The sequence below is a fragment of the Ceratotherium simum genome, chromosome 2 (genome assembly GCF_057802395.1).
Source record: "Ceratotherium simum simum isolate JZ-2026a chromosome 2, ASM5780239v1, whole genome shotgun sequence".
NCBI lineage: Eukaryota > Metazoa > Chordata > Mammalia > Perissodactyla > Rhinocerotidae > Ceratotherium > Ceratotherium simum.
This window is the reverse complement of record NC_141901.1, coordinates 71,239,796-71,383,974: the sequence shown is the minus strand read 5'-3', so window position 1 is coordinate 71,383,974 and position 144,179 is coordinate 71,239,796. Positions and strand designations below refer to the sequence as shown.

Below are 144,179 nucleotides of genomic sequence, written 5' to 3'. Positions count from 1 at the left end.
CTTGGAAGCAGATCCTCAGCTCCATTCAATGCTTCAAATGACTGTAGCCCTTGTGGACATATCGACTGCAAAGTCATAAGAGATTCTGAGCCAGATCCACCCTGCTAAACTGTTCCTGGATTCTGACCTTTAGGAACTGTGTGAGATAATTAATCCTGCTATAACTGCTAATTTTGGGGCGACTTATTATGCAGCAATAGATAACTAATACAGATTCTCTGTGAATTACAAGTTTCTGGGACTTGAGATAAATAATAGCAGGTTTCTAGAACTCAGACGGTACCAGGGTAAATTTCTTTGCCAGATTCTGCCAGAAGCACTCAGAACGCTGATGGAAAAACAACAATGACAGGTTCAGAGGGTCCAGGGACAATGGAGGACAGATGCTTCAGCAATGCAGATTTCTGCGGTGAGTGGTTGCAGGGAAGTGCTCTGTGGTTCTTGGGAAGCACCAGAGGTTTTTTATGGTGATAAAACAGCCACACGGTTTAAGAGAGTCCAAGAGAGAAAAGGCAAAGATTCTGGAGCTCAGAAGTTAGGGGGCTATTCTCTGCAGCAATGAAAAAGAGGAGTTTTCTTTACTTTTCCCCCTTTAATTTAACACTAACACGTTTAGGGACTGTAGAAAATACAGTTAAGCAAAAAGAAGAAAATAAAAATCACCATATAGAAATAATCACTGTTAGCATTATTGGTTTGTTACTCTGACAAATAAATATAGACAGACAGACAAGCAGACAGGCAGACTAAGTTGGTACTTCAGTTGCTCCTTTAGAAGGACATTTTGGCATTCTTTGAGCCTGACTGCATCTGGATGGTGTGGTATGTGATATGACCAGTGGAACACATGGTCGTAGGTCTATTCCTGCACCTTTGCTCTAAAGCAGATTCTCTGGTCAGATAGTATTGTGCCATGTGGGATTCCATGCCCGTGGATCAAGCATTTCATAGGCTCCTGGGTAGTAGTCCTGGCTGAGGCTCTGTTAGGAAAGGGAAATTCATACCTGGAATAATTATTACCCTTGTGAGAGTGAACCACTAGCTCTTTCAAAAGAGGAGAGTTCCAATGTCCAGGATGATTTCCTTGAAGAATGGTGCTGTATTGGAGGCTTAAGTTGTTCTCTGTTGCTGAGAAGTTAGACATTCAGAGGCAATGGTAACTAGATTGGCCTTGCTAAATGTGAGTGGGCCCATGCCTTTGGGCCCATATGTAGCTTCCATCTCTTCCACATGGTCATTCCATTTATATGTCCATCATGTCAGCCCTGGGATTTCTGATGATGAAGTCTGGTTAATATCAATTGGCTGAGCCATTTTGTGTACTTGGCTGTTTAGTGTCTGGTAGACGCTTTTTGGTGGGTGTTAACTAACATGTGACACAAAAATCTTCACAATTTGTACCTATTCCCACATTTCCGTGCACATTCCTCTACTCACACTTCTTTGTCTCTGGTTTGCTAGTCCTTTTCATTCCAGTCCTCCAACCAGACAGCCAAGCCATTGACAATGACCCAGGAATCTAAATGTATTCTTACCTCGGGCCATTTCTCCTTCCACCAAAGTAGATGACCAGGTACTCTGTTCCTCGTTCTGTCCTTTGGGAAGATTTTCCCTCTCCACTGTCTTCCAGGACCACCTCGAAATATGGCTATAATGCAGTCATCCATTTCAGCCTGTAGGTACTTAACGAGCTGACTCATCTATATAAGCCAATCTTGGGCTTTTCTCTCCACTTTAACTGGTCATAAGGGACTCTTCACATGGCCATAGGTACAAGCCATGGGAGGGGAACTAGTGCAACTGTGATGGGTGACATGAAGGTCTGAGCTATTTGCTCACACAGCTTACTTGTGCCCTTTGGCTCTGCTTGAACTTGATCCTGGATATACCATTTCCATCTTATGAAGGATGGACACTGGGCCCATCCAACTTTTTGACTTGGTGGAATTGACAGAACGTAGCTTATAATGGGAAGTTCCAGGTACATGGGTCATTTGATGTTCCATAGTCAAGCATTCTGTTTCTACCAAAGTAACTTGCCCTCTGTAACTTGTCAAAAACTGTTTTTCAAAAGATATGTAATTCTCTGCTATGGATGGCATGAACTATCTTCAGATTCTCAGGGGCCAGCCTTGTGATTCTCCCACTAGGGTTCTCCATAGGCCCCTTCCTGCATTTTTTTGCCATCACTGACACCTCCAACACAGTAGGGTCTGCTGGATGGTATGACCCAAGTTGCAGGGCTGATGGCAGTCCACCACATTTTGGACCTGCTAGTTGCATTTCTTGCTCCGAGCCCCCTCAAAGCTGACAGCTTTCTATGTCACCCAGTATATGGGCAGGAGCAATATTCCGCAGTGTGGAATATGTTGCCTCCAGAACCCAAAGAGACCTCTAGGCTCTGAGCTTTTTTCTTTATGGTGAGGGTGACAGATGCTGCAATTTGTTTTTCACTTTGCAGAGTTTATTCTGGCAAGCCTCTGACCACCGGACTCCTAAAATCACACTGAAGTGGCTGGTCTCTGAATTTACATGGAGTTTGTCTCCTAATTCTGGAATGCATGTGTCTTACCAAGGCAGCTAGCCAGCTCTACCTGACACAGGACACTCAAGATGAAATGAGTTGCCCATCTTAACTGGGAGTTGTCTGTGCCACCAAACCATAAATTTGGTAAGCCGAGCATTTCATCATCAAGGGGAAATGGCAAACATAAGCTCGGGTTTAAGTAACTTCTGAAGACCCTAGTAAGTTGCATGAGCAAGTCTCTCTCACTCACAGTGTGCCTACTCCTTTCACATTCAATCCACACTTATATCCTTATCAGAAGTTTCCTATGATCAATCGACAAAGGAAGAAGAAATTCAAACGTGGATTACAAATGGCTCTCCATGATATGGTGTTACCAGTCAAAATTGAACTGCTTTGGCAGTCCAACTTAGATGTGCCCTGAAAAGACAGTGAGGAATGGAAATCCTCCCAATAGGCATAACTTTGACCAGTACATCTCATGGACCGTTTGCCAAGAAAGAAAGTTGGACTGAAATGTAGGTCTACATAAATTCAAGGGCAGGAGTAAGGGTTTGGTCACATGTTCGGAAACTTGGAAGGAAGAACAGAACACCAGGGGATCGGTAGCTGGAGGTTTAGGGAAGATGTATGTGAGTCAATATCTTGGAATGATCCCAGCATGTGAGAATATCTGTGTCCCTTGTGAATGCTCACCAAATAGCCTTTGCAGTAGAAGATGCTCTGAAATCAGGTGGACAAGATTTAATCCATTTTGTAACTCTCAGATTCTTTCCCCTAATACTTCAATACTTGCACACAATGGCTCCTGGAAAGACTAATGGTGTCAGGAAGGGAGATCATTCATGGAATTAATATGGGGTTCCCTGCAACAAAGCTATCTGGCCACTTCCATTGCTGAATGTCAGCCTGACCTCGAGCCCTCAATTCCACCTACCTTGGGCCCTCAATTCAGCACTATATTCAGCAAGAAAGGACTGCCACCTGGTGGCAGATTGATTACATTGTCCCCCCTCCCCTTCTATTACTTTTACTAAGGAATAGTAATTTGTCCTCATTGGAAGAGAAGTTCATTCTGGATAATCTGTCTTTCTTGCCCACCATACCTCTTCCAGAAATATTATCCATGTACTTACTTATGCCTCATTCACCAGCATAGTATACCATACAGCATTGCTTCTGATGCAGGAACTTATTTTACAGCAAAAAGAGTAAGGCTATGTTTATGGGATTCACTGGTCTTAATGTGTATCCCATCCTCTAGAAATTTTATGCAGAGTAGTGTCATTCAAGGTAATCTATTCCAAATTAATGAAAGATTAATGAGAATGGGGCCTGCTCCTGGGAAATGGGATTGTAGGAATGAGGTGAGAAATCAGGACCTTGGCTTTTAGCTGGGGCTCAGGGTAGATCTCTCCTGCTGTGCCAGTGTAAGAATGCAAAAGCCATGAAACCCAACAAGAAGGGATGGAGAAAGGGATCAAGTTTCTTTTCACCAAAGCTTTCAGGAGGCTCATGTTCAGAGTAGTACTGTAGCATTTAGGGTTGCTCTCAGCTGGGGAGCACCGATGCCTGTTTTTAAACCTTGATGTGTCCATGGGAAAGAATGATTCAACCTATGAAACCTAGATGCTCATGCAAACAGGACCTTTATTTTTCTGGAGGAATGGAGAAGATGTATTTAGAGGAGAGAGGTAAGGAGCAAGGTACTTAATGGTTATGGCATCTCTCTCTTCAACTGCCTACCGCTGTGCTCCTCTCTTCTAGAATCTCTGCAGCTCCACTCCCTGCCTTATCATTAATATTGCCTAATAAAGAAGCAAGATTACTGGGCAAACAGACCACAGAGTAGGCAGGAAAGTAAGCTTCAACTGTTACTGACATGATAATGTAATCTTTCTTGCCTTTTTGTTCAGTACTATGACAAAGCAAATACTTTGGTGATTGGTGCCCAAACCTAGGATTTCGTTTTAGGCCAGTCTTAAGGGCACAGGCTCAAATTGGGCAGGATGTGTCCTCTGCCATTATCTGGAACAGGCCAGTTCTGACTCCTTCCTTAGCCCTGTGGTATTCTGAGAGGTTAGGCTAGCTGCCTAGAGTATTACGCTGGGGGTTCAAATCAGTTCCAGTTGAATGGAAGCCTGAGGCAAACCAAAATCCATGACCCTCTACGAGGCAATCATTGACAGGCTCAGATTTTGCCTATTTTCTTCACCCTGCTGTATCAGGAGCTGGCTAGATGCCTGTGTTTTTTACTTTGTCAGACACTTCTTATGTCCCAGGGCTGAGACAGGAGTAGGGGGTTGAGAGGAGCCCTGGGATGGCTGTGGAAGGGAGGAGGTACATATTGGCCTAGTTATTCCAAGTCTCAGACACTCTGGAAGGATTCAGAAGAATACAAGGATATTAGCAAGTTGAACACAGTGACTCCTAGATCCTGTGCCTGGAACAAGATCTTTGCGTAGGAGAGCCAGAGGGATGCCAGGCTATCAAGGTGCCTCTTTTTTAGGGCACGTACCTCCCTGCTCTCCCCAGGTGCCCGTCATCCAGCAAATCTATCTATATACCACAGGATTATCTCCACAGCTTAAATCATTGAGTGTTTTTCCTGAGTCAGGACTCATTTATGATGGCCACTTATTTTCTTTAATGTAAGCGCCTTAATCATTTTTATTATTTATTACTAAATCTTTTCCTGGGTTTCTTTTCACTTCCTGGTTTTTACTTTATGAAATAGGTCTTCTTAACCGCATTTATTCTGATTAATTTACCATTGTTTTTCTGCCATCACCCTTACTCCTTGGGGGAAAAAATGGTTATTTCTTTAGAGGCACATTATGCCAAACTTTTTTTTTCCTTTTTAGAATTCTTTTTGCTATTATGAAAGAAGATTTTTAATGGATTGATTTCATCAGGCAGCTTTAATTCTGTTTACTATTTATAAGCATAGGAACTGATTAATATTCAGAGTTTTCCTTTTCCTATCCAAGTCCCCTTCTAAAAATTAGGCCAGGATTGTTCACCAAGCAAAAAACATCACTACTGAGATTTGACTGAAATATTCTAGGAGTGTTGAATAATGCCATTAACACGGTGGACACCACTGCTTTTCTTATGATTCTTGACCTTGGAATTGAGACATTAGGAGACTCATCTATTGCCAGGAATTTTAGTTATTAGATTGCTCATAAGCCCAGAGAATCTCATTTTGCTTCTTGGTGAGAGATAAAAAAGAACTTCAGACCCATGAAATCATAGCTTCTTCCCTCACTTTTCTCCCTACTGGATGAGTTGAAAATAAAGGAAAATGAAAGGTATCTATCTGCCAGATATTATGCTATTTGTTTTACATAGGAAGTCTCAAATAATCCTCACAATGACCCCATTGCGCATATTGGATAAATGAGAAAATTTAAGCTCAGAGTAGTTAGGTAACTTAACCAGAATTCCACAGCTGGTAAGTTGGCAGTGTGGAATCTAAATTCAGATCTGCCTATCTTTAAGGCCTGGACTATTCTACTAGATCCGTTGCTCAGAAAAAGACAAAGATCACATATTAAACTAGGCAATGAGTCAGCAATCAATGTTTTTATCCAGCTGCCCACAAACATTAGAGGCCAATGCAAAGCAAAGAATTATTAATTATAAACCAGGCCAATAGAAGTTAGGGTGATGTGGATTTCAGAGGTCAGGTTGGAAACTGGGCAGGCTCTGGGAGTGTGGCAATCGGTTTATAACAGGCTAGAGAGGAGAGTGTGGGTGGAGAATGAGGTCCTGTCAGGATAAACCTGGAGGACATTATGCTAAGTGAAATAAACCAGAGAAAGACAAATACTGGATGACCTCACTTATATGTGAAATTAAAAACAAAAAAAAGTTGAACTCATAGAGGCAGAGAGTAGAACTGCAGTTACCAAGGTTTCCAGGGCGGAGTGGGGCTGGGGGGCGATGGGGGCGGGGTGGAACTGGGAGATGGTCAAAGGATACAAACTTTCGGTTATGTAGCATCACTAAGTCTAGAGATCTAACGTACAGGCATGATGATTACACTTGATGATACTGTACTGAACACAGGAAATATCCTAAGAGCATAGATTTCAGGTGCACTCATTACACAAAAAAATGGTTAACTATGCGAGGAGATGATATGTTAACTAGCTTGACTGTGGTAATAATTTCATTATGAATATCAAATCATCATGTTGTATACCTTAAATACACAACTTTTTATTAAAAATTTAAAAAATTATTTGCTTTAAAAATACTCAAAATTAACTGCTTAAAGGAAAATGTGTTGTATTTAATAAATTATGAATTAAAAAATTTTAATGCAAAAAAAGAATGATAATATATTAGTCCTAATAAGAATACATTAAATCTGTGCTTCTCAGGAGTTTGACAATCATTGAGGTCATTTCTCTATTTCTCCCCCCACCTCTTCACTCTCCTGTCTTTCTCTACATCTCTTGCTCTGAAATGATTATACTTTAGAACTGGACTTTTAAAATTAATTTTTATTTTTGTTAAACAGAATTTTCTGTTCCTTAGTCTTATTTTTTTAAACTAAAAGACAAAATTCAGTTGCCTTTGGCTTCTAAGGCTTTTAATTGAAATTTTGTATTGTAATTGTATGTTGGTAGTTAAAGTGTTCAGAAACCAAGCTTTCCCAAGCTCTTCAGACAGCCTTCCCCTCCCCCTCCTCCTGCTGCCGTTCTCTCCCTTCTCAAGGGGAGGGAGGACTGTCATAGGTGGGGCTGGGGTGGCAGGGACAGAGCTGGAGGAGGGAGAGTAAGGGAGAGAAGAGACAGCATTCCCCTTTCTTTGTATGCACCTCACAACCTGCTATTGACCAGTCGACACTACTAATCTCAGGCTGCAGTCCTGCCCCAAGACAGTAGTTAATAACCAACTTTCTAAGTAGAGAAAAAAAATACTTCATTTCTTTTAGCTTGGAGACAAATATCCTACTTAAGAAAACAGATCAACATTTATACTGACTTGAACGCTCTTCGACATCGGTCTTAGCAACATCTTTTCAAACACCACATCTGACCGGGCAAGAGAAACAATAGAAAAAATAAACAAATGGGACTACATCAAACTAAAAAGCTTCTGCACAGCAAAGGAAACCATCAACAAAACGAAAAGACAACCTAACAATTGGGAGAAGATATTTGCAAACCATACATCTGATAAGGGCTTAATCTCCAAAATATATAAAGACTCATGCATCTCAACAACAAAAAAACTACCAACCCAATTAAAAAATGGGCAAAAGACCTGAACAGACATTTCTCCAAAGAAGATATACAGATGGCCAACAGACACATGAAAAGATGTTCAAAATCACTAACTATCAGGGAAATACAAATCAAAACTACAATGAGATATCACCTCACGCCCGTCAGAATGGCTATAATTAACAAGACAGGAAACAACATGTGTTGGAGAGGATGTGGAGAGAAGGGAACTCTCATACACTGCTGGTGGGAGTGCAAACTGGTGCAGCCACTATGGAAAACAGTATGGAGATTCCTCAAAAAATCAACGATAGAACTACCATATGATCCAGCTATTCCACTGTTGGGTATTTATCCAAAGAACTTGAAAACACCAATTTGCAAAGGTACATGCACCCCTGTGTTCATTGCAGCATTATTCACAATAGCCAAGACTTGGAAGCAACCTAAGTGCCCATCAAGGGACGAATGGATAAAGAAGCTGTGGTATATATACACAATGGAATACTACTCAGCCATAAGAAACGACGAAATCCAGCCATTTGTGACAACGTGGATGGACATTGAGGGTATAATGCAAAGTGAAATAAGTCAGAGGGAGAAGGCCAAATACCGTATGATTTCCTTCATTAAGTAGTAGATAATAACAACAATAAACAAACACATAGGGACAGAGATTGGATTGGTGGTTACCAGAGGGGAAGGGGGGAGGGAGGAGGGTGAAAGGGATAATTCGGTACATGTTTGTGGTGATGGGTTGTAATTAGTATTTTGGTGGTGAACATGATGTAGTCCATGCAGAAATAGAAGTACAATGATGTACACCTGAAATTTTTGCAATGTTATAAACCAATGTTACTGCAATAAACATTTAGAGACATCACTATAAAAAAACAAAACAAAACAAAACAAAAAACATTTATACTGACTTGAAAATGCTGTGACATTTGGGGGAATTGGTGGGTTCAAATAGCGTTCCGGAGCTAGGAAATTAAAGAAACTGCCAGATGACATTTTTACTCAAGGGAGAGAAGAGGTATAGAAGAGAAGGAAATTTGGATTCACAGCTGAATGTCTGGCTTAGATGTTAAACCTCTCTGGCTGAGAATGTGCTTTCTTGCTCCTGTTTTTGGTGTAATGCCAAGGGAACCGTCAGACCACAAATAATCATTGTTAACTTGAAGTGGAAACCAGAGCCAATAAGAAAAATATTAAAAGCCTGTCCAGGATCATAACATTTTAGAGGGCAAAGAAATAAGATACCTGGCTAACCTGTTTTACTGGGTCGTAGATGGAAAATGTGCTGACCAGCTGAATTTTAAGCAAGAATGGTGAATTTGCCATGATTTGTCATGGATTTAAAAAAGACAATGTGCTTAGAAAAACAAATTTTCTATAACTTGGGTAATAGGGAAAAGAAAAGCAGAAAGCCTAGGTAGCTCAGATTCACGATGCGGCAAAATAATTTTGTTATCTGGTCAGGATTCCCTTGTTCTGACGCGTTTAAGCTCCAAGGAGTTGCCTAGGTTGCAAAAAACAATCCACACTTGTGCAGAATGCAAACTGAATTTCTTTGGACTTCATTGTAAAACTCTGCTTCTCAATTGTATTTAGAAGGTCTTGCTACAAGATTGGCAAAAGCTGCAGATCCCAAAACGTTATTTTTATCAGAATTTACAACTAAATATCCTGAGTAATAGAGAAGGATGGGTGGAGGGACTTCCTCCAAGAGTTGAGAACATTTTCCTTATTCCATTTTTATTTCCGAATTAAAATGTTTGAAATCGTATTCCAATGCAGGCTAAGAGGTGAGAATTTGGAGGGAGCTGTGTTCTTCCTGGCCTCAAAGCCTTTCTCCCTGCATCCCCCAGGCTAGAAATTTTTCTTCTGTCCCTCTTCCCTCATCCTTCCAGTCCCAATTTGAATGTCATTTACTCAAAGAAAACTTACCTGACTGCTCTCCCGCCCTCCAGCCCGGACCAAGCTGCCTGATTCATTCATCTCTTTTGCAGCATGTATCCCAATTACAATTAATAATTTGTGGAAATACTCACTTAATGTCTGGTTACCCTAACATACCTCGTTACCTTGCCTTCTACTAGCCTAGTCCTGGCCATCAGCATTGCTTGTCTTGATGGCTCTAATAACCTCCTAGCGGTTTCTAGACTTCTGCTCTTGCTACCTCTCCATGTTCATTCTCCACATGGCTGCCAGAATGATCTTTTAAGAACACAAATGGGTCACGTCACATCCGCTACACTGAAAATGGAATCCCAGCTCTGCGCCCTGGCTTGCTGTGCCCGCCTGATATGCTGCTTGCCTCCCGCTCTGTCTTCATCTCCAAGTGCTCTCTACCTCACTCATTCCCGCTTCCCTTCTGGTCCTCTCACTTTCCTTCGCCCCTCACCACAATACCTAGTGTTTTCTTCTTCTTTCTCATTTTAAGTTTTCTTTCTGAAATTTCTAAGGTGATTGAATGGTTTATGATGAGTTCATGGGCTACCAGGTCGACAGCTATTGCTTTTGTTTCCCCAATACTCTATCTGCTGTTATTTTGGTAACTGCACTCTCCTTCCTTAGCAGATCCTCTCCCACTCCAGTCCTAATACTGCCTCCCTACTGCCCCAGCGGGCATGGGACCCAAGTCTGATCAGTCTAGTCTCCCATTTCCTGGTGCTTTATTATGAATACTGTTAGAGACTCTCACCTGGAGAGAAAGTAGACCAAATCTTAAATTAAGCAATACACAGGTAAGGATTTTTTAGATGCTTCAAGTCCACGTACTTATTCAACAAACATTTATTGAGCACTTTCTATGCTACCTACCTACTGTGCTAGGAAGTGGGGAACTGTATGGCAATTAACAAAGCAGACATAAATCCCTGCACTGGATAATGCTGTCACCCAGACAATACCAGCCATGTGATTGCTAAAATTCCAAGGACTAAAAAGAACTGCAGAGCATTTACTAAATCCAGCAAAGACTTTTGTGATCAAATAAGTTTTACCATACATTTTGTGGATTCTAAGACTAATCTAAAAAGCATATTAAATATGCAAGATATCAATAGAAAGAGACATTAAAATTCTATTCTTTCAAAAAACTGAATTGCTCTGCTGGTTAGAGATAATATGTAATCAGTTCTGAATCTAAAATGACTCTGGAAAGTAGAGACATGGCACAAGGTCATACTCACATCTTTACTTACAGGACATCAGCACTGTATTAAAAAAAATGGTTAAAAAAAAGAGATTAATCTTAGGCCTAGAAAATGAAAGTGCAGGAATGTGAGTTTGGCGTTGCAGAAAAAAATGGTTAAGCTATTCCATAAGTTTATTTCAGTAAAAGTGTTCTTAGGAATAGTTTAATTCTTCCATTTTTATGATTAATTCTGTTTTTATATTATGTTTTTTTTGTGTGTGAGGAAGATCAGCCCTGAGCTAACATCCATGCTAATCCTCCTCTTTTTGCTGAGGAAAACCAGCTCTGAGCTAACATCTATTGCCAATCCTCCTCCTTTGTTTTTTTTCCCCCAAAGCCCCAGTAGATAGTTGTATGTCATAGTTGCACATCCTTCTAGTTGCTGTATGTGGGACATGGCCTCAGCATGGCCAGAGAAGCGGTGCATCGATGCGCGCCCGGGGTCTGAACCCGGGCCACCAGTAGCCGAGCGCGTGCACTTAACCGCTAAGCCATGGGCCCGGCCCCTTTATGTTATGTTTTACTTAGTAAGAGTGAGTTGAAAAATAAAGAAGAGAATAAAGAGAAAAATAATCAGCCATATTGCTACCATTCAAAATCAACTCCACTTAATATTTGGGCATATTTGCATCCAGTCTTTTTTCATGTTTATGCTATTTTTAAAAATATTTCTCTCTGTCTCTCCATCTTTCTTTGTCTGTCTCTGTCTCTTTCTATATATACATGTATATTTTATACATATACATCAATATTTAAAAATATTAGAACATTAAACTAATGCTCAAGTCCCTTTTCAGTGTCATCCCTGTTGGTTCCCAGAGGTAACCACTATTTTGAATTTGATGAGTACCATTCTCTTCATACATATAAGTAAAATGGATCCTCGAGCCGCTTACCCAAGGCCAGCCTGGGATCATGGTGAGGTGGTTGTAGAATCCACAAGCCTTGATCAATGTCTGAATTATAGTTTAGACCCAGCTGACAGCCTCACCAAAGTTATATGCATACAGCCATTTTTCTGTGAGAAAATTGTTCCTATCCCATAAGATGAAGTTAAATACATTGTTATCCCAGCATTACATCATGATTTCCCAATATTTCACCCTGAATGAGGTTGAAGACTCATGTTCTATCAGAGGGGTTGCTAAAAAGCAAAAAATATTTATTAAGTGTCTATCACATGACAGGTGCTGCTCCAGGTACAGCGTTCAGCAATGAACAAAGTCCTTGCCCTCATGGAGCCTAAATTCTATTTGTCTAATGAACAAAGAGAGCACTATATATTGAGTAGTGATAAATGGGATAAAGAAAAATAGAATCAGCAATGAGAATAGAAGTGAGGATGTCTGGATGGTTCAGGGAGGTCTCCTGAAGAAGTGACTTTGATGTGAATACAGTGAATACAGAAAATATCAAGAGAGTAGAGCAAATCTGTGTGATATATTTGATATGATTTACCACTTTAGGGTCCTGTGGTTCATGTTACAACCTAATCCTGTAGGGAAGAAATGCTAACGGACAGAATTGGGTACCTTTCCTTCCCCAACTACCCTAGTAGCAGAAGGTAAGAGGTCGCCAAGGACTCCAGCTCAGTATGTATGTGGTTTGTTAGATCATCAGAAGCATAAGCCAGAGATGACTTGAGGGCTATGTAGAGCTGTTAGGACTTCTAGGGCCTTGAGAAAATTTGCAAGTATTGGGAGTTTGTCTTTGCTACACTAAAATCTCTCTCTGAACCTTCTGCCCAAGGTCATGCCAATCCACCTAGGCTGTCTGGTGGACACCTAGCATGTGTGTTGGCCCACAAGCCTCCCTTCTTCAGGGAATGGCACTCCTTTTCTTCTAGGACATATTCTTCCCACTGCCACCATATGGTTCAAAAAGAACTGCCAAGTTATTACAGATCCTGCCCTTGGGTCATAGTTGATGGGTCTGGGGTGGGAACATGACCCAAAATGAACCAACTAGAGTACTTCATGCCCTCACCACAAAGAATTTCATAGCCTAGTCAAAGCTAGGTTAAATCACAAGCCAAGTTAATTAGCAACCATCCCAGGATTTTTTGGCTTGGAGCTTAGGGAAAAAAATTTCAGTTTTCGTCTAGTGGCAAAGCTGTGAGAGCTGAGGATGAGGGTCTAACAGACCTACTCCCTGCTGTGGAGGAAAGCCTCATGCTGAGAGAGGCAAAGAAATGAGAAAGATTGGGCCAGCCCCATGGCTTAGCAGTTAAGTGCGCGCGCTCCGCTACTGGCAGCCCAGGTTCGGATCCCGGGCGCGCACCCACGCACCGCTTCCCGGCCATGCTAAGGCCGCGTCCCACATACAGCAACTAAGAAGGATGTGCAGCTATGACATACAACTATCTACTGGGGCTTTGGGGGAAAAAATAAATAAATTAAAAAATTAAAAAAAAAAAAAAGAAATGAGAAAGATAGTGGTGTTGGATCTCCTGGTTCCAGATATCCTTGAGTTCCAGCTACATCCCTTCTGTAATTATAATAGGCTGCTAATAAATTCCTAACCCAGTTGTGGTCAGTTTCTGTTATAATAAGAAGAGTTCTAATATAAATTTCCTCCCCCACATTGCCCTAAGTTCTAAAATTATACTCTACCCAACCCCTGCTTCCTAAATAAAATTCCTCTCCAAGATGCTAGGAGAAAGTAATCTACTTGAAGCAATTCACACTGACATATGGACAATTTAAAAGCTTCCTCATGTTGATAATGGGGGAGGCTATGTCATGTGGGGGCAGGGAGTATATGAGAAATCTATATACCTTCTGAATTTTGCTGTGAACCCAACTAAGACTGTTCTAAAAAATAAAGTCTATTAAAAAAAAAAAAAAGCTTCCCTGGAGGCTTGGCCTTAAGTTTGAACCTTTTTGTGACCAAACAGTTTCACTCCTGGGTATATAACCAAGAGAATTGAAAAACTATGTCCATACCACAACTTGTACACAAATGTTCATAGCAGCATTATTCATAACAGTCAAAAAGTGGAAACAACTCAAATGTCCATGAATTGATGAATGGATTAAAAAATTTGATATATCCACATACTGGAATATTATTTGGCCATTAAAAAAGGAATGAAGTACTGATACATGCTACAACGTGGATGAACCTTGAAAACCTTATACTAACTGAAAGAAGCCAGTCACGGAAGACCACATAATGTATTGTTCCATATATATGACGTGTGCAGAATAGGTAAAACCATAGTGACTTAAAGTAGATTATGGGCTGGGATGAGGTGAGAGGGACATGGATTGCCAATCAATATGGGGTTTCTTTTTGGGGTAATGAAAATGTTCTGGAATTAGATAGTAGCAATGGTTGTACAACCTTGTAAATATACTAAACAGCCACTGACTTGTACATTTTTGAAGGGTAAATTTTATCGTATGTGAATTATATCTAAATTTTTTTTGAAAGATTGAACTGTTTGTTCACTCTCTTGGTGGGATTTAAGAGGGGGATAATTTTGAGCAAGGGTGGCTTCCTTGCGCTCCTTTCTTCTCTGTGCTAGAGCCCTCACCACACCCTTCAACAAACCAGAACCACAAGAGTGACAAGATCTGGACTCCCACACCGGTTCTGATGCTGCCTCAGACCTAGGGTTCTCAAAGCACTTACCTTCAAGAGCTAAAATTAAACAAGGCCCATCTTTTTCAATTATAGGCAACAAGTTAGTCGATATATTTTTCTCAATGTTAAGATTTTCTCCCATAATTTATCTTAAAAATTTGGTGCCACTTCTGTTTGTCTGTTAGTAAGTGCTAGTCTAATGCTTGGCACATCCAGGTAGAAATGAGTCTCATTAAGGACTCCCAGAATACTGGAAGGGGTAAAGACCTATTTGACAAACTCCACTTTTGAGGTTATAGGCAGAGTTGCCATTAGATAAAATTATGAGGCAGGTGAAGTTTGTCTTCAGAGCCTTCCATCTTTCCTTTCTGCATTTTTCTCTTAGGGGCTCAATGCTCTTTCATACACCTTTCATCTCCCTAGGAATCTGAGATCTCTATCAACTATCACCTCTATCAAGGTGACTCATCCTTGAAACTAGTTTATTATTACCCCAATTTAAAACTTTAGTCAGTAGAAATATTCACATAAGTACACAAAGACACACACATATAAGGATGCTCATTGTATCATTTTAATAATAGTTTCCAATCAGAATCAAACTAGATAATTGCTAATGGGAGAAATTTTACACATCCATTAAGAAACAAAAATAAAACCTCTTCATGGATGAGTTACAGTACAGAGCGGACTCAAGGAGAAGCCCTCTCCTAAATTAAAGGCTGATGGGTATGTTTATGGGTGGGAATTGGGATTTGGGTAGCCATGGAGAAATACGCGGAGGCTGATGAGAGACAAGCTGATTTGGTGCCCTGAGCTGTTGCTCATGCTTTCTCTTTGCCTGAGTACCTCCCACTTCCCCCCACCCTCATATCTGATCTTTAAGGGATTATGTTTCTTAAGTACCACTTCTCGATAGACACGTCTTACCCACTCAGCTAAGGGCTCTTTGGTCTCATTCATTTTTGAATCTCCATCATTTAGCAGACTGCCTTGCAGATAGCAGAGGTGCAATAAATATTTTTGAATCAGAATAATGAATGACTGAACCTACTTCTTCCAACAAAATTGATTATTCCATTTTCGATGGACCCGTAACACTTTCCTTATGTCTCTTTTATGGCATTATGACTTTCTACCTTGTATTATGATTTATTTGTGTGACTTTCTGCTTCCCCACTGGAATGAAAGCCTTTTGTGGGCAGGATCCGCATAACACCAAGCATAGTGCTTTGTGTATAATAAGCGTTCAATTAATATTTAATGCAGTTGGGCAAAAAATTTTTTGAGAAACAAAAGTAATAATTATGATCTAATTAACATGAGAAACAAATGTGTACATGCTTACACAGATGCAGGAATATAAATAGGACTTTATTTCCACAGTACTGTCATCCTAGAGCCAACAGGGATATTCTGAGGTTTAAGTGAGCTGATTTATGCACATAGTGCCTAGCAGCCAGAGCAGCTCAATCAACTTGCTCTTCTTCTCTCTTTCCCTCAGGCCTCCCCTCCAGCTAATGATTATTTTGACTTTCACACTATAAGGAAAACTGGCGCCTGGAAAAGTCAGAGGGTTATTTCAGTTCAAACAGCAAGTCAACTGCAGAATCAAGAATAGATCTGCCCTCTCAGCCGCTCTGACATGGATCTTCTGCACAAGCCCTGGCCTCTGGAATGGGGGGGATGATTCCCACATTTAGGACACAGATGACACACATCAAAGGAGAAGCTGCTTGTCAATTTCATTCCTCTCTCCACATTTGGAATGGGAGGAGGCTTCTCTATCTGAGAGCTTAAGACCCTAATATATACCTGTTCTATTCCATACTCTCCTTAATGGCTTGTGAGCATGTCACAGTCTTAGCCTTAGCTAGGGCACAATTATCTTTGTGTTGTGGGAGGAACTTTGAAGTATAAGCTGTTTAATATTCCAGGAGTAATTTGCAGGTACTCAGCTTAGTCACGAAGTCTGCTTAATGATGCTGAACACGAAAGTCTGGGTTGTCTATTTCCAAGCTGCTATCCATGCTGTCTCAATGATCCATTTTACCTCAAAGAGTAGCTGGAGTTTGGGGTCCAACTTGTACAGCTATAGTCAGTTAGACCAGAGTTTCTTTGCCTCAGCACTATCAACATTTTGGACTGGATAACTCTTTGTCGTGGGGGTTGTCCTGTGCATGGTAGGATTATCAGCAGCATTCATGGCCTCTACGCACTAAATGGCCACACACCACCCCTCCGCCAGCCAGTTGTGACAACCAAAAATGTCTCCAGATATTGCCAATGTCCCCTAAGGAGCAAAACTGCCCCCAGTTGAGAATCTCTGACATAGACTCTAGCTATTTATTCATTATCCTCCAGGCCAGAGATAGATGTTCCCAAACTCCTTCTATCTCCAGGTCCCCCAGACTCAGTCATGTCTTCTTTCACTGAGCCTTAGCTTTCACTGTTTCTTCCTTATTTGTCTGACAATTGCTGGTCTCCTGGTTGCTTGAGCTCCTTGATCTCATTTCCCTCTGAACTTGGGGCGACCTCACTATTTTCCCGTTTCAGCTCATGAATTTCTGGGCCAACAAAAATAAAGTACACCCCAAAATTTGCAACATCTATTCAATAAACTTTTGTTACTGTATATTCTGCTCTGATCATATGCAAGGATATGCTAGAGATTTTAGGGTTTATCAGTTAGAATTATGTTCAGTTGCAAGTGACAGTGGTTTGAACAAGACGGAAGTTTATCCCACATAAAAGTCCCGAGTGAGGCAGGCCAGAACTGGCATGGTCATTTTCCTCCATGACGTTGCTCTGCCAGGCCTGGCTTTTCTTCTAAGATCACTGCATGGTCCAAGATAGCTGCTCCCCTCTAGCCAGCAGATCCACCATCAGCCAGCTGGAAGAAGGAAGAAATGGAGAAGAAAGCTAAATTAAGGAAGGTTCGTGAAGACTGCTATGCCTACTGCTATGTAGGCAGTATAGTAGCAGAAGACTGCTATGCCTACTGCTATGCCTAACACTTATGCCTACGTATCATTCGTCTGAACTTAGTTATCGGGCCACACCTATCTGTAAGGCAGGCTGAGGAAATGTGATCTTTATTCTGAGTGGCCATGTGACCCACTTAAAAGCTGGAGGGTGTAGTACCATGAATATTGGAGGACAACTGGAAGCCTCTGCTGTGTGGAGGGTACAAGGACACTTGAAACACATTCCTGCCCTCAGCATGCTTCAGTCTAGTAGCAGAATTGGTTGTATACACAACTACCTCTAGTTTAACTTGACTGAAATAACTTTTTGCCTAAAGGAAAGGTATAATTACAATACTGATAAAATTATAAGAACCGGGGCTGGCCCAGTGGCATAGCGGTTAAGTGCACACGCTCTGCTGCGGTGGCCTGGGGTTGGGATCCCGGCTGCGCACTGACGCGTGGCTTGTCAAGCCACGCTGTGGCAGAGTCCCATATAAAATGGAGGAAGATGGGCATGGATGTTAGCCCAGGGCAAGTCTTCCTCAGCAAAAAGAGGAGGATTGGCAACTGATGTTAGCTCAGGGCTAATCTTCCTCACAAAAAAAGAAAAAAAAATTATAAGAACCATAAACTCAACACTAACTAACTGAATGTGGATAAGGATATATCCTTGTATCTGTGCAATCTATAATTCCTTAGATCCAGAAATTTTATTCTACAACAAATTTGAGTTTAGTTTTTAGGAAGGTTTGCATCTTAGGAAATGACAGAAACTCAATAACCAGTATTTGAAATGTTGGAAATAATAATTATGTCACTTGGTAAGTTCCATTTTTGTCATCTAGTAGTGGGTGTCAAATTAACTGCTGATTTATTTTTAGCTATGTGATATGTCACTCAGTACACATTCCCGGGCAGATTGCATTGGCTGAAGTAAGAAAAAGATCTGCAATGTCAATAGGGTTGCCAAGTCTTCGTCAAAGATTATCCCAAACTGGTAATTTGTTTTCTGGTGCAAATTGACACGTTATCTTCCAGTGCCAAAAGTCATGATGATCGAACAAAGCTGGAACCGAAGCAGCTCTTACTCTTCCAGTTTCCACATTTTTGTAGCTCTTTCCCCTGGAGAACTCTATTCCAGAACAGTGCTGTGCTGATGGCCTCCATGGAGTGTTGGCCCAATCTCAAGGCCCTGCCATGTATTATAGAGTCAACACGATGGAGAAAAGTTCAGTTTTGAACCCTCTGAGTAGGAAGCAGGCAGCTTAAATACAGATCAACAGATTTGCTCTGACTTTCTTTAGGAAACTTAGATGGAATAGAGTTAAAAGCAAATTGACCTAATTTTGCTACTTTCATAAAAGAAAAGCTTGGTGTCCTCCAACTCTGATCCCAGTTCCTAGTGTCGCTCATATCTGGAGATGTTTAGGTAAATATAGACTCTTAGAGGCAAAGAAGAATATGAGGCAATCTCGAGGCCTGATCCCTGGGTAAGACAGAGGAGGTGGCCACTCCCATGGAATGCAACAATTCGTAATGTGATGGCTTTTTTAAAGCTTTGGGGCCTAGAGAAGAGGAACTGGGGTGAGGAAGGGCTGAAGTGGCAGCTGCAGCTAGACGTCAGAGGGCAGTCTTTCTCTACACATGTAAGACAATGTCTCTTCAGTCACCCCACACACTTGAACAGCAATCACCATCAGCAGTATCAGCTTCCAACAGGAAGAATGATGGAGTCCTTCCATATCTTTGCATGTATGTGTGTTACACACACACAAGTCCAGTTCTGTGATGGAAAAGTATGTGTAAAGTGCCCAGCATTGTGCCAGGCACATGGTAGTAGGTGCTCGATAAGTGAGAGCATTGTTATTGTTATTATCCAAGTGCTTCACTGGGGGCACCACAAAGTCCTTTCCTCCTGACCTGCAAATCCAACTCTGGGGTCATGTATGCAGATTAGGAAAATGCGCTTGTTATTTGGGACCTGATGCAGTCTCTTTCACCTCCTTGCAAAACGTGTTGGCAGGTCATTTTCACCGATCATCTTCTTTCTCTCTTCTCACCCTCAAACGCCTACTTTTTCTTCAGGGCCCAAGACAAGTGCCAGCTTTTCTCTGTACTTACACCCCATCACATTGCCATATAAATGTCTGCTTTCTCCCATGGGTGCCCACAGCACATTGCTTGTACAGCTCTTATCATGCTGTAATTTTATGGATGTGCCACCAACTCCAAAGACAGTGAACTTCTCCAGGCTTAGGGTGACTTTATCTCTGCATATTCAATTATTAAAACATTGCCTGACTGGATAAATTGTACATCCATCCAATGGGATATTATTCATAGATAAAAAGAAATGAGCTATCAAGCCACAAAAAGACATGAGGGAATCTTAAATGCATATTGCTAAGTAAAATAAGCCAGTCTGAAATGGTTACACACCATATGACTCCAATTGTATGACATCCTGGGAAAAGCAAAACTATAGAGACAATAAAAACAATGGTTGCTAGGGCTTCAGGATGGAAGGATGGGGAGAAGCACAGGTGACATTTAGGGAGGTGAAACTATTCTGTATGATACTTTAATGGTGGATATATAACATTAGGTATTTATCAAAACCTATAGAACTATACAATACAAAGAGTGAACCTTAATGTATGAAAATTAAAATAAAATTATTCAGGAGGTCAGAGAATTCCCGGAAGGAAAGCAGACCATGACAAGAGACTCTAACAGTATAAAAAATGTATGAAACAACCTCATTGAAGGAGGTAGAGGAAAAGGGTGCTGACCTTAAGTAAAATTGGAAATGAGTGGAATCTATAAGACTGAAGGCAAAAGAAAATAATTGCATGGAAGAACTCTACTTTAGTTGATAAAATCGTTTCACTTGGGGGTATAGGCTAACAATTCTGATACTGCTATATGTGTATACTGGAAATGAACAATTGAGTAAATGGATGACAGATGGTGGGAGCCAAGTATCTCCTTGTTGGAGTGAGAATTTACAGAAAAGCAAGGGGAAGAAGCCAGAATGATCCACATAGTAATGGATTAGAGTTGGAGACATCAGTAAGAACTTATTTTTAGCTTAATATGGATACATATGGTTACATATAGAAATATTTATAGATATGTGTATATACACCGATTAGTATACATGTGTATATTTCTTTGATCTGTTAACCGAGAGGTCCTAAAAGAAAGGACACCACTAGCACGAACATACCTAGCACCCAGATCTTGATTTCTAATATCATTCTCCAATAAAAGGAACTGGGGCTTTTTAGAGAAATGGCTGATTCTAGTACTGGAGCAGGATATATACAAATATATATATGAGCCAGAAGCTTGTTGTAATGCCAGAAAGTAAGGAAGTGATTAAAAAAAAAAATTATATTGATAGGAGTATGACCAAGGGGCAGAGGAGCCAACTGAAAGAGTTCCCAATGGCCAAAGATGGAACAATTTAGGCAAAAAACAAATAAATAAAAGTAATATTGGATAAGAACCTAAAGTATAAAATAAATATCTGAGTCATTATTGATACCAATAAATGATTGAATAAATTAATAAATGGAGAAGAAGAGACAAATTGCCCATGCAGAAGAATTTGAAATAATTTATGTAGATACTCTGCCCTCAAGGAGAGGCAAAGTAAATCCCTACTCCCTAAGTGTGGGCTGCACATAGTGACTTCCCTCCAAAGATTATGGAAAGGGAGGGAACAGGATACCTTAAAATGGAGACACCTGACAAAAACTACATCAGCCAGGTGACCAAGGTCAACATCAACAGTCATAAATCATGATGATAATATATGCCCTTGATGTGATGTAATGAAGATGGTCCTTTGCCTCTGTGATCTTCCTCCCCAAATCTCATAACTCCAATCTAATAATGAGAAAAACATCAAATTCCAATTGAGGGACATTCCACAAGATACTTGATAAGCACTCCTCAAAATTGTCAAGGTCATCAAAAACAAAGTCTGAAAAACTGTCACAGTCAAGAGGAGCCTAAGGAGATGTGAAAACTAAAGGTAATGTAGTATCCTGGATGAGATCCTAGAGTAGTAAAAGGACATTAGGTAAAAACTAAGGGAATCTGAATAAACTATGAACTTTAGTTAACAATAACACATCAATATTGGTTCATAAATTGTAACAAATGTACCATACTAGTGTAAGATGGTAATAATAGGAGAAACTGGGTGCAGGATATATGCGAATTCTACGTATTATCTTCTCAATTTTTCTGTAAATCTAAAACTGTTCTAAAAAATAAAGTCACACCTGACCAAAGAAGATATACAGATGGCAAATAAACATATGAAAAGACGCTTCACACATATGTCATCAGGGAATTGCAAATTAAAAGAACAATGAGATACCATTACACACCTGTTAGAATGACCAAAATCCAGAACACCAAACGCTGACAAGGATGTGGAGCAGCAGGAACTCTCATTCATTGCTGGTGGGAACGCAAAATGGTGCAGCTACTTTGGAAGACAGTTTGGTGGCTTCTTACAAAATTAAACACACTCTCATATGATCCAGAAATCATGGTCCTTGGTATTTACCTAAAGGAGTCAAAAATGTTATGTCCACACAAAAACATGCACACGGATGTTTATGGTGGCTTTATTCATAGTTGACAAAACTTGGAAGCAACCAAAATGTCCTTCAGTGGGTGAATGGATAAATAAACTGTAGTACATCCAAACAATGGCAGATTATTCAGCGCTAAAAAGAAATGAGCTATCAAGCCATGAAAAGACACGGAAGAACCTTAAATGCATATTGCAAAGTGAAAGAAGCCAGTCTGAAAAGGCTACATACTATATGATTCCAACTATATGACATTCTGGAAAAGGCAAAACTATGGAGGCAATAAAAAGATCAGTGGTTGCCAGAGGCTGGGGCAGGGGAGAGATGAGTAGGCAGAGCACAGAAGATTTTTAGGGCAGTGAAAATACTCTATATGATACCATAATGACAGATACGTGTCATTAAACATTTGTCCAAACCTGTAGAATGTATAACTCCAAGAGTGAACTGTAATGTAAACTATGAACTTTGGGTGATAATGGTGTGTCAGTAGGTTCATCATTTGTAACAAATGTTCTATCTGGTGGGGGATGTTGTTAATGGGGGAGGTTAGACATGTGTAGAAGCAGGGGGTACATGAGAAATCTCTGTACCTTCCTCATTTTTGCTGTAAAATCTAAAATGGATCTAAAAGAAAAGTCTTAATAAAATAAATAATAAATAAAGTCTATTTTTAAAAATTTCCTGACACATAATTATTTATTATTAAGGAAACTTAAGCCCAGAGAAGTTAATTGTCCCAAGTTAGCAAATAAATTATAGTCAATATAACCTAAATATAAGGACAATCTTTATTGTGATTTGTTCTAATTCATTTAACAAACATTTATATTATGCTTACTATGTGATAAGCACTATTATAAGTTCTTAAAAAATATTGGCCCAGTTAATCCTCATAATAATGTCCTGAAGAGGGCGCTATTATTCTTCCCATTTTACAGACAGGGAACAGTCATGGAATGACTGAGCTACCCCTGCCCAGGCTCAAACAGCTAGTAAGTGGCAAAACTGGTGTTTGGGTTGAGGCAGTCTCGTTCCAGAGATTGTGTGTTAACCATGACACTATTCAGCCTCTATTATTCGAAGAAAACTTTGAAAAGTAGTTCTAAGTTAAAGTCTTCCCCATTGTTTTTGGCATCAAATGTTGTAGCAGAACAGCCAAGCGCAGACGGACGATACTATTATGACTGGCCACGAGGGGGCGTCAAAACTCTTGCAAACCCGCCAAATGACTGTATTTAAAAAGGAGTGAAGGACGGTTTCTCATTTGCGTTGCTTCTAACCTGTTTCCATTTGCCAGCCCATGAATAAACAGAAATACAAATAAAATGAATACAGAGATGTTTGTCTACAAAGTTTTTCATTTGTCTTTTTTTTTCTTTTTTATCTATATCCACAAATTTTCCATACTGTACAATTTAACACTTCATTGTTTACTGTTTTGTTTTCAAGTTGTTTCATTTGTTTGTCTGGTGCCTGAAACTAAGATGCAAGCTCCTTGTCCGTAGGGAACACAGCTTATGTTGCACTTATTAATTTAAAAAATCATATGGCATCTGGCACAGTGTTAGGTACTTCATAAACACTTGCTAATCGGTTTGAATGCATAAATACCTTAATTTACATAAGAGATGTGTTCTTGAGGCCAGCATAAGCCAACTTTAAAATTCAGTTGGGGAGATAGATATTTTAGGGAATCCAATACTGAATCCTTTTAAATTAAGTCAAGAAACACTCTGTAATTTAGCCTAGTGTAAATCTCTATTTTCGTATGTGGTTTGACTTAAAGCAGAAAGCACCTGGGTACCACTGGTTGAAAAAAAATCATTTCTGTATCTTGTGCAAGGTTTAAAAAAGGCTTACTTATATTCTGCTCTTTCTCCTTGCTGCAGTGCACAGCAACAAAGTGGGAGACAAGAGATGCTGGGCGTCCAAGTGGGCAAATGCTGCCCAAGGAGGCAAGGACTTGAGATTGCGGTCCTGCCTTCCATCACTCACTAGCTGGGCAAACCACCTGAACTTCCTGAGGCTCGATGTCCTCATCCATAAAATGATGAAGCTGAGTGAGATGAGCTCTTTCAAAATCAACATTCAATTTCCCAGGTAAGGGGGTGGGTAGACAGAAAAGCCTTCACAGACTCTCCCACCAGACTATGATATTTATAGCACCTGTATTCTTTACCTTAGTTAGAGTCTATTGACATTGGAACAGTTTGTAATGATATAGTCATTGCCCACAAAGTCATCTTGGACACTACATAAATGTAAGGGTAGGTACCAACTTTGTGTTCTAGTTTTAAAGAGCAAGGATGTTAAGGGACTAGTAGAAGACCTGGCAGTCATTGAACCTAACCTTTTACTTCTCTACAAGACTAACTCAAAGAAAACATTCAGATGTTAATTTTTTATAACAAATAATTATAAACATTTAAAGAGTATAAGATTATTCAGATATTTCATTTTTCTACCAAGAGACACTATGGTTTGTTTAACTTTGAATCTATCATAGGCAAAGAGGTTTGGGGGCCATTTGGGAGGGATTTATGAGCTGTAAATTGAGTGCATTGAGAGCAATTAAGCATTTAAATTAGAACAATGTGTAAATTTAACAGCTGGTAAGTGCTGTCAATTGCAAGTTACAGACCACCTGCTGGGCAGAATCTGCATACAAACTGAAGAAAATAAATTGAATAATGGAGAGTAGAGTCTGAGTGTGGTAATTTGGAGCATAAATTCAGATTACACGTACAGCTGGAGAATCTTTAAGATTAATCTAGAAGTATAGCATCTCCCCTAGGAATGCTTGACTGGACAAAGATTTGTTAGGCTATTTAAAATGTGCTTAAACTACAGTTACTCTCACAGTTAATCGTTTGGGATTGTTTCAAGAGACTCTGACCTTGAACACTGATGTCTATTTATTTTATAATCATTTTTTGGTGCTAAAAAGAATTGTTGTAATGAAGACTTAGAAGCTTCTGTTTACACATATGGTATTTATAAAATTTATTAAAACAATGTTTTTCACAATGTTCCCAGGATCCTCCCTTAGAACTTACCTTGGGGAAACAAGGGCTGTTCCTGAGACCCTGGTCTCTTAGCCTTCTATCATTGACCGACTTCTCAGTTAAACACATGTTTTAAATCCTCTGTAATCAAGTATTGATAACTGTTGAAGGGGAAAAGAGTTGAAAGGAAAAAGATCAAGGGATTTGGATTTATACTTGGTCTGACTTGTACTTATTACTCCTCTTTTTCTCATCCAAATTGACTCAGCCCAGGACTGCTGCTCTCGGAGTTTTTTACGTGAGCAGGTTTGGTAATTTCTGATAAATCAGGAGACATAAATCACAGAAGGAAGCCCCATTTGTTCTATTAATTGAAAAAGGGAAAGTTTTGAAAAGTTTGAAGAGTTTTTTTAGGGCTGCTATAGTTTTTTTTGGTTCCTTTCTTAACCTTCTTACCTCTGTCTTAGAGTAGACGAGATCCTGAAACACATGCTCAGTCCTTCTTGCGTTCATAAGCTTATTGAACAAATATATATTGAGCGCTCACTATGTGCCAGGCACAGTGTCAGAAATTAATGATAAAAGGTGAATAAGACTGTTCCTGGCCTTCATGGAGTTCCCATAGTCAAGTAGCAGAGACAAACATAGAAATAACCACAACATAATAATAATAGCCTCAATATTTTAAGCACTTAACGTCGGGCACTTTACTAGATGACTTATATGTGATATGTCATTTAATCCTAACGCCAACCCTAATAGATAGGTGTACGTCTCCCCATTTTCAGATGAGGAGACTGAAGCTTAGAGAGTTTGCCGTTCTCTCACTTCCCTTTGTACATTTAATTCCTCTGCCTGAAATTTTATATCTGCCTTCATCTAGTTCCTGTTCATCCTTCAAAAAGTCTTCCTTGACCTAGGGAAGGCTCAGTGCTGGCCTAGTGCTCTCTGTACATATCTCTAGCAGCGTGCTTGTCTCTCTAAATTTTAATTTACAGTTTGTCTGAATCCTCAACTAGATTGCGTTAGGATTGAATTTCTTTCAGAGTGAGCACAGCTTTGTCATCTTTGTCTTCCTGGAACATGGCTCAGTGTGTTTCATGTAATTCGTACTCAATAAAAGCTATTTGATTGAATGAAACATGACAGAGTCACAATTTGACCCTATGTCCGCCTGGCTCCAAAGGCCTGGTCCCTTTCGTTCTGTGAATTTGCTTCCCAATCTCATGAGATAAGTGCAATCATAGAAATGTATGCACTCTATGGCAGCACAGTGGAGAGAAAGTCACAGTGGGGGGGGTCACAGAAAGCTGATGTTTGTGCTGGGTTTTGAAGAACGTGTAGTAATTTGTCAAGTTGAGAAAGCAGCAAAAGCATCCCAGCTGGAAAAACAGTTCACACAATGGCATGAGAGAGCAAGGTGCATTTGATTTATGAAGAGTGGTGAGTAATTCCATATTGATAAAGTGTGGGCTGAAGAGGGGGGAATGATAGTAGATGGAAGAGGAAAGCGAGGACACACCGGAATGTGAGGGACTTTGTATGCCATTCTAAGTGAAGAATTTGGTCACTGATGGTTTTTTAAAAAGAGAAGGTCCCACTTGATAGAGAGGAGCTGGAGTCAGAATACTTGGTTCAAGACCTAATTTTGTCGTTTACTATGTGATCTTAGGGATTTCCACATCCTCAGTTTCCGAACTGAAAATGATAACACGCTACCAACCACCTCACAGAGTTATTGTGAGATTCAAGTAAGGTATGTAACCAAAGCGCTTTGTAAACTGTAACGTTAACCACTATAAATGTTAACTATTATTAACTTAGCATATGTATTAGTTTGTTAGGGCTGCCATAACAAATACCACAGACAGAGTGGCTTAAACAACAGAAATTTATTTTCTCGCAGTTCTGGAGGCTGGAAGTCCCAGATCAAGGTGTCGGCAGGTTTGACTTCATTCTGAGGACTCTCTCCTTGGCTTGTAGATAGCCATCTTCTCCTTGTGTCTTCACATGGTCTTTCCTCTGTGTATGTCTGTGTTCTAATCTCTTTTCATAAGAACACCAGTCACGTGGGATTAGGGCCACCCTAATGACCTCATTTTACCTTAATTATCTCTTTAAAGGCCTTATCTCCAAATGCAGTCACGTTCTGAGGTACTGAGGGTTAGGACTTCAACGTACGAATTTGGCAACTGACACAATTGATCCCATAACAGCATATAAGAAAAACAAAGTGTAACAACCCCACAATGTCTACTCAGGTAATGCCAAATGAAAAATAGAAAACCTAAGTTATTTTCTGACTACACCATTCAAATAGGAAGTGGAGTCATGGACCCATTCCTACATCTTCTTCCTTATGAAATGAATCCCTTGGTCAGAGGCTATGTTGAGTTGGATATCATGTCTGTGGATCAAGCTCCCATAAGCACCCAGAAAATGGTGCTGGCTGTGGCTCTGCGAACAGGAAAGGCTAACCCGTAAAGTATCTATACTGGATTAAAATATTTATACCTGTGAGGATGAACCACTGGCTCTTCCAGGATGGAAGGGACCCTTAAGCTAGTCTCTGAAGAATAGTTCTGTATGAGGACCCCAGTGTTGGTCTATGTTGCTGACAGTTTGGACATTCAGAGGCAACAATCGCTAGACTGGTCCTGGGAAGTGGAAGTCCATGCTTTTGGGCCAACACATAGCCTCCACCTCTGCCACCACAGCCAGTCTGTTCATGTGCCCATCATGCCTCTTCCAGGGTTGACAATGGCAGTGGCTGGGTAACATTAACTAGCTGAGAAATTTTGTCTACTTTGTTCAGCGCTTCTTCCATGGTGGCTGCTTCTGTCAGGCATTAACACATGACACAAAAATCTTCACGCTCGGTGCCTACTCTCTATTCCTTCCACATGCCTCTGTTCCTTGTCTCCAATCTTTCAGTCTTTTTCTTTCCATGCCCCTGACCAGATGATAAGGCCATTGGCCACTGCCAGGAGTCTGTATATATTCTTACCTCAGACCATTTTTCCTTCCACACCACCCCATGGGCGGTGGAGTGAATTACCTGATTGGTAAATTTTGAAGAAGATGAGCATGCTCCTTCTTTGTTTCTCTTTGGAATCTACACTCCTTCAGAGAACACACATTCTGGGCTGTTTCTCTATGCTGTGAATTTTACAACAATAGGCCTAGGGTCACCAGTGATGCCTGTGAGTGGGTGGGTCAGTCTGTCCAGTTCTGCTGCTAAACTGCATCCTCCAAACTAGCCTTTACCACTAATTAAGGTGATATTTTGATCTCCAACTGCCTGACTCTTGCATCTTTCTCTGAATTAGTTGTGAGCTCTGGAAATGTTACTGATTATTCAACTGAAACCCCAACAGAAAGTATCAAAGCTGGGGCTTTGGTAAGCAAATGGGCAGTGCTTCCCCAATCTAAAGTTTCTCCAGAGAGGCAGATACTTCCCTGGGCCTAGGGAACTGCAGGACTATTTGATGTCATGGCGGACACAGGAGCTGAAGAAGTTCGAAGGAACACTATCCCTTGTCAGAAAGTTATGAGTGACAACAGGGTCTGGATGACATGGAGGTGGGTGCAGCCTGGTTGCTTCATCACCTTGGTCCTCTGCAGGGCTCCCCTCTAGGAGGCCGATGTGAGGAGAGCCAAGACCAGGCTCCTGTAGCAACCCAGATTCTCTGAACTCATAGTTCATTTGGTTCATGTCATGGCGAGAACTTTGGAAGGATCAGAGTGAAAATACTTTTTCTAATTCTCTTTGAAAGACCAAATGTTATTCTTTATATGCATTTTTGTTGATTGTTACAGAAAGATTCTTTCTATACCTTCAATTTTACACAAGTATTAATTACTTACTGCATTTGAGGTGTTTACTAGGAGATATATACTGTGAGAGAAAAAAATAAGCAGATAAGCTTCTCACACTTCTTACAACTATTTCTTTAGTGACGACTAATGCCTTTTCTTTTCAAAGCAATGTTGAAATACTTTTGCTCAAGTTAGTGAGTTATTAGGAAGGAAGAAGTTCACATATAAGTGTGGGAACTAGAGCACTTGGTGTCACCTCCAAATGTAAGTGTCTTGTGTTTTTGTTCTAAGTAAAAGAATGCAGATGATGTTTACTCTCTTAATTTTCAGAGTACCAACAGTTGCCCCACATCTGGCATTCTGGTGGCCACACCTGGGGCATCATAAAACTGAAAACAGATGTGTGGGCTCCTAGAAAGCAGAAGTGAGTGTCAGATTCAATCAGAAAAGCAATGGGAACATCATAGGGTGAAGCCTGTGTTTAACCACAAGGTGCCAAATTTGATCAAGGGATGCCACAGACAAAGAGAAGTCACAGATGAGTAGCTGGGAAAGGAAGAGAGGCAGAAGGAGAAGACAGATGGAGATAAGAGATGGGAAAGCAGATACAGATCAATCTAGTGTACTTTGGCTAGATGGTGTGTTTTGGGGTTTTGGCTGCTTTGAGTGAGCCCAATGCCACTATTATTCCTCTCACCCGCCTGCACTGCCCAACATCTGACACCTGTAACATGCACGCTTTCACAGAAGGCCAAATACCTTGGCAGTTAAGAGCTTGGGCTTTGGAGTTGGGCAACCTAGTGACAGGGCCAGCTGCATTATTTACAACTGTGTGATCATTAATTAACTTAACAGCTCTGACTTTTAGTTTCTTTATCTGTAAAAGGGAGCTAATTAGGGATTCTTTTTTCATAGAAAGGTGCAGTGATGATTATATGAGATAATAGATTACAGAGTTCTTAGCAAAATGAGTCCCAATAAAAGTTAGCTAGTGTTATTAACCTGGGTCAGTAGTGCTCTAACTGAGCTTGGAAAGACCTAGAGGTGTGTGGAAGTGTCTTTGTTTACTCCCCACCTTCACCAAAGCCATTCCATTTTTATCTATTTTATATATTTGTCTTCTGTGAAGATTTTACTTGAGTGAAGTTATGCTTAAAAAAAAAAAGTCTTCAAAACCACGACCTAAATCACTGATATAAATCTTGAATCTGTCCAAGAACTTGCCCAGGACACTACTAGAAAATTCCCTCCAGACTGGTGGGGAATACCCTTTGGGTACAATGTCCCATCAACTTGTAATGCCATCACCCTGCCTACACTTTAATATCTTAAAGGAGACACTAGGAAATTTTTGTCAACTGTCCTGCTCTAATCAGGAAACATTGCAACCATAGCATTTCTTTGATCTCTCAGTCTGGTTGACAAGAAGGAAGCAACGTTGCTTCTCTTTGACTTCATTGTTTCCAATGCAGCTTCCCATTTCATGTGATCAATGCTGGCAATGATCGTTTATAGGTTCTTAGATTACTAATACAGACTTACTTCTTTTAGATAAAGAATTTTTTAGTAAAGCTTTGATTAATGTCATCCATGAAAAAGCTGTTCCCTGGATACAGAGTCCAATACCATGGGACTTCATACAAGCCAAATGAGGGGAATGGAGAGCAGGTGTAGGAAAAGCTTTGATATCTACAATTTTATGCCCAGGAAGTTAACAGAGAGAGAAGTTAAAAAAATTTCTTTCTGGCATTAGATAAATAGTTAAATAGTTACATTACACGGTTAAATAGATTTCTTTAAAAAATAACAAAGCTAGGGCCGGCTCTGTGGCTTAGCGGTTAAGTGCGCGTGCTCTGATGCTGGCGGCCTGGGTTCGGATCCCGGGCGCGCCCCAAGGCACCACTTCTCCGTCCAGCGCGAGGCCGAGTCCCACGTACAGCAACTAGAAGGATGTGAACCTATGACATACAACTATCTGCTGGGGCTTTGGGGGGAAAAAAATGAATAAATAAAATCTTAAAAAAAAATAAAAATAAAAAATAACAAAACTAGATGCGTCATCATTTTCAAAAGTTAGGTTGATGCATCTTTTCATGCACTGAGTCTTTTTCTTTCTTTTTTTTTTTTTTTTTTGCTGAGGAAGATTTGCCCTGAGCTAATATCCATGCCAATTCTCCTCTACTTTTTTCTAGAGCTGGTGAGTGGAGTAAGTTGGCCCGGGGTTCTGAACCTGAGAACCTGGGCCGCTGACGCGGAGCACATGGAAATTTAACCACTTGGCCACAGGGCCAGACCCATGCACTGACTATTCTTAACGTATAAGAAGATCCCAGGTGGGCTCTCTGATTGTTCTATGCTTGAACAATGCCGTGAAAATTGGTCTGGGGTTGTATTTCCCATGCCTCTACCTCCCTTTACCAAAAGGTAGTATATCGACCATCTGCACAGGGATAAAATTTACACATGCAACATGCAGTTTTTAAAAGAGTGTGTTGTTTTGAAAGCAGGGCTTGTAACAGAAGAAGGCGACAAAAGTAAATTTTATAACCTTAAAAGGGCAGGCATCTGGGAAAATAAATTCCTTACATTTATTTGACAATAATGAAAACAAAGTTTTTTAAAAAGCAGAAATATGTTTTTGATGACATTAGAGAAATTTGGAAATCTTAATCTAGAAACTAAGTAAATAAAAATCTTTACTTTTTAAAGTATACTTGGTCAGAGAATAGGATATATTGATAATCAAACACCATGTCTACACTATAAATACATTCTGGGAATTAAATCTTCAAAGCACTGAAATATGATATTATTAAAATAAAATTGAATGTAATGTCATCATTTTAATATTTAGAATTACTACATGAGTCCCAGGGTCATATATGAAACTTCATAATCATTATATAGTACTGGGTTAAAATTGGAAGTGTTAGTTAACAGGTATTTCTTACTAATGGAATAATGGATAGTAGAATATACTGCATTCAACAGCATCTAGCAGCCCATCACCCCAGCTTAAACAACTTTCTTTAAAACTAGATTCTTTCATTTAATTCAGTAAATATTTTTGAGCTCTTGTTACTGTAATAGTTATAAAGTAACTTAGAAGTGTTCTGTGACTTAGCTACATGAACCCTGATGAAAGCATTTTCCTGGTTAAATATAAATATTAATAAATAACTTACTATTTTAATATTTCTCTTAGGCAATCTGTATAGATGACCTTTATTAAGGCCACTAAATTAGCTGCGGATAAAAAGCTATTTAAAATTTAAAATTGCATTAGCATCTCCAATTTTAATTTACAAACTACTTTTCTACTCATTTATTCTGGAGAGGGTTGGGAGGCTGATAAGCTTTTTTTCAGACCTCTCCTGGTTTATCTGATGCACATCCAGACCAGATGCGTGCCCCAATGATCCACAGCCGTGTTCCCCATGGCATCCAACTGCTCAACCCCTCCCTTGTTCCCTCAGTTGACCACAGCCCCTCTTGGGGGTTAGAACCCTTTGTGCAGAGCAATCTGTTCCCCACTTGGACTCATGCCTAGATATCCAAGTGATCGTGACATGTATTTTCAATGAACTTTTCTTTAAACTGAATCTGGAAGAGTTGAGAAAAATGACTCAGTAATTCATCCTCCTAGCTTTTTAGGTCAGGACTGTAAAAGGAAGAGATGACAACATCCAATTAAATCCTGAGAGCCTACAGAATAAAACGTGGTTTGCTCAAAGTCACTCAGTTGGAAAAATGATTAGAACTCAGGAAATTTTATGCCCTCAGATGTATTGCTTTTCCACAGATCTAAATATTTAATTTAGAAATTAAATATTTCAATCAAAATTGGCTTCATGGGCGTGCAACCTGTGCAGTCACATAGGGCCCATGCTCAAAAGTGCCTCACACTTGGTTTAATGCTTTGCTGTCTCCATCATGAAATTCTTAATAATTTTATCTTTGAACTTGTATTTTGTAAGTGAAGTCTGATGGGACAACGTGGTCTGCACATGAGCAGAGGAGATACGCGAGTCCTCCATTCTTTGCCTCTGAATTTGCAGATGACTTTCTAGGTTTGCCCCACCAAACACAGAATTCCAGTGGAGATCCACAATGCCCTAGAGTTCAGCAAGATTCAAAACAAGTACAAGATAAGCATGTTATGTCCAAAACTAAGTGGGGCAGTCCTGGCAGCCCTGAGAGGCCGTATTTTCCGTTCAAACCAGAACTTGCTTTGAACACAGAAAGCAAGCAATGGCATCCTAAGAAACACAAATGACGAAGGAACCCTATCATACCCTTTCTTACTCATGTTACTTCCCCGTATTAGTCAACCACTTACACTGAAAATCACGACATACAAGGAAAGGGAAAGATAGTAATCCATAGTTCTTCTCCTGTCAGTTATTCCTTACTCATCAGAAAGCTGAAGATAGTGCTGGTAGAATGTGTGCATATGAAGAAGTGAAATACAAGAAGTTGAGTTAGTTTTGTGCAGCATTTCCACTGTTCTGGTAAGGACGAAATACATGTGCACGTATGAGCTACAATATATGAATTGTGTAATTCTGGTAATTCCACATGCGTTAAATGCTCTTATATTTGCGTTTAAAACTGACATTGCACAATACAAAGATGAACATTAAAATTCATGCTAATAATTTAAAATTTTAATTTTTCTTTATTTAGAATGACATTAAATATCAAATAAAAAACACCATTGCAAATCTGGAAAGAGACCTCAGAAGAAGGGAAAAAAACTTTATATCTTAGTACTTTTTTTAAAACAACTTTATTAAGATATAGTTCACATACCATACAATTCATCCATTAGAATTGTACAATGCAGTGGTTTCTAGTATATTCACAGATAGGTGCAACCATCACCACAGTCATCACCTCAAAAAGAAAACCCCTCCTGTTACCCATCTAGGTCCTTCTTCCCCACTCAGCCCTAGGCAACTGCTTTCCATCTCTATAGATTTCCCTGTTCTGGATATTTCATATGAATAGAATCATATAATATTCTTTTTGTGACTGTGGTCTTTTTGTGACTGGCTGCTTTTTCTCTTTCTTTTTTTTTTCTTTTCTGCTGAGGAAGGTTCTCCCTGAGCTAACTTATGTTGCCAATCTTCCTATTTTTGCTTGAGGAAGAGTAGCCCTGAGCTAACATCTGTTGCCAATCTTCCTCTGTTTTATATGTGGGTCGCTGCCACAGCACAGCCACCGACAAGTGGTGTATGTCCATGCCGCCTGGGAACGGAACCCGGGCTGCCAAAGGAGAGTGTGCCGAACTTAACCACTAGGTCACGGGGCTGGCCCCAGTGACTGGCTTCTTTTACTTAGCATATTGCTTTCAAGGTTCATTCATGTTGTAGCATGTATCAGTACCTCATTCCTTTTTATGGCCAAATAATATTCCATTGTATGGATACACCACTTTTGTTTATCCATTTATCAGTTGATGGATGTTTGAGTTGTTTCCACTTTTTGGCTATTATAAATAATGCTGCTATAAATGTTATATTTTAGAACTTTTTATGATACTTTTTTCCTGCTTTTTAAACTAGGGGACCTGTATTTTCATTTTTATTTCACTAGGCTCTGCAAATTATGTAGCCAGCCCTGGTTTCAATTCACGTAATTCAAGAAGTATTTGTTAGATGTCTACTCTGCCCAAGGTATTATAGTTAACAGTGCCTGCCCTTAAGTGGTCTACAGTGTGGTAAGCAAATATAAATCGAACACATATCGTACTTGGATTATTAACTGCAAAGAAATTACAATATTACAAAATGTACTTAGCACTAAAATGCTTCAATACATAGAGTACAGTTAGACCTGGACAGGGCGTTCTCCGTGGAAGAGTGTGCTTCAACTCCTGGGATCAGCATTGGTCAATTTCACAAAAATACTGACTCCCTGAGGGCTGATAAACAGAGCACCTTTTCCCTAAAATAAGCAGGAAACAGCAGACAGACTGACAAGGACCAGGGAAAACAAGACTCTGAAGCTGCCAGGTGCCTATGTCCATTGAAGATAGGGCAGAAAGGATTTAATTTTTGGTAAAAGCCATTATACTGACTTTATTTGATTTTGTCTTTCTGTTGTGCCTAATGTTTGCCATTAAAATTAATCACAGTTGACTGGTGAATAGTCCAGATGAAAAGAAGACTAGGATATCAGTCTGAATCAAAAAGTACCTCTATGACTCAAGGGTAAGAACAAGTCTGAAGGCACCTTTGTACTTCAGAGTTGAATAGAGTAGGTGGGGATGGAAGAAGGATGGTCTCCAGGTTTTTGGATTCCCTGCCATTATCCAAGTGGGAAAGGAAAAAAATCTTATGAGAAGGAAACATACAACAAACAATCCATGTTGGGTTGTTTTTACTCTTTTATGGGTAAATGTAGACTAACTCTAATGGAAAAGCATAAGCAAAAAAGAAATGTTATTAAAAAAAGAGAAGAAAAAAAGAAATACTGTTCATCTAATTGCTGATTCATCACCTATTTATATTGTGAGCCTGCTCTATGATAGAACCTATAGGGAGGAGACAGAGTCCTTACTTTTCAAGGAGCCCAGACTAAAAGGGAGAAAGGAAGAAATGAATATCTAAATAAATCACAGTGTGAACAAGTGAAACACGGAGATATGAACAAAATGAAGAACAGAAGGAGCTTTCAATTCTGACACTAATGGGACTAATATCTAGAACATCCGAACTGGTCTTTGAAGGATGAGGAGGAGCTCACCGTGTTAACAAGGAAAGGAAGTTCATAACAGCATAGCAGAAGACCCATGGCCATGGAAAAGCATGTTCTAGCTGGGAAATGTGACCAGACTAGTGGGCTGGAGAGTGGGGTATATAGTTAGGAGGAGGAGAAGAGGTGGGTTTCAACCTCAGGCTAAGGGCTCAGGAATGTTGCCATTGTCCTGTAGAATCAGGGGTGTTTAGGGCCGGCCCTGTGGCTTGGTGGTTAAGTGCGCGCGCTGCGATGCTGGCGGCCCGGGTTCGGATCCCGGGTGCGCATCGAGGCACCACTTCTCCGTTCATCCTGAGGCCGAGTCCCACATACAGCAACTAGAAGGATGTGCAGCTACGACACACAACTATCCACTGGGGCTTTGGGGGGAAAAAATAAAATAAATAAAATCTTAAAAAAAAAAAAAAAAAAAAAAAAAAAGAATCAGGGGTGTTTAAGAAGAGGAATGATATGATAAGATGCATATTTTAGACAGACAAATCTGGGCTGCAGAGAGGAAGAATCTTTGAAGGGAGAAGAAGAAAATGTAGGCTCAGAAACTAGTTGGGAGACAAGGGAAGAAATGATGCGAGTTGTGTTAAGGCACTAACAATGGGAAGGGAAAGGAAGAAAGATCTGAGAGGCATTTCAAGGTAGAATCAAAAAGATTTAGGGATCAGCTGATGTAAGTCAAATGCAAGCTGAAAGCTACATTGTAGGGCCAACCTAAAATCCTCACCCGTAAGAAGTTTACAATCAAGTTGAGAAGGCAAGACAATTACACACACACTCACACACATATACACAAACACAAACATACCCACAATCTAGCAAACAAACAATAGCCTAAGCAGTAAAGGACGAGAGTCATTTATTGGGGCTGGTACGTAATAGACAATGTTTGATAAATGAATGAATGAGTAGTTCAGTAGACAAACGCTGAGAGTTCAGAGTAACACAATGGCAGAGCATTAGGCACAGTCTTTCTGAGTACAGGGTTTGGAATCAGGCCTTTTTTCAACTCTCCACACAACTACTCAGCAGCAGGGAGAGCTTGGGCAAGTTATTTTATCTTTCTAAGCTTCATTTTCCTTCTTTGTAAAGTAGCCATAATAGTCCCTCCCTCAAAGGGTTGATGTGAGGATAATAAAAGTATTGCATGTATTGGGCCTAGCACATTGTATATGATCAATAAATGATAAGTATTACATTTATGGACGTCTTAGGGATGGTCCAGGAAGACTTCTCTAAGGAGGTGGAACTTTGTAGAACCTAAACTGGATTCTATAAGAAGGGTAGACTTTATACAGGCAATGAAAGAGCAAGACATTTATTATAGTCGTGAGGAATGATATGAGAAATAGAAAGAATAAAGCAAGGCAAATTCATAAACCAATTCCTCTGTGCTTCTTCTCTGTACTCCCATAACATTCTGCTTGTATGAGGTTTTTAGGATCTAATTTCCTCTCTTCTTGGAAGCAAGAAATGTATCACTTATGGCTTTTGCTGTATTCTCAGCACCTCACTTAATGCCTGGTGCACAGTAGGCACTCAAACATGGTGTTGAATGAGTGGAGAAATAAATAGATCTCCATGGAGCTCAGGGGTCAGCTGTAAGATTAATCAAAGATGGATTTTGTGGGACAATGTCAGTGACATACATTTTATCCGCAGGATATCTTTTTTTCTCATGAGGTAGCTATTTGTATTTGAGTCACAATAAAATCCTCTGGAAACCGGAGGATGGTTTTACATCCTTGGCAACATAAAGGCAGCAGCTTGCTTCCTTTCTGGCTTAGGACTTCAAAGAATGAAGTATCTTCAAAAGGGAGTTAAAATCCATTGGAAAAATATAACTGTATAACTTCCATAACTAGTTATTAATAAATTCTAGAACCAATCTCTGAGCAATTCCTTACAATAGCACAAGATCCTAAGTTAAAAGCAAGTGCAGTCAACCTTCTAACACTTTCTTTTTATATTTTTTTTAACACTTTCTATAAATAATAACTTTATATGAGAAATATCGTATAAAATGACCTTTTTGCTCTCTTTCTATAGCTTCACTGTCTTTAACACAGTCCTGATGAAAACTATAGCCTTACTTTTCATGCAGCTAAAAATTTAAGTTATCTAAATATACTTTAAAAAAGTATTATGGGGGCCGGCCCCATGGCATAGCAGTTAAGTGTGCGTGCCCTGCTGCTGGCGGCCCGGGTTCGGATCCCGGGTGCGCACCGAGGCACCTCTTGTCAAGCCATGCTGTGGCGGCGTCCCATATAAAGTGGAGGAAGATGGGCACAGATGTTAGCCCAGGGCCAGTCTTCCTCAGCAAAAAGAGGAGGATTGGCATTGGATGTTAGCTCAGGGCTGATCTTCCTCACCAAAAAAAAAAAAAAAAAAAAGTATTATCGACAGTGGAGATACAGGTTCCCCTCTGCCTTTCCTTGGCACCCCTGTAGTAATCGAAACAGCAACTTCCTTTCTTCTCTTGTTTCCATGTTTTTTCTTATCCAATCAATTTTCCATATCAGTACATTGAAAGTGCCTCATTATTTTTACAGCTGCATAGTATTCCTCTTATGGATGTACTACTGTTTATCTAACCAGTTCTCTGTAGATCAGTGGCTTTCGACAGGGGAGTGGGAAATATTTTGTCCCCCACCCTCACTCCAGGGAGCATTTGGCAATGTCTGCAGTGATTTTGGTTTTGGGGGAAGAACACTACTGGCATCTAGTGGGTAGAGGCCAGGGATGCTGCTAAATATCCTACAATGGACAGGACATGCCCCTCAACAAAAAACTCATCTGGTCCAAATTGTCAATTAGTATTTAGATTCAGAAACTCTGCTGTAGATGGACACTTGGGCTATTTCCAGTCTTGGCTAGAACCAACAATTCTTCAACAAATAACCTTGTAAATTTGTCATTTTGTATAAATGCAAATATATTTTTAGGATGAATTGTCAGAAGTGAGATTGCTGGGTCAAAGAATAAATGCAATTGAAATGCCTTCCAAATACCCTAAGGAGTTGTGGGCTTTTTACTTCCAACAGCAGTTTATTTATTTCCATAATCTCATCAAAAGAGTATGTAATAGCACTTTTGCTTTTTAGCAACCTGAAAGGTGCCGGATGTTATTTCAGCTACTTTTTTTTTTTTTAATAATTTTATTTATTTATTTTTTCCCCCAAAGCCCCAGTAGATAGTTGTATGTCATAGCTGCACATCCTTCTAGCTGCTGTATGTGGGATGCAGCCTCAGCATGGCCGGACAAGTGGTGCGTCGGTGCGCGCCCGGGATCCGAACCCAGGTCGCCAGCAGCAGAGTACGCACACTCAACCGCTAAGCCATGGGGCCGGCCCTCAGTTACTTTTAATTTGCAATTTTCTTATGATAACATCTTTTTCTATGCTTAAGGGCCATTTGAATTTCATTTTCTATTGCCTGAGTGTGAGATTCAGACAATTCTCTAAATATTGGATGATGTTTTTAGAGGAAAAGACTTGGACAACTGCTCCCTCTACACTGTCATGCAAGAAACCACCAGGGATGGAGGGTAGAGCCAGAGGACTTTGTTCTCCTATCTGGGAAAGAGTCAAAGCTTCTATTTTAATTGAACTATCAAGGTGGAATAGTCACCAAAGACTGATGATTTAGGACTCTTCCAGTTGTTGGGTTATTGCAACTAAGGACCTACCCTCCTTGATAATAGAATTTCTAGAAAGTGAGTTCTATGAGAATGCAAAAATCCATGAAGACAATGACTCTGGTGTTTTTGTGATGTCCCCAGAATCTAGAACAGGGCTTGATACATAGTAAGGGCTCAATAAATAGTGGTTGGAATGAATGTGATATCTGCATGTTGTGTTATAGAGATATAATAATGGGAAGGGGAAGAAAAGGACAGGAAAGAGGCCTAGAAAAAAAATCTACTGAATTTGTTTACTGAGACTAGGGGTGTCAAGGGAAAGGAAGGAGTAAAGAGAACTTGGAGGATTAGCAAACTGGTGACTTTGGGAATTATGGCCCCATTGACATAAGTAGGGAAGTCAGGAGGGTGTCCATTTAGAAGAATTAGTTTGTAGGCACGTTGAGTTAGAGGAAACAACACGATATGCAAATAGAAATGCTCAAAAGGCAGAGAAGGGACAGAGTTGGAGGTATTGATTTGGAAGACAATTGTTAAGAGAGTTGATATTTTAATTGAGCATGAGATCTTTGAAGGACAGAATATTGAAAGAGATGTTTGCTAGGGAGAAATTCATTCCTAAAACTTTTTTGAGAAATAGGTGAGCTGAGCCCATTAATTAAATAAGCCCTTGCTCCATTGGCTATCCTCATTTCCCTGTATTTTTTTTCTTTCTTTCCTTTTTTTTTTGTGAGGAAGATTAGCCCTGAGCTAACATCTGTTGCCAATGCTCCTCTTTTTGCTGAGGAAGATTGGCCCTGGGCTAACATCCGTGCCCATCTTCCTCTACTTGATGTGGGACACCGCCACAGCATGGCTTGACAAGCGGTGCGTCGTCCCTCTGCCCTCCGGATCCGAACCTTCCAACCCCGGGCCTCTGACGCCAATCGAGGGAACTTAACCGCTACGCAACCGGGCCGGCCTCCTTACTTCTTTGTATTTTTAAGTTCTCTCTCTCGGCACCTCTCTCTCAGTCAATAAATGTGCTCAAATATCTCCAGTACTAATAATGCCCTCCCTCACTCTCCTAGTGACCTGCCTATCTCCCCTTCAAGCCCACAGGGTCTCATCTCTCCAAGGTATCAAAGGTTTTCCTAAACAAAGAAGAATTCTGATGACAGGTGATATTTTTTAACCTTTTATTATGAAAAATTTCAAATATATACAAAAGTAGAGAGAATAGAATACAGAATCTCCATCACTCAGATTCAGTAATGATCAATTTATGGACGATCTGGTTGAATCTATAGCCCGCTATTGCCCTTACCATTTCTTAAGAGCAAATCTCAGACTTCATATGGTTTCATCTGTAAATATTTCAATGTGTATTTCTAAAAGATCTGGACTCTTTCAGAAACATAGATAGATAGATAGATAGATAGATAGATAGATAGATAAACAAAACTATCACACATAAAAAATGAATAATTTCTTAATATCATCAAGTATTCAGTATTCAAATATCCTTGATTGTCCACAAAGTTTGTTTTTTACAGTATTTGTTTGAATCAGGATCTAAATAATGTCCATACATTGAAATTTGTTGCTGTGTCTCTTATGTCTTTTTTAATCTATAAGTCTTCCCTCCTCTCTTAACTTGAAATTGATTTGTTGGAGAAACCATGTTTTTGTCCTATAGTATTTTCTACAATCTGGATTTTGCTGAGTTATCCCCATGAAATTGTTTAATATATTCTTCTGTCTTCTGTATTTCCTGTAAATTCGTAGTTTAAATCTAAGCTAGGTTTAATTAAATTTAGGTTAGTTTTTTTTTTTTTTTTTTTTAAGGAGGGCAAGACTACTTGATATGTGGTGCTAGGCACTTACATCAAAAGGCATACAATGTTTGGTTCTCTCTCTTTTTGCAGTGTTAGCAGCCACTGATGACCAAGGCCTACAACCATTAATTCATCTGAGATTGTAAAATGGTGATATTCTATCAGTCATTCTGCATTATCAGCTAGAATACTTCTATAATGAGGAAATTTCTCTCATCAACTATTTGGTAATTTGGTAGAGTTCATATAGGAAAGGCAGAATAAATACTTGATTCTTTTCTTTATTTATTGGTTTTCAAAATAAAATGTTGGTTCCCTAGAATCCTCTAAATGTGACTAATTAGTTTTTACTAATCATTATGAATTCATGGATTTAAACTTAAAGTTTAAATTTTTCTACCCATTGCAATTATTTTCTTTATAAATAATTTATTAATATTTAAACTTTTCATCTTTGACCAGCTGGCTTCTGAGTTCTTTTAACATCACCTCAGTGGTTTTTATTGCCTTCTGGTTTCTGGTATTACAAAATATTTCAAGCTTTTCTGTTATATATTCTGCCTTAGATGGAATCACCCATATCTCCTAGGATCTTTGACTTCTTTTAGTGGGAAATGCTACCTATAGCCTACAAACTGGGGATGAGGGTTGCTCATTACATCTGGTTTATCATTGTTTATAGACCGGTTCATTGGGCAGAGATAGGAAATATATATACATTTAAAGATAAAATACATTCATATTGAGTTCATATTGATATTTCCAATTCAAATTCAGCACTGTAGGATTTTTCCTCTTCTCTTTTACATTTATATCTCCTCCCCCCCATGGCAAAAATCTTAGTTCTCAATGATGCCAATATAGTCACTTGTTTGCTTTATCCCACAGTACACTCACAATAATCTCAGGATAACACCAATCAACAATACGAATACTGAAAACAGTCTGGTTTTTTTGTTTGTTTTCTTTTGTTTTTGCAATTCTTTTTTCCTTAGAGTGTATCCCAATAGGAATGTACAATCAAATTACTGTGTTTTAAAGTCACTTGGAATAGTGTCTGTCTGTGTGGTAACGCCACCAACTGGATATGTGGTAAGTTTATTTGTTTCATTTTGCTTTCAATTTTTAGAGATTTTTTTAAATTTTCATTTTGTTGTATAATTATATTAAATATTTATATAGTTCCAGAGTCTAAACTAAAAGCAAGGTATAATTAAACACATCTATCTTTTATCCCTGTCTTCTCTGCCCTATTCCTTCTTTCTCCCACAGGTAACTATGTAAAAAATTGTGTGATTTGTCATTCCATTTAAAAAAACATATAGGCAAATGTACATATACATTCATTTTTTCCTATCCCCGCTTAGATAAATAGTAGCGTACCAAAACACTTTTCTCCATCTTGCTTTTTTCACTTAACAATATATCCTGGTGATCATGCCATTCTAATACATGAAGATGTTTCTCATTTCTTTTTACAGCTTTACAGTTGTATAGTGTGTAAATGTTCATCAACTTATTCAACTATTCCCCTATTGATGGACTATTGGGTTGTTCCAGTCTTTTGATAATACAAAGAATGTAGTTATGAATAGCTCCGTGCAAACTTTTTTCTTATTTTTGCCAGTGTAAACTTGGATAGATTTCTAGAAGTAGGATTTCTGGGTCAAATGCACATGTAGCTTTGCCAGATATTGCCAACTTCCCTGCCGTTAGCAGTTGTAGCATTTTGCATTCCCACAAGCAACATATGAAAATGGCCACTTCCCAACAGCCTCACCAAAAGAGTGTCAAACTTTTGGATTTTTGCCAATCTTGTAGGTGAGAAAAGGTATCTCACTGGAGTTTTGGTTTGCATTGTTCTTCATATGAGTGAGATTGAACACTTTTTCTTATGATTGAGAGACATTTGCATTTCTTTTTTGTAAACTATTTGTCCATATCTCTAATCCAATTTTTCTATAGGATTTTTGGTCTTTTATATGTTAGAAATTTTTTTTATGTACTCAGGATATTAATCCCTTCTCTATGATAAATGTTGCAAAAATTTCCCTGTTTGGAATTTTTCTTTTTATTTTGCTCATTCTATTTTTATCATGTAATTTAAAATTCTTTTATGAAATTGAATTTATTAATCTTTTTCCTTATTGCATCTGGATAGGAAAGTTTTCTCCACTCCCAAGTTATGGAGAAATTCACTTATTTCCTCTTCTTATTTAAAAAACTCCAATCCCATTAGAATTTATCCTGGTATAGGGTATGAGGAATGAATCTAATTGTATCTTTTTCCATATGATTTTCTACTTATTCCATAGTCATTTATTTAAAAGTCCACATGTTGCCCACTGATTCTAAGTGCTGTCTTTATCATTTACGGAATTTCCTTATACATTTGGGTCTATTTCTGGGCTGTCTATTGTGTTCCATTTGTTTGTCTGCCTATCCACGTGCCAACACCACATTATTTTAATTATGGAGGCTATAGAATATGTTCTTATATCTAGTAGGGCTAGCCCCTCTCTCATTGCTTCTCTTTTTTAGATTTTTCTGGTTATTCTTGTTTGTTTGTTCTTCCAAATGAACATTATAATCAATGTCTAGTTCCAGTAAAAAGAAAGAAACAAACAAAAAACCTAAGGTATGTTTTGGGGGGTTGAATTAAATTTATTCAATAACTAAGAGAGAATTGACATTTTTATGATGTTGTTTTCCTATCCAAAAACATTGTATGTCTTTCCATTTGTTCAAGTTTATTTTTGTATCTTTCAATAGTATTTTATGATTTTCCTTATATAAGCTTTGGACATTTCTTTTTCATACCTAGGTATTTTCTTTCTTTCTCTTGTTTCCTTTGTAAATGGCATCTTCTCTTCTATTATACCTTCTAACTGTTTTTTGTTTGTATTATTTTTGTTTGTAGTGATTTTTGTATTCTAATTTTATGACCTGATATTTTACTAAATTCTTATATTGTTTGTAGTAATTTTTCCATTGGAGAATAACATGTTCAAACGTGTTATACCAAAATGAATACATGGTTCTGCCATCAAGAAATGGAAAGAAAACTTTCTTCTTTAATTCTCTATTCTGTACCAATGAGTACTGAATCGCCTTTATTTTTCAGACCACTTTCATTTGGGAGCCAGCCGATATAGGGTAAGGACAGAAAGCAGGAGATGAGGGAAGAGACTAGAGTAATTTATGTGGTTTGAGTTTACTCTGGAAGATTCTGGAGTAGCTCACATCTTTTGTTATTCCTTGATGTGGACCTCAGCCTCCAAGGCCCTGATGGCAAGTTGGAGGATGGAAGCACCCCCTGGCATATGCTCATTTTCATAATGGTAACAGATTAACTAGAACTTTTATCTTAAGTTTTCTAGGCCCATGCTCCCGAAGTACAAATTTTCCTTCACCTGCCTGTATTCCTAAACTTATATTCCCCTATTCCCAACACAAACTCCATGTTCAGGTAACACAGGCCAACTCACTATTCACTGAACAACACTCCTTTAGTGGTGTACTCCTTGGTTGCCATCTGTCACCCTCACATTTTTATCTCATTGGAGGTAGACACCCCAACATACACTAATTTCATTTTCCTCCTTCTCTCTTCTTCTGCAAACTTAACGGCTCTTCCTCCTCACAAAATTTTGTTCTTACTTCCATTACAGCATTTAATTTGTATTGCAATTGTTTATTTACTTTTTCCTTCACTTAACTATGAGGGTAAGATTCATAAAGGCTTTTTGATTTCTACAACTCCAGCTTCTAGCACAGTGACTGGCACATAATAAGGACTAAGTTAACCTTTATTAGAGGAAGAAAGGAGGAAAGGAGAGAGATTTGTGTTTGCTCCTGATCATATTCTGTATTTTCATATCTCTGTATCTGGTTTGATCTTAATGTTCTGCTTCGGCCCTCCTATATTAATATCTATTTGCATTTTAAGCAATTGGTTTTGTACTCTATGCTGTAACATTCTCCATCTCTACCTCTAAATATGCTAATTAACTATGATAGTTAAAGTGTTTATTATTCTTCTAGTCCAAACTAATAACTGTACTTGGCTGATTAGCAGTGCAGCATATTCAGTTTTATTTGTGTGTGTGTTAGTGACCAGAAACTCAGGATATAATGAAAGTCCTGCTCTTGTAAAAAACAAAAGCACACCCATGTTATCATATCCCTCTTTCAGGATCTTCACGAATATTTGATGTTTCACATAAGACTGTAGCTCTCACGCCAAGTGAAATACTCATATTGACTTATCCAGATACCCTTCCCTTGAAAAGTTCCAGAGAAAAACTAAAGAAATTTTAGTTGCCAACTTTACTTTTTCTGGATTATTTGAGATTCAATTTCTTTTGGTGGGTATTAAAAAATTATACTGGGGCTGGCCCCGTGGCTTAGCGGTTAAGAGTGCATGCTCCGCTACTGGCAGCCCTGGTTTGGATCCCAGGCGCGCACCAACGCACTGCTTGTCCGGCCATGCCGAGGCGGCGTCCCACATACAGCAACTAGAAGGATGTGCAACTATGACATACAACTATCTACTGGGGCTTTGGGGGAAAAAAAGCAGGGGGAGGATTGGCAATAGATGTTAGCTCAGGGCTGACCTTCCTCACACACACACACAAAGAAATTATACTACCGGCCTTTGTTCATTTCAACAGGCTCTTATAATTCTCTATTTTATAAATTATTTTTTGATTATACTTTAAATTAGATGCTTCTTGATGACTTAGCAAAAAATACATTAGTCTCAACACTAAAAGCCTATTAACATTAAATTGTAAAATTTAACGTTTCAGGAATGTTTCTTGCGGACAACCAACCCCATCAACGTTCCCACTCAGTTCAACAGGTATCTTGTGAAAGCGGACTAGTAAGTCAGAGTTTTGCTCAAAGCCTGGTTATCATGAATTGAAGGATTTATTATGTTCTATTCTCCCAGTACCACTCTTGGTAACAGGGCAATGCAAAGTTGAGTAATACATATTTCCTACCTCTTAGGAAGACGCAGATTAGTGAGGGAAATAAGCCAACTATACAACTAATGACAATTCAAACCAGACTGTGTGGTGTTTTTTTCCTTTTTTAAAGCCCCAGATGTGATTATAAGCAAATGCTAACTTAATGCAAGGGTTGAGTCCGGAGTAGCATCATAAAAGTAGTGATATTTGCTTTAGGACATTTGCTTAAAGGATGAATAAGACATGGAAAGATGAGATGGAGGACAAGGGCATTCCAGGCAGAGCAGTAAATAAAAACATAGCATACTTATCTGACGTGCCTGAAATGGAAAGTGGAAGTCGAGTAGAAAATGGTAGGTGTATAGTCAAGATGGGAATACAGGGAGAGTGGGTATTTTTAGCGGAAGAAGGGGAGGAAATTAGTTATAGGTGATAAGTAATAGTTGAAGGCATGGAAGTGGATGAACTAGTTTAGGAAGAGTAGACAAGAGAATAAAAAGGAAAAGGACTGAGAAAGGGATGTAGTGGTTACTATTTAAGGGCTTAGCAGAGGAAGAGGAATCAGCAAACATGCAGGTGGAAAATCCATCAGAAAAGTATTCATATTATTTCTTTTTTATTTAAAAAAATTAATGGATTTTACTTTTTAGAGAAATTTTAGGTTTATAGAAAAATTGAGTAGAAAGTATAGAGAGTTCCCATATATTCCCTCACCCCATCCCTCAGTGTCCCCTGCTATTAGCATCTTCCACTAGTGTGGTGCATTTGTTAAAACTGATGAACAAATATTGATACATTATTATTTACTAAAATCCACAGTTTACATTAGGGTTCACTCTTTGTGTTCTACAATTCTATGGGTTTTTTATTGTACTTCTTGATGTTCTTCACTTTAGAGATATGTCTTGATAATGAGTTTATTCATCTTTTATTCTTTGTGGTGATGTTTTATAATTAGTCATATTTTTAAATTTTTTGAAATTTTCTTGAGAATGACAGATTTATCCTTTTCTATCTTCATTTCTGGTTTCATTGAGCTATTTATTGGTAGTCTCCAAAATAGTATTAGAAAAGAAATTATTCACAAATATATCTAATCACACTGTAGTATTTTCTGCTTCCAATTTATTTATTTATTTTTTATTTATTTTTTTTTTTGTGAGGAAGATCTGTCCTGAGCTAACATCCACGCCAATCCTCCTCTTTTTGCTGAGGAAGACCGGCTCTGAGCTAACATCTATTGCCAATCCTCCTCCTTTTTTTTTCCCCCAAAGCCCCAGTAGATAGCCGTGAGTCATAGGTGCACATCCTTCTAGTTGCTGTATGTGGGATGCGGCCTCAGCATGGCCGGACAAGCAGTGCGTAGGTGCGCGTCCGGATCCGAACCCAGGCCACGAGTAGCGGAGCGCGTGCACTTAACCGCTAAGCCATGGGGCTGGCCCACTGCTTCCAATTTAAATGAGCCATGGACATCACATTTCTTTCTTCCTTTTAAAAGAAGTATTTTATATAGTACTATGGACCATATAAATGTTAATGGTGCTTATCTCTATGCAGATTATGAGTAATTTTTATTTTATGCTTTATATTTTTCTATATTTTCCCAGAAATGACATCAATACTTTATAATTGGGAAAAATCTGTGTTTGAGACACCTATTGGCTTTACAAATTTTTTTTTTTTTTTGGCTTCCGTGAAAATACAGAAGAAAAATCTAATGTTATATTACAATGAAAATATGTTATGTGCTAATAAAGGAACTCTTTTACAGAAGGCTTTAGAAACAAAAGGAAAATTAGGCTAAAGTAAAAGTCATGTCATGACTTAAAAGCACTTTACTCTCAAGGAAACAAAATTTATTAACTTAAACAGTGGGACTATTGTCCATAAGAGTACCAAATATTCTGAATTGATAGAAGCCTCCAGCTGTAAACTGATGGACTTTTGTTATCTAAAAGCAGTTGAGGTTTTCTACCCTTAAGAAATCATTTCTCATGTTACAGCAACTGAGATTGTGAAAAATATATAGAACAGATTGTGTTTCATTCTCTTTATTTGCACAGCTTGTTGAAGGTAGGTTAATATTGTGGGAATCCTTATTCCATTCACAACTCTGAATACGTACATATTGTATTTGTACATACAGAGTTTAAGTGATCACTCTTGCCACCATCTGTACATGGATAATTTTTACTCTAAGAGCTATTGCTTCCAGTGCATTGTTTTGACATAATACACTGTACTTGATTTAAACAGAAGTAAATACCACAACAGTTGGTGCTCTAAAACAAAATTCAGCCCAATAATTTTCACATTATTGTGAAATCTAATATACTTATCACCCACACTGAGTTCACTACACAGTCAAAGTGAAAGTGTGGGAAAGTAAGAGTAAGATTTAGGTAGAAATTATCATCGTTCACTTGGCAAAAATTCTCAATGAAATCAATTGAGACTACAGAGTTCAATTTAAGAAAGTTACATAGACCTAGATCTAGTGCCCAAAGTTTATCTACCATGGCTGTTGACCAGTTTTTATGGCCTCCCTTTCTGTTTCTATTCTACTGTTTCTTTTCAATCATGGTATAGTATAATTTGTTTAAAAATGTTTTAAGGGAGGGTGAAAGGGATAATTCGGTACATGTGTGTGGTGATGGGTTGTAATTAGTATTTTGGTGGTGAACATGATGTAATCTATGCAGAAATAGAAGTACAATGATGTACACCTGAAATTTTTACAATGTTATAAACCAATGTTACTGCAATAAACAAAAAATTAAAAAAAAAATGTTTTAAGGACTGAAGGTTCAAAAACAAAACTAAAAAATTTAAAAGCAAAACTTCTTGGGATTATAGATGCAACCTAAAATATATGAGCATAGGATATGGAAACTCTTTCTAATTTATAACTTTTTAGAAATTTTAATACCAGCCAACGAATAATAGGTACCAAAAGATCAAATTCCAGCTACAAAAGATTGTTTGAAAACTCATTTTTAGAAGTTTGGTAAACAGCTTCTTCATAATCATAACACTTCCCAACAGCTTAAAAATAAAAAAGAGCAAGGGGACAGCACATGGATTATACAAGAGGATTATTTTTAGACATAATTAATGTTATTTATTTACAAGTTTTATGTATTTCTAAATATCATCATAACTGAAGTTTTGTGTTGAGTAGTTTAATCAAAATCTAAAGTCGGAGAGAGAAAATATCCTGATAAATTGCTGTATTGATTAATTCCTAATCTTAGTTGTAATGTATACTGACCTGACTCTAATATGACCTGAAACTATTAGGTCTATATTACTGTAATTATTTAATTCTGAATGTTTATACACATGTAGTTCAATTTAATAACCTGAAATATGTCTGTAGTTCATCAAGGAGTTTTGACCTGTTCTAACAACAACAAAAAAGGAGGAGTATTCAATTGTCAAGGAATCCAGTAAGAGAGGGAAGAGGAATTTACATTCCTTGAATGCCCCTATATATCAGACTTCAGGCTAGGCATTTTACATGGGTTCCTTATTTAATGTTTCCAACAATCCTGAGTAATATATTATTATCCTATTTCACAGATGAAGAAAATGAGACTTAAAGGGGGAAAGTGACATGTAGATGACACTTAGCTCTTCTCTTCTTAAAATTTTTTATTTTGTTGAGGTCATAATAGTTTATAACACTGTGAAAGTTCAGTTGTGCGTTATTATTTGTCAGTCACCATATATATGTGCCCCTTTACCCCTTATGCCCACCTGCCAATCCCCTTCCCCTCTGGTAACCACGAGCTTGTTCTCTTTGTCCATGTATTTATTTATCTTCCACATGCATGAAATCATAGCGCGTTTGTCTTTCTCTGTCTGGCTTATCTTGCTTGACATAATACCCTCAAGTTCTATCCATGTTGTTGCAAATGGGATGATTTTGTCTTTTTTAATGGCTGACACTTAGCTCTTCTTTGTGATGAAAACCCAAACTCATGAGGATAATTTAGAGGAAGTTGTTGTAAGACAGTGATGTTGGGCAAAAAACATATCAGATGAGTTTCAGCATAAACAAAGGCAAGGTGATATTATTTAAAATACATTTAGAGGATAATGGTAAGTCATTATTAACTACTCCTTTAAGATAGTAATCCTAGGGCCGGCCCCGTGGCTTGGTGGTTAAGTGCGCGTGCTCCGATGCTGGTGGCCTGGGTTCGGATCCCGGGCGCGCACCGAGGCACCACTTCTCCGTCCATCCTGAGGCCGATTCCCACATACAGCAACTAGAAGGATGTGCAGCTATGACATACAACTATCTACTGGGACTTTGGGGGGAAAAATAAATAAATAAAATCTTTAAAAAAAAAAAAAAAAGATAGTAATCCTAAAACTATCACAGCCAACACACCAGTAGAAGATTGGGTATCACCAAAAATTAAGTGGAAAACTAAATTGGAAACACTGTCCTAGCCTTGAGTAAACTACAATATATTCACCTCTAAAATATTCTGCCCTATTCTGCTTACTGCATCTCTAGAAATAAATAATAGAATTAAGGAAGACCCAGATGAAATTGACTGAATCGTTTAGGAGAAAATGGCACTTGAAGTTTTTCAGACTAAAAATATAGACTCTTCCATTCTCGGCTCACTTTTTGTGAAATGCTGGTCTGGACTCTGGAGGATGACGGCCAAAAGGAAGAACACGCTCACTCATGCTCACTCATGTCTTATCCAGTCATTCACGTAAGAAACATCAGATACTGTACAGATGCTAGAAATCAAAGATGACAAAGGTATCTTTTAGACCTCTCCTGTCTAGACATCCCTGCCATTTTACTCTGACCTGGGACATAAACACAGACCAGTGCTAGGCTCTACTTGTCCCATTGGGCTTGGAAAAGCAGTTCCTTATTGTTGTGTCGGTTTTCCTCAACCCCAGTCTATCCCAAGCCTGGTCTTAAATCATCCTTCCACCTCTTAGGGGAAGGCTGGTTATGAAAGGATTATTGTCCCCCTTCCTCGCTCCAGCTAGCCTGGGCTTTATTGGAAAAATTGTGTAATGTGTGTTGAACTCTAGGATTAAAGTCCCGGTGTCACCTTCAAAATCTTGTAGGAATTAAAGTGACGAAACCTATCACTGTCCCTAGCCTTTGGTTTTTTATGTAGAGTAAAATATTTTAATTAAGCCTTAGTACAGACAAGACAGCACATGAAGACAATAGATCTACAATTTAGTACAATTTCTAAAATATTTATTTGATAAAATATGGTCAATTCAACAAATATTAACTCAATGCATGTTAACAAGCTCTTAATAGGAAATATATGGCTCTTTGAAATAAGACATTAATCTAGTAACTACAATCCAAGTGAGATCAGAGTTAGCCTAGTGGTAGCAGAGAAATCCCAAAGGGTTAGTACCCTCTTTCCCAAGGTCAGCCCTGCCTTGAGCACACGAAAAGAGTGATAACACAAACACCATGTATTTTCTGACTCTGGTTTAGATTAGAAAGTCACTGAGCCAGAGTGCTTGGTTTGGCTGTCTTTTTATCCCTGTAGTTACCATCTATAGTTACCAATCTATTTTCTGGCCTGGAGTACTTCTCTGGGTACAACTACCCCTACTCTTTTTTGCTTTTGCTAAAGGCAGGGGGTTTATCATGGATTGGGTTCTCTGGGAAGCAGACTCTGAGATGGAAATTAGCATGCAGAAAGTTTATTATGGAGTCTCTTGAAATCAACAATCTGTGAGGAAAGGGAAGAAAGGAAGATCCGGCAGAGGGAGAATTTGGCTGCAGTGTAGCCACAACAAGGTCTCTGCGGATTCTATGGGGAGCTCTGAAGTTAGGATGACCCTTCAGAGTTGTCTCCAGTTGAAATAAGGAAGCCTGATGGCTAATGATGTTGAGCATATTTTGATGGCCATTTTTAGATTTTTTTTGGAGAGATTTCTGTTCAGGTGCTTTGCTCACTTTTAAGAGGGTTATTTGTCTTTTTATAAGAGTTCTTCATATATTCTGGATAAATCTCCTTAACAGATGTATGATTTACAATATTTTCTCCCATCCTATAGGTTGTCTTTTCACTTTTCTTGACAGTGTCCTTTGAAGTACAATTTTTTTCATTCTGATGTAGTCCAATTTATCTATTTTTTCTTTGCTTGCGCTATTGGTGTCATAGCTAGGAAACCATTGTCTAATCTAAGATCAAGGTATGTTTTGTTCTAAGAATTTTTTAGTTTTAGCTCTTACATTTAAGTTCTTGATTAATTTTGAGCTATTTTTTGTATATCATATGCGAGTAACCTTTCAGGATGAACAACAGCCTATGCACTATAACACTTGACCAAAACCCAGAGCAATCTGGTGAGATCTTCTGAAGGCTTAAAGTAAAGAGAGAGGTTCACTATCAGAACTCCTGGCTGTGTATACTGGCAAAAAAGGCCAGCACACAAACAATGCAACTCTTAGCAGGTTGCCAAGATTCATTTAATATCCTAAATACAGTCTGCAGAGATCTGCGGTGGTCCTGCATGCATCATAACCACTCCAGTAAGCACATGAGGACCTACACCACCTGGTTAGGTCAAAGACAAGTCTTTTAGGCTCACGGGATGACAGTGCCCCCTCCCCAAAGTTTGCATAGGCAGGTGACTGACAAGCCTGTCCCTAGGGCTCTCTATATGTAAGTCACCACAGGTTAAAGAAATGGAGGAAACTTTTAAAGAGATGAGATCAGATTTCAGGTTATGCTGATCAAATCTATAAGAGGTAACCTTTAGAAAATTTTGAAAGCAGAAGAGTGGAAGAGAAGCATTTTAAGAGCTAAATTGATATGTGCTCAGGAAGAAGTGTTCTTGATAAAGTGTCTTGGCCAAACCTCAGCTGAAGAAACTACTGATTCCATGGGTGGGTGGTTGTGTCTAAGAGAGCTTTAGGCTGAAATAAAGGGTGGTTTAAAGTCAACTGACTATCTTATAGATCTGGGACATAGGTATGAATCAGCTGAGGAAATAAAAGCTAAAGAATTAGCTTATAAAGCTTAATGAATTAAATTAGTTTAAACTGGTTGAATTTAAGTTGCTCTGTAACTGTAGTCTGCCTACTTTTATATTGTTTGTATCCTAAGATTTTCTTATAGGAGAGCAAAGTAGCTTCACTGTCTAATCAACCAATCAAACATGCTGTGCTAAGAAGTGATAACTGAAAAGGTTTAAGCCTTAGGTAAAATACAGAAAATCTTCCATTATTTTGTTAGTGAAAAATGGACATTTATGAGCAACAATATTCACTCATTTACTCATTCAACAAATATTTATTGATCACTTATGTGACAAGGCATTGTTCTAAGCACTAGGAATATCACAGTGAACAAAAAGTTTCCACTCTCATGGAGTTTATATTCTAGTGAGGGAGACAGATAATAAAAAATATATTTTCAAATGATGATAAGCACTACGAAGCAGAAAAAGGAGCAGAGGGGCTGAGAGGTTCTGTTCAATATAGGGCAGTCAGAGAAGGTGACAATTGCTCTGTTAATATTAACAATATTGTTCAATAAAATTACCAACCATCAAGCACTTCTTTGGCGCTTATCGGAATAATAATAGCAATAGTTGAGTACTTCTAGTGCCAGGCATTATTTAACTTATCCTTACAACAAATATGCGGTAGGTGTTATTATTATTTCTAATTTATAGTAGATGAAACTGAGCCTTAGAGAGGCTGAATATTTCAGTTATCTATTGCTGTTTAACAAAACATCTCAAACTTACTGGCCTAAACAACAACAATCATTTATTTGCTCATAATTCTGCAATTTGGTCAGGGCTTGATGGGGACAGCTCATTGGCTCCACATGGACTCATCTAGGGTGGCTTGACTGGAGCTGAAGGATGCAGTTCCAAGGTGGCCTCACCAGCATGGTTGCCAAATGGGCACTGACTGTCAACTGGAAGCTCAGCTGAGACCGTTGGCAAGGGTCTCACTTATCTTCCACATGGCCCCTCTAAGTAGCAAGGTTGGGCTTCTCACATGATAGTCTCATAGTACTTAGACTTCTTAAATGGCCACTGGCTTCCCTTAGAGCACAAATGTGGGAGCTGCCAGGAATACTTGGGCTCAGAAGTCCCAGAATGTCACTTCTGCCAGATTGTATTAGTTAAAGGTCACAAGCCAGCCCAGATTCAAGCAGTGGGACTACACAGGGGTAGGAACACTAGGACGCATGGTTCATTGGGGGCCACCAATTGACTACCATAGTCTGTTCTTTGGCCTCTAATGATTTACTTATGAGTTTACATTTACTAATGAGTTCCTCCCACATGCAAAATTATACTCACGTCTCCCACATCTCCAAAAGTCTTATTCCATTTTTACATTGGCTCAAAATCTAACATCTACCTGGAATTCCTACCTTATGGTACTACCACTCGCCTAGATGCTTAGGCCAGAAGCTTCATTCTCCTTAATTCCTCCCACTCTCTCTTCTCATTTCAATCCACCACCCTATATTGTTGACTTCGTTTCCTAAACATCTCCCTAATCAGCCTACTTCCTTCCTTTTCCACCTTCTCAAATCTAAGCTACCATAATTCCTACCTAGGCTATCGTAAAAACCACCAAATGATCCTCATTATCCCCTCTTGTTCTTCCTTTAATTCAGTGATTCTCAACTAGGGATGATTTTGGCCCTTGGGGACATTTGGCAATGTTTGGACACTTTGGTTGTCTCAACTTGAGGGGTGGGTACTACTGGCATCTACTGTGGAAAGGCCAGGGATGCTGCTAAACATTCTACAATGCACAGGATAGCGCCCCACAATAAACAATTATCCATCTCAAAATGTCAATAGTGCTGAGATTGAGAAACCCTGCAATCTTTTCTCTAACAAGTAGCCAGAGACATCTTTTTCAAATGCAATCATGTCAACACCCTGCTGAAAATCCTTCAAGGTCTTCCCATGGATTTTAGGTTAAGAATGTGAACCATTTTTTTATGGCCCACAGAGTCCTCTGTAGTGTAGTCCCTATCAGCCTCTGTAGCCTCAGCTTGTGCACTCCCTTCTTTGCTTTCTGTGCTCCAGCCACATGGGCCTTCCTTCAGTTGTGTACATATTGCATCTCACTACAGGGCCTTACCTACCCTTTGTCAGTAATGCTCTCCCTCCTAACACCCCCTGCACCCTGATACACACACCTAGTTAACTCTTATTCATCTTTGCCATCACAGTTCTAATATCTCTTCCTTAGGGGTGACTTACTTCCCTAACCCTCCAGACTAGGTATTGCTCTCATAGCCCTATGAAGCTTTCCTTCACAGCAGTGTGTAAATATGTGCTTATTTGTGTTACCATTTCATTAGTGTCTGGCCCCCCTACCCTCTTACATACTACATTGTAAATGCCAAGAAGGCCAGTAATCCCAGTTCCTAGTGCAATGGTTGACATATAACAGACACTCAATAATATTTTTATTAATAGATTTTAATTTTTAGAACAGTTTTAGATTTACAGAAAAATTGAGCAGACAGTACAGAGAGCTACCATATAATTCTCCTCTCCCTCCCCCGTTTTCCCTATTATGTTGCTTTAGTGTGGTATATTTGTTATAATTAACGAACCAATATTGAAATGTTAGTAACTGAAGTCCATATATTACATTAAGGTTCATTCTTTGTGCTGTACAGTTCTATGGGTTTTGACAGATGCATAATGTCATGATCCACCCTTATAGTATCATATAGAATAGTTTTACCACCCTAAAAATCCCCTGTGCTCCTCCTATTCATTCCTGCCTCTCTCCTCCCTAACCCCCAGCAACTACTGATCTTTTCACTATCTATCTCTATAGTTTTGCCTTTTCCAGAATGTCATATTGTTGAACTCATACAGTATGTAGCCTTTTCAGACTGGCTTCTTTCACTTAGCAATATGCATTTAAGTTTCCTCCTGTTTTTTCATGGCTTTATACCTCATTTCTTTTTATCATTGAATAATATTCCATTGTTTGGATGTACCAGTTTGTCCATTCACCTATTGAAGGACATGTTGGTTCCTTCTAGTCTTGCTACAAATGTATATAACATATATAAACATGCATATGCAAGTCTTTGTGAGGACATATTTATTTGGGTAAATACCTAATAGTGTGAATGCTGGATCATATGATAAGACTATATCTAGCTTTACCTAGCAAGAAACTGCCAAACTGTCTTCCAAAGTGTCCGTATCATTCTCCAGCAATGATGAGAGTTTGTGTTGCTCTACATCTTCATCAGCATTTGGTGTCGGTATTTTGGATTTTAGCCATTCTAATAGGTGTGTAGTAGTATCTCATTGTATTAATTTGCAATTCCTTAAAGACATATGATGTTGAGCAACTTTTCATATGCTTTATTTGCCGTCTGTATATCCTCTTTGGTGAGGTGTCTGTTTAGGTCTTTTGTCCATTTTTAATTGGGTTGTTTGTTTTCTTATAGTTGAGCTTTAAGAGTTCTTTGTATATTTTGGATATAAGTCCTTTACCTGATGTTTTGCAAATATTTTCTCCCAGTCCTTGGCTTTCTTTTCACTCTCTTAGTGGTGTCCTTTGTAGAGCAAAATTAATTTTCATAAAGCTCAACTTATCAAGTTTTTAATTCATGGAGCATGAGTTTTGTGTTGCATCTAAAAATGAATTGCCAAACCCAAGTCACATAGATTTTTTCCTATTATCCTCTGGAAGTTTTATAGTTTTGCATTTTACATTTCTGTTTACACTGAATAGCATTTATTAAATAAATTAATGGAGTCTAATGGTAATAGAAATGGAACAGACGAGTTTAGGTGGGAAGAAAATTACTGGCTTTATAGATTTTGAAGGTATCAATGTAAAATTAACAGTTAAAGCCTGTTGGGAACTCATCCAGAGTACTAAGTTGCCAGTAAAAACATAGTTTAAATAGTCAGCTGATCAGAAGGGCAGGATTCAGGGTAGATCAAGGGCAAATAGGTCAGAAGAGAGACACAAGGATCTGGTTCACTAATCAGAATTTCAGGAGAGGCAGTCCAGTACCCTGGAGAGCTCCCCCCAAAGCCCTCATTTCGACAGCCTGGGCGCTTTCAAATGCTCCTAGCTGACAGCATCTAAATTTTCTCATGGGTCTCATGGCCAGAAACCTATATCACTGCACTGCATGAGTGTTAAATAACCTTTTAAATATTACAGGAAAGAGTAGAAAAATTAGGAAATAGAAAGGAACACAAAGAACAAAAAGAAAATCTTACCTCATAGACATAACCATTAACTACATTCATTATTAACTGATGATAATGGCAAAACAATATCTATAAATGGATCGTATTTATTCATTCCTGTCTTCCTTTGTCAGCAATCCTTCAAATACTCCAGTTTAATGTGTAAATTTTGTGAAATTAAATTTGAATACCTAAAATTATGTAATTAAATATATTCTGCTTCAGTTATAATTACTATTTGTGCCAAGCCCTTGTTCGTGGCATAGAAGAGACAGGGAAGAACACCAATGAAGCAAACTGGATTGAGTCCCAAGGATTGATTAGGTGTGTATTTTCCATCTAATACCAGCCCTCTCCTTTCTTGAGCTCCAGATGCATTTCCAGCTGCCTATTGGACATACTTATTTTAATATTCCATGGGCACCTTAAACTCAACTTGTTCAGAATTTATTAGTTTCTCCCTCAAATTCTTCCACATCTTTTATTTTCTGTCTTGGCTAATTTCAACACCAGTCACTTCTAATCTTTGTTATAATGAAGCAGGGAAGAAAGAAAAGAAGGAAGAAAAAACAAAGAAACACAGTCATCATCTCTCATCTCACTCAAGACAGGAACCTCAAGGATTATCCTTCTGTCAATTCACTCTTTCACCTATCTCTTCTAATGACTGCCAAGTTTTGTTGATACCTCCTTCTAACTGTCTTTGGAGTCTCTTCTTTCCTCTCTGTTCAGGCCTTCAGGCCATTACTTACCTAGACAGTTGCAGTGGCCTCTTTATATGCAGTATTTCCCCTCTTGAACCCAATTTCCACCTCACTACCAGAGAGATATTTCTAAAGGATGGATTTATCTATTTATTTAATTTATTTTTTTGTGTGAGGAAGATCAGCCCTGAGCTAACATCCGATGCCAATCCTCCTCTTTTTTGCTGAGGAAGACTGGCTCTGAGCTAACATCTGTTGCCGATCCTCCTCTTTTTTGCTGAGGAAGATTGGCCCTGGGCTAACATCTGTGTCCATCTTCTTCTACTTTATATGGGATGCCGCCACAGCATGGCTTGACAAGCGGTGCCTCGGTGCATGCCTGGGATCCGAACTGGCGAACCCTGGGCCGCCAAAGCAGAGTGCACGCACTTAACTGCTGTGCCACCCGGTTGGCCCCAGGATGGATTTATTTTAAAGCCTCTGATAGTTCTCCTATTTCTATACAGGATAGTGGTTAAAGAGTGGTCTCCAGAGTCAAATAAAACTAGATTCAAATCTGCACTTACTGTTGTGTGACCCTGGACGATTTGCTTATCTCCTCTGTGCCTCAGTTGCTTTATCTGTAAATGAGGAATTAATAATATCTTCTTCATAGGGTTGTTGGAAGGATTAAATAAAATATGTAAAGTATTTTTCACACAACTTGGCAGAGGGTAAACATTCAATAAATGTTATTGTTATTATTATTATTAGGGAAGTTCAAACTTCACTGCATGTTAGTAGACTCAAAGTATTTTGGCAGCCCAGAACAGCAACCCCTTCTTTGGGGAAACACATTCTCTCCAACTCCAATTATGTGCTTCTTGCGGTGGCAGCTAATAAAAGACTCAACTTCTTTGGCTACAGCAATGGGCATTGATCCAATTTTTGTTGAACAAACTGTCTCATCCTCTTGGCTATAACATTTGATCCAGGTTGGGCAAGTGACCAAAGCCTAGTCCATCAGAATACTTCCCTGGGAATTTTTTTTACTGGAACTCTCACGGTGGTGAGTGGGGATGGCTGAAGGAGGTAGGGGGGGGAAATCTCTTTTCTTAACTGGTTCCTATAGTGAAATGTAACCTTGCTGAGAGCTGTCTTTCCCACTAAATAGAGAAGTCCACCTGCAGAAGGAGGGAAAGAAAACACCATTTAGAGAGGAGCAGAAACAAGACGGTGGGGGGAGGAGAGAGATATGGAGAATCCTTTTATCTTTCTAGTCTCTATTTCCAGGCAACACCAAAGGAAGGGTTTCTGCCCTTCCAAGGTTTGTTCAGGTTGCAATCATGACCCTTGCAATCAAAAAACGTGTTGACCGATACCACTTGTCATATGAAATTTTTCATAACAAGACCCACCATCTTTCTGTCCTTGTTTCTATCCTTCGCACTAGGTTCCACTAATTTTGTTCTCATTCCTAGAATACATCACACCCTTTCACACCTTTATACATTTGTATTGTATCTTAATTACTTATTAATGTCATTGTCTCTAGATTCTAAGCCCTCCAGCCCACTTTGTGGATATGTATTATTGTTATTATTTTTGGTAAGAAAGATTAGCCCTGAGCTAACATCTGTTGCCAATCCTCCTCTTTTTGCTGAGAAAGACTGGCCCTGAGCTAACATCTGTGCCCATCTTCTTCTATCTCACGTGGGACGCCTGCCACAGCATGGCTTGATGAGCGGTACGTAGGTCCGCGCTCAGGATCTGAACCTGCGAACCCTGGGCCACCGAAGCGGAGCGTGTGAACTTAACCACTACACCACCAGGCCAGCCCCATGGATATGTATTATTAATGCTTGTATCCTGTCCTGAACAGTATACAGCACAGTTCTTCACATATAGAACATATTTAATATTATTAAATAAATGAACATCATTTTAAAATTTATTTATATAAGGGCTGCTCTGTGGTCCAGATGTGTTTCCAGGAACAGGGATATAAAGAAGAGCTCCTACCCTCAAGGAGCTTGCAGTTGAATCAGGAAAGTCAGACATGTAATAACTGCTGTAAGGGAAAAAATAAAGCACTTTTACACATATTATTTCATTTAGTCCATATGATAAAGCTTTAATGTTGATATTCTCATCAACATTAGCCCCATTGAGCCCACAAAGAAGCTTAGTCTGTGAGAGTTTAGGAAACTTGCCCAAGATCATTTAGCTAATGAAGTGACAGAGGCTGGACAGCAACTGAGGTGCTCTGTCCTCCAGGGTTCCTGCTTCTGCTACTCTGCCTCTCATCTCACCCTCTTGCTCTTACCTTGTTCACATCTTTAAATGCTCACTGTACAAATTAGCAGTGTGAAGCAGATAAGTAGGTTTATCTTTTTTTCTATTGGATAATTCTTTCTCTCATCTCCTCCCTGCAAAAATCAAATTTTGGTGATTTAATTTTCAAAAACTTGTGTCATAAGCCGGGTATGCAGAGATGGGAATTGGAACCTAGCTCTTGTGACTCTTTTTTTTTTTTTTTTTGTGAGGAAGATCAGCCCTGAGCTAACATCCATGCCGATCCTCCTCTTTTTTTTGCTGAGGAAGACAGGCCCTGAGCTAACATCTATTGCCAATCCTCCTCCTTTTTTCCCCTTTTTCTCCCCAAAGCCCCAGTAGGTAGTTGTATGTCATAGTTGCACATCCTTCTAGTTGCTGTATGTGGGACGCCACCTCAGCATGGCCAGATAAGCGGTGTGTTGGTGCACACCCGGGATCCGAACCCGGGCTGCCAGGAGCGGAGCGCGTGCACTTAACCGCTACCTTGTGACTCTTAATTGAGTGATTTGTTTTGACTGCACACATACTTTTCAATCACTCACCTTAAATTTTTGACTGCCAAGACAGCAACAATATCACCTGGTGACAGCACACGCAAAGTCTTCTGGGGTTGGGGTATGGGGAAGATGATTTGAAAAGACTGAGGAAGGTGCACGTACTTTTAAAAGGCTCATATCCATTTTCACAATGCAAGTAATGAAGGGTGAATTTGGAAATGATAGGCAATAAATTGATAATGGGCACATTATATTTTAAGATGTATTATACAAGGAGTCTAAATTTGCTATATATACTTTTATAACAAATTACTGAGTTTAAAAGCAGTGTTCATGTTATATATGGCCACTTAAGTTTTGGATAAAAAGGAAAGGAATTTTAAAGATTTTATTTATTTATTTTCCCCCCAAAGCCCCAGTAGATAGTTGTATGTCATAGTTGCACATCCTTCTAGTTAATGTACGTGGGACGCGGCCTCAGTATGGCTGGAGAAGCGGTGCATCGGTGCGCGCCCGGGATCCGAACCTGGGCCGCCAGGAGAGGAGCGCGCACGCTTAACCACTAAGCCACGGGGCCGGCCCAGGAAAGGAATTTTAAAAAATCCTTTTTTTTTTTTTTTAAAAATCCTTTTGATTATTGTGGAAACATTCATTTTTCTTTTGATGTTTCAGATTTCCCTTTTCAGACCAAGGAAAGCAAACTCTGTAAGAACACAGAATGTCCTTCTTTGACCTCTATGACTTGTCTAATTATTTGTATTTCTATCTCGGCACAATGAACAAGGTTAAAGGCCGTCTAGCCCTTTCCCACAAGAGAGTAATAGCTAATAATTGGGAGCTTGTAGGTCTATAAATATAGTATTTTATAACATTCCCTGTGACTTTTCAATGATACATTTTGAGAATTACCCAATGTTTTGAATATTTTGCTCAAATTTTCATTTTTGGTTCTGATTATGGTAGGGAGTTCAATGCTATTACTGAGTTCTGTTACATATGAACACATCTAGATTGTATCACAGTAGACTAAAATATGCTGGGAAGCAGACAACTCCAAATTGCAGTGGCTTAACACAACAGAAGTTTATTTACCCAATTGAATATCCATATGAAAAAAGATGAATACAGACTATACCTCATAGTGTACACAAAAATGAACTCAAAATGGATCACAGACTTAAACGTAAGAGCTAACCCTATAAAACTTATAGAAGAAAACATAATAGAAAATCTTTGTGATCTTGGGTCAGACAAAGAGTTCTTAGATATAACATCAAAAGCATATGGCACTAAAAAAAAGACAAATTGGATTTCATCAAAATTAAAAAACTTTTTGTACTTCAAAAGACTCCATTCAAGAATAAAAAGACAAGCCATAGACTGGGAGAAAATATTTGCAAACCATGTGTCTGATAAAGACTTGTAACCAGGATATATAAAGACCTCTTATAACTTGATAATAAGAAGACAAACAGCCCAGTTAAAAAATGGGTAAAAGATCTGAATATACGCTTCACCATAGAAGATATAAGAATGGCTAATAAGCACATGAAAAGATGCTCAACATCATTTGCCATTAGGCAAATACAAATTGAAACCACTTCACTCCCACTGGAGTGGGAAAAATCAAAAGATAGACAATAAAAAGTATTGGTGAGGATGTGAAGAAATCAGAACCCTCACACATTGCTTGTACCTTGGAAAATAGTTTTGCAGTATCTTATAAAGTTAAACATAAACTTACCATACAACACAGTAATTCCACTTCTAGGAATCTACCCAAGAAAAATAAAAACAAATATCTACACAAAGACTTGTACACAAATGTTCATAGCAGCATTATTCATAATAGCCAAAAATTGGAAACAATCCAAATGTGCATCAAGTGGTGAATGGAAACAAAATACAGTACGTCCATACAATGGAGTACTATTTAGCAACATAAAGTAAAGAACTACTGACACATCGTACAACATGTATGAACCTCAACAATACTGTGCTGAGTGAAAGAAGCTAGACTAAAAGACCACATATAGCATGAGTCCATTTATACAAAATGGCCAGAAAAGGCAAATCTATAGACGCATAGCAGACTGCCTGGGACTGGGAATGGGAACAGGGACTGATTGCAAATGGGCACAAGTATTTTTGGGATGGTGGAAATGTTCTAAAACTGGTTGTGGTGATGGTTGCACAACTCTAGTCTCTGCTTATTGTAGTCATTTAGGGACACAAAATGACAGATGTTCTATCTCACACATGCTTCCATGATCACCACAGCAGTGAGGAGGGGAATGTGCCTCTGCCTCTTAAAGATTTTCCTAGGAAGTGATACACATCGCTCCCCCTCTCATTTTATTGGCAAAAACAAGTTACATGGCCATGCCTAACTTCAAGGGTGCAAGAGGGTGAAATTCTACTATGTGTCTGGAAGAGAGGAGAACCAGAATTTTTGTAAACAACCCAAATGACTGTCACAGAAATAAATAACAACAACAATAAATGGCACAGTTTACTCTGACTGGAGTTACTTTGCTTTGTACTTCTGAGGCACTTGCTGATATTTGTCTCTTCTTAAAGTCCTAATCCATTGCATGTTGCATAGTTAACAGAAATTTCTAAGACCACAGCTATAGGGTTTCTTTGCATTTTACTGTGACTCCCTCAGTGCCCTTGATTCTCTGAGCATCTGGTTTCCTTAAATTAAATGATTGCACTTTTGCACTCATATGTTCACACAGAATAAGTTTTTTTTTTTTTTTAAATAGACAGGCATCATTCACTTCTCTAATGTATAACGGATTAGAATACTTCTTGTGGCTACAGAGGCTAAAAAGTTAGACCAGTAAGTGAAAATTATCGGAAGGCAGATTGTACATCTATATAAAGAAGAATTTTCTAATTATTAGTGTTTCGGAAATTGAAATGACTGCTTCTGAGGTACTGAACCACTGAAGATGTTGAAGTTGAGGCTTGATGACCGCTTGAGAGAAACACTGAGGAGAACTCAGACCAAATGTTCTCCCAAACTGATGTTCTGTGATTAGGCTTAGCTACACAGGAAAAATACCTGGTTGCATAATATTTTTATCCATTTTTGGCCTGCACCTATTTTTTTAAGTCAAAACTCTCCTCAACCAAAAGTGTGAAGCGCATTGAGGACGAATTTATGAGAAACTATGTTATAATAGAAGTCACAGAAAGTGAAACTTGAAAAGTAGCAGATAGAGTGAGGCTATAGTTAAGACAGATTTAAAATCCGATTAGGACTATTAGCCAGGAGAAGCAAAGCAGTGGAAATGTATGACTAAAATAGTTAAAATATTGAAGGATGTGGATAAAATGAATATGTTTATTTACCTAATTCTGAGATCACAGGCTGAGGGAACCCCCTTGGAAATATGAGCAAAGTGAGTTTAGGCCACAAGAGGTACTTTTTCAGCGAGAGAGAAAACATGGTATTAATTATCCCGGTGATGTAATACGAGACAAAAGTATAAAATGATTTTTAAAATATTTTGACAAAGTTACAAAGGTACCACAGGTGGCTACTAAGAGGAGCTGGGTTGTATCGAAGCACAAGTCAAAGAGACAAGCATGCACTCTCAGGCTGTCACCTGAGGCCCCTGTAGGCAGCAGAATATTGGCAGGCTAAGGGTCTGCCCTCGTATGAAAAAGTTCTGTATTCCGAAAAGAAACCACTTTGCACGGAATTATTCTCAGATTTCATCACAATTAGGGAGGATTTGCAAGGAAGATAAACAGAAAAACCTTTCATCGTCAGGGGAAAAAAGTCCGAAAATCTTCTATATAAACAGCTGCTGCTAAGAAGGAATTTGGGGCTGGACAATAATCGCCGAACACAATTTAATTCTGACATTCAGGGTCTCCTCCCCGCTGAAGGAAATTCGAACAGCAGGCCTCACGGTGAATATAGAAGAAACGTGCTTTATCTAAGGTTTTCTCCACGGAAAGGAAATCGGAACGGCAAGAGGTAGAGAGCACCGTCCCATTTCTCAGGAAAAGAATACGCACAGTGAAAGTTGGACACGACGCTTTCCTTCACGAGAGTCAGCAGTGGCACAGCCAAAAGTCTGGAGCGCAGCGCTATTGTGTTAGCGCCGGCGGCGGAAGGACTTAGTCCCACCGCAAAGTTAAAGAGTCCTTCTTTGTTCAGCTGCGGCCGGGGACGCAGGGCACGGTGTTCTTCCGCGCTGGCAGCGCAGTCCCCGCCCCCTCGCGGCCCAGGAGAGCTGCCATTCGGCACCGGAGTTGCTCCGCGCTCCCAGAATGCACCGGCAGTCCGCGGGAAACCAAAATGGCGAGGGGCTGTAGCGAAGTGGGCTGTGTTTGAGGCCGGTGTAAGAACGCTCACTCTATCCCCAGCCCTCGTCCCCAGGACCTTGGTTTGTGCGTGTGTATGTGTGGGTTGCCTGGTGGGGCGGGTGCCCAATAAGTGCTCGGACTCGCAGGGGAAGCGCCCACGGGGACGTTATTGGTTGTTTTTTCCTGTATGAAGCGGTTGGCACCACTGAAGTGACCGAATGAGGTGAGAGACCTTGGCCTGGGAACCAGGCTCTTCCGGGGGAGGTGGGTGGGGGAGGAAGAAAGGAAGCAAGTATAAAAGGGAAAGATGGAGGATCGAAGTGGGGGTGGGGGCTCCAGTTTGTGTATGTGGGTGTCTTGCATTTATGTATATGTTGAAAAGAATGGATAGAAAGGAGTAGTCAGTTGGGTGTTGGAGAAAATGTGGACTAAAGGAGCGAGCAGGGCGTTGGGGAAGTCGTTTGGAGGAACAAGATGAAGCCTTGAGACGGGGAAGCTGTGTTTGGAGGGGCAGGAAGGAACCTGGGGGCGGGAGACGGTTGGAGGGGCAGGATGAACCTGGTGATGAGGGGGTGGGGAACCGAGAGGAGGAGCCGTTAGGAAATGGGGACTGATGGAGATGTGGGGAGCAGAGTGAAGGGCCTGCCTGGCACCTTAGAGGGCGCAAAGGGAAGTAGCAGCTTGGAACCGGAGGGTGGTGGAATTGTATGGAATTGGAGTATGGGGGTAGATTAGAGTAAAAGGGCAGAATGGAGTACGAGGATAAGGGGAACACTAAGTGGAGCCTGGGAGCAAACCCTGAAAGCTTAAAGGGAAGAAGTGGGAGGGACAGTGTGAGATGGGGGAGAGGTATCTTATATTTGGAGTGCACCAAAAAATCTGAGGCAATTCTTCTATTTAATTAAATCTAACTCATATCCCCGCTCAGATGTAGATTTGTATTAGTGTATTCATTTTTACAACTGATGTAGTTACGGTTTAAGGGATTTTAACTAATTTGCCAACACAACATATTTTGGTAGTGCCAGAACTCTTAACTCTGTGTGTTTTACAATCTGGTGTCCTTGATGGCTAGAATTTTTCTTTGGAAGCAACTAGAGGGAACAGATGGATTTATCGGGATAATGTGACGATCAGTGAGAGTTAGCGAACAATGGGAAAAAGAATATGGAATGTTATTCTATTCTTTAAAACATTTAACTTTGGTTAAAGATAGAACCCATTTACTAATTCAAATATGGAAACCTAGGTAGGCCTATGTATAACGTAAGAAAGCACCATGTGAGGTCAGTACAGAACTAGAAATATGTAAATAGTGCCTGATTTAATTTGACTCCAGATGCTCCGGTAGTAGTAACTTTCTCCTTCAGATTGATTCCATGTGACCCTCCTGTATACCTTGCCTACAGTCTGGTTTCAATTTCCATGTTTTCATTCTCTTGACAATTCCTGTTTTTGGCAGTGGATTGCAAAGACAGTGAATTTAAAATTATTAAATATGGATAAAGTAAAATATACTTAAATTCTTAAGTGACCTTTCAAAGGTTTGAAAATGGTTTAAATGGAGCCATTTTGATTAACAGCTTTAGGTCCCCAGTTGTTTCGGTAAGGGAAGAATTGATTTTAAATTTCTTGACAGAGCATTATATTCTTGATATTTGGAGTGTTATTCACACTCCAAGCATTTGCAGTGATAGCTTTGAGAGAGAATACCAGGTGAAATTTTTTGTTTTTGTTTTTTTAGGTTCCTAAATATAAAAATGTATTTGAATTCACATTTTAAATTTGCTCACCTTCACTTTTTTTTTGAAGTGCTATAAATATTGTAAAGTATTTGAATTGAGTGCACCTGTTTCCTGATACTGCATATTCACGTTAAAGGGTACTAACGGAAATCTATGCCTATCAGGATGAAATGCACACACAATTTTCGAACTAGAAGTGTAGAAATCATCTGGTTAAACCTTTTCTTAGATGAAATAAAATATATTTAATAATCCTTTTAATTGTGCCTTTTGCCTCAAAGCTCAGTTCGGAAAGGGATTTTATTCTGTGTATTTTGCTGTGGGTCATAAACTCTTTGATGTCATGGATTATAAGTATACCTTTTCATTAGATTCTTGACTGAATGGATAGTTTGCTTTATTCATATTTCACCATAATGTTTACATCTGACTTAGGAAACTGACAGTATGGTGATAATCTATTTTAACATGGGGAAATTTGCCTCTGAGGAGTTGCCCTGGCCGACATCTGTAGCTTGGTGATTCTGAAAGTAAAATTTAACTGCTGTTTTAGTTAGTCTACACTTCCTTGAATGATATTCCTTGCTTGATCTTTTTATGCTCTGTTTCCCCTGTTCTTCAGGATATCGCAGTAAAATACAGTATAACAACCCTCAATTGAAATGTGAAAGGTTTCTGTGGGTGTTTTTTTTTTTATGTATTAGGATAGTGCTATCTAATAGAACTTTCTGCACTGATGGCAGTGATCTGTATCTGGTCTATCCAGTTTGATAGCCAATAGCCACATGTGGGATGTTGAACGCTAGAAATGTAACTAGTGAGACTGAGAACTGAATTTATAATTTAATTTAATTCATTAAAACTAAAATTTAAATGGCCATATGTATCTAGTGGCTGCTGTATTGGGCAGCACAGTATTAGAGGTTATTACATCTATTTATTAGGAATTGTCACGTCCATTAACCATGGAAACCACAGGAACCAAAGGGTAAGGAACTATCTTAGAACTAAGGAGATTGAAATTTTCTTTGTACATTTTTAAGATGAAGTATTCTTCATTTTTGCCACACACAATGTCTTCTGTCATATCTCTGTTTTCATATAACATTGCAAAAGAATAATGGTCTCAATTTCTCTGGGCTTTTTAATATTTAAGACTCTTTTTCCTTTGTCAAAAAACAACAAAAATGGGTGTTAGTAAAATTAGTTTACTTTGTTATTTTTAAAAAAATTTACCTTGTTACTTTTACAGATCAGTAAAAAAACTTTTTATTAAGGAAAATTTTGAATGTATACAAAGTGAACAGAGTAGTATAATGAACTTTTTTGTATCCATGCTTGTTTCATCTGTACCTCTACCCACTCCCCAGTCTACTTCATTGTTTTAATTATTTTTTAAAGTTTTTTTGAAGTAAAATTTACATATATTGAAATGCACAAATCTTAACTGTACACTTTTTAAATAATAAATTTATTGAGATATAATGCACATATATTTATATATGTACATAGTTCACAGGTACTTTACCCTTTTAAGGTACAATTCAGTGATTCTAGTATATTCAGAGTTGTACAACCATCACCATTATCTAATTTCAGAACATTTTCATCACCCCAAAATAAAAATCTGTATCCATTAGCAGTCCCTCTCCATTTTTGCCTCCGCCTTTCTCTGGCAAGCACTCATGTATTTTTTATGTTTATATTTTGCCTGTCCTGGACATTTCATATAAATGGAGTCATACAATTTTGTGGCCTTTTGTGTCTGGCTTCTTTCCCTTAGCATAATGTTTTCAGAGTATATCCATGTTGTGGCACGTGTCAGTGCTTCATTTCTTTTTTATGGCCAAAATATATTTCATTGTATGGATATACTACATTTTGTTTATCCATTCATCTGTTGATGGGCGTTTGGGTTGTTTCCACTTTTTGGCTGTTGTAAGTAATGCTACTATGGACATTCATGTATAGGGTTTGTGTGGACATGTATTTCCATTTCTTTTGGGTACATATCTAGGAATGGAATTGCTAGGTCATGATATCTCTATGTTTAACATTTTGAGGAACTGCCAAACCATTTTCGAAAGAGCCTGCACCCTTTTACAGTCTCACCAGCAACTATGAGGGTTCCAATTTCTCCACATCCTTGCCAATACTTATTGTCTGTCTTTTTGATTATAACCATCCTAGTTGGGTGTGCAGTGGTATCTCATGGTGGTTTTGATTTGCATTACCCTGATGGCTAATATTGTTGAGCATCTTTTCCATGTAGTTATTGGCCTTTTGTATACTTTCTTTGGAGAACTGTCTATTCGGTGCTTTGCCCATTTTAAAAATTGGGTAATTTATCTTTTTATTGTTGAGTTGTAAGTGTTCTTTATATATTTTGGGTACAAGTCTCTTATCAGGTGTATGATTTGCAATTATTTTCTCTTGTTTTATGGGTTGTCTTTTCACTTGATGATGTCCTTTGAAGCACAAAAGTTTTTAGTTTTGAAGCAGTCCAATTTATCTTTTTTTGCTTGTGCTTTTGATGTCATATCTAAGAAACCGTTGCCTAATCCCAGTACAGTTTTAACAAATGGATATTCCTGCATAACTCATACCCTTATCATGGTATAGAATATTTCTCTCTTCCAGAAAGCTTACATGTAACCTTTCTCAGCCATTCCCCTCCCCAAATACTGTTCTGATTTTTTTCACTTTAGATTAATTTTGTCTAGAACTTCATATAAATGGAACCATACAGTATGTATAGCAGTTAAAGTTTTTTAAAAATTTTATTTTAAAAAGCTAGAACTGCATCTTCACTTGAAAATCTCATTCTGCAAGGGATATTGTTGTACTAGTGGTTTAAGAATCTTACATCATGTCGTGACAATCTTGACCAATACTTTGTGTGATGTAAAGTTTTTTTTTTAATGGCTTGTGGAGACAGTTCTCATATTTTGAATGGATAGAAATGAATAAGGACTTAATGAGTATATACTTCCAAATGTTGCCTAAGATGAGGGTTTAAAAATTAGGGGAACAGGGCAATGTGAGGGATCCTTGTGATGATGGAAATAATGGTATCTTGACTATATTGACGTTAATATTTTGGTTGTGATATTATTCTGTAGTTTTCAAAGATGCTGCCATTTGGGGAAACTGGGTAAAAGTGACACGGAATCTATTATTTCTTACAGCTGTGTATGAATCTGCAGTTATCTCAAACTAAAATGTTCAATTAAAAAATAAAAACGAAGAGAACAAGTGGTCCCAAGCAGGCATAGCAAGAATGGGTTGAATTTGTTTGGTTTCAGTCAGCCAGGTGCTAAAAACAAACTAAAGATGAACTTTTGTTTTTCTCTACCCTTGCCAGTGAAGTTTCTACGCATTGTAGAAAAAGCTCCCACAACTTTTTTATTTGTGTTGGAGAACGAAGTAGGAAGATACAGTTGTCTAGTGGAAAGTACTGACTATATACTCAGAAGATTTAGGTTTGCGATTAATCTGCTAGCTCTAGCTCTGCAGCACTTTTAGTTTCTTTACCTATAAAATGGAGATATTACCTGCCTGTGTTATTCACAGGATTGCTGGAAGGGTCAAGAAGGAAAATATAGGAGAAAGCACTTTATAAACTCTTAAGTACAATGTAATTGTATAGTATTAATTTACAAAATATTTTTCCAGAAGAGCTGTTAGAACAAGAGAGCCATGTATACCTATGGTAAAGCCTGTGCACTAAAAACACCCTGTACAGCCTTCCTCCCCGGGTAATGAGTATGTCTAATAATGAATAATTTATTTTGCCCTATTCATAATTATGATTTCAAACTTGTTATCTAAACTACCATGTACCCTGTTGAGTATAATATATTTAGAAGTGTCACTGAACCAAATGTTAAGTGTTTTAAAAACCATATTTAGTTAAAGTCTGAAAAATACTGGCCCTTGGTATTTTGGGGTGTTTTATAAATTGCTGACCAGCCCCAATAGTTCTAATTGACATTAGGTAAGTACCAGAATCACCTGTAGAGCTAAAAAACCAAAAACCCAAAGAACTCATAACCCATAACCTAGAGATTCCAAACCCTTGGTTTGGTATAGAATTTTGTATATTTTTGTGTTTTTAAAATTTTTCCCACTTGATTTTTGCAGCTAGCGTTAAGAGTACTCGATTTTGTTCTAGGGTCAAGGTTAGAAACTTACCAGTTCTTATTAAAACATTGCTAAGAGCTGTACAAAGGAAAGACTAATAATAGGCATGTTTTTCGTACTTGAAATGATAAAGAAAAACATTTTAGTACTGTTTCCATCACACTCATATTTAAAATATTTTAAATCAGTGGTTAATAAAGTAGTTAATGGAACTTTGTAGTCTAGGAACCTTGTGGACTGTTAAATGTTTTATAAAATTGCATTTATAAGTGTTGTGAGATAGAGAATTCTCCTTTCACGGAAATGTTTAAACTGAGGCTAGCTGATCATCTTATTTAGGGGATATTATAAGGAGGGATTTTTTTTATTAGCTAGGATGTAAATGACCTTCCAGGTACTTTCTAAGACTAAAATAAGAGTCTAGATTATAATGAAAACAATGGACACTGTTTTTCCTTTAGGTTAATGATGAGAATTATCAGGAAGGATAGAATCCTTCCCAAAGTCAAGTTTCTCCTGAGTATATTTTTTCTATTGTCCTTTAGGTCTCACAGTCTTTTCCACTTTTGACAGTTGTCTAAATTCATCTTTTAGATTTGTTTTTCTTAAAAACAGGCTGAAGAATATGATATTATCATCTCAATTTTTTGTTTTATTGCTGCTCATTAGAGAGACAAACAAAAGTGGAACCTTCTTATAGTATTCCTTAGTGCAGTGATTCTCAAACTTTTTGGTCTCAGGACCCCTTTACACTCTCAATTATTGAGGAGCCCAAGAACTTTTGTGTGGGTTATCTCTATCAATATTTACTGTATTAGAAATAAAACTGAGAAAATTTAAAAACAAGAATATATATGTGTACATACCATTAATCTTAAGAGTGAAATCATCACGTATTTAGCCTCTGGAAAATTCCTCTCTACACTGTGGGAGAAAGAGTGAAAAAGGCAAATAATGTCTTAATATTAGTTTGAAACTAGCTATTACCTTGTAGACCATGTAGATTCTCAGGTACCATCCCTTGAGACCTGCTACTCTAGTCCACTGTTTCTTTAGGGAGTGAAGTTAGGATTGTTTCATGCATTGCAGGGTGTTTAGCAATCTTGGTCTCTCTGTAAGCAGATTTTTTGTCTCTTCATAGAAAAAATTTGAGGCTCTCAGACATGGACTGCTCCTGTGTCCTGTCTTCACGTCTGCCGACTTAATTATAAGTGCATTCATCTTCACATCAGAAGAAATGTCCCTTCTCTCATTGAAGGCTTGTCTTCCCCTTATACTTAGATTCTATTTCTCTGACTTGTGTTTTCAGTTATCTTTTGATACCTTCCTTTCACATTGGAAACATAGTCAAGACTTTTCATATTTAAAAACATAGAAAAAGCTATTCACCTTAGACCATGTATCCTCGTTTATATGTATGTAGCCTTATCTTCCTTTACATAGCCAAGCCATTTGAAAAAGTAGTTTCAATTTCTTCAGCTCCCATCCAAAGTTTTATTAATAAAGATATATTTTTTATGTACACATAGGCTCATTGTAGAAAATTTAAATATTAAAGAACTTTAGAAAGTAATCTGTACCACACAGACAGCTACCAAAAATGCCTTTGTCTTGCCTCATTGTCTTACTTCTTAGCATATTTTTCATTTATGTTAAATAGTTTAAAATTTCCTTTAATGGAATAATGCATGTATTTGACTAAAAATATCAGAGTACAGAAGGGGAAGTGTTTAAAATGAAAAGCTACAGTCTTCAGGCCTCCTGAGTCCTGCTTTGAGAGGGAATCACTGTAATTTTTAAGTGTTATATTCCTTTCTTTTGGTCATTACCTCCATAATGCTAGATAATACTTCTACACTACTATTTGATTCATTCACTTCAGACGTCCTGCTGTATAAAGGCTTTCCTGCTGTGATAAATATTCAGTTCACGTATGCCCTACCTCTCTTCTCCCCTTTCCAAATTTTGGGTTTTCTTTTAGTTAGTTCTGTAACTTTAAACTTAAACCTTTTTTCTTATTCCATCAAGTCTAGACTTTATTTCTCCACTTTTTAAGGTATTATTAATAAGTCCTTACCTTTACCTTCGTTTCTCTTCCTCCTTCCATCTCTCAATTTTTGTCATCTTTACTTTACTTTTATATATATACATTTTTTTATGAGGAAGATCAGGCCCTGAGCTAACATCCATGCCAATTGTCCTCTTTCTGAGGAAGACTGGCCCTGGGCTAACATCTGTGCCTATCTTCCTCCACTTTATATGGGATGCCATTGCAGCATGCCTGACAAACGGTGCATCGGTGTGTGTCCAGGATCTGAACCCCAGGCCGCCAGCAGTGGAGCGCGTGCACTTAACCGCTACGCCATGGGGCCGGCCCCACTTTTATATTTTTAATTTGATAACATTTAATATTCTGTTCTTGACCATAATTATCTCTGCTTTGTTTATAGGTTGCTTCTAAAGGTTGAAAATTAATAAATCGCTTTTATATTATTTTGATGAAGTAATATTCTCTGCAGAGCCAGATAGTACCATGATTGCAGTTTCTTTCTTATAACGTTTTTTCCCCTTAAAATTTCTAACACTTTTTCATGTTTTCTCTGTCTTTGTTTTATCTGTAAATTTTTCTAGTGTCTTATACTGTCTAGTTTGTTAAATCCTCCTTTTTCCTTAAACACCTCTCTGGGAGCCCTCTTTCCTTTTGCTCTAATCCAGACTGGTTTCTCTCTAGGTCTTTTTCATGGCTTGCATTCTGGGACTTCCATATGTTGCTCTCTTGGGTTGGATGCACTATTTCCTGCCTCTCGTGTTTTTTCTTTCTTGGGGGATACTTCCAAATCCTGAAGTTTTGGCCTAAGATCTTAAAATTTATTTTATATGCCTTCATTTTTAAAAATTTAGTTTTGTTGATATAGGATTCTAGTTTGAATATTACTTTTTTTCACAATTTTGAGGCATTGCTCCATTGTTTTCTAGAATCTAGTGTTGCTCTTAAGTCACATTCTAAGTCTGATGCTTATTCTTTTGTAGGTAACTTGATTTTTCTCTTTGGAAGCTTTTGGGGTCTTCTGTTTTCAGTGTTATGCAATTTCATGTGAATTTAGGGTTTTTAAAAATCAGTACTTTGAAAGTCCTGTTGTTTTGAAGATTCCTATCTCCTTTCAGCCCTGGGAAATTTTCCTTTATTATTATTTAAAAGATAATTTTCCCTCACACCTGTTAGAATGGCTATTATCAAAAAGATAAAAAATAACAAGTGTTGGTGAGGATGTGGAGAAAAGGGAATTCTTGTGTACTGTTGGTGGGCATGTGAATTGGTGCAACTACTATGGAAAACAGTATGGAGGCTCCTCAAAAAATTAAAAAAAGAACTACCATGTGATCCATCCATTCCTTCTGGGTATTTATCCAAAGAAAACAAAAACACTAACTTGAAAAGATACATGCACCCTCATGTTCATTGCAGCATTATTTACAATAGCCAAGATATGGAAACAACCTAAGCGTCCGTCCGTGGGTGAATGGATAAATAAGGTGTTGTGGTATATGTATACAATGGAATATTATTCAGCCATAAAAAAGAATAAAATCTTGCTGTTTACAATAACATGGATGGACGTTGAAGGCATTATGCTAAGTGAAATAAGTCAGACAGAGAAAGACGAATACTGTGTGATCTCACTTAGGTATAGAATCTAAAACAACATCAACAAAAAACCGAGCTCATAGATACGGAAAACAGATTGGTGGTTGCCAGAGGTGGGGGTGGTGTAGTGGGGGTGGGTGAAATGGATGAAGGGGGTCAAAAGGTACAAACTTCCAGTTATAAAATTAATGTCATGACTGTATCGCATATTTGAAAGTTGCTAAGAGAGTAAATCTTAAAAGTTCTCATCATAAGAAAAAAATTTTGTAACTGTGGTGATGGGTGTTAACAAGACATTGTGGTGATCATTTCACAATATATACAAATATTAATCATATTGTACACCTGAAACTGTGTCAATTATATCTCAAAAATAATATTAACTAGCAAAAATAAATAAATAAAAGGATGCTGTGGAAATATATTTCTAGATGTGGAAGGATGTTCCTAATATAGTGTTAAATAAAAAAAGGGCGTGTTACAGAGCAATATGTAAAGTAGACCTAATTCCCCGCCCCCCCCAAAGCCCCAGTAGACAGTTGTATGTCATAGCTGCACATCCCTCTAGTTGCTGTTATGTGGGACTTGGCCTCAGCATGGCCGGAGAAGCCGTGCGTTGGTGCGGGCCTGGGATCCGAACCTGGGCTGCCAGCAGCGGAGCGCGCGCACTTAACCGCTAAGCCATGGGGCTGGCCCTAGACCTAATTTTTGTAAAAGAAAATATACACATGGATGGCGCCGGCCCTGTGGCATAGCAGTTAAGTGCGTGTGCTCCACTGCTGGCGGCCCAGGTTTGGATACCGGGGGAGCACTGATGCACTGCTTGTCAGGCCATGCTGTGGTGGCATCCCATATAAAGTGGAGGAAGATGGGCACAGATGTTAGCCCAGGGCCAATCTTCCTCAGCTAAAAGAGGAGGATTGGTATGGATGTTACCTCAGGGCTGATCTTCCTCACACACACACAAAAAAACTTAAAAAAAAATACACGTGGATGGATCAAAAAAATAATTTTCTCCTTTACATTATCTCTTTGTTGAAGTCTTCTTTTCTTTTATATTTTCCATCTCCTTGATCTTCATGCCCACCCCTATAATTGGGGGACTGTTTCATTGACTTATTTTTCCAGTTCAATTAAAATTTTTTTTTCATGTTTTTAATTTCCAGGAGCTCATTTTTGGGCTCTGATTGGTCCTTCTTCAGGACCAATCAGCATCATGTTTTTAACTTGTGGGTGCAATAGATTCTTGATTTTCTTTATGTATATTAATTGGACTTCATTTTTAAAATTCTGTTCTGTTCCCTGTATTATTTCCTTTGGAGACTGTTTCCTTGGGCTTTGTCTTTTATACTGTAGTTTTTCAATTTTTATTAAATCAGGGGGCAATACGTGCTTGTGTACATGGACTAGCTCCCTTCTGTTTCCTATGATGCCAAAATGTGAAAGGCTTTACTTTGGGATACCAGCACTCATTCACTCTTCCCACTCACTTGTCTTGTGAGTTGAACCCTCGTTTTTCTTCCTTTCTTCTCTCCCAAGGCCAATTGCTGGTCATACTAATGATGGTTTAGATGTAGAGGAGGCAGCCAATTCTTGAGATCCTGCTCAAGAATGGTGGCATCTCAGGAACATGGGGAGATACATTTAAAAATAGCCCCCACCTCAAAAAAAGGGAGAAGAGGAGGAAATGAAAGAGAACTAATGCTATAGCAAGTTGCTGTTGTAAATGGGGATTTTCAGGAGCATTGGGCCAAGGTGGAAAAAAAGATTGAGAAATACTTGTTTTTAAGTTCCACACATGACAGATAAAGCCCTGTATGGTCTGTTTCTTGACAGCCTCATCTCACGGGATAGTAAGGAATAATGAAGTAATTGTAATTGAAATATTGGGGAGTAGGAATGAGGATTTTATGAGGGAGGCTAGCTTTTGAAAGCATTTTATATTTTAGACTTTATTCTTTTGACTGCTGTGTTTCCTAAACTTAAGAATTTTGTTGCCAGCGCTATTTCTTGCCATATCTGAGTATCATCACTATTATTATTTACTTAATGTTTTTCTTTATATTAACTTGCATTAATTTAGCTTTATTTTAAGCTATAACTGTCAGTTTAGGATTAAATATATTTTTAATACACATTAAAATAATTACATAAAATGAAAAATGTCTTTTCCTGCTAAGTTACAGGTTACAGCTCTCTAGGAAACACTGTCTTTCATCCAATATAAGATGCTATCAGTTGCAAAATGTACCATTATTTGATGTATCACCAAGAAAGAAAAAGCCCTATTAATTAAGCTGGAACACGATGCTTAACATGTAGAAGTTTTATTTTATGTTGATTGAAAGACAGCTTTTTATTATCTGTCGTTCTTGTATAAACATAAAAAGGAAAGTATAAATGAAGTACATTGGGTTAAGGTTCTCCCAGGACTTCTTCCTGTTAAAAGTCTGCTTCTTTTGAATCACTTAAAAAAACAAACAGCTTTATTGAGCTATTTCGTGTGCCATTATAATTCACCTTTTTAAAGTATACAGTTAAGTGGGCTTTTTTTTTATTGGTAGAGTGTGTAATCATCACCACTGTCTAATTTTAGAACATCTTATTACCCCCAAAAGAAACCCCATACCACCTAGCATTCACTCCCCATTTCCCTCTCCTTTCCTCTCGCCCTTGAAAACCTCTAATCTATTTTCTGTGTTTATATTTTGCCTATGCTGGACATTTCATATAAGTGGAATCATACAATTTTGTGGCTTTCACTTAGCATGATGTTTTCAAGGTATGTCCATGTTGTGGCATATATCAATACTTCATTTCTTTTTTATTGCCAAAATATAGTTCATCGTATGGATATATACTACATTTTGTTCATCCATTCATCTATTGATGGACGTTCGGGTTGTTTCCACGTTTTGGCTGTTGTAAGTAATGCTACTATGGACATTCATGTACAGGGTTTGTGTGGACATGTATTTCCATTTCTTTTGGGTACATATCTAGGAGTGGAATTGCTAGGTCAGATGATATCTCTATGTTTAACATTTTGAGGAACTGCCACACCATTTTCCAAAGAGCCTGCACCCTTTTACAGTCTCACCGCAACTATGAGGGTTCCAGTTTCTCCACATCCTTGCCAATACGTGTCTGTCTTTGATTATAACCACCCTAGTGGATGTGCAGTGGAATCTCATTATGGTTTTGATTTGCATTACCCTGATGGCTAATATTGTTGAGCATCTTTTCCATGTAGTTATTGGCCTTTTGTATACTTTCTTTGGAGAACTGTCTATTTGGTGCTTTGCCCATTTTAAAAATTGGGTAATTTATCTTTTTATTGTTGAGTTGTAAGTGTTCTTTATATATTTTGGGTACAAGTCTCTTATCAGGTGTATGATTTGCAATTATTTTCTCTTGTTTTGTGGGTCTTTTCACTTGATGGTGTCCTTTGAAGCACAAAAGTTTTTAATTTTGATACAGTCCAATTTATCCCTTTTTCTTTTCTTTCTTTCTTTTTTTTTTTTTGGTGAGGAAGATTAGCCCTGAGCTAACATCTGTTGACAATCCTCCTCTTCTTGCTGAGGAAGATTGTCCCTGGGCTAACACCTGTGCCCATCCTCCTCTACTTTATATGTGGGACGCCTGCCACAGCATGGCTTGACAAGCGGTGCATAGATCTGTGCCCGGGATCCGAACCCACAGACCCCGAGCCGTTCAAGTGGAGCGCGCAAACTCAACCACTGCGCCACCAGGCCGGCCCCCTCCTTTTTGTTTTTTTTGCTTGTGCTTTTGATGTCATATCTAAGAAAACATTGTCTAACATAGGGTCACAAAGGTTTACTCCTATGCTTTTTTCTAGGAATTATATAGTTTTAGCTCTTACATTTAGTCTATGATTCATTGTGAGTTAATTTTTGTATGGGGTATGAGGTTAAGTGTCCACCTTCATTCTTTTGTGTGTGCATACCATTTTCCCAGAACCTGTTGTTAAAAAACAACTCTTCTTTCCCATTGAATTGTTCTGACAATCTTTTCAAAGATCAGTTGGCCGTAAATGTAAGTTTGTTTCTGGATTCTGAATTTTATTCCATTGATTTATGTGTCCTTATATCTGCATCATAGTGTCTTTTTGTGTGTGTGTGTGTGTGTGTGTGAGGAAGATCAACCCTGAGCTAACATCCATGCTAATCCTCATCTTTTTGCTGAGGAAGACCAGCTCTGAGCTAACATCTATTGCCAATCCTCCTCCTTTGTTTTTTCCCAAAGCCCCAGTAGATAGTTGTATGTCATAGTTGCACAGCCTTCTAGTTGCTGTATCTGGGACGCGGCCTCAGCATGGCCGGAAACGTGGTGCGTCGGTGTGCGCCCGGAATCCGAACCCAGGCCGCCAGTAGCGGAGCGCGCACACTTAACGGCTAAGCCACGGGGCGGCCCAATAATGTCTTGATTATTGTTGATTTGTATTAAGTTTTGAAATCGAGAATTGTGAGTCCTCCAGTTTTCTTCTACTTTTTCGAAGTTATTTGGGTATTTTGGGTTCCTGTTTTTCTGTATGAATTTTAGGATTGGTCTGTCAATTTCTGCAAAAGAGGCAGCTAGGATTTTGATAGATACTGCATTAAATCTGTAGATCGATTTGGGAAATACTGCTATGTTAACAGTGTTAGTATCCATGAACATGGGATGTCTTTTCAATCTGAGAGGTCTTATTTAATTTTTTTCTCTGTTATGTAGTTCTTATTATACAAGCCTTACACTTTTTGTTAAATTTATTCCTAAATATTTTGTTCTTTTTGTTGCTATTGCAAACGGAATTTTTTCCCTTAATTTCATTTTCAGATTTTCATTGCTAGTGTATAGAAATACAGTTGATTTTTGTATATTAATCTTGTATTCTGCGACTTTGCTGAACTTGTTTATTGTTTATTAGTTCTAATAGGTTTTTTTGTGTGTGTGGATTCTAAATTACTTTTTGAGTTTTATAGCACAGTTTTTCCTCACGGTATCAATTTTTATGCCATCATGAGTATTGGTGACAGTATTTCTTAAACTAATCTATATAAGAATTAAAATAATTATATAAAAATTGATGCTGGTCTCTGTTGCAGGTTTATAATTAAATAGAGCAGGTATACTCTTGATTCTTATTTGGGAAACCAGCTGAACATGTTTGATTTACTATGTACTCCACCTTCGCCTGCAATCATTTGGTTTCTGGAGGGATAAAAGATGCCTCAGTATTTTCTCCCCAGTGGCTGCTGACACCCATTCTCTATGTTTTGATGCAGATGCTCTTAGTGTATGTGTATGCATTGGCAATGAGGACTACTTTGCTACTACTGCCTGGCCAGTTAGTGATTATAAGATACCATTGGTTGTAACACATCTACATTTCATAGGGTTAAATGTGAAAATTATGTGTCCCTTACTTAATGACTTTTCTAGGTACTAGGACCCATTGGAGCTCTTTAAGCAAAGGAGTGAGTGATTAAAACAGGTTTTCCTTACTGCAGATTGAAAGTGCATTAAATGAGCAATGGGCTTGGTGGCAGGAAGATCAGTTAGTCCATGGTAATAGTGCAGGCAAGAGCTAATAATGACCTGAAATAAGAAAGTGGTTGTAGGAGATATTTGAGACGTGATTGTTAAGGAAGAATCAGCAGAATTTGGTGAATATTTGGAGGGTTAGGGAAGAGGGAGGGATCAAGGATAACACATTTCTAGATTGAGAGCTGGTCAGATAGTAATGGCATTAAATGAGATACAGAATACTAGAGAAAGGGAAGGAATTTGAAAAGAAAGTCAGTTTTGTTGAGTTAAAGGTGCTGAGGGAATCCAGGTTGAGATGTCTAATGGGCAATTGGAAATAAGAGTCTGAAGCTTTCGAGAGAGGATGGGGCTGGAGATAAGAGATTTAGAAATCGTCAACAGATAAAAATTAGGCGAAGCATTAGGAGAACATGACTACTTAGGACAAGCAGAACACACAGAACAGGAGGAGGGAAACCTAGGCAACTTGAACATTTAAAGGGTTGGCAGAGGAGAAAGAATCAGTACAGGAAACATCACAGAGGTGGGAGAAGAGTGACAGGTATCTCAGAAACCAAGGGAAGTGAATTTTAAGAAATAGGTCACGAGTATCAATTATTATACAAAGATAGGGTACAGTGAGAACTGAAATTAGAGTGTTGTCTGGTATTTGGTCATTTGGAGGTCTTTTGATGCAATTGTTAACAGTAATCAGGACAGTCAGCAGTAAATTAAGTGGAATGTGCTTTTTTAAGTTCACTGGTGAAAAGAATGAGAAAAATGAAGGAATAACTTGTAAGGACTTTTGTTGTTGTTTTTAATTTAATTTTGGTTATGGCAGATTTGCACCAGGCAGAGTTGGAGATTTAAAATAAAGGAAAGGAGGTAACTGAAAGTGAGATTCTTGATGTGAGATCTCTCTCTGATATTGGAGAGAAGAGGCATGTCTTCCTTAGGGAAGTGAATCAGGTACGTGCTTTTGTGGATAGGTTTAGGGAAAAAGGGGTGAGGGAAAGTTGAGGAATTTCATGTGTCCATGGGTTCTGTTTTCTCTGAAATATGACCCTACCTTGTGAGTGAAGGAGTTGAGTGCCCCAATAGACCTTCAGCCAAGTTCTTCTTTCAGAAGGTGTGTGCATAGCAGAAATGATTATTATTTTTTTAAAAAAGTTCTTTTCTTTGTGCATTAATTGCTGTGCATATATGTATATTTATAGTACCTAAGCTTTTTGAAAAATAAATAATTATTATTTTCTCCTCATTTCAAGTTACCTGAGGCCAGGAGACTAGGTCTTTTATTTTTTGGTGAGGAAGATTGGCCCTAACTTCTGTTACCAATCTTCTTCTTTTTGCTGAGGAAGATTAGCCCTGAGCTAACATCTGTGCCCATCTTCCTCTATTTAGTGCATGGGACGCCACCACAGCATGGCTTGATGAGCAGTGCGTAGGTCCGCACCCAGGATCCGAACCTGCAAACCCAGGGCTGCGGAAGTGGTGCAGGCAAACTTAACCACTGTGCCACCAGGCCAGCCCCCAGGAGACTAGGTCTTAATCATCTTGGACTTGCAGCTCTTTGAGGAGTGAGTGTCTGGCACGTAAACCACTTTACTATTCCTAAGAGAATCTTTCTGTTTTTGTTTTTTTAGAATAACAGTTTTATAATATTCAGATGCTTTAAACATATAGAAACAAAATAAACCAATTTTCAATGAGAAGAGAGAGCATTATTTCCTCCTGTCGTCACATTACTTTAAGGTTCCTTTATGGGTACTTGAACCCCTTATTGCCAGTCAGGACTTTTTGATAGTAGTTCATGAATTCTCTGTTAGATAGATAGAAGAGTAGTTTATGCAATGCTGGTTAAGAGCAGCTACCTAGTACCAAAAATACATTTATACTAAATTTCAAAACATTCTCATCATAATATAGTTTTGGAGCCTAATGACATTACCTCTTAATCATGAATTAGCATCAACAAATATCTGTTGGTTGTGAAGTCAGTACTGTATTTTGGTACTGTATGCTGTGGAGAATTCATTTTCTTATTTGTTCAACAAATATTATTGAGGACCTTCTATGTGGGATATATAGTCTTAGATGCTAGAGGTACGTGGAATATGCAGTATTTTGGAGAAGGGAGAAACACACATACACACACACACACACGAAACATGTAAACACACAGCATCACCTATGTAGTTTTTGCTAAAACTGTTTAACTTGACTTTAATCATGAGGAAACAATAAGACAAATCCAGAATGTGTAGCATGCTACCAAGATAGCCAACTTCAAAACATGTCGAGTGTTAAAAAAAAAACAAACAAACAAAACCCAAGGATACAGTTGAGATTAAAGGACACGAAAGAAACATGACAAATGCAAGTGCGAACCTTGACTGGATCCTAGATTTTGAAAGAACATTTTTGTGTCAGGTGGGAGAATTTGAACTGTACATTAGGCGATAATATTAATGTTAAATTTGCTGGGTATGATAATGGCCTTGTGGCTATATAGAAGAAAGTTTATTGTTTTAAGGGATACGTACTGATACTTACAGGTGAAGTGTCATGATGTCTGCAACTTTCAAATGGATCAGCAAAAAAGTATATGTGGGAGAGAGAGAAAGAAATACGAAGTATTAATTGGTGAATCTAGCTGAAGAGTATACTGATTATTATATTCTTTTGATTATACTTGGCAATTTTCAAAATAAAGAACTGGGAAAAAATATAATTATAGGTCATCATAAGTGCTTTAAAGAACAAGAGTTCTCTGATAGAGAATATTATAGAGTACAACTACTTTGATAGAATTACTTAGAAGGATCAGCTATGAATGAAGGAGTAGGGAGGGTGGTTTTGGTAGTAGGTACAATATGTATGAATGTCTTGGGTGGGAAAGATTTTGGTTTTTGAAAAATTGAAAGGAGGCCTATATAGCTAGATCTTGAGATGCATACTCCTATGGGAGAAGAAAACTAACATGTGATACTTTATGCATAGCATTTTCAGCCTAATAAATATCCTAATGTCCCAGTTTTGTTGGTTTTTGAACTATTTATAAAGTCCTTTTGTATTTATCTGTATGAGACTTTTAAATGCAGAGCTTTGGAAAAGCAAACTAGAGACACTTGTTCTTGAGCTTTTTATTGTGTCAAAATCAGGGGCAGCCAGCTATTCCTATCCCAGGAAACTTAATAACCAAGTTGACCCATCTCTAGAAATGCATTTCATCACTGGTAGACTTAAATTAGGCCTATAAAAGCCTGAGAGGATGATGCAGAAAAAAAGACCAGCCAGAGTTCTGCTCTGCTGTACATTGGGTCACTAGGAGTCGGAATTGACTCTAGGGCACTAACAACAAATAAAACCCTTGTGGCTAAATATACTATGGACAAGAGGCTTGATAGTAGCAGTGAATGACCTGAGCTCACCACTTGTTAAGTCTGAAAAGATTCTTGGCCTTCCCACTGTATTTTGTGACTTCGGTTCATAATTGGGATCCAGAATGAAAATATCTAGAATAAGTTAGTCTTTCTCAGAGACAATGTGATCTACTAGAGTTTACCATTTTAAGAGTCAGGAGTTTTGTGATGTAGTCCAGCATTACCTGACTTTGTTTAGAACTCTAAGGAAGTGATTTTACTTCTGAGTTACAGATTTCTTATTTGTTAAAGGGATTAGTAGTCTCCCCATTCTATCTTATGGCATTGTTATTAGGAGAAAATGAGATGTGAATGCTCTTGAGAAAGTTGAACACTATAGTAAGGTGAAGGTATTTTCAAGCCCTTTTAATCTGTCTGCTCTACTACCGAAGATCCAGTTCATACTTTTCTATCAGGAATTGGAACTTTTTAATTCTAGGGCAGAGTTAGTGGCTTGAAGCAAGGATATCTCATTTCTAATATTTCTTTCTCCCTGGTCTTAGGGCCAAATTCTGTAGTATTATAATGAAAGTTCTGAACTTTCCATTCAGTTCATTTTTTGCCCAAGTTGTTAGTGGGGTTTCGTTTATGTATTGTAATCAACCTTACCACTTGTGGACTTGCACATGACTGTGTACTTAACTCATGGTTATCCATGGTTTTTGTGTATATTATTAGCATTATTGGTTTTAGTGTTTTAAATGTGTAGTTAACCTGCTGTCTATTGCATATGCAAGATAACTAATCATCTCACAACTAATATATCATGAGTGGTCTGCAAACTAATATTATTAGCTAGCGTTAAAATGTCATTGTGGAGACATTCTGTTTTCCATTTGCACAAATAGTTTAGATGACTGTGGGTATTGTGATGAAACTGCTTAACCAGTCATTTTTTTAATCTGATATATTCTTGAAGTTTCATACTGTCTCTAAATGTTTGGTATTTCTTTGCCATCCTGAAAACACTTGATATATTTAACAGTGTCATTTATAATTTTTTAAAAAGTTATAATCTTTTTTAATAGTTTATAAAAATATTTTTGTGATCACAAAACTGTACACTTGTTGCAAAAGCCTAAACATACAGCAATGTTCTATAAAACTGCTATTTTACCCTAAATTTTTAGATATTTAAACATATTTCCTATAATTTCATGAAGAGAGCCAAAGCCACACTTAACTGAAACTGTAAACACCTCTGTCATTGCCTGATCTGTTAGGTGGCTAAGCTATTTTTAATTCTAGAGGGCTCACGCTGAACCTGACTCAGGTCAGGGTGGAGAATTTGCCTGTTTTTAGTTTCAATCTTCAAGTGAGGTGAAATTAAGTACAATTTTAGAAGAGTTTTTGGTTTTTTAATTCTACATTTAAATACATGAACAAATTTGGAGTTGTGTGTAGTAGAATATGTGTATTCATAGGATAGTGATGCTTGATAGATGGAGGATTTATTTACTAGTATATGTATTGGTAAGTATAGGCTTTCATTAATTTATTCAAGAAATAATTATTAAGTACCTACTTTGTGCCAGGCACTATGAAAAGTTTAAAATGCAAATTCCATTGTTTACTTGGAGTTATTTAGGTGATAAATTTCTAGAAAAGTATTTGATTCTGCTTTTAATATATGTTTTACACAGAAGATTCAGATTAAGTTATCAGTGTATGGGAACAAGAGAGTAGATTTGTTAGAATGTGAATATTTATGGTTAAATTATTCTTCCTCTAGTTTCAACAACTTTTGCATTCTTGTAACCAATAGCTTATATTAATGCTTAAGTTTTTCCCAACCCAAAACACCTCCTTTGATCTCTTTGAGCTAAGCTTTCAGAAAGAGCAAGCTAAACTCAATCTGTTATTCTTCACTTCTAAACTCCACATAGTCTGGCATTTGAATTTAGCGATTGTAGGTGACTTCGGAATTGTTACCTTCAATACACAGTTATTTATTCTTTTTCCTGAGGAAGCTTCGCCTTGAGCCATCTGTTGCCTCTTCTTTTGCTTGAGGAAGATTAGCCCTGAGCTAACATCTTTGCCAGTCTTCCTGTATTTCGTATGTGGGTCGCTGCCAAAGCATGGCTGAGGAGTGGTGTAGGTCTGCTTCTGGGACCCGAACCCGCAGACCTGGGCCACCAAAGCCCAGCTCTGAACCCAACTACTACACCACAGGGCTGGCCCAATAAACAGTTTTTATTACTCATTTTACCTAACCTGTTAGATACACTACTGTCTCCTTTTTCTTAGTTGTCTTTCCTTGTTTTTTATGATATTCTTCTGCCTGGGTTATCTTTCTGTTTCTCTTGTGACTTCTTTCCTCAGAGGATTCTTTTGTCCATCATTTGAATAAGACTTTTCCAAAGATTCCCAGATTTGACTTTCACGAACGATTAACTTTTTTTGGTGGGATGGGGGTAGTGTACTGACATAGGGTTGCCAGCTTTTTATTTTGGAAAGTAAGAATGCTTTTAAAAACTGCCACTTATCACCATCATTTCATAAAAGAAAAGATATTTTAACTCTTAAGAAGGATATACTCTGAAAATACAGAATGCTCTGTTTAGTTGATTAATTTTAACTTAGTTAAAAGCTCAGTACATTGTCCTTGCTATTCTCACTTTGCTATAGATTGACACTAGTCTGTGGACTTACATTTGAGAACCATTGCCTTAAAACAGTAGTTTTTTGAGCCGATGCAAGGGGAGGGACTGGGCAGTTCTTGTGGTCTAATGTTAGGGAAAAACTATGAAGTTTGTCTTAACATATTAAAGGCTCCAAGGTAATCCTTCTGTGAAAAAACCCTCCAGTTTACTTGGTATTGGAACCCCTTTTTCATATAGCAACTATTAATATTCTGTAGAACTGTTATTCCAGAGGATACCCTTTGGGAACTACTGCTATGGATGTTGGTGTTACCAAGGATTTGTCTTGACTTTTATCGTTTTCTATCTTTTTAAAAGTTAATTTTTGATATTTATCACAATATTACTTTCTAAGAGGATAACATCAAGTAGTTGTAAAATTAAAAGACTTTTAACCAAAAACATGCAGTTTCTTATCTGTTCCTTCTACCCTTCTTAGACGCAACTACTTTTAACTCAGCTATTTCTTCTTTATATTTCTAAATAAGACGTTGCTGTGTCTTGATTCATCAGTTTTAGACATTTTCTTCCTATAATGTTAGATGAGGAATTTCTCTCATAGCCTCTTCCCCTGTTCTTATACAAAAAATTTCAGACCCTGTTTTCCTTTGTATGATTATATAAAATGTTTTTACATATGAGCCGCATAGAATATGACATGGGCAAAGTAATGGTGAGGGTTAAATGAGTTAATACATGCAAAGTACTTGTTACAGTGTCAGACATTTGTTAGCTGCTTTTAGCTGTTATTTCTGAGATTGCATTTCTTTCTTAGACAACTGGGTTTAAATATTATCTCATTAAAAAAATAAAATTTGCTTAGTTTTCTTTGAACATTGAAATCTTCACACATCTTTCCACTGTTCTGTAAAATGTCTTGCAGTATAGTTTCCCACACTGTCAATCTATCAAATAATTTATCAGTTACATTTATTTTTGTTAGAGATACTCTCCTGGAGCTCTTCTCTAATCTGGACTTGTTCTTTAGAGTTCCTGCACTAATGTTGTCTTGGGGGCTGCCTTCACAGTCATCCTGGGAATTCCCTTTGCCTCTCTGCCATGTTGACTCCCTTGCATGCCTTGTCTGCCTTTTATTTGGTTTACTTCCTCTCTGGTATCTTCTATCAGGCCTCCCAAAAACGTGCTTGAGTGATAAATCTTTATGGACTTTATATGCCGAAAATGTACCTCTTTTACCCTCGCTCTTCATTGATAATTTGGCTGGTTGTAAAGTTGGTTTTCACTCAGTTTAATTTTAACTCAAAATTTTAATTGAGTAGTTGCACTGTCTTCTAGCTTTTAATGTTGCTGTAATAATAATGTCATTATGTTACCGCACAAAGGGCACAATCTACTTGCTGCGAGACAAAAGCCAGTTGTCAAGAGGCAAGATAGTGGCAGAGAGAAAGGGCAGTTTATTACAATTTGCTAGCAAGGGGGAAGATGGCCAACTAATGTCTGAAAGAACCATCTTACAGAACAAAGATTACAGGCCAGTTATATAGGGGGCTGGTCTCTGGGTGGAGTGGCATCTGATCTCAGAGTGGGGGCAGACATCTAGTCTCAGGGTAGAGGCATCCATCTGTTCTTAGTTCCTGATAGTCTTTTGTTTTACTGGATATGCATCAGAGACCAGAGCAACACCCTATACCCTGATCTTTCAGTTGTCATTGATGATGACAACATAGACTTTCTATCTGGGGGTCATCACATTCCTAAGGAACTCAAGAGAACAAAGTTATCAACTTATAGCAGCTGGGAGGGGCCATAAAATCCACAGAGCATATCTGGGTTAGTTAGAGGTCATTCAAAGTTACAATATGGTTTCTTTTCTATCATATGGCTTCCCTTATGTCAACCTTGTGTTGAATTGGTATCCATTCTCCCCTTTTGTTTTCTTTCCTCAATCTTGAGGGACATCCTGTTGATGAGGGGCATAGGTTGTTCCATCTTATTGAACCAGTCTCTTAGTAAGACAGTGATGCAGGTGGGCTCCAGAAGTTAGGCTTGTATTGTGTAAACAAGTAACCAGGTATTTAATAAGAAGCATTTCTAGAGACAAAAAGAAAAACAAGGTTAATGAGGAAAGCAAATCATAAACCAGTTTTTAAGCCAAGTGGGGCAGCCAGTCAAAAAGATTTCTAGGTGTCAGAGTTGAAGCATCCTTTGCAGTTTGAAACGTCTCTGATAATGTCTTCGGGTATTCAGGTATCTTTCTGAGTGACTTACAGAGCAATAGACATGGATCTCTCTTAAGTTTATCTTAAGTCTTCCAGTTTCAGTTTGCAAGGCTTCAGGAAAAAGGGCAAGTTCAGTTCTCAGTGATTCCAAATGAAAATGATGGAAAAAATTGAAAATGTTAGTTTGGAGATTTGTAACCAGGTATTTCAGGAGACTAGAAGAATTCAGGATTGTTATGAGAGGTTCGGGGATTCGATCGGAGACGTAAAAGACACTTTCCACTCCAAACAAATGGACCGAAGGTATATTTTATTATATAGAGGATAGTAAAGGCGACAGTCTGCAAACAGATCCAAATAGGTCAAATATTAAGAGGGAAAAAACATCAGCCCGACTGGAAAGGGAAAACACCCACATCGGCTGAAGAGAAATGACACAAATCAACCGGAAAGAGAAACACCAGGTTGACCGAAAAGAGAACACATCAAATCAATTACTTCATATCAAATCAATTACTTCACATCAAATCAGTTACTCACAACATCCCCGCCCCACTGCCGGGAGAGCCCTGTCAATCGACGCGGCTGGGCAAGGATCACATGTCCTGGGCAAGGTGTCCCTTCCACAGGTGGAACTCTCACCAGGTCTCAGCTTCCAGCAGTTTATATAAGCAGTTACAGAGTTTACAGAGCAAGCATCTAGTGTTCCCATGCACAAAATAGTTATCAGTGGCGTACGTGCACTGAGCCCCTTGGCTAACGTTCCAGCCCAGTAGTTGTGTACGTGCATTGTTCTCTTTGGTTATCGTCTTAGCCCGGCACAGATGGCCAGTCCATCCCGCGCTACGATGCTCCAAGAGCCTTGAAATGTTACAACTTGCAACTCTCTCCGTGGGAGAAAGGCCAGTTCCCACCACACAGAAAGCAACTTTGTATTTCTTTTTTGTGCTGGTGGCTGTAGGTCAATGGAGCAGCCAAACATGGCTGTACTCATGTCAAGACAAGGATCCAGTCCAGTTAACAGCTATAAAGCAAAAACCTCAAAGACAATTAACAGAACTAGAATCTAATATCCGTGAATGTGTACTATAGTTTGTACAGAAACATGATTTTTCTCTCTAAAATCACCCTCATTTTTACCAAAGATAGCCAAGTTAAGACTAACCAGTTTGTAAAATAAATCGTTTCAGTAAATTTGGCCCAATTATTTACATAAGTACAGCAAGAATAGCAGCTGATCATATAGGCTCTTTTAAATTTGCTTTGCTGGAATTTTTTTTTTTTAATGATGTCTTACTAGTTTATAACATTGTGAAATTTTAGTTATATGTTATTGTTTGTCAGTCACCGTATAAATGCCTCCCTTCACCCTTTCTGCCTACCCCCCAACCCCCTTGCCCCTGGTAACCACCAAACAGTTCTCTCTGTCCGTGGGTTAGTTTATATTCCACATATGAGTGAAATCATGAGGTGTTTGTTTTTCTCTCTCTGGCTTATTTTACTTTACATAATACCCTCCAGGTCCATCCATGTTGTTGCAAGTGGGGCAATTTTGTCTTTATTATGGCTAAGTAGTATTCTATTGTATATATATACCACATCTTCTTTATCCAGTTATCAGTCAGGGGACACTTGGGTTGCTTCCACTTCTTGGCTATAGTGAATAATGCTACAGTGAATATAGGGGTGCATAAGCCTCTTTGGATTGTTGATTTCAGGTTTGTTGGATAGATACCCAGTAGTGGGATAGCTGAATCATAAGGTATTTCTATTTTTAATTTTTTGAGGAATCTTCACACTGTTTTCCATAGAGGCTGCACCAGTTGCATTCTCACCAGCCGTGCAAGAGGGTTCCTGTTTCTCTACAACCTCTGCAGCATTTGTTGTTTTTTGTCTTGGTGATTATAGCCTAATGGGTGTGAGGTGATATTTTAATGTAGTTTTGATTTGCATTTCCTTGATGATTAGTGATGTTGAACATCTTTTCATATGCCTATTGGCCGTCTGTATATCTTCCTTGGGAAAGTATCTGTTCATATACTCTGCCCACTTTTTGATTGGGTTTTTTTTTTTTTCCTTCAGTTTTGTGAATTCTTTATATATTATGGAGATTAACCCCTTGTTGGATATATGATTTGCAAATATTTTCTCCCAGCTGGTGGGTTGTCTATTCACTTTGATCCTGGTTTCATTTGCCTTGTAGAAGCTGTTTAATCTGATGAAGTCCCACTTGTTTATTGTTTCTTTAGTTTCCCTTGTCCGAGTAGACATGGAATCTGAAAAGATCCCTTTATGACCAATGTCAAAGAATGTACTGCCTATATTTTCTTCTAGGAATTTTATAGTTTCAGGTCTCATTTTCAGGTCTTTGATCCATTTTGAGTTAATATTGTGTATGGTGAAAGAAGATGGTCTATTTTCATTCTTTTGCATGTGGCTGTCCAGTTTTCCCAGCACCATTTATTGAAGAGACTTTCTTTTCTCCATTGTATGTTCTTAGCTCCTTTGTTGAAGATTAGCTGTCCATAGGTGTGTGGTTTTTATATCCGGGCTGTCAGTTCTGTTCCATTGATCTGTGTGTCTGTTTTTGTACCAGTACCATGCTGTTTTGATTACTATCGCTTTGTAAAAGTATATTTTGAAGTCAGGGATTGTGATGCCTCCAGCTTTGTTCTTTTTTCTCAGGAATGCTTCAGCTATTTGGGGTCTTTTGTTGCCACATATGAATTTTAGTATTCTTTGTTCTATTTCTGTGAAGAGTGTCCTTGGGATTCTGATTGGGGTTGTTTGAATCTATAGATTGCTTTAGGTAATATGGACATTTTAACTATGTTTTCCAATCAATTCTTTAGTGTTTTCTGTATATAAAGTCATGTCATCTGCAAATAGTGCGAGTTTCACATCTTCATTGCCTATCTGGATTCCTTTTATTCCTTTTTCTTGCCTAATTTCTCTGGACAAAACCTCCAGTTCTGTGTTGAATAGGAGTGGCGAGAGGGGGCACCCTTGTCTTGTTCCTGTTCTCAGAGGAATGGCTTTCAGTTTTTCCCTGTTGAGTATGATGTTGGCTGTGGGCTTGTCATATATGGCCTTTATTATGTTAAGTTACTTTCTTTCTATACCCCCCCCCCCGTTTTTTTTTGTGAGGAAGATTGGTCCTGAGCTGACATCTGCCAATCATCCTCTTTTTGCTGTGGAAGACTGGCTCTGGGCTAACATCCATGCCCATCTTCCTCCACTTTATATGGGACGCCACCACAGCATAGCCTGACAAGCGGTGCGTTGGTGCGTGCCCGGGATCCAAACCGGTGAACCCCGGCTGCCGCAGCGGAGCGCGCGCACTTAACCGCTTGCGCCACCGGGCTGGCCCCTCCTTCTATACCCATTTTGTTGAGAGTTTTTATCATAAATGGATGTTGGATTTTGTCAGATGCCTTCTCTGCATCTATGAGATGATCATGTGGTTTTTATTCCTGGTATTGTTATTGTGGGCTATCACGTTGATTTGCGGGTGTTGAACCATCTCTGTGTCCCTGGAATAAATCCCACTTGATCATGGAATATGATCTTTCTAATGTATTGCTGTATTTGATTTCCAGTATTTTTTGGAGGATTTTTGCATCTATGTTCATCAGCGATATTGGCCTGTAGTTTTCCTTGTTTGTATTGTGCTTGTCCGGCTTTGCTATCAGGGCGATGTTGGCCTGGTAGAATGTGTTAGGAAGTGTTCCATCTTATTCTACTTTTTGGAATAGTTTGAGAAGGATAGGTGTTAAATCTTTGAATGTTTGCTAAAATTCTCCAGAGAAGCCATCTGGTCCTGGACTTTTATTTTTTTGGAAGTTTTTGATTACTGTTTCAGTCTCTTTACTTGTGATTGGTCTATTCAGATTCTCTATTTTTTCTTGGTTTAGTTTTGAGAGGTTGTGTGAGTGTAAGAATTCATCCACTTCTTCTAGATTGTCCAATTTGTTGGCATATAATTTTTCATAATATTCTCTTATAATGCTTTGTATTTCTGTGGTATCCATTGTCATTTCTCCTCTTTCATTTCTAATTTTATTTATTTGAACCTTCTCTCTTTTTTTCTTAGTGAGTCTGGCTAAAGGTTTGTCAATTTTGTTTATCTTCTCCAAGAACCAACTCTTTGTTTCATTGATCCTTTCTACTGTTTTCTTTGTTTCAATTACATTTATTTCTGCTCTAATTTTTAGTATTTCTCTCCTTCTGCTGACTTTGGGCTTTGTTTGTTCTTCTTTTTCTAGTTCTGTTAGGTGTAGTTTAAGCTTGCTTCTTTGGGCTTTTTCTTGTTTGTTAAGGTGGGCCTGTGTTGCTATGAGTTTCCCTCTCAGGACTGCTTTTGCTGCATCCCATATGAGTTGGTATGGTGTATATTCATTTTCATTTGTCTCCAGATATTTTTTGATTTCTCCTTTAATTTTATCAATGATCCATTGGTGGTTCAGTAGCATTTTGTTTGATCTCCACATCTTGGTCACTTTCTCAGTTATTTTCTTGTAGTTGATTTCTAGTTTCATAGTATTATGGTTGGAAAAGATGCTTGTTATGATTTCAGTCTTCTTAAATTTATAGAGGCTTGCCTTGTTTCCCAACATATGGTCTATCCTTGAGAACATTTCATGCGTGCTTGAGAAGAAGGTTTAGTCTGCTGTTTTTGGATGGTGTGCTCTGTATATGTCTATTAAGTCTATCTTGTCTAGTTTTTTATTTAAGTCCACTGTTTCTTTATTGACTTTTTGTTTGGATGATATATCCATTGATGTAAGTGGGGTGTTAAGATCCCATACTGTTATTGTATTGTTTTTAATATCTCTTTTTAGGTTTGTTAATAGTTGGCTTTATCTATTTTGGTGCTTCTCTGTTGGGTGCATATATATTTATAATTGATATGTCTTCTTGGTGGAGTGTGCTTTTTATCATTATATATTGCCCCTCTTTGTCTCTCATTACTTGTTTTATATTGAAGTCTGCTTTGTCTGATATAAGTATGGCAACACCTGCTTTCTTTTGTTTGCCATTAGCTTGTAGTATTGTCTTCCATCCTTTCACTCTGAGCCTGTGTTTGTCTTTAGAGCTGAGATGTGTTTCCTGGAGGCAGAATATTGTTGGGTTTTGCTTTTATCCATGCTGCCACTCTGTGTCTTTCTTTGGAGAATTCAATCCATTTACATTTAGAGTGATTATTTGATATATGAGGGCTTACTGTTGCTATTTTTTCGCTCATTTTCCAGTTCTTTTGCATTTGCTTTGTTTCTCATCCTGTGTGTTTTAGACTGTCAGTTCAGTTTGGTAGTTCTGTATGATGACTCTTTTAGTTCTCTCTTTATTTTTCTCATGTGACTCTGTTCTGAATATTTGTTTTGTGGTTACCTTGAGGTTTGTATAAAAAATCTCGTGGGTGAGATAGTCCATTATCTGATAACCTCTTATTTCCTTAGGCTAAGTCTATTTGATCCCTTACCTGTTCCCCTTCTAAGTTGTTATTGTCACAACTTATACCATCTTGTGTTTTGAGTGTGTGTTTAAAGTGATGAAGTTATATTTATTTTTGGTGTTTTCCTTCCCTTAATCTTTGATTTTTATAATTTTTTGCTAACCTATTCTGATAAAGAGCTGAAATTTTTCTGATTTTGTCTACCTGTTTTTCTCCTTGCTCAAAGCTTGGTCTCCCCTTTCTCTTTTTTTTTTTTTCCAGGCATGAGGGCCTTCTTCAGTATTTCTTGTAGTGGGGGTCTCGTGACCTTGAACACCCTTAGCTTTTGTTTATCTGGGAAAGTTATTTTTTCTCCATCATATTGGAAGGATATTTTCACTGGATAGAGTATTCTTGACTGAAAGTTTTTGTCTTTCAGAATTTTGAATATATCATTCCAGTCTCTCCTAGCCTGTAAAGTTTCTATTGAGAAATCTGCTGAGAGCCTGATGAGAATTCCTTTGTATGTTATTTATTTATTTATTTATTTAGTCTAGTTGCCCTTAATATTGTTTGTTTGTCATTGACTTTTGCCAGCTTTACTACCGTATGCCTTGGAGAGGGTCTTTTCATGTTGATATATTTAGGCGATCTACTGGCTTCATTCGCTGATATTTCCAGCCTTTTCCCCAGATTTGGAAAGTTTTCATTTGTTATTTCCTTGAACAAGCTCTCTGTTCCTCTTTCCCTCTCTTCTCCCTCAGGAATATCTATAATCATTATGTTCCATTTCCTAACTGAGTCAGATATTTCTTGGAGAATTTCTTCATTTATTTTTACTCTTAGTTCTCTCTCTTCCTCTATATGGAGCATTTCTGCATTCCTATCCTCAATAATGCTAATTCTTTCCTCCATATTGTCAGCTCTGTTCTTTAAAGATTCCAGATTTTCCCTTATCTCCTCCATTGTGTTTTTTGTGTCCAACATTACTGATTGGTTTTTCTTTATGGTTTCAATCTCTTTTGTGAGGAAATTCCTGGTTTCCTTGAATTATCTATCTGTGTTTTCTTATAATTCGTTGAGTTTTTTTATGATAGTTATTTTGAATTCTCTGTCGTTTAGGTTATAAATTTGTGTGCCTTCAGGGTTGATTTCTGGGTGCTTGTCATTTTCCTCCTGGTCTGGAGATTTAATCTATTTTTGTATCGTACCTGCTAACATTCGCTTGTTTTTCCTCATTCTAAAAATATCTGATCTCAGTTTCCACCTGCTGCCAGTGGGTGGGGGTCAAGGGCTGTATATTCTGAGCCCGCTGTGATCTGTGGGTGCTTTGGCCGGCCAGTTGTGCTGAAGCGCTGGCCGGGCGGCAGGGCTATCTCTTTCGCCAGCCTGATCCTGGGGGCTTCTTGTTCTTCCCTTGCTTTCTCCTCTCCTGGAGTGCTCAGATGTTGAGGGTACCCCTGCAACAGTTCCGTCTCCTCCAGGTGGGAATTTTACACAGGCCGTGAGAGAACTTGGAGAGTGATAGTTTTCCTGCATAGGGCCACCCCCCCACTCCCCCCCCCGGAGCCGTGCTGACCTGGAGTTGCCGATCGAATGGGGAGGGGGGAGGATTTCTCTTCATCTCTCCCCACTTCCTCCAGGGGTTCCAGCACCTTCACCTTCAGATGTATGTCTGGGGGGGTCTTTCATATGTTTTTGTGTTGTGTGTCCTTTGTTGTTATGTGAATGTCATTTTTGTTGTTTCTTATTGGGGGAGAGTTTACAGGGAAAGCTCACTCTGCCATGATGCTGACATCACTTGCTGGAACTTTTTATAAGGAATCTCAGATTGAACTTTAAAGGCCTCTCGAGGCCGGAAAAGCCAAGCCAAGGATTTTGTCATCAGACTTGCCTGTAATACCTACAGATTTGTGTGAATTCCTCTTTTCAAGCTTCCCCAAAGTATTTTGAGGTTCCTTGCACTTGCCAGATAAGTGACATTCCTTACTCACCTGGGTAAGATTGCTGGGAACGTTGTAAATAAGGTATCAGGCCAGTGTTTCCAAGTGTCTTTATTCCAGAAAGTCAACCTTTATTCCTCAGAAGCAGTCTTGTCATATCTGAGTCTGCCTGTTTCTCTCAAATATGACATTCCAGTCAAAACCTTGGTACTATAACCAAAGTTTCCAGTTGTGTCATGTTATAAGGAGAACAGATTCTTGTTGAACTTATACAAATAGCTATATTGCTGTGAAAATGACAATATTCATTTACTAAGAGTTTCCAAATTCTGGAAGGATCAGGTAGAGAGAAAAAGATAAATGTTTCATTTCTGTTTACAAAAGTATAATTTACCAAATTGCCACAAGTCATAGCTTAAGAGAAAAGAGAAGAAGTTTTCCTTAAATCTGAAAAAAATAAAACATAAAAAAATCAGCAATATTTCAAGCAAAAGTGATAAAAATTGTAATCGTCCTCATCAGTTTATTCAGTCCTTTGTAATTGATTCTTGATCTTAATCTTGTTAGCAGTTTCATGAAGTTGGTTTCTCCATTAGAGTTCTGTAATTTGTTACCCAGTTCAGTGTTATGATCTGCAGGTTTGTCAGAAACCTATATTCCAGAGTAAATGTCAGAGTCCTTTCCATGAATCTCTCTGGAGATGAAAACATTTGCAAAAACATCAGAGTAAGACAGTAACTGTCTGTAAATGCCAAAAGACTTAAAAATGACAATTGACAAAGAAACGTGGTTAATTTTGTGACATGCACCCCTTTAAAGTAATAAGCAGAATTATGACTGATAACCAGGACAGATCAGAATTCTAGGAATGTTATATAATTTTTAAAACACTGGCATCAGTAACATTTATTGACAATACCATCTAAGGTTTATCATCTCTTATTTGACAATGCTTCCCATGAAATTTAACATACCAAATAAGCCTAATAAGTTTAGTATCTTCCTCCTTATAGGAAGAGAGCAAATTTCTTTGAGAAGTCCCAGGGGCCCTCTGAAAATTCTGAAAGGAAAAAAAAATTTTTTTTTCTTCTTCTCCCAGGTCAAATGAAAGACTTCATTCAGGATTTGAATAATTTTTTCGTTGTGGGGAAGCTTGTCAAAAATATCAAAAGGTTTTAAAACACTTGATCAAGTAGGAAACAATGCTCACTGTGAAACAATGCTCAGTTATCCATTCAATCAGAGTGACAACAGAAACAGTCAAGGACAAACAGAGTTAAACCAGTCCAAAAAATCTTAATAGATAGACCTCAGTCTTTTTGAACACAGGAAAATATATATATTTTTTTCCCCCAAAGCCACAGTAGATAGTTGTATGTCATAGCTGCACATCCTTCTAGTTGCTGTACGTGGGACGCGGCCTCAGCATGGCCGGAGAAGCGGTGTGTCAGTGCGCACCCGGGATCTGAAGCTGGGCCGCCAGCAGCGGAGCGCGTGCGCCTAACCGCTAAGCCACGGGGCCGGCCCAGGAAAATATTTTAACAAAACAGTTTTTTTGTCTTTTAGGTAGATTTACTCAGACCTAAAGAAAAACCTCTTGTCTGTTTATCAAGAGCAAACAAAAAGTTCACGAAAATTATCCTTTTAAGAGAAAGAAGACCAAATTTTAATTTCACATCAGCTTACTTTTGACATTAAAACTCATTTACTTAATTGGATTTGGTTTAATCTTAGCAAACTTGACCATGCATAAAACTCCTCAGGGTTTTACTTTAACAAATTTTATGTCACTTACTTTTTTACATTCAGAATTTGTCCCATGCCTTCCTTTCTTCCCTTCTAGTACTGTAGGACAAATTTATCGTTCTTAACAAAATAAAAATATTTCCAGTCTTTATACCTTCTTTACTGAAAACATATATCTTACTTGCCGTGAATACAAATATGTTTTCCTCATTAACTTTTAGTAGCTTTAATCACATACTAGAATTTTTAACCCTTAGAAACCTTAATTTTTTTAAGTAAAAACTAAGTCAGCAATTATAAACTGTTTTTTTACATTAACATTTTAAACACTTCAGAATTTTTTTAGGAACATGTTACTTCATAGTACAATTATTTTAATAAAACAGAAAACATGTACTAATAAACCCAAATGCTTTTAAGTTTTTCTGTAAAGGAAGCCAAAACTAGATATGTTCAGATATGTTTAGCAATAATGTTTCAGTATTTTATCTTATTTGAAAATGACCCCGATACTCAACAAATTTTTATCATTTAACTTAATTTAGCAAAACTCTGAAGTTTTAAGTCACCCAAAAGAATTTAGAAGCTGTTTTTTCCCAAGTATACAGACCATAAAACATAATTATTGTACCCAAACACTCTTACCCATTTTCATCTGTCTAGATGATTTGTTTCCAACAATTGTGTTTCAATTACCCACGAAAACGTCACAAGACATTAGCCAAAGTTGGCTATTATTTAAAGCTACTTTTGCTGACAGATTTGTAAGAGGGATAACGTGAGCTTATTTAACTAGTAAAAACAGGCTGCGGGTCTGCATCATATCCAGTAGTGATAACTCTGAGAACATGTCTATTTTAATCAAACCAGCAAATTTAAACCAGCTTTCATTTACCAAAGATTGAAACGCTTACTTTAAGCTCCTGATTTTGGCTATACCATCCGGATGTAAAATATCACACACATATAGACACACATACACAGAGATTCCACAGCTATTGTTTTAAAATTACTGTCATGAATCAGGTACAGTAACACCAGGCTCCCTGGTTATGAATCCAAATTTTGTTTTAAGCCTTTTTTTACTATTGTTTGTGGGGAAGACACTCAAGGTGCTAGGTTTTTGGCAAGGGCCCTCTTATGGCCTTTTTTTTTCTAGCCTTTTTACTTTTTTGTCTTAAGTCCTAGAAATTAGTGATAGACTAGATAGCAGTTCCTGGAGAGGTGAGATGATAGTCCTTTTTGAGATAAAGGAACTGGATGGAATCTGAACTGCCTCTAGAGCTGCTTTTCCAGTCTTGCAAGGAATTTTTTTAAGGACAATTGCTCTTTTCCTCAGAAATTGGATAGGGGCTGGCCCGGTGGCGCAAGTGGTTAAGTGCGTGCGCTCTGCTGTGGCGGCCTGGGGTTCACCAGTTCAGATCCCGGGCGTGCACTGACGCACTGCTTGGCAAGCCATGCTGTGGCAGTGTCCCATATAAAGTGGAGGAAGATGGGCACGGATGTTAGCCCAGGGCCAGTCTTCCTCTGCAAAAAAAAGAAGAGGCTTGGCAGATGTTAGCACAAGGCTGATCTTCCTTACACAAAAAAAGAAAAAGAAATTGGGTAGTAACTCAAATGACATTATATGTTGATCTACGTGTCCAACTACATCACAAAGGCGTAGGGAAACCACTCAATTTTTCTCCAAGGTGGAGTTCCTGAGGCATATCTGCCTTATCTGTTTCTAATGTCTCAATCTTTTGTCTCAATCAATATCTAGGAGCATTTTGAGGAAGAGGGGAGGCTTTGGAATTGACAAAAGACAGGTGAACTTTGAACTACTTTCTAAAGCCATACCTCTGGCCTTGCAGAGATTTGTAAGACAAAGATGGTTGCTTCCGGTTCCCACAAAGAACTGGATTACATTTTGAATGACAAAAGAGGTTGATCCACCCTTCCAGCTACATTTTTTTTTCAATTGCATTTTTTTTATATCAGGGAAATCTTTAACTGAAGAGGTGAATCAAAAGATTTGTATGTTCTAAAACATCAGGACAATGTATCACACTTTTAAAAGTCTGCACAAAGCGTTTAACACAGGCCTTTTTTCTAAGTGTCAAAAAAGAGATACAATCACTTCACACAAAGCCTGTAAATATATCAGTTTTTCTACAAAATTTCATCTGAATTCCATCACCTCTTATACCTCTAATCATAGTTTTCATTAGGACTTTATCAATAGGTTTTGGTCTTATAATTTTGGACAGGGGAAGCATTCCCAGTCAGACATTTTAAAACATACTCAGGCAAAGTTACTATAACCTCTTGATATAAAATTAGCTCAAGCATTTCAACCTTTGTAATCTTATCAACGCTTACATTTTTACATTTTCTCAATTTAGTTGTAACCTGAGTCAGGGTCTTAAGGCTGTCATTATTTTTTTTCTTTTTTTTAATTTGGCCTTTTCATAGGTACCAATAAAACAATTATAATGAGAGCTCTCACAAAGAAATTTTTTTTCCCTCCCAGTTTAAAAGTTTTCCCAATATAAATGATCCATCATCTGGCCATATTGATGAGTAGGATCTTAACAGCTCATACCAAAGCTTAACCATGGATGCAAGAGACGTCCCAAAAGAGATCCAGAGAATTCACTTCGAAAAATAACAAAGCACAACAAGCAACGAAGTTTGAGATGACAAAGGCCCCCTATGAAAGTAACTGGGACCCATTATCACAAACTTCCTGAGAGCAGGCACAGCCAGAGAAAGAGAGTGTCCCGCGGAACCGCAGTCTATTCAACTGGCTGCCAAGATGCGTGCTGGTACACGCATCCTCCGGATAGCGGAGACCAGAAAGGTCACAAGGCCAAGCTCTCAAAACATAGAACAAGACAAAAGAAAAAAACCTCATCTGATACACACATTAACCGCTTTAGCTAAGCCTTGGGTCTCTCAGAGCCAGAGTAATACATAGGGGGGTGGTGCCATGGGGTTGGGGATTGTGTGTGCTTTACGGAGTGCCTCGTTGTTGCATGAACATATTCTCGAAGTTGGCAGGAGATGTGTCATCCACCCCATTCCATGACCCAACTGATCCTCTCTTGGGAGACTTCTTGAGGTAGCTGGCACCCTAATGGCTGTTAACTGCTCGACCCGCGCCCATCAATATTGCAGTTCTTTTGGCTTCCAAGATGCCTTAGCAATAGCTTCCATCTTATGCACGTACTCCATAGGCTGGCCTGGAGAAGGGTGCAGAGCCTGGCTGTGGGCATCAATATAGTTATAAGACTTAGTAAAATCCCACTTAGCCTGGGCACTTTGCCTCTGAGCAAGCACAAGGCAAGCCAGGGAGGCAAGAGGCAAAGGCCGGGAGCGGGCCGGGCACCAGGGCTCCCAACACTGGGGTTAAAAGTTAAGTCCCTGGCACGAGTTTTTCAAGTTCTTGATTTTACAGAATGTCCAGGTTCTGCTCAGGTCCAGCCTGAACTTAACCCCGACTTGGTGACAACAGAGGAAGTGACAAACAAGACAGACGAAGGAAAAGAGGGGATCAGGTCTCGGCCTCATGGCCTCTTCCCAAGGGTTATCAAGATAAGGTTGACAGAAACAACAGTTCCTATGCGGGGGCACACAACCCCAGCAGGACAGTTTACAGGATAAATTACAGGTCTCCTGTCCCCATAACTGACTCAGTAGGCACCTAAAACACTCAGCGGGTTGTTGACAGGAGACAAAACAGGATTCCAAATTCTCAGTCAAATGACTGACTCAGGGGCCAACCTGGAATCACCGCGGGTCCCTAAACAGATTAACAGAAACCAGAACCACCAAGAGAGGGCACCCCACCTGTGGTCGCTGGGGTGATCAGCGACCAGAGGAGAGCTCCCAGGGGTGGAGCCTTTAAGTCTTTAACGATTTCTTTGTTTCTCAGTTCGAAAGCTCAAAAGGAGCCCAAAGTGGCCACTGTAACTTTAAATTATCCCGGGTTATCTTGCCAGCTGTTTACAGTTTTCTCCATTTTTAGGGAAATTTTCCCAAGGTGGCCATAACAAACAAGGTAATTTCTAAAGAGAGTTTGTTACAATCACCAAGCAACTAGGTCTGCAAACAGCCAATTTTAACAGATAAAACAGGCAGACATAGACAAACATGAATAGATACCAAAATCCAGTACTCTGGGACTCTAACCCAGGGTGCTCTGGGACTCTAACCCAGAGCTTGGTTCTCTAACCTGATCCTTTTGAGTGCCCCAGCGGCTGTAACCCTTTTATGTTGTCTCCGACAATCCTAGTCTTGGGACTTTTTCCTAGCAACCAAATCTCACCAGTGGGGCCTCTAACCCATCATCCTGATGAGATAGTAGACAATTTTAGGCACAGGCGCATTTCAGCGAGGTCACTGACCCAAACACAAAACACCTCTGATCCTGGAGCTCTTTACAGACACGGACACAGACAAACCAGACACCATTGAACCACTTTCTAGATTCTTGGTGAAGTGCTATTCCTCTTCCCACTCTGGCAGGGCACGCTGTTAACCAGATGGTCCCCTTTCTCAAAGAGGGGACCCCAGATGGAGGGGAAGGAAAGTTCTTGGTGGTGTACCCCCGAGGCAGCTTACCCTACTCCAGATGTGAGCCTGTCGACCCACCAGAAATAGCCGTTTCTTTTTCCACTATAGAGAGCATTAGGAGGCAGACAATGTTGGCACAGGAGAGTAGGTAGGGCAGATCCCTGCTCTAGGCAGATCCCTAGAGCCTCGGCAGCCGCTAGGGACTTACCTGACAGGACGCCTGTCCAAGGTCGCCTGGCCACGAGCAGTGACCTTAAAGTCCTGCCAGAGTTGCCAGATTTCTGTTACCGCACAAAGGGCACGATTTGCTTACTGTGAGACAAAAGCCAATTGTCAAGAGGCAAGATGGTGGCAGAGAGAAAGGACAGTTTATTATAGCTTGCTAGCAAGGGGGATGATGGCTGACTAATGTCCCAAAGAACCATCTTACAGAACAAAGATTACAGGCCAGTTATATATGGGGCTGGTCTCCGGGTGGGGTGGCATCTGGTCTCAGGGTCGGGGCAGACATCTAGTCTCAGGGTGGTGGCATCTATCTGTTCTTAGTTCCTGATAGTCTTTTGTTTTACTGGATATGCATCAGAGACCAGAGCAACACCCTATACCCTGATCTTTCAGTTATCATTGATGATGGCTATCAGCATAGACTTTCTGTGTGGGGGTCATCACATTCCTAAGGAACTGAAGAGAACAAAGTTATAGCAGCTGGGAGCGGGTGATAAAATCCACAGAGCACATCTGGGTTAGTTAGTCAGACGTCATTTACAGTTACAATATGGTTTCTTTTCTACCATATGTCAGCCTTCCCTTATGTCAACCTTGTGTTGAGCCAGTATTTCTTTGTTTCCTTGATTTTCTTGGCATGGGTATTTTTTATTCAATTTGCTGGATGCTAGCCCTTTTTCATCTGGTGACTCTTGTTCTTCAGTTCTGGGATGTTTTCTTCCGTTATTTTTCTCTGTACCTTTTTTCTGTTTACTCTTTTTTTTTTTTTTGCTGTGAGAAAATTTATTTATTTATTTATTTTTTTAAAATTTTTTGTTTATTGCAGTAACATTGGTTTATAACATTGTAAAAATTTCAGGTGTACATCATTGTACTTCTATTTCTGCATAGATTACATCATGTTCACCACCAAAATACTAATTACAACCCATCACCACACACATGTACCGAATTATCCCTTTCACCCTCCTCCCTCCCCCCTTCCCCTCTGGTAACCTCTTTATTGTACTTTTACTAGTTAGATTTCTTAGACTGATCCTCTGATTTTCTTATCTGTTTTCTATCTTTGGTTTTTGTTTTACTGAATTTTTAATTTTGGTTATAATTTTATTTCTTAGAGCTTGTTATTGTTCTCTTTCTCTTGTAAGTATCTTCAGTGATGCAATATTTTCTCAGATCTGAGAATATTATAGGTGGTTTTTTGTTTGTTTGTTTGTTTTTTTTTTGGTGAGGAAGATTGGCCCTGAGCTAATACCTGTTGCCAGTCTTCCTCTTTTTGCCTGAGGAAGAATGGCCCTGAGCCAACGTCTGTGCCCATCTTTCTCTATTTTGTATGTGGGATGCTGCCACAGCGTGGCCCGGTGAGTGATGTAGGTCTGTGCCCAGGATCTGAACCTGTGAACCCTGGGCTGCTGAAGCAGAGCGTGTCGAACTCAACCACTATGCCATGGGGCTGGCCCCAGTCTTTTTTTTTTTTTTTTAAATACCATTTTAAATGTAAGACAAAGCACAGATGTAGACTGCATAAGATAAATTTATAGGTTAATAAATTATAAGATGAAAGCCTTTGTAACCAACCCAGGCTCAAAAAATAGAACATTGCCAGCCAACCCAGAAACCCAAATTTCAATCCTTCTGTCCCCCAAAGGGGGACTGCCATTCTGACTTTTATGGTGATTACTTTTTTTTGTCTATAGTCTTATTATGCAAGTTTGCATCTTAAAGATTATAGTTTAATTTTGCCAATTTTTAAATATATGTTTTAAATCTTTTTCACTTACAGGTTCCAGCTTGCATCTTGCCTCTTATTGTGTGTGTGCGGTTTATTTGCAGAAGAAACCAGACCATTTGACATGTAGATTTCCCATCCTGGGTTTTGCTGATTACATCCCCATTGTGCAGTTGAACGTTATTTCTCTGCATTTTCTATAAGTTGGTGGCTACATCTAGAGGCATATTGGATTTAAGTTTGCTTTCTTTTTTTTTTTTTTTTTTTTCGGCAAGACTGCTTCATGGGTCTGGTGGGTTCTCCCTTCAAGAAGCATGTAATATCTGGTTGTTTCTCCTGTGCTATTAGAAGCCACTGATGCTCAATGCATAGATCCATTTATTCATTAGGTGTTGCAAAATGATGATTTTAAAAATTCATTTATTTTTCATTTATTGGCTTGAATATATTTATAAAGAAAACTTACCCCTGTTTTCAATAGGCACTTCACCTATTCCCCTCTCTGTGCCTTGTGTTTCCCTTGATTCAGTTTGTTGAAAGAATAAACTTTTTATCTTCTGATGGAATATGCAAGGTAGAAGATGTGACTTGGGAATCTAACTGTCCTTTTATACAGTCTTCTACATATTACTCTATTCTTCGTGCCTTACCTGATCTCTGCCTTTTGAATCTGGTGCCATCAGTTCTTCAGTCTTTTGGCATTCTGTGGGACAAATGGGTTTTTTCTCATTGTTCTTTCTGCTGGACACTTAAGTTTAGTCTTCTTCCTCATTTTACCAGTGTTTATTATTATTTCAACTGTTTTCCATTTTCATATATTGTGGTTTGGAGTTTCACATGTACTCTAGTATGATTGAAGATGGAGTGTGCTTTAATTTTTTCTTTTCTCGTTGCTTTAGGGTGAGAAGGAGCAGAGAAATCTTGACTCTGCTATCTTAAAATGGTAAAGTCCTCCTCATTACCTTTCTCTTCTCATTTCTATCCAGGGCTCCAAATACCATCAGTATTTTCATGACTTCCAGATCTTTACTTCCAAACCTGATTTTCTTTCTCAGCTGTGCATCTTTTTATCCAGCTACTTCCTACATTTCCTGATTAATCTTCTCCAGATGTTTGTCAGTTTTATTAGTCTTTTCAAAGGACTAATTTTTGATGCCATTGGTTCTCTCTATTCTATCTTTTTTATTCTTTCTTTAATTCCTCTTTTTAAATTTTTCTTGGGTTTATTTTCCTTTTTTCCCCCCTTCAACATGAGATGGATACTTAATTTATTAATTTTCAGTCTTTTTTCTTTTCTTTTCTTTTTTTTTTTTTTGCCCAAGATCTTTGCTCCACTTTTTACTAGTTGAAAACTTACTCTAACTGGTGAAATAAAAATGACAACTAGGACTTTCCTCATTTCAGTCCCTGGTGTGACTCTGTATCCACTACTCTGCTTTTTTTTTTTTCCTTTTTTTCAATTGAGGTATAATTGACATATAACATTATATTAGTTTCAGATGTATAACATAATGATTCGATATTTGTATATATTGCAAAGTGATCATCACAATAAGTCAGTATGTGTCACCATATGTAGTTACAACATTTCTTTTTCTTGTGATGAGAACTTGTAAGATTTACTCTCTTAGCTACTTTTTTTTTTTTAATTTTATTATTTTATTTTTTTCCCCCAAAGCCCCAGTAGATAGTTGCATGTCATAGCTGCACATCCTTCTAGTTGCTGTATGTGTGACGCGGCCTCAGCATGGCTGGACAAGTGGTGTGTCAGTGCGCGCCTGGGATCCGAACCTGGGATGCCAGCAGCAGAGCGCGTGGACTTAACCGCTAAGCCACGGGGCTGGCCCTCTTAGCAACTTTTAAATATGCAGTACAGTGTTAACTATAGTCACCATGCTGTATATTACATCCCCATGATTTATTTATTTTATAATTTGAAGTTTATACTTTTTTTTTTTTTTTTTTTTTTTTTTTGGCGAGGAGATCAGCCCTGTGCTAACATCTGCCAATCCTCCTCTTTTTTTTTTTTGCTGAGGAAGACTGGCCCTGGGCTAACATCCGTGCCCATCTTCCTCCACTTTATATGCGATGCTGCCGCAGCATGGCTTGACAAGCAGTGCATCGGTGTGCACCCAGGATCCGAACTGGCGAACCCCGGGCCGCCGCAGCGGAGCGCGCCCACTTAACCGCTTGCGCCACCGGGCCGGCCCTAAAGTTTATACATTTTGACCCCCTTCACCCATTTCGCCCACCCCTCTACTTCCCCCCCCACCTCTGGCAATCACCAATCTGTTTTCTGTATCTGTGAGCTCAGGTTTTTTTCTTCTTGTTTTAGATTCCACATATAAGTGAGGTCACACAGTTTTTGTCTTTCTCTGTCTGACATTTCACTTAGCATAATGCCTTCAAGATCCATCCATGTTGCAGTGGTGAGATTTCATTTTTTTTTTTTATGGCTGAATAATATTTCATTGTGTGTGTGTGTATATATTTTATTTTCATAAAATTCTATATCTAGGAAATTGTTAGTCATGAGGGTAGGATTGAGATAGTTTTAGATATATAAAGGCTCAGAAAATTTACATGCATAAATCCTTTTATTGCAAGCCACTGCTCCAGCAAAAGAAAACAGAATGATAAGGGAAACTATAAAGATGACAAGGCCTAGAAGGTAATCAATCCAGATTGGTGCAGAAACATGGAGAGCTCTAGAAGCAAGAGTTACCTGTGGAAAAAAGAGAGATTTGAAATTATCCTTGACAGTTTGAAACAAGGAGGCAGTAAAGGGACACATTAATAAGCAATTCCAGGATGAATAAAAAGTAAATAAAGAATATTTAATAAGAATATGCCGTTTAGTTTTGCAGTATTAATATTTACGGTTTTAAGTAAGTAAAACATTTTATTGATTTAATGAAAATGAATCCAATAAGATTTGTAGAGGATGGGAGTTGGTGATCATTTTTTTATAATAAGGAGTCCAATATGAAATTGATCAATTAAAAAAGAAATATAAACACATTATTTAGAAAAGTGGAGATACCTTCCGCAAGAAATAGCTGAAAGCGTTAAAAAAGCACCAGCCTCGAGAGAGCAGGTCTGGGATGTTGGAAGTGATGAGTGGGGGACTATTGCATTTCATTTTAATCCTTTCTATACTACTTGATTTAAAAATAAATGTATGCATTATTATTTTTTATTATTTCTAAAACTAAGGACTAGAGTAGAGCCAACCATTAAGCTGCCTGCTTTATGCTTTCTATTCTCTAGGTCCTACCTTGGTTTCCTTTGATGTTCTACTTTCAAGGAAACCTCAACCAGAAAGAAGGTCCCAGGCTTCATTTTACTCTACCTGCCTCAAGAGATAAAAGAGAATTCCTTCCCCATAGCTTTAATTCAGGGCCAAGCTTCAGTAGATTGCCTTCTGCTTCCCTTGTATCTGGGATCCATATTTTGGCCCTTCTTGGCCTCATGAATTTGACCGTATCTTTGTGAAAGTTCCCACTAAAAGTGGCATCATTGTTAGGTTACATTATACACTTCACATGGGATTCACCCACACATGTGTTATTTTTTCCAGGGGAGAGAAGAAATTGTGGGAAAGAGCCTGGAAAAGATGGCAGCTTTCGCTTTTTAAGAGATGAGATTGGTCAAGACCTGTGATGCTTTGGGTTAGCATAACAGCAGAATAGGTTTTTTCTTCCCTTTCTCTCTTAGCAGTGCTAATCTTTTCCTGCTATTGCATAGTCTTCTGACTTTGTGGATTGAGGTGAGTCAGAGGAAGACGAGTGCTCTAGTGGGATGTGGCAGTGCGAAGTGGAACTAGATTTTTTCCTTCCTTTCCTCCCTTTGCTGCCAAGTAGTACTTTGTGGGCTGAAGAATAGCGGCAAGAGAACTAGGTATGTGGCTATGGTGGATCTATCATGGCTGATTGGGGTTATCAGAGAAGAGGAGGGAAACCCTCAGCAGCACGGTAGAGGGATGAAAATTCCTCCTGGGGAGTTGAGTTGAGTTACTGCTGGTAATTTACTGATTATTTATTGTGTTCCTACTATATTCTAGGCACTGTGCTAGGTACTGGAGAAGTAATGGTAAACAAAATGGGACAGTCTTTTACCATCTCCGTACAAACAGTTTAGGGAGCGGGGAGTAGTAGATAAAGACAGGTTGGTAGGCAAATGGAGCACAGTGTGAGAAGTATGCTGATGGAAGAACTAGAGCACACCCAAGCATCTAACCTGAACTTGGTGGGTGGAACTTGAATCAGGAAAGGAGCCTTAAGAAGGAAGATCTGGCTGAGTCGTTCTTACCAAAATCTTGAGCCCTGAAGATAGGGACCTTGACTGTCTCCAGGCCTAGAACAGGTACTCATTAAATATTTATTGAAAGAAAAATAATTAACCTGAAAGTGAGTTGGATTTGTTGATATTTCTTCCACCATTTATTGAGAAATTATATTATACTGTCAAGTTTTTTTTTTTTTAATAATTTTATTTATTTATTTATTTTCCCCCAAAGCCCCAGTAGATAGTTGTATGTCATAGCTGCACATCCTTCTAGTTGCTGTATGTGGGACGCGGCCTCAGCATGGCCGGAGAAGCGGTGCTTTGGTGCGCGCCTAGGATCTGAACCCGGGCCGCCAGCAGCAGAGCGCGTGCATTTAACCGCTAAGCCACGGGGCCAGCCCGTATGTCAAGTTCTTAACTCATGTTTTTTAACGTCAGCCTCGTAGTAGTCTGCAGAGTTTATCTCAGACAGAAGAAATAAATGGTCTTACAAGTAATACTCAGATAGTTTCTTTGGTAACTGGCGGAATAAATTGGGGAATGAGTGAGGAAGAAAAAAAGCCACAGTGTTTGAATTATGCATCCAATTCCCAAGTTCCTGAGTCAGGGTCTTATTTACTATGAGAGTAGTAAACCAAGAAGGAAGAACTGGCTTGAACCCTTGGTCTCCACTTGGTTTCAAGGGAGGAAACTTCTTTGTCCAGGCGGTCTCTTTCAAGATGAATATCAGTAGTAATGATGGAAAAAATGCTTCTCTAATAATAATATTACTATAGATAGGAATAGTCTCTGTGTGTGTTGCCAGATAGTAAAAGCAGGTAGCAAATAGTGATAGTGATGGTGACTATTCTTGAACTATGACTTAACTCCTGCTACTCTTTCCCCTGTATTGTATATTATGAGCAGTCTGATGTGTTGTAATAGTGGAAAAAGTATACTACATCTTCCCAAGTCTGTGGTCAGCATATGTCCAGTTTCCTCAGTCCTCAGTCATATCCCTGCTCTCATTTACAATCGTCTTAACATAGCCACTTGAATATATTTAATACGTGTCCTTGCATATATATGTGTCCTTATAAAACAGATGGTATTTTTGGTTTGCGTAAATGATAATTGTGCTGTAAATTTTGTTCTGCTTCTGTTTTCATCAGTACATTTGCAAGATCCTTCCATGTTGTTGAATGTATGTTCCACTTCCAAGATACAACAATATTCTATGTTTTCTAGTTAGATTTCATGTTTTACATTTTAGTTTTATGCCTTTAATTCATATAGAGTTCACCATTTTGTGTATTGTGAATTAGAGATACAACTTTTTTTCCATTTAAGTGAGCCAGTTTCCACAATACTATTTACTAAATAATAATACATCCTTTCTGAACTGATTTGTGATGTCACTTTTATCATTTATCAACTTCCCATAAATGAATCTGTTTTAGAGATATGTATTCTGTCGCATTGGTTCCTTACCAGTACAGAACAGTTTTTCTCTGGAATATGTCACAGTATCTGATAGGGCAAGTCTTCCCCAGTTAGTTCTTCCTTTTAAAAGTTGACTTAGCTGTTCTATGGACTTCTAGTTTTTCTTAGTAATTTTATAAAATGTTTGACCTCAAAAAATCTTGCTGAGATTAATTGGAATTGCATTGAATTTATAGGCTCAAGATTATCTGCCAAATACAATGAAATTTAACTTGCGTCAATTCCATTTGGGAGAAGCAAGCATATTCTAGACATTATTAACATCCTGTATAATGAAAAGGTATGGACTGGAGGTTTAATGGGTGTCGGGAAGAGCAGGGAGTACCTTACCTAACCCACCAGCAGAGATAGGGAATACAGAGCTTAAGTCTAAGGCACGTGGGCCAACTTCTTTATTTGTTTTGGTTTTCTGTTCAGATTTTCTCTGGTCTGACTACTTTAACAGGAGAGGCAGCCTAGCCTGGATTCAAGATGAGAGATCCAGCCTTGTAGCTACTGATCAGAGTCACATAAGCCCCTAGAAGTACTGATTCTCCCCTATCAAAAAGTCTATTTATCATGGCTTTTTTACAGTGTATGAACTGGGAAAAATATTTCCAACATGTATAACAAAGTGTCATTTATCATATATAATATGCTCTTGAAAATCATTATGAAAAGGATTAACGTTTCAATTTAAAAAATGGGTAAAGGACATCAACTGCAGTTTCCAGAAGCGATATAAATTGTTAAAAAACCTGTGAAAAAAATGCTTCTCTAATAATAATAGAAATGTAGATATAAATTGTGTGTCAAATAGCAAAAGGCTAATACTCCCTGTTGGTGAAGGTGTGGGCCATCAAGTACTGCTCTGATAGTGTCAGTGAGAATGTTAATTGGTACCTTTTTTGGAGATTCATTTGACAATATCTATCACATTAAAATACATACATAATATGGGTCGGGGGGAAATGGCATGTTTAAGAAACAAATTGGCCAGGAGATGGTAATTGAAACTGGGTGGTGAGTACCTGATGGTTCGTTATACTTGTTTTGTCTACTTTTGTATATGTTTGTAATTTCCTATAAAAAGGAAAAATGTGCATATTCTTTGATACAGTAATTATTTTTTTATTGAATTTATCCTATATGGTAGTTGGAACACTTAAAAAATGAAATGTAGGGGCCAGCCCGATGGCATAGTAGTTAAGTTTGCACGCTCTACTTCGGCGGCCTGGCATTCGTGGGTTTGGATCCCGAGTGTGGACCTACGCACCACTTATCAAGCCATGCTGTGGCAGGCTGTCCCACATATAAAGTAGAGGAAGATGGGCATGGATGTTAGCCTAGGGCCAATCTTCCTCAGCAAAAAGAGGAGGATTGGCAACAGATGTTAGCTCAGAGCCAGTCTTCCTCAGCAAAAAGAGGAAGATTGGCAACAGATAATAGCTCAGGGCTAATCTTCCTCCCACTGAAAAAAAAAAAGAAGAAAATATAAAAAAGATGAGCTTTATATTATTGCTTGTAATAGTAAAACATTGGAAATATCCTAAATGTTCCTCAGTTGAGTAATAGTTGGAAAGTAGCTTAGCAGTTGATGAAAAGATTATTTTACACTTATACAGATGGATATTGTATTGTCCAAGATACATTCTTATGTGAGAAAAGTTATAGAAGAGTATATTTTAAAATATTCTACTTTTTGTTGAAACATTTATGTGAATTATATCTATATATGTAGTATAAACATAAGAAAAATCAGGAGATTAATAGTTTTCTTTTGTGGGAGGAGGTAGCATGGGGAATTTTTACTTTTGACTATGTATTTCTATATTATTTATTTTACCATGCATGTTTACCTTTATAATCAGAAAGGAAATAATAAATTCTAAAATTAGAAAAATTAATTTGGCTTCTAATAAAGGTCACATTCCAAAGAAGAGGGAAGTAATCAGTGACAATGAGGGAAAAAACCTTAGGGGAGGGGAATGTACAATGTTTATCCTAGTTATGTGTGAGTTCTGGTATTATTATAGGTCATTTACCCTTTTCTTTCTTGCTTTGTTTTCTGTGAAATTTCTTTGGGCAGAGAAATTTTAAAATAGGATAATACTTTTAAAAATATCTGTTTATTAATGCAGTTTTATATATGATTTATGTTCTTCATGTTTATGTGGGTAAAAGATTAGTGTGTATTTGATTTGGATGTGAATTAGTCTATTGTTTACTCAGAGCAGAACTGAGATTATTTGTGTATATAGTCATTTAAAGAATTTTTAACTCTTTAAATAGAGATTTTTCCTGAATTGAACTTGAACTTTTTTTTTTGCTGAGGAAGATATGCCCTGAGCTAACATCTGTTGCCAATCTTCCTCTTTTTTGCTTGAGGAAGATTAGCCCTGGGCGGGCCCTGTGGCTTAGCGGTTAAGTGTGCGCGCTCCGCTGTTGGCGGCCCGGGTTTGGACCCCGGGCGCGCACCGACGCACTGCTTCTCCGGCCATGCTGCGGCCGCGTCCCACATATAGCAACTAGAACGATGTGCAGCAATGACATACAACTATCTACTGGGGCTTTGGGGAGGGGGGAAGATTAGTCCTGAGCTAACATCTGTGCCAGTCTTCCCTTATTTTGTATCTGGGTCACCGCCACAGCATGGCTGACAAGTGTTGTAGGTCTGCGCCTGGGATCCAAACCAGCAAACCCGGGCCGCTGAAGTGGAGAGTGCTGAACTTAACCACCATGCCACGGGGCCAGCCCTGAACTTGAACTTTATAAATTCCGTATAACTTTTCTGCCTTTTATATACCATGCCCTATGCAGAGCGCTGAGGATACAACTGTGAATAAGAGTAAGACAGACACATCCCCTGTGTTTGGGTGGAGGATTGGTGGTGTGTCTTTGTCTTTCAGAATTTTTACTATGGTGTGTCTGGGTATAGATCTCTTTGCATTTATCCTACTTGGAGTTTGTTGACCTTCTTGGAAGTGTAGATTAATGTTTTTCAGCAAATTTGGGAAGATATTAGTCATTATTCCTTTGTATATCTTTAAAATGCAGTATATCTTTCAAGTTGAAACATTATTTCCTTTAAACACTAACTCCTCATGCCTTCTGCCTCCTATCCTCTGATGACCCCCATTCTGCTTTCCATCTCTATGAATTTGACTACTGTCATTACATCATACAAGTGGAATTCTACAGTATTTGTCCTTTTTGTCTGGCTTATTTTGCTTAGCATAATGTCTTCAAGATTCATTCATGTTGTAGCTTATGACAGAATTTCCCAGAATGCATGTATTCTTAGGTATTGAAATTAGGTATTCCCAATTCCTAGATATTGAAACATTTTTTTTCTTCCTTAACTTGTTTTATTGTTACTTAAATTTTAAGCTGTTTATTTTTGAATTATTGTCTGTCTAGTTTTACATGTTGTTGTATGTTGAATTTGTGAAAAATATCTAAATTGGGAAAGTGAAACCAAACACTGCTTTGTTACCTTTATGAAAGTTGATGGTAGTATGCTGTGCTGTTTATGGAATAACTGATACATAAGTTATAATGTAATTTTGGAGTATGTAATTTTGGGGTCTTTTGCTTAAAAAAAAGTAAGTGACCTTACAATGTACTTCTCATTTGAGTATGATTTTGTGAAATTGGTGGTTCTCAATTTTTTTTTTAATTCCCAGTCTGCATATTTGATGGACTGTGATGCCTTCCTATCAATAAACAAGACTCAATTCAGTAGTGATTCCCTGGAGGGAGGTCATGACACTCCCCGTGAATATACTCAGCTACCCCAGAGTCACTGGTTAGTGTGTTATATGTGGCATAATCGCTTTTATTCTGTATCAGGTGCTTATGAAATTGTGCCACGTAACTTCTTTTAGTTTATCTAAATCCAGTCATGAGATTCAAGACTTCCTTTGCTCATGACCACAGCCTACCCACTTCAACTTAGAGCTGTTATTTTGATGATAGCTGCCCTGAATATGTTATCTTGGAGTGGTTGCTGACTCCTGACCTCACTTAGGGTAGGCAGTGAATGAATATTGAGAACTTCTATTGTTTTGTTTTAAACTTCTTTGTTTCTGGAGAGTATTAGTGATTTGAGGTACTTGTTATATTTTCCCTCAATTTAAAGTTTTTAATAAGTCAAAATTTTTGATTAATATATGAAATAGGTCATTGGTATAAAATAAGCTCTACAAGTAAGTATAGTAATATATAATTAATCTTATATATGGTCTTTTATTTCCTAAACAGAGACTCTACAGGGGCAGGTAATTCACTGGTCCACAAGCGGTCTCCTTTACGTCGAAACCAAAAGACCCCAACATCCTTGACCAAGCTGTCTTTACAGGATGGACATAAAGTCAAAAAGCCAGCATGTAAATTTGAAGAGGGTCAGGATGTCCTAGCTAGATGGTCAGATGGCTTGTTTTATCTTGGAACTATCAAAAAGGTAAGTTACCTTAATATAAGATATCTTTTACTGTTGTGTTTTGTTTTTTTTTTCTTTGGCATCCCTGCGTGGGCATGAATCTTTTGCTGTTTTTGTCGTAAACTTTTAAAAATCTTGAATTTAAATTTAACTTTGTGTTTTTAATTTTAAAAGAAATCACCATAAGTATTTCTCTGTATTTCAGATAAACATATTGAAACAGAGCTGCTTCATCATATTTGAAGACAGTTCTAAATCCTGGGTTCTCTGGAAGGACATTCAAACAGGCAGGTGCTACTGTTTCTCTTGAACATGATTTATACTAAAATTGGATTTTCTTCAGCTTGTCATGTTTTAGTGTTGTCTGTTGAGTACAGTGTGTTAATATAACTCAGACACTTCTGAGGAGGGGCTAAAAAATTAATGTATCCATAGTCTTCAAGGAGTCTTAATTTATATTATAGACCATAGAAGAGCAAGAATTACTCTGTTACAGTACAGGTAGACTAGAGGACAGATGCATCAGTGGTACATACTTATAAACCGGTGGTAGGACCTTTCTAAGAACTTTGAAAAAAAATTTTTAGCCACTAATATGAGTAATACTTTGGGCTTCAACTTAACTGTTACGTGCTTATATTGGTACAAATAATGTAGAGAGGTAATATTTATTGAGAACATAATACTTGCCAGATATTTTGGGGATTTAGGACATATTAAACAAGTTTAGAGTACTAGAAATATTCATTACTAAGAATGGTTTGAAATTACTGTTTAATTATGGTTTTTTATGTTTAGATGGGAAAATGAGGCTATATTTGGGTGCAAGTAAAAATGAATACAGGCATGCCTTGGTTTGGTTATAGGTACGTTTCTTGTAATGCTTTCAATGTTTACAGACTGTAATTGCTATATGCCCTTTGAATCTGCTGAATAAAGGTTTTTTTCCAGGTATCTCTTTCATGGAAAGTGCTTTATTTATAAAAAGTATGAATATTAAAAATCTGAGTATTGTAGCTGCACACTAAAGCTCCACTTTTGGTTATCTTTTTACTGGGTTAATAGGCCCGCACTAAGATCTGTGTTTTATATCTCCTCATGTATAAATTCTCTTTCCGTAAAGGGTGGATACCTTCTAAAGTATTTAGCGATTGGGTTTTGTATTGGAATCCCAAGTGCAACGTTATGGTTGGCCACTGCTGTGTTCTGTTTCTTGATTTCACTCTTAATTTTTCTTAAAGAATAAAAAAATTTTGGTACAGGAATTGGACTGTTCTAATTACCATCTGTATAGTTGGTACTCAGGGCTTAGGTGAGGAACTCAATAACTGTTACTCTAGTAAAATGTCTTTCTTGAGAAACTTTTTACAGTTCTTGGGACTGATCAATTTAAGGGTTAAAATTATGTTTTGAATCTGAAATTGAGGAGTCAATGAGAAAAGGGTTAGGAGATCTCCAACAGTAGTGATATTGAGCAGATCTTACCCTGCATACAGAATTATCCTTTCTTTCTTAGTTTGTAAACATGAGTCTCTCTATGGTGGGATTGAAACATGTTATACAACTGCTGTTCCCCTTCTATAAGCTATGTGTCCCTTTGGACTTTTCTGCTTTTTCAAGGTTCCTGTGAAACCTTGGTCTGTCTTTCTATCTCCTTGTTCCCCTACTCCGTTCCTCCCTTCCTTCTTTCTGTTCAGGAAGGAAGAAGAAAACCAGTAGTACATAGAGATAGAAAGTTGTGAAAGTGAGGGGTCCTGTCCAACATGTGCCCTACCCACTATATCAGTTTAGTGGTCTTTGTTCTTTCCTCACCACCTCCTTTTACTATCCTTAGAATTAAAGAGGATTGCTCCTTGGCCGTTTAACTCTTTGTAACACCCAGAAAGTAGCATATATGTAACTTGGAGTTGCTATAGAATGAGCAAGTGAACCTGAAATCTGTATTATGACAGATTTCAGAGTGTAGAATAGCTTTAGTAGTTTTCTTCCTGTAAGAAACCTGCTGATAATAAATATATATCAAAATAACTTGATAAATTAATTTCACTCATCTAAGAAGATTCTTTTAAAAAGTTTACATAAAAAAGGAAAAATATATAGTCGTGTTAGTAGTCAAATGTACATTACAACAGGAAGATATCATGTCAAAACCATTAAATAAATTTAAAAAGATTTTTAATTTTGATACCTAATACTATTATGGTTTCTGTGAAAATGATACACTGCTGGTGGCAGTGTAAATTTCTATTTTGGATATTACTTTAACAGTTGCATTAAATGCATAAAAATGTTTTATACTCTTTAGTCTATACAGCAGACTGACTTCTAGCAGTTTATTCTGAAGAAATATTGCAAAAGTAAAAAAGCTAGATGAAAAAATATTTACTATAGCTTTATTTTAACAACACAAAAAGTTTGGTGTATCTAAGATGCAATGGCTTGGACTTTATAGTCAGTTGGATTTAGCATAAGGGAACTATAGAAGGCCTCTAAGCTACACAGAAAGTTCATGTAAACTTGGTGGTAAAAAAGATAATACTTGGATTTCACAAGTAAAAGCAATTTCCTGCTTTCTCAGGGTTGTTTTCTGAGGTCAACACATATTGTTTGTTGCATCAGCACCCCCTTTTCTGAGGAACTGCCTCCCTGGACACCAGTCTCATGGTTAGAATGGGAGTCAGATCAGGCACCTACCCCAGTATGGGGGTATCAGTCCTTTTCCAGGGAATTGCAGATTTGGACTGAGAGATCCCAGGCTCAGTCTGCTTGCTCTCCTGACTGGAGCCATAAACTCAGAAGCTCTGGGAGGCCTTGTCCAGCCAAGTGTATAGAGAAATAAACAACGCCTGGGAGAGGAGGGGAGAGAGGACAAGAGACCAAAACAAAAAAGGAAAAATGCAAAAAATGAACAAACGAAAAGTTTGGTAACTCGTATGTCTAAGAAAAGAGGCGTAAATAAAGTAAATTTGGTTCTTTCCACTGGATGGAATATTATGCAGCTATTTGAAGTTATACTTTTGAAAACTGCAGTGTGAAAAATGCTTTTGGTAGAAGAAATATTACATAGTATTGATAAAGGCAGCATTTCCCAGTGGAGAGAATATGGACTCTGGCATATCTGGGTTTTAATCCCAGCCCTGTTTCTTTCTTTCTTTTTTTTTTTTTTTTTTTTGGTGAGGAAGATTAACCCTGAGCTAACATCCATGCCAATCCTCTTTTGCTGAGGAAGACTGGCTCTGAGCTAACATCTATTGCCAGTCCTCCTCCTTTTTTTCCCCCAAAGCCCCCCAGTAGATAGTTGTATGTCATAGTTGCACATCCTTCTAGTTGCTGTATGTGGGACGCCGCCTCAGCATGGCCGGAGAAGCGGTGCGTCAGTGTGCGCCCGGGATCCGAACCCAGGACGCCAGTAACGGAGCGCGTGCACTTAACTGCTAAGCCACGGGGCTGGCCCCAGCCCTAATTCTTTCTGATTGAGGGTTTTTGGGTTAGTTACTTTATCTTTCTGAGCCTCAATTCTTCTCTATAAGTAGGATGTTTATCTAAGTTGTAGAATTAAACGAAATAATATATGTCAAGAACCTAACAATGATTAGCCGACAGCACAGAATTGTAAATTTTTATTATTGTTGGTGTGTGAATAAAGCGTATGTATTAGTATTTTAACTAGGTATGTTGAAATTGATGAGAAGATAATACTGGAAATAAAATTGTGTTAGAGTGATAAAATTGTATTCTACATTTGCTAGAATAAAATTGTTTTTAGAATAAAAATGTTTAAGGAATAAATAATTTACCTATTCAAGTAAGAAATGTAACTAATAACTGTGGAACTCCTGACTTTTGTTGCAATGGAATTTTGTTAAGGTACATTATTGGACACCATATTTCCAGATTTCAGAAGCTGGAGATTAAATAATTGGTGTTTAACCTCTTGCATAAATTAGTAAATAAAAGGAAATGTTTTGGGGGCTGGCCCGGTGGCGTAGCGGTTAAGTGCGTGTGCTCTACTTCGGCGGCCTGCGGTTCGCAGGTTCGGATCCTGGGTGTGCACTGATGCACCGCTAGTCAAGCCATGCTGTGGCGGTGTCCCATATAAAGTAGAGGAAGATGGAATACTACTCAGCCATAAGAAACGATGAAATCCAGCCATTTATGACAACGTGGATGGACATTGAGGGTATAATGCAAAGTGAAATAAGTCAGAGGGAGAAGGCCAAATACCGTATGATTTCCTTAAATAAGTAGTAGATAATAACAACCATAAACAAACACATAGGGACAGAGATTGGATTGGTGGTTACCAGAGGGGAAGGGGGGAGGGAGGAGGGTGAAAGGGATAATTCGGTACATGTGTGTGGTGATGGGTTGTAATTAGTATTTTGGTGGTGAACTTGATGTAATCTATGCAGAAATAGAAGTACAATGATGTACACCTGAAATTTTTACAATGTTATAAACCAATGTTACTGCAATAAACAAAAAATTAAAAAAAAAAGAAAGCAGCACACACAGTTTGGTGGACCAAGTTGTTTAGTATATGTGAATTTTATTAATAAAATGTTAAATGTTAAAAAAAATAAAAATAAAAATAAAGTAGAGGAAGATGGACACGGGTGTTAGCCCAGGGCCAGTCTTCCTCAGCAAAAAGAGGAGGATTGGCAATGGACATTAGCTCAGGGCTAATCTTTCTCACAAACAAAAAAAAAAAAGGAAAAGAAACGTTCTGAGTCTAAAGAGAAAGGGGTCATTGACATCTTCCTTGCTCTTTTTCTTTAGTCTCATATGTTAGGCAGTGTAAGGTGAGTGAATACGTGTACCTGGGTAGATGTGTATTCTGGAGAGTAGTTCTGGTGTTCATAAAACATCATTCCCCTTGCCTGCCACAGGAGAGTGGGAATATTGGAAGTGAATGATAAGGAATCCTACCTGAGAGCAGTTTAAATTATGCCTTCTGCCAAAAAACAGGTTAAATTATGAATGTAGACACTCAGCATCTTACATTAAGGATGAGAAGAACACAAATAGGGAGCAGAGAGGTAGCATTTTGTGTATAGTACTTTGCCTTGAGAGAAATCATTATGCTCTAGTGAACAAACATTGCCATTATGGGCTGTTCACTGAGTCAAAAAAGTAGTTTTGTTATATGGAACACTTCTTTATTATGACTGTCTTTTTAATGTATATTTTAAATATTTCAGGAGCCACTGGAAGTGGGGAAATGGTCTGTACAATATGTCAAGAAGAGTATTCAGAAGCTCCCAATGAAATGGTTATATGTGATAAGTGTGGCCAAGGTAAACGTTGATATCTTTTAATCTTATAGATATAAAGTTTTGTTACATACTTAATATCCCTATTGAAGATTAGTGATTAAAAAATACTTTACATTGGTAATTTGAAGCTGATATCATAAGTTTATTCGTCAGTTGTAAATATATTAATGTAGGAAAAGAGAATACTAAAATGCCTTCTTGACATTGTGTTGCAGTATTTATTAATAAAATAGAATTTGCTTTATGCTTTTTTTGATATTAAGGATATCATCAGTTGTGTCACACACCTCATATTGATTCCAGTGTGATTGATTCAGATGAAAAATGGCTCTGTCGACAGTGTGTTTTTGCAACAACAACAAAGGTATCTTTTAAGTGTTTTGGGCTAAAGCCCTAAATGGAATTTGTAAGTCACTATCAACATAATGATTGTGTACATTGAAAGTTTATTTGAATGAAATGAGCAATCAATGCTGAGTAGAAAGAGGTGCTGCTTGTTGTTTGACTAATGATGCTTAAGTGACTTGCAACTATTCGTGCACTTATTTTCTGATAGTAGGCTTGGAATTGGGGCAATAATTTGAAAGAAAAGACAAGAAAATAAATAAAGATTATTATTAGTCAAACAGTTTGTAATATGGTAAGAAATTTAGAATGGAAATTTCTTCAGAAGTTTCAGAAGCAATTTTAAGTTATAGAATTGTATTTAAAGTTTTATCCTTCACTCTTTTAAATAACTTTTTCCTCTTATATAGAGGGGTGGTGCACTTAAGAAAGGACCAAATGCCAAAGCATTGCAAGTCATGAAGCAGACATTACCCTATAGTGTGGCAGACCTTGAATGGGATGCAGGTCATAAAACCAATGTCCAGCAATGTTACTGCTATTGTGGAGGCCCTGGAGAGTAAGTAAATACAGTTGTTTAATGCCCTTTAAGTAATTTTTATTTGCTTATATTGTCTACTTTATTTTTTTTATTGGTTGTGGTGTGGGAGTGATAGTGAATTGTAAATGCATGAAAGTATCAATAAAGAAAATTAGGGGGGAAAATTAGAGGCTGTAGTTTTGTTCATCTTTATCATTACATGTTTGCTAAATACATGAATCAGTGTTCAAACTAAGAATGTTTAGAAATTTATCTTTAACTTCTGATCACTGGTCCTAGTTCTGACCTTTGGAACTAAACAAATAACATCTTTCTTAGGAAGTAACTCTTAAAATACTTTAATCCAACAATCATATTTCTCACTCCCATGACTCACATACTGATAGTGTTCTCTTTTTCCAGGCTAAAATCTCCGTTGCCATAAAAAATTCTTTATGACATGATTTCCAAACTCTGTCTTTGTTGCTCTTCTGTTTTTGAAGTTACTCTTGCAATATGATGTCATGATTAGAAAATGCAGTGTTTCCAGGAATAGTCTGACAGAATATAATGGGGCTAGAGTTCTGAATATTATGCCTCTGTTGTTGCAGAGAGAGATTGTCTTATCTCTTTTTGGTTGTCCCATCATATTCTTCTGGCTCATTTTGGTTTATAGGTAGTCAACTAATACCTTTAGTTCTTTTTTTCATACAGGCTGATATTGAGCTAAGTTGTGCCTCATGTATTTGTACTACATTTTAAAAAATATTAGTGAATAACTTCATATTTAACTCCATTTAAATTGTAATTATTGGTTTCTTATGTCTCTCTTCCTTACCAGATTCTGTGCTTCTCTTAAGACAGGGGTGCTGTCTAGGAGGATGCTGGGATATAGAAAGTGTTCAATGATGAAAACATGAATAAATGAATATATAAATGAATGAATTTTTAGTTCTTCATTTTACCTCATCTCTGATCTTAATGGAATTTTTATTTTTTTATTTAACATTTTTATAATGCTTTTCAGTTTTTGGTCACCTGCAAGTTTTAGAAATATTCTGTCTAGTTTCTTTAAATCTCTTACAGAGATACAATGAACAGGTCTAGAGACTGTCCTTTACTCATTTATAACTAGCATTTAGTTTAAAGCATTATACAAAATAGGTGGGAACCATTATAGACATTATTTTATGAGGAAGATCATTGTTAAGTACCATCATTACATAAACTGTGTTTGATATTGCTAACCACTCTAACTTCAGCACCTAGCAGAGTACCTGGAACATAGTATTCATTAGTCTTTTGATGAATGAATGACCTAACTTAAGTGCAGTCTTCTTGCCTTTGCCTATGTATGGCTTAATATTAATGTGGGGCTTACTTGTTGAGCAAGAGAATTATTGGAAGAAAAGACATTATTTGGGTGGCAAATAAAAGGATATCAGTATATCAAAACCATGTACTGCCTGAAAAGAGATGATATCCTCAGCTGAAGATTCAGTTTTAGTATCTTTAGCTATGTGAAACAGAACAAAACCTATTAAAAAGCCTTTTACACCTGATAGAGTCTTGGATTAGATTTATGATTATGTTAACCAAGTTTATTAAATTGCTATACTTTTTTCTGTTTTATTATAATTGACGAGAATAATAGAAGCACCGTGAGCATATAAAGCTGCCCCTGGCCATTTGGTATATGTGGCAAACAGCTGTACACATCAGTGACCTCTGAAACTGATCTCTCCTTGAGTGTAGAGAGTTGATGTGAAAAAAATGCCAGTCTTGTGCTTTGACAGAGATCCTTTACTAGTGTGGGAACCAAGCACTTGTTGGTTGACTAGAAATACTAGGTATATCCTTCAAGAGCTTATAAAGTCTCATGAATAAAAGAGAGGAGGAAGGAAATGGTCAATATTAATATCCTTTTTAGGAAAGAAAAAATTTAACACTAAGTATAGCAGAAATGTGGTACTATAATCAGAACCGTATTCTGCATAATGCCACTTAAAAAAAAAAACCTTTACCCTATCGAAAGGTCGTAATTTTAATCTTTTTTCTTATAGCTGGTATTTAAAGATGCTACAATGCTGCAAATGTAAGCAGTGGTTTCATGAGGCTTGTGTGCAATGCCTTCAAAAGCCAATGCTATTTGGAGACAGGTGAGAATGGCATTTGAACTTCACTGGTGGTTTTTTTAGCTCTTTTATTGTGGTTATGTTTGCAGTTTTAGATTTCTAAAAGTAGTTTTAACAGTGATTTGTAAAAGGGTCACCTTAGAGGGAAAATATTGAACAATATATTTAAATTATACATAATCTAAAAATATGCATAATTTTTGTGCTTTTGGATATTATTCCAGAAAGCTTTTAAGTATTTTATGAGTTATTATATTTGCTCCTATTGCCCTGCAATGCTTATTTTCATTAGTACCTTCCGTTAAAGAACTTCAAAGGGATCCTATGATTAGGAAATTGGAAAAGGCCAGAGAACCTTGATACACACAATTTACACCTTAGATCTAAAGAATTTCTAAAAGCAGACCTAATGTATTTTCTGGATTAGGAGACTGTAGAATAGCAGAGAGAGCTCTAGGAAGAAAAATTAAAGATAGAGCACTAAACTTGGCATCAGAAAGCCTGGGTTCAAATCTTGGTTTATGCCACTTATTATCTTTCTGACCTTAGGAAAGTCAACTTGTTTTCTCTGGGCTTATTTTACCAGATTGTTTTGAGCATTAATATAACAAGGTATATAGGGGCAGCCATCACAATTCCTTGTACACACAAGCCATTAGTAAATTATGCCTGTATATGAATCTGTATGTGAACTCTGAAGGTCTCTGATGGTTAAAAAAAATTGCCACTTCCCCCCATATACAAACTCTTTCATAATTTGTCATTACTAGAAAAGAAATTCTTCAAATCACTGACAGTGTTATAATTCAAATTACATTTTGCTATGTGTATCAGGCCTTATGTCAATTGTAGGATATGCACTTGCTGAATATTAGCTTTAATTGTTAAGTAATTTATGTATACCCTTGGTTGCTCAGTATACAACTTTTCTTCTTTCCTTAGGTTTTATACATTTATTTGCTCTGTCTGCAGTTCTGGACCAGAATACCTCAAACGTCTACCATTACAGTGGTAAGTATGAACATTTCTGTTAAGGAACAAAAAGAGCCATATTCTTAAACCTACAGGATGAAACTTTTAATATACATTTACTTGGCTTAAATAAAAGTTTGTTTTTCTTTATGCCTGGCTTTATTTCTTTTCTTTTATTTATCTTTAAGCCCAATGTCATCTTCACCAAGGATTATCTAGTTTTATTGCTAAGGTAATAAGGCCATTCATTTTCTAATGGCATTAAATGTAAGTTTCACATATCTTTTAGATCTTCAATATTCTTATTCATGTTTATTCATGTCTTCAAGATTCTCATTCTAATTCTGTTGGTCCTTCAGAATAGTATACAGTAGAAGAGAGAAAGGTATTATAACAACTATGCCAATTTCTCCTTCAGTGTAGTAATTGTTGGGCATGGGAAGTGTGATAAATTTTGGGGATTTACTGATAAAATACTTATAGTGAGTACTTAGAAATTTTTGTAAATGTTTTTTGTATATTAGGAAAAGATAAGATTTAACTCATGAATCAGATAAAATAAAGTCTGTTAATGTAGGACCTATTCTATAGCTTATATGTGGTAGGGAAAACGTAAAATTTTTGGTTATAAGTTATTTTTTCTTAAAGTCAGATCCTCTTTGAATGTGTTGTAAGAAATTACTCTTAATATCTTTTAGTTTATAATTATTATTCAAGATAAGTAATTGTTTAGTTAATTTTTTTCAATTATTTTCATAAGTAATGATTTATTGTGTTGTGAATATGACTTAAGATATTGACCCTCTGTTCACCTAAATGCTTCACTTTGTATTTTTTAATTGCTAGTTTTATTAAAAAATTGTGTGATTTCTTAACAATAACCAAAAACATTGTTTTTGTGTATTTTGCTTATTTTTGGATTCCAGGGTAGATATAGCACACCTATGCCTTTACAACCTAAGTGTTATTCACAAGAAGAAATACTTTGATTCTGAACTTGAGCTTATGACATACATTAATGAAAACTGGGATAGATTGCACCCTGGAGAGGTAAGTGGTCTTAGACCTAACTTCATTAGCTACTTGATGTCTTTTTTGTTTTGTTTGTTTTTGTTAAAAGAAACTAAGACACATATATAAGCTACACATCTAAAGTAGAGTTTTATTTTTAGTTCAGGGAGAAATAACTATTGTAAGGATAGCAAGACCAGCCCTCTCATCCTCCTGTTCATTGCCTGTTGATTCAGGGGAAAAATGGAGAAGGAGGAAGTAAATTACTTGATTCTTCCATTTTCTGAAGTGAGAATATAGTTAAAGATAGATGGGAGGGTGAAATCCTTATTATTGGGTATCTTACTTGTGGTTCCTCCTCCTTTTCTTCTAAGTTTTCTGTAAACAGAGATGTAACCAACACTCTTCTTTCGAACTCTTGTTGGTACTCCCTCGTATATCTTTGACTTCCAGGAGTGGTGGAACCCAGTAATAGTGTTAGAATAATGGGTTAGAGGGTGAAGCTACCTGATTTGGAGATTATCCCTCATTCTGACATCTCATTTTGCTTTTCACTTGCAAAGTATAACCACTCATGCTGGTTTACAAAGAGTCTTTTTTTAAAGCAGTATAAAAGTTTAATTCATGTTCCTTGAAGAAGATTTTGAAGCTATTGAATAGCACAAAGAAGAAAGTAACTAGATAATTTAATAGTTAGCTTGTTTTTAGCATTTATTTAGAATTATTAAAATACAGATATTAACTACTCTTAGTTAACTAAAAAATTTGTTTTATAATATGTGGAATTACATGTGTGAGTTTTAGTCATGCATTACTTTTTGAGGTAAAAATTGTGTAAACTGATTTGAAATTTAGGAAGAATTTCTGCATTTGTAGCTTTTAGACATATAAGGTAGTTTATAAGGTTCATATCAAGTAGGATATCAAGGTTTTGTTGTTGTTTTGGGGTTTTATCAGGAGATCAGCTGCAGACAAAACAAACACTTGCAGAATACTTAGATTTTGAAATCAAGGATATTATTAAAATCAATTGTGCTAAGATATTTTGAGTGTTAGAAATTGGAATATAATGCTCTCTCGTTAAGTTTCTGTTAAATGCTTTTTCCCGATGAAGTTTGAGAGAAAATGAGTGACTTGTTGAATTTGATAAATTTTAATAAACTGATTAGACATAAAAAATTAAGTGTAAGGCACTAGTAAATATAGGGTTCATTATAGTCATCTTGATGGTTCTTTCAGCACTTCATATGCAGATACATCTATATTCCTGTTAATACATTTTATGTTTCACATGATTAAATTCTGCAGTAGTTACTTCTTGGAGACAGTGGGCATACATATAAAAACTCAAGTTGTTTTATTTATTTCAAATGCTATCATTTTTTATTAACATAAAAAATGAAATATTTAGATTTTATTTAAGAGGCTGCAAATAGAAAACAATAAAAATTGCAGTCTATTTTTAAAGAAATGAGTTCAATTTATGAATTTCAAATATCTCAGTTCCAGCTGAACTTTTGGTACATGTCAGAAAAAATTTATTTCAGCAATAGGTACATGTTTTCATTTTCTGTAGCTTATGAGATGATGTTTGAGAAATAAGAAATTTCATTTTCTTATTCTTTGCCAATATTGAAAAATGTTTCTCTTTTTATTTGAAAATTAAGAAAAACATCAGAAACGTTTCTGTAACTTTCTAAGCAAACCAGTGACTTTTCTAATCATTTCTCATTGCTCCTTCTCGGCATTAAAAAAAAGAAAATATTCAGGGACCAGCCCAGTGGTGTAGTGGTTAAGTTCACGTGCTCCGCTTCGGTGTCCCAGGGTTTGTGGATTTGGATCCCGGGAGCAGACCTATGCACCGCTCATCAGGCCGTGCTGTGGTGGCATTCCATGTAAAGTAGACGAAGATAGGTACGGATGTTAGCCCAGGGCCGGTCTTCCTCAGCGAAAAGAAGAGGATTGGCAGTGGATGTTTGCTCAGGGCTAATCTTCCTCACAAAAAAAAAAAAGGAAAAGAAAATAGTCAGACTTCTTAAATTAGTCATCCCGTCCTCAGACTAGTTATTTACAGATGGAAGTTCAGGTTTTAATTCTCTGTATTGATCTTTTATATCTTTATACTGTAATTATAGTTGGTTTTTAGAATGAGATTATAATGAGACCATAAAATTTATGCCAGTCTGTAATGTTTATTCAGTGATTTTCATTTAGTTTACTTTTAAATATTTATGGTAAAAGAAACAAAGATAATACAAATAATGGATTATTTAAGATTATTAAAATAGGAAATCTTTGGTTAACTGAAATTGAATTGCAAATTGAATCTTGTCACTAATCCAAATTTAGGTTAACAAAAATTTCTTTTTGTTTGTATTCTAAATGTTTTTATAAAATACCATTAATTACTTTCAAAACATGGGAAATACTGTATGCTAACTATATTATTGGGTTAATTGCATACCTTGGAGTATTTAAGAATCATTTTGAACATCTATCTGTCAATTCTCATTATATGTACTATAGATTGTTATATTGACACTTGCTCTAGAAGTTTCTCCTAAAAAACAAAACAAAACAGAAAAATAAGTGTTATTTTGCTCTCTCTTAAATGTGGAGTTTCCTCTCTTACCCCATCCAGATAAGAGAAAAAAGTCTTGTGATGATTTGAAAAGTTGATTATTTACGTATCATACGTTTTTCACTTGATTGATTGTTTTCAGGATTGCTGTGAAGAGAAAGTGAGACTTTTAGAACATATTAGAATATAATGATAGTTTTAAATATTTTTTATTTTTTAATTTTTATTTATTTTTTTGGTGAGGAAGATTAGCCCTGAGCTAACACTGTTCCCAATCCTCCTGTTTTTTGCCGAGGAAGATTGGCCCTGGGCCAACATTCACGCCCATCTTCCTCTCCTTTATGTGGGATGCCTGCCACAGTGTGGCTTGATGAGTAGTGTGCGGGTCTGCACCTGGGATCTGAACCCGCAAACCCCGGGCCGCCAGAAGTGGAGCAAGCGAACCCAACCATTATGCCACCTGGCCGGCCCCTAATGATAGTTTTATCATGTTTCCTTATGTGATTTTTTTTTTAACGTCTTTGAGACTTGGTAGCTTGATGGTTATCGTATAGACTGAGTATAGCTATTTGAGAAACTACTATGTTTTGAAATATTTTCTTGGAGATAATAAAAATATGTAATATAACATTTGAGACCCCAAATAAAGATTTCTTAAGGTTTTTATTTAGAATGTTGTATCACTATTGTACTAGATTGCTTTTGGGAGTTAAAATGAGATATTAATACTTTTTTGGAATCTGCCTGTTATCATTTGTCTTTGATTCCTACTGTGATTTGGAAATCGTAGTTCTGTAAGGGCAACCCACTTTTGTGTTAACTGTGGTCTTAAGTTTTAAAAAGCCAGAGGTTGATAGCAGAATGATGTATTGTGAGTGCTACCTCACTTTTGAGGGATGTAGGGAGAAAAGCATAAACTCAAATGAAATAGTATGGCAGAAATGGTGTTTTGGCCAGAGAAAAATATGGCATAATAGAGCTGATATAATACTTTTAAGTGAGAATTATGAGAAATCTGGTTAACAACAATACGTGGGGCCTTGAGTGTTATATATTAGCATACACTCTATAGGTTGGCAAATTACTTAGTCTGTTTGGCATACTTAAGCCTAAGTGGCATGGAATTCAATATTGGTAATTGAAGCGTGTATTTTATTGAATGAAGAGTTATAATTGTACATAATAGCATTTATGTCTGTACAGAAATATACAACCTTTTACTTTCAAGTAAAAGCATAGTGTGAGATTAGGGTATGTAGAGGGAAGAGAAAAAATGATTATTCTGTTGAAGATATATATTATAAACCTCATGGTCAGATGGAAGACCTAAAATATGATGCTCTTCTAATACAGATTATTTGATTACCCTATAATATTTGCACTCTTAGCTTTCAAAATACAAGAAGGGATTGCTTGACTCAGTTATGTGAGTTGAAATATACTCTTTTGCAAAATAGTCTTGGAGTGCTGAAGGAACTTACAGATAAAATATCTGAGAAACCGTAGAGAATAAGTACCACAGAAAGAAGAGAGTTCATTGTGATTTTCAAAAAGTAAAAAGGAGTGGATTTGAAAAATTAGAAAGTCAGTTTTGTTGTTGATTGTCAGCAAAATTGTAGGACATATTTTTCAGATATATGATTTGTGAAGATTTAAAAAACAATAAGGAAAAACCACTAATTTATTAGAATAAATCATGTTAAATACCCTGGTTTCTTTTTTTATGTGGTTGGTAACACTGGTATTTCGGATGCTATGGGCATGGTGTAGACATAGTATAACTCAATTTCAGATAAGATATTGAAATGTGAACTGGTTAAAGTAAAAATTAAATGGATTTGTAACTAATTGATTAATAGTAACAAAAGCAGTCAATGGCTTGGTAATATTCTTGAGGGAGATTCTAATGGAGAGCCACAGGGTTCTGACTTAGTCTTGGCCCTCAATTCAAGAATGACAGAATCAAGAGAAAAGATCATCTTGACCACTGAGCTGAAAATAAAATCAAATCAGCAATAACAAGTTATAAAGTTCTGCTTTTAGGCTTAAATACACAATCAACAATACAGAAGCAGCAGCATATGATAGGGAATACTTGATTTGATAGCACTTCATCTGATAAGATTTTAGATTTGGAGTGGAGTGGGGTGGGGGTGCAGGGATGAGGAAGAGGATGGAATTAGTTAGCCAAAGCTTAATATGAAATAATCATAAGATGTGGCTGCCAAAATCTTTAACCTAATCTTACACATGGTAGCTGCTCTCAAATATTTGAAGAACTGCCTGTAAAAAAGAGGGAGTAGAAGAGTTCCAGGAAGGAAGGTTTTGTCCACCTATGGAATGGGCTCCCTCAGTAGGTGCCTCCTTAGCTTTTATCAGTGGTAATATTTAGGCCAACGTTGAATGACTATCAGTACTGTAAAAGAGATTGCGATATTAGTAGACGTTTGAATTAGATGGACATCTAGGGTCTCTTAAGCTTTAAAGTCTGATGCTGTTATTTGTCCTTTAATAGAAATTCTCTATCATTTGACACTTCAGAAATTACAATAGGAGGACGTGGTATGGTATAGAGGAATGAACACCAAAATGTCCTGTTTTTTTTTTTTTTTTTTTGAGCACCCAGCACATTGGGATAGAATGGGCTCTAGGTGAATGTTGAATGAATGGACTTTATGTCACTTAGGTTCAGGTTCTAGTGCTCTCATCAACCAACCTTGTGAATTTGAGCAGTTCATTTAACCTTTATATCTGTTAACTAGTCTGTAAAAGAGAGAAAGTTGGAGTAGATGATTTTATTAGTCTCTTCTACCTTCAGCATTCTATTTGGCAGGTTTGTTTGCTCTTTTAACTTGAAGCAGTTCTGAGGTTTGGGAGTTTCAACTTGTAAAGAACATATTGGTGGTAATTTTGAAAGTCAACTGTGATATTTTGGCATTTTTTAAAGTTTTTGTGACTTTAATTGAGGATGGTCCTTTTATAAGTTTAGAATTTTTTACCGTTGGGCCCTAGTCTTTTTTTTTTTGAGGAAGATTAGCCCTGAGCTAACATCTATTGCCAATCCTCGTCTTTTTTGCTGAGGAAGGTTGGCCCTGGGCTAACATCCATGCCCATCTTCCTCCACTTAAATGGGACGCCGCCACAGCACGGCTTGATGAGCAGTGCGTAGGTCCACGCACGGGATCCGAACCTGCGAACCCTGAGACACCGAAGCAGAGTGCGTGAACTTAACCGCTACACCCTTGGGCCGGCCCCCTGAGCCCCAGTCTTTAAACTTTGAAGAACAGGCAGAAATGACTCTGAAGGAAGCCCTTTTGGAACAAAATAGAATATTTTCTAGAACTGAATATTTAGATTTTAAAATGGATTGCGATAATAAAAAATTACTGAGCCATTTTGGGTTTTAGGGCTGGCTAAAGTCTATATTTGTTATAAAGATAAAATCCCCAAATTTCACAGTATTTTTTAAACTTATAGAGATTAGTTTGTGCTAATATTAGAAGTATCGGGAAATAAAATGATATGTTTCTCATTACTTTTTCTATTCCTCCCTATCAGTATCTATTACAAGCTTTTATGGTTGATATTAAAGTAATTCTAATGTATTATTTCCCCAGGTTATAGAATTAAAATAAATTTAATGATAACTAATGAAATCCCATTTTTGTAGTGTTTTACAGTTCTTTCAGACATATCATTGGATCCATACAATTACTAGTAAAATATTTAGTGCAGGACTTGGACTCTTTTTCGTAGGTGAAAAAACAAGACTTCAGAAATTAAATGGCATTAGATCACACAGCTAGTGAGTGAGGACCTGGAATTAGAATTGAGATCTTCTGACTACCAGTCAGTACACTTTCTTCTTCATCACATTGCCTCTATCTAGTATCTGTATCTTACTGATTGATGAAATTATAGTGTGTTAAATTGTTTCTTGATACTTCACAGCTGGCAGACACACCAAAATCTGAAAGATATGAGCATGTTCTGGAGGCATTAAATGATTACAAGACCATGTAAGTTGATTTATTTTATGTATCCCTATGAGGGAGACATTTAGTAAGTATAAGGAGTAATGGCGTTGTTTAAGAATTGTGGGATTGGTGTATAGAACTAGTCTAGTATATACCATTTTAAACTTTTTAATGTCCTCTTTTCTTTCAGTCAGAGTAAAGTAGTGATTCTCAAGGGTTGGAGAAGGGAAGAACAACCCTCTGGGAATGGTGGCTGGGAGACATTTCAGTATTTCAGGGGAATTGGGCCTGTTCAGTTGAAAAAGTGTATTGAGTAATGACCTGTTTTTAAAATTTAATCTACTGAAAGTAAAATAAAATCTTGTTAGCTGGTGGGAATATGCAAAAGATAAGGGAATATATTGTAGAGAATATGAGTTTTAAAATAATTGAGATCTTCTATGGTTTTAAGGTTAGTTATTGCCATCAGTTATAGAAAAGTAGTAATAGTGGTCTAAGTTTTTGATAATTAAGTGATATTGTTTGATATATTCTTGTATAGATCTTTCCTTTTTTTTAAGCCAGCATATCTACATTTCTTATAAAACCATTTTCAAAATACAATAGAAATAATTTTTTTAAATGTATAAGCTGGCTCCAATCAACTTGAGTTAGATTATAAAATTTTTGTTTGTAACAAGTTGCCTTTTGTGAACTTAACAGCATTTCCTCATTAAAAAATGTTATAATTACTAGTGGCTAGATCTTTAGGCAAGCTCAAAAAGCCATAAAGTACCTGAGCAGTTACTGTGCCGGTAAAAATACTTTATGGAACAATGAATTCTGTAATCCAATTTAGGGTGCAAGAAATACATCTCTTCCTGTTATGGTAGAAATGGGGGCTCCCTTTTTTCAAACCTGCATCAAAGTGGAGAAACAATCCAAGCATTTGGTGGTGTTTCTTGTACCTGGGCAGGCTCTAATAGAGCTAAGATAGGTGGGGGTATTTTGGAATAAGGACCCTGAGGACTTTGGGAAAGGGTTAAGGGACATATTTTTCAGAGACCCAAGCCCACACTGAAATAACACTTTTCTGCTCCAGTAAGTAAACCGGAATTTATTTCCAATTCCAGATCTGATACATTAGACACCCCTTTTCTTTTATTTTCTGGACCTCTAGGATTGGTCTCCTACTTTCTTTTCCAGTGCTATCACCTATTACTTTCTGACCAAGGTTTCTCTCCTCACAGATCCACTCTGAAGTAGAATTCTTTCTTAAACCTTTTTTGAGATATTTTCAGCAGATGACACTAAAATATGGAAAAACATATTGGGACTAAAAAGACCACTCTGTAGTCTTTTTCCTTCCTTTAAAAAGTTAAATGCCATGTTTTAAAAGGAAAAGTAGACGTATGCTCTTTTCCCTTTTTTCTGATCTTATCTCTCCCTCCCTACTCCCCAATCATGTACTACTGTGGACTGGCTCAGGGGCAGATAAGAATCAAGGAAGGCAAGGGGAAAGAGTAAGTTTTTGTGGTATTGGGTGGGCTTTCATGTATAAAGCCTTTGTAACTGAAAGTTGTGAGTTAGGGTCTGCCATGTATATGTGTTAAGTTTTTAAATTTTTAGTTAACTTTTTCAAAAATTTAGGTTTATGTCTGGGAAAGAAATAAAGAAGAAGAAGCATTTGTTTGGGTTGCGAATTCGTGTTCCTCCTGTGCCACCAAACGTGGCTTTCAAAGCAGAGAAAGAACCTGAAGGAACATCCCATGAATTTAAAATTAAAGGCAGGAAGGCATCCAAACCTATATCTGATTCAAGGTAAAAGTTGATCTGTGGCTTAGTTTTTCTTTAGCTTCTTTGTAACTAAAAATATGTTATTTAGTCTCATGAGTATATTTGAAAGTACAAGTGGCAGTTACCGTGCTTTGTTTTCCTGTTTATAATTTCTTGCTTGGACAAGGTACAAAGAGTTAATGCTGGATGTTTACTTATTTATTTTAGATCTTAGGCTTTCCAGGAATAAGCCGTATTGATTTTGTTAGCAAACAGCCTAAGTACTGGCCTGTTCTTTTGTTTGTTCATTTCTTATCCATTCGTTCATTCTCTTTATCAGTTACCTTACTATCTAAGTGCTGGGGATATAATAAAAAACAAGGTAGACTTTCTCTCTGCTGTGATGTGGTTTACGTTATAGTGGGAGAGAAAGGTGATAAACAAGTAAAATAATTACAGATCATGCTAGTGCCATTTAGGAAATAACATATGGATTTGGACTGTACTGGGATGGGTAGAGAGGAAGGGGTCTATTTTAAGAAGGAGGCTTAAGGAAGGCTTATTTAAGATGATATTTAAGCCAAAACGTAAAGAATGAGAATGACCTAACAATGTAAAGAACGAAGGGAAGCCAAAATAACAAATGTGAAGGGTATGAGGCATGTTCTAGGAACTCATGGAAGGCTAATGACGTATGAATGAGGGCTAGAGAGTAGCATCAGGTGTTGGAAAGGTTGAGTTGGTCTGATCATGTAGAGTCTCGTGGGTCTCATTAGGAGCTTGGGTGGTTTTCTAAGAATAATGGGGAGCTTTTTAAAGATGTAAGCAGATTGAATTATCCTTTAAAAATACTTCTTTGGATGCTGTTTAGAGAATGGATAGGTATAGACTGTAAGAAGAGAAGCAAGAGAAAATGAATTAAGACTCTTGTAGTTGTCTAGGTAAGAGATGGATGATGGTTGCTTGTGCAGGGGTAGGTAGTAGCAGTCAAATGCAGAGAAAATAGATTCAAGATCTCTGTTGGAGGCAGAATTTATTGGCTTTGCTAATGAATTAAATTTATGAAAGAAAGAGAAGAATAAAGTTAAACAGTACCCAGATTTCTGGCTTGAGCAACTGGTGGGTGGTGGTGTCTGTTACCAAGATCTGGAAGAACAGACTTTGGCAAGGTGAATGAAGCATTCTTCTGTTTCATACTCACTGAGTTTGAGATTCTTATGAAGGATATCTAAGTGATGATGATGTTAGATATGTGCAATTGGGTGTGTAAGTCGGGAGTTGAGGAGAGCTGATTTATAAAACTTGGAAGCTGATTTATAAAGCCATGAGAATAATGAAATTACCTAGGGAGCAAGAAGAGAGAGATAGAAAGAGAAGAGAACATGGTCCAGAATAATGCCCTGATAGCGTTTAGAGATTTGGAAGAGGTGCAGTAAATGAGGGAGACTAAAAAAGAACGATCAGTGAGATAGGAGGAAACCAGGAAAGTTTTATCATGAAAACCAAGAGAAGGGGAGTGTTGCAAGAAAGATGGTTGTATTAAGCAGTATTGAATGCTGCTGAGAGGTGGATTAAGATGAAAGAAAAATGTTCGTTGGATAAGATTACATTCTGTTACTAGTGATTTTGACAAAAAGTTTTTTTGGAGAGGTAAAGATAGAAGTCAGATTGAAGTGGGAAGGTGTGATTGAATCCGTCACTGCCCAATTTGCATGTCAAAACTGGGCTTTTTCTATAAATAAGGGACATAGGCAGATTCACAATAATGATGTTGGTAAAGGAAAAGGAGAAAAAAGGAAATAGTCTTAAAGAATTCTGAATCAGAGAGAAAGTGGAAAGGGTATGTGTTGTCAACTCAGAAGTAGTTTTACTGTGAAGGAAAGTAGACAAATGTAATGGAAGCTGAAGAGGGGAAAGAGAGTAATCAAGTGATAGTTTTTTAATAGATGGAAGATAATAGGAACCTGTCTTTGTGTGCTAGTAGGAATGATCCAGTGGAGAAGAAGAGATTGTTGTAGGAGAGAGGGGAGGTAATTGAAGATATTGTAGTCTTTGAGAAGCCAAAAGAGAAGGGATTAGAGCCTAAATGTGTGAGTGGCTTTTGGTAGCAAGACTTAGACCCTTCTGTTGAAATGGGGTGAAAAAGCAGATGGTTACAGATGCTGGTTTTATTGTAGATTTGGCAGTTGGAAGATAACTATTACCTGGTAACTTCTATTTTCTCAATGAAGTAATGAGGCAAAGATAGGTGAGACGGTTGTGCAGAGAGGGAAATTTAAGGAGCAAATAAAAGGTATGAGGTAGTCCTCTTGAAGAGTAAGAAAATGTAATTACAGAGGGTTGACAGTAATAAAGTAGATACTACTTTAAGGTGTTTTTTCCTAAAGGGAAGAATAGTCCTATCACTTTCAAATTTTATCATTAATCCTTTGCTAGTAGTAGCCCATATTATGAGTTAGAAAAAAGGTTTGCACAAACTTTCTTTGTCATTCCTATCATAATTTTCATAGGACTTGCCATCCATGGTAGCTATCAGGTTTTCATTTGATGCCACCAGGTAATGGTTCAGCTTTCTTAAAGGCATTCTCAGTTCCTTCTGGGGCCCTATGTATGAATTGGTCCTTTTAATCTGAGAGTACTTTCTTTAGTCAGGGGGTCCTTTATAAATGTTATGTTGATCATCTTTCAAAATAAAATGTATACCCCATCCATCTTATTTTTGAGACTTTTGATTATAGTTCTAGTTATGCTTTGTTCCTCTAGCTCCCCTACTTTCTCCTTCCTTGTACTTCCACCTTTATTCCCCAACCTTAGTTTTTGGTATCTGAAGGGGTAGTCTTTCCTAGTTTTCTCCATTTACCTCTTTCTAGCCTATTATATAGTATTGTTCCTTTTCCTTGTTTTTTATTTGAATTTTCCTGGATACTTCCTTAGAGCACTTAACCCATTTTATTAGCCTGCTTGTATACACATTTGTCACCTTCTGACTATGTGGTGAACCCCTTAGCACAGGGAACATGTTTGTATTCCTATTATCTAATATCCCCTTTATATGGTAGATAATGTTTCTTGAATAAATGAAATAGATGTTCTATTTCAGATATATTGATGTTTGCACTTTTCTTCTTCCCTTCTATTAATTAGAGATGTCCTTGACTATTGCTTTTTTTCCCTTCCTATTGCTTGGTATTTGCCTTGATGTCATGACTCCCTGCCCAATATGAAGGATTCCTTCTCCTTTACACTCTGCCACCCTGGGCTTCATTCTCCTTCTGATTAGCATCATTCTGATTAGCATCATATCTTGAATACATATATATATATGTAGATATATTCAAGCATATTTGTTTATTTATTTATCTCTAAAGGCAACCTCTATTCATAGCTACTATATTTTAACGTAGATACTTCCTGGCTCCATGAGGTTATCTACTAAATTCATAATCACTTTTAGTAGTAAATTGTTGAAACATCCCCCAAGCACCTATGTAATAACAACCTAAACTAAATAATTGAATTTTTAGGAGTTTTGAAATCTTCCATTTAATATAGTACTCTGTTTTTTTATTTTTGTTTTTTTCATTTTTAGGTGTTATATATTTTTCAGAACTGTATTAAAGAACATTTTTTCTTAAACCTTTCATATGTAAATATCTCATCAAGAAATATTTATTTAAATTGGAATGTATTATCTATGCACTTGACTAAACTTGTAGGTTCAACTTATATTTAATATTATTTTTATATTACTATTAATATAAAAATATAAGTATAACCTAATTATTACATAAGTAGAGCTATGACAGTGTATATTGTCTATTGTCTTTTTGTTTTCTTTATGCAGAGATTAAATACATAATGGTTTTATGTTTCAGGGAAGTAACCAATGGCATAGAAAAAAAAGGAAAGAAAAAATCTGTAGGTCGTCCACCTGGCCCATATACAAGAAAAATGATTCAAAAAACTGCTGAGCCACCTTTGGTAAGACGATATGTTGGTATATGTTCTCAGAGAGGAAGGATGCTTAAAATTACTAAGAAACTAATATCTTTTCGAGTTACTTTAGAACCATGCTTTAAGTATGTTTTTTTATTTTTCAGGAAAAGGAATCAATTTCAGAGAATCCTACCTTGGATTTACCTTGTTCTATAGGGTAAATAGAAAGTTATTTTCTCCAATCCTAGGAATTTTCTTTTGGGGGGGAAATTAGTATTTCTATTGTTATGTAATATAGTTGTTATACCATTTAAATTCTTTTGTCTCAGGAGAACTGAGGGAACTGCACATTCATCCAATACCTCAGATGTGGATTTCACGGGTGCTTCCAGTGCAAAAGAAACTACCTCATCTAGCATTTCCAGGCATTATGGGTAGATATTTTATGTTCTTATTCTTTACTAATTTTCCTCTTGACTCTTTTTCTTTGTAAAATGATGATTAAATAAATTTTTAGCAATTGAAAGTAATACAAGTATGTCTTAGCTCTTGAAAAGCAATCCATATGTAGATTGTTTAGGTTGTTAATATTCATCTGAATATTTTTGCTTTTCAGACCACAAACATTAAAATTTTCAGATTTGTTAGGAAATTTGCTTTGTGCACAGAGAAGAGGTGTATTGTATTTATAGGCTGTGCTGTTTTCTGTGAGACCTTTTTATGCTTCTAATATACAAGTGTGCCTTGCTTTAGGAAGACTCGATTTTTTTTTTAATAAGTCTGAATCAGGCACATAAATCCTTTTGTTAGTAAAAAGATTTTAAAATCAGGATTTTTATCAATAGCAGATTTCCCTTCTAATATTTTATTTCAGAAGGACAACTTTTTCCAGTTTGATTTATCAGGTATGAAAAGTTTAGTTTACTTGGGGTCAGAGCTATGAGCTTGCAAGTTTTATACTTCCCTTTGTTTAAAAACTGCTCTTGTTAATCATACAAAATTCTGAGTATTTAATGGCTTAAAATGTAACTCATTTTTTAATGAATTGTGAATAATAATAATGTGAGCTATTTTTTGGCCTCCTACCGAGCATTGTGCTAAGCTTTTTACATACATTGTCTTATTTAATTCTTAAAACAATCTTTTGAGTTGTAGGTCCTCTTGTTCCCATTTTACAGGATTTTAAGTAATAAGCCCAGGATAGCATGTTTAGCAAGTATAACAGAGGTGGGATGTTAATTCGGGCGGTATGATTGTAAAGTCTTTGAATTCAGCTGTTATGCTATATTCTCCCCTTGTTATAAGACGATAAAATCATTGAATTTCGAGCTGAAAAGGACCTCAAAGATTAACTAGTTCAACCCCTTCACTCAGGAGAACAGAGAGGATAAGAAATTTGAATTTGGCCAGTATCACATAGAGCTAGACCCAGGGTACCCTGAGTTCTAGTTTATGCTTATTCTAGTTGATTACATTACTTCACTAGGCCTAGAATGGGTAATAAGAGAACCTTTATTCTAGTTGTACCACCTGTTTAAGCACATATAGCAGCGTTTTATATGTAGTAGGTGCTTATTAAATATTTGCTGCATTGAATGAATGAATGAACTGTTTGCTTTTTAATGATAAAACTGTTGACAAGACCTAACTTATGAATAGGGTCTCTAGGTAAGAATTTGCCCCGTTGATTCAAAAATTTCCTCTGATTCTTTTAAGCTTAGTAGTACATAGTTAAGGAAGAAAGATCTTCAAAGGTGAGTCCCAAGGAGGTGATGGAATCTAACAAAGGCAAGTGATAATCCATTTATGTAGCATTTATTGTTTTGGTTTGGCTGCTTTTTATTGTCGGCAAGGGTATATACTTATAGTAGAGTGATAGAAAAAAATCAGAGAACATACTGTGTAGGTAGAGTATGCTTTATAAGCTTAGTAGACAATTGTGACTTTTTTGTTGCGTAGATTATCTGACTCCAGAAAAAGAACTCGTACAGGAAGATCTTGGCCTGCTGCAATACCACATTTACGGAGGAGAAGGGGTCGTCTTCCAAGAAGAGCACTCCAGACTCAGAACTCAGAAATCGTAAAAGATGATGAAGGCAAAGAAGATTACCAATTTGATGAACTCAACACAGAGATTTTGAATAACTTAGCAGATCAGGAGTTACAACTCAATCATCTAAAAAACTCCATTACCAGTTATTTTGGTGCTGCAGGTAGAATAGCATGTGGTGAAAAATATCGAGTATTGGCTCGTCGGGTGACACTTGATGGAAAGGTGCAGTATCTTGTGGAATGGGAAGGAGCAACTGCATCTTGACTGTAGGACTGAACATTATGTTCACTGCACTCTCATTTTCTGTAGGTACAGTTCAAAGCCCTAAAGGAGTCTGGCTTTTACTATCTTTCTTAAAAAAAAAATAAAATGTCAAAAAAATTCACAAAAGGAAATGATACTAGCCTTAACATGTACCTGTCAATGTTATGGATATTGTCATAAAAAGCTATCTTTTAAAAATCAGAGCAGAGACTTAATTTTTTAAATCTTAAGATTTGTAGAATGTTTTTAGGATAGGATATTAAAAATGATTCAAACCCATGCATGGTGTTAGATAATTTTTCTAATTATTCCATTGAGTCAGTTTTTGTGATTAGTGGTTATCAGAGCAAACAGATCATGTAGATAGATAGCACAAGTATTTGGAGAAACATTGTCTGTTTTGTTACCAAAATGTTGGAAAAAATTTATTTCAATACCTTTTAGATTTCATAAAGTGCAGTGTATATAATGCCTTCTAAAAGACTGTAAAATATTGAAATTTTCTTTCAAGCAAAGTGTAAAAAATATATTGAGCCTGTAAATTGCTCTGTGACTAGACTTCATTGTCGTCTTAATATATTCTTTGCATGTGCATATATATACACACGTGTATATATATGTGTGTGATTATGTGACCTATGCAATGCAAATTATGGGAATGGGCAGCTTTGGAGTATATATCCCATAATTCTTTTTTCAGGAATAGTTGCAGTATTTACACAGCAGCATTTCTTCTCAGGCTTTTATTGGGTGCTGTTGCTTGCTATGTATGAAGAGAAATGTGTCAAACAAGTTTAGTGTGTTCTGAAGAAGGGTGTGAACAACAGTGTTCATGGGCTTTTAGAATGCTTTTCACTTTCAGTCCTTGTAACTCAGCTGTTCAGTACCTAAAACAAATTCAAATAATATGAACATTATCTCCTACTAGAAGTAACGTTTTCAAGTTTTCATGGCACATTATGATTGTAAATGTCTCTCAGTTTTGACAGTAAGTGTATAGGAGTCCCGTGAAGATTCCTGAAATGTCTGTAGTAACTGTTAGTCATGTTGAATAAGTGTAGTATGAACAAAGTATTTTATTGCACAGGGTTAACAAACAGTATGGTGCCTGCCAAGGCTACTGCTGTTTTATTACAACATTACCTCTTGTTTTTATAAAATGTACCAAGATTTAAATTGATAACTTTATTTTACATGTAAAAAAAAACAGTTTCTTTTATCACCAGTGTTAGAGTTGTCTTCTGTTTCTTTTTGTTTTGTTTTGTTTGTTTGTTTTCTTTTTTAGCCAAAGAGTAAACAGAAGAATATTCTTATTTTGGTGGCTATTCATTTTACTCTTAAAAGTGGTTGGTGGATTTTAGCCTAAAAATTGGGGAATTTGCCGCCAAAATGAAAAATATGTAAAGTGTAGTGATTACAGAGCGGTAAAAATGTGGGTTAGTACTTATTTATTCCATTAATTGATTATTTGACTGTTTATAAAGAAAGTTGCTTTATTTCTTTAAACATCTTCAAAAGATGATCTTTTCTTGTCACATTATAGCCAAAAGAAGCAGAGAACTTCGTTGTCCTGCATTTGGTTCCTGGTTGGCCAGGTATAAATGAGCTTTACAAAAGTGCAAATTAAAAACTGTCACTTCTGTTTACCTCCACCAAAACTTGATTTTCCCCTAGCTATTAATTTAAAGTTGCCTTTCCTGCAGCTGCAATATTTTGAATAACACACAGAGTTTGTGTTGATTTTGAATGTTTGTTTATATCTAGGGGTAATGGAAAATGTAAATCCCGTGTAACCTTATTCACTCCACTTGTATCATATTATTTCATTTTCCCCAAAGTCCTTTAATTCTAACTGAACACCAGCAGTATTTTTAGTAACTTTTTCTTTAGCATACTTGGAAGATGATTTATTAAGCTGAACTGTCTTTAGACGTAATTATTGTGAATGTCTGTTTTATTTTATCATGGTGGTTCACATGGCTCTGATGTTCAGTTTGTATTTTTGGAATTGCTTTACTTAGAATTAAAACAGACCAACATTAAATGTGTGTATTTTTTAAAGAGCTAATGAGTTTTGCTTCTGTATTTGCTTGAAAATACACACTGGTGCAGTGTATGACTGCTTTGATTTAGCCAGGGAGCTAAGGATTTTTCAGTTTCATTGTAAATATGTTCACTTGAATTAATCTTTATAAAACTTTGCTTACATTTTCTTTTTGTCCCCCCAAATAATATAATAATTATTGCATGTTCATCTTAAGTGATCCTTTAAAAAAATAAACTGGTTAGCCAGCTTGTACACTTGGTACTTGAAAGACAATAAAACTCCCTCTATCTACCCTGTCCCCAAACTTCAAAAAATTCAGGCTTTTCAACTTTATTTTCTTTTCTTCTTACTAACATAGACGGTGTCAGGGTTCACATGAAGGGATTTTCTATTTTTTTCCTAAAAATCTTTGCCCGTAGGCTACAGAAAGAAAAGATTTAAAAATAATATACCTTACTCATTTTAATTCCATTTTTATTCAAAACAAATGCATTTTTATGGATACCCTGATAATAAATGATAAATACAGATTCTTAGGCCCTTAGGTGATCCAACTAGATCAGAATATGAGCTATCAGTTATTCTATAAATTCTGATGTAGGGATGATAAAGTCAGATCTTGCTAGCTATATTTTGTTAGTAAATGTTTAGTAGAAGTGAATGTTCACTGATGTTGAGGGTTCCTTTCCCCTTTTATTTTGCAAGGTGTGTCCAACTATGCATGTTTGGTTTCTCTTGTGTATATATTCAGAAGATTTCTATTATCAGTGTTGAGGGTAGAACTAATTCTGTGTTTTGGGCTACTTGATTGAGTTTCTGTTAGATACTATTAAGTTTTGGTTGGAATATGATCTGACTTGCGTTGTTACAGCAGACTGTTTTATAATGTGGTTCTGGAGTTGTTTGAATGAGGATGTGATGGCAAAGGAATATGTCCGTGCAAATTTGGGAAATAGTAAAAAATGCCCTGTTTGTGTCTGGGAGTTTTCCTCTTTAATTACATTTGAGTACCTCTATGAATATACACTCCCAAAAGTCTCCTTTGTTTTTTTCTTTTTTTTTTTTTTTTAATTTATTTATTTGTTTTTCCCCCAAAGCCCCAGTAGATAGTTGTATGTCACAGCTGCACATCCTTCTAGTTGCTGTATGTGGGACGCAGCCTCAGCATGGCCGGAGAAGCGGTGCGGCGGTGCACGCCTGGGACCCGAACCCAGGCCGCCAGTAGTGGAGCGCGCACACTTAACCGCTAAGCCACGGGGCCAGCCCTCCTTTGTTTTTTTCTGTGACAGTTGATCAGTCATGTTTTTTCCTCAGGAACATAAAAACTTGACAGTTAAATGTAAGGTGAGAATTTTATCTGATCATGGATTCTTTTCTAATTAGTAGCAATTGAGAAACCAAGATGTCTGACTCATACAAATTTGGAGATGGGAGAAGCTGTGAAAGCAAACTGATTGGCTCTGAATAACAGGTAGACGGGAGCAAATATAATATTTGTAACTTTTAAGTTATAATATCAAAATGTCTTGGGGCAATAGCTAGATCAGAAGATTATGCTGTCTTTATATTTAAAATCAGAATAAGACTGCAAATTAACCAGTTCACTCTTTTTTCCTCCCCTTCCATCATTTCTACCCAACAAAATTCCTCTTTGCTTGTTCCCCTTGCATTTTCTCTTTGTTGAAGATGATGAGTATTGAAACTGGATGCTTAGTAATAACTCCTCACTTTTGTAGCATTTTCAAGGAATATGATGTCTCATTCAAGAAAATTTTCCACTGGATTTAAGCAAGCAAACAATTGAACAAAACCTTCATAGATGATAAAATGTACTTATTGGATAAAACAAAAATATATCCTGTTTAAAATCATTAGTCTTGGGGCCGGCCCCATGGCTTAGCAGTTAAGTGCACGCACTCCGCTGCTGGCGGCCCGGGTTCGGATCCCGGGCGTGCACCGACGCACCGCTTCTCCGGCCATGCTGAGGCCCTGTCCCACATACAGCAACTAGAAGGATGTGCAGCTATGACATACAACTATCTACTGGGGCTTTGGGGGGGAAAAACAATAAACAAATTAAAAAAAAATAAATAATAAATAAAATCATTAGTCTAAGTTCTGTTCCTTGTATTTACCAAAAGAAATTCAATCCCTCCACCTTTTTTTTGGGTAAAGAAGATTCACCCTGAGCTAACATCTCTTGCCATTCTTCCTCTTATTTTACCCGAGGAAGATAAGCCCTGAGCTAACACCTGTCTTTCTCTACCTTGTATGTGGCTCGCTGCCGCAGCATGGCCGGGGAGTGGTGTAGGTCTGTGCCCAGGATCCCAACCTGCAAACCCGGGCAGCCGAAGTGGAGCACGCGAATCCAACTCCTACACCATGGGGGCAGCCCTCCCTTTTTCTTTTTACCCTGTAACATGCTTTCTCCATGGGAGTAATATAGTCCCTACGTGGGCACAAATTGATTCATGGAGGGGGCAAAAAAATTCTTAGATAATGGTTTGTGGCCCTCCAAAGCTCAACTCTACTTGACAAAGATCTTATTCTTTAGTATTTAATTACTTTTGTTGAGTCTTCTTGAGTATCACAGGAGCAGCACTGATACTGAGTTCATGGAACATACACAAAATATGTGCAAGAATCAGTGCCACGAAACTATGGCTAATGGATAGCTATGTTTTGGAGAACTTTGTTCAGTCTTGAAGTAATATTGTGAGATGTGGTCTGCACATGCCTATTAGCTTCCAATGACTTTTGTGGATGTTGTTTATGTTTGGTCCTCAATGCTTTTGTGTGTGACCTGGACTTGGAGAATTAAATAGAACTATTTATATTTTGTTATTTAGTTCTAGCCAGGTTATTCAGTACATCATTAGTTATGTCAAGTACTGAAAAGGAAAAATGTTGACAATATCTGAATCAATATAGCAGCTAGTGAAAAATACTTTTTTCG

At 37.6% G+C, this 144,179-nt stretch overlaps 1 protein-coding gene across 5 annotated transcripts; it reads left to right on the top strand.

The window, feature by feature from the left end:
• Positions 1 to 65,198: 65,198 nt before the first annotated feature.
• Positions 65,199 to 141,239, top strand: MTF2 (metal response element binding transcription factor 2). Of its 5 annotated transcripts, none has more exons than XM_004420837.3 (16): positions 65,199 to 65,441; positions 114,174 to 114,190; positions 114,271 to 114,372; positions 114,557 to 114,638; positions 119,553 to 119,648; positions 119,891 to 119,991; positions 120,383 to 120,531; positions 122,556 to 122,651; positions 123,570 to 123,638; positions 124,526 to 124,649; positions 131,143 to 131,210; positions 132,798 to 132,968; positions 136,799 to 136,904; positions 137,024 to 137,076; positions 137,189 to 137,293; positions 138,819 to 141,239. In XM_004420837.3, exons 5-16 carry the CDS (start codon positions 119,573 to 119,575, stop codon positions 139,174 to 139,176), a joined length of 1,476 nt encoding a protein of 491 aa, XP_004420894.1. In that variant the 5' UTR covers positions 65,199 to 65,441; positions 114,174 to 114,190; positions 114,271 to 114,372; positions 114,557 to 114,638; positions 119,553 to 119,572; the 3' UTR covers positions 139,177 to 141,239. The 5 variants fall into 5 exon arrangements, with proteins under 5 accessions (XP_004420894.1, XP_087303440.1, XP_004420891.1 ...); XM_087447314.1 differs by adding an exon at positions 110,108 to 110,211 and having other exon boundaries at positions 114,174 to 114,372; XM_004420834.3 differs by having other exon boundaries at positions 114,174 to 114,372.
• The last annotated feature ends 2,940 nt before the right edge of the window (positions 141,240 to 144,179 follow it).

Coding starts and splice junctions, on each gene's coding strand:
- MTF2 (XM_087447314.1), top strand. Junction 120,532..122,555: donor TATTGTGGAGGCCCTGGAGA/GTAAGTAAATAC, acceptor TTTTTCTTATAG/CTGGTATTTAAAGATGCTAC. Junction 136,905..137,023: donor AAACTGCTGAGCCACCTTTG/GTAAGACGATAT, acceptor TTTATTTTTCAG/GAAAAGGAATCAATTTCAGA.